This window comes from Rissa tridactyla, chromosome 3 (genome assembly GCF_028500815.1).
Source record: "Rissa tridactyla isolate bRisTri1 chromosome 3, bRisTri1.patW.cur.20221130, whole genome shotgun sequence".
Lineage (NCBI taxonomy): Eukaryota > Metazoa > Chordata > Aves > Charadriiformes > Laridae > Rissa > Rissa tridactyla.
In genome coordinates, this window is record NC_071468.1 from 89,123,120 (window position 1) to 89,267,298 (window position 144,179).

General features: G+C 40.9%; 2 protein-coding genes across 8 annotated transcripts in view; one reads left to right on the forward strand and one right to left on the reverse strand.

The window, feature by feature from the left end:
- Nucleotides 1-1,633, reverse strand: part of DOP1A (DOP1 leucine zipper like protein A) — a 68,089-nt gene extending 66,456 nt beyond the window's left edge. For 2 of the 6 annotated variants that reach the window (XR_008465448.1, XR_008465449.1), the window contains exon 1: nt 1,559-1,587. The gene's annotated coding sequence lies outside the window, so the exon portion shown is untranslated. Of the gene's footprint in view, nt 1-1,558 lie in introns of all 6 variants that reach the window. The other 4 variants (XM_054195413.1, XM_054195414.1, XM_054195410.1 and 1 more) reach the window with 3 other exon arrangements.
- Nucleotides 1,634-8,273: 6,640 nt separating this feature from the next.
- On the forward strand, nt 8,274-92,371 carry UBE3D (ubiquitin protein ligase E3D). 2 transcript variants are annotated; one of them, XM_054196798.1, is made up of 10 exons: nt 8,274-8,398; nt 8,548-8,753; nt 11,069-11,159; nt 14,403-14,634; nt 20,526-20,595; nt 22,866-22,935; nt 23,803-23,911; nt 28,977-29,146; nt 58,401-58,539; nt 62,816-64,202. In XM_054196798.1, the coding sequence occupies exons 1-10, from the start codon at nt 8,337-8,339 to the stop codon at nt 62,984-62,986; spliced, it is 1,320 nt and encodes a 439-aa protein (XP_054052773.1). In that variant the 5' UTR covers nt 8,274-8,336; the 3' UTR covers nt 62,987-64,202. The 2 variants fall into 2 exon arrangements, with proteins under 2 accessions (XP_054052773.1, XP_054052772.1); XM_054196797.1 differs by lacking the exon at nt 62,816-64,202 and adding an exon at nt 91,790-92,371 and having other exon boundaries at nt 8,283-8,398.
- Nucleotides 92,372-144,179: the final 51,808 nt, after the last annotated feature.

The window sequence follows — 144,179 nt, forward strand, 5'->3', positions numbered from 1 at the left end:
ACAAGTTGGAAAAGTAAGACATTCAGTAAGTCAGAAATGCAGTCTCTCCTTCCTCATGTCTCATTTACTTAGCTTAATTTCCAAAAGTGCCTATTCTCATTTCAATTAAAACAAAACCAGGAATTATACTGTTGACGTTCTGCCTGTTCCCAAACTGACACTCCTCCACATGACATTCACCAATGTTATATTAAAAATGACTGTACATTTTGGATAATCACAATATTTAGACACCACACAATTATTTGACCTGCAAAAGGTCTACTGTATTTCAGCCTGTTTTGAAAAGTTACCCATATTTCACACACAAAAAATAAGCAAATCTGACAGCCAGGACAGCATAAGCATATAAGCACAGAGCAAGGCTTGTCAACAAAATGAAAGACTATGATCTTCACCCTTATATTACACCCCCTTATTTCCTGCAAGCATCTGCCCATTACTATTTAGACAGGGTCTTCCCACCACTTCACACTCCTGTAGCTGGAATTCAGGTACCACATTATGCAGTTAACCCGAGAACCATAACACATTCAGTATTACTGCATATCGAAAGAAGACACAGGAGTGCAATGGTTCTTGCTATCAGCAATGAAAACACAAGGGTTGAGTCACCCAGAACAAGCTCATCAAAACCTGCACCCCATATATCCAGCATATTTTAGGATCCTTAAAGAGCTAAATTGTTTGGGTTTTTCTGGTTATTATTACAGGTATGCAAATGTTACTTGTAAAAAAACCTTTAACACCAGAAGCTGTCACATACTTATGGTTTTTAAGCAGGCATCACAAGATTTAAGGCCATCCCTGTGTCAACAGATGAAATTTAACCCCGTGCTACACAAACTACAGCCAGCCATAAGCCCCACGTATCCTTCCAAACACCACACGCCACCACTCCAGCAGCCGAGCCAGCCAGCCGGGAATCCCACCCAAAAGAGGCCCGCAGCCCTTATTCGCTCAAGGTCAAAGCAGGACGGCTACGGCAGCCCAAGGCCGGGCTTGTTCCCAGGCGGGGAGAGGTCCCCGGAGGAAGCCTCTCCATGAAGGGCGGAACCAGGCCCCGCCGGCAGCGCCCGAGGGCCGGGGAGGGGGATCGGGACGGGGATCGACGAAGGGGGGGAACCCTGCAGCCTCGAAACCCACCCGGGGCCCGCTTTGCGCTACGGAGGGACGGCACCGGGGAGCGGAGAGCAGACCACGGAGCGGCAGCGGGGCGCGCCGGGTGCCACAGGTTAATTGATGAAGAGCAATTAACAGGCTAACCGCTCTCCCCCAGGCTCCTCGGCACCTGCCCACCCGCCCCCATGCCAGCTCGGGGCCGGCCCGGCCCTCGCCCTCCCTCCTCGGCGGTGCTCGTGGCCCGGCCCGGGGAGGGGAGAGGAGACCAGAGGGCCGGCTCGGCTCCAGGGGCGGACCCCGCTCGGCTGCGGCGCCCTCCCCCAACACAGGCGCGGCGACAGGGTAGGAGGAGGGGAGCGGCCGCCGCCGGGCCGGGCCCCGCAGCCTACCGGCACCGGGAGGAGGAGGAGGGAGAGAAGGGGGCGAGCGGCGTTACCTGAGCGACCCGAGCCGGAAGAGCCCGACCGCCACCAGCACCCCCGCACCGCCCTGACAGCTCCCGGCATGCACCGCGCCGCGCCTCCCCCCCCCCCCCCCCCGCAATCCCCACACCGCGCCGCCACACAGCGCCCCCTGGCGGGCCTCGGCAAGGAGCGGGTGTGACGTGTGGGTGGCGATGGAAATAATAAGGGGATTATATATGTACGTATGCATGTTTATTTTGCCTCATCTTCACATAGCTCAGCGAACAGAGCGCAGGTAAAAATGGAAGGCAGGTGGTACATCATGAAACAGAGAATCACAGAATCATGGAATTGTCTAGGCTGGAAGGGACCTTTCAGATCATGAAGTCCAACCATCAACCCAACACTGACAAAACCACCACTAAACCATGTCCCTCAGCACATCTACTCGTCTTTTTAATTCCTCCAGGGATGGTGACTCCACCACTTCCCTGGGCAGCCTGTTCCAATGTTTGACAACCCTTTCAGTGTAAAAATTTTTCCTAATATCCATCCTAAACCTCCCCTGGCGCAACTTGAGGCTGTCTCCTCTTGTCCTATCGCCTGTTACCTCTGAGAAGAGACCGACCCCCACCTCGCTACAACCTCCTTTCAGGCAGTTGTAGAGAGCGATAAGGTCTCCCCTCAGCCTCCTTTTCTCCAGGCTAAACAACCCCAGCTCCCTCAGCCGCCCCTCATAAGGCTTGTTCTCCAGACCCCTCACCAGCTTCATTGCCCTTCTCTGGACCCGCTCCAGCACCTCAATAACTTTCTTGTAGTGAAGGGCCCAAAACTGGACACAGCACTCGAGGTGGGGCCTCACCAGTGCCGAGTACAGGGGGACGATTGCTCCCCTCGTCCTGCTGGACACACCATTCCTCATACAGGCCAGGATGCTGTTGGCCTTCTTGGCCACCTGGGCACGCTGCTGGCTCATATTCAGCAGCTGTCGACGAACACCTCCAGGTCCTTTTCCACCAGACAGCTCTCCAGACGCTCTTCCCCAGGCCTGTAGCGCTGCATGGGGTTGTTGTGACCCAAGTGCAGGACCTGGCATTTGGCCTTGTTGAACCTCATACCATTGGCCTCGGCCCATTGATCCAGCCTGTCCAGATCCCTCTGTAAATATTACACATTATATTGCTGATTATATATATTGATGATATTACAAGGCCAAGTGCAAGGTCTTGCATGTGGATTGGGGCAATCCCAGGCACAAATACAGGCTGGGCAGAGAATGGACCGAGAGCAGCCCTGAGGAGAAGGATTTGGGGGTGTTGGTGAATGAGAAGCTCAACATGAGCCAGCAAGGTGCGCTCGCAGCCTAGAAAGCCAACTGCATCCTGGGCTGCATCAAAACAAGCGTGGCCAGCAGGTCAAGGGAGGTGATTCTGCCCCTCTACTCTGCTCTGGCGAGACCCCACCTGGAGTACTGCATCCAGCTCTGGGGCCCCCAACATAAGAAGGGCATGGACCTGTTGGAGTGAGCCCAGAGGAGGGCCACAAAGATGATCAGAGGGCTGGAGCACCTCTCCTATGAGGACAGGTTGGGAGAGTTGGGGTTGTTTAGCTTGGAGAAGAGAAGGCTTCAGGAGATCATATAGCAGCCTTCCAGTACCTAAAGGGGGCCTACAGGAAAGGTGGGGAGGGACTCTTTATCAGGGACTGTAGCAACAGGATGAGAGGTAATGGTTTTAAACCGAAAGAGGGGAGACTTAGATTCGATATCAGGAAGAAATTCTTTCCTGTGAGGGTGGTGAGACACTGGAAGAGGTTGCCCAGAGAGGCTACCTTTGCCCATCCCTGGAAGTGTTCAAGGCCAGGCTGGATGGGGCTTTGAGCAACCTGGTCTAGTGGGAGGTGTCCCTGCCCCCATAGCAGGGGGGTTGGAACTAGATGATCTTTAAGGTCCCTTCCAACACGAACCATTCTATGATTCTATGATAGTAGTAGTAGTTGTATTTAGCATCTTCTCAAATTTGTTGTCATTAGTGTGCTTGAGTCCTTATTGTGCAGAAAGGTGTGTGGGGTGCCCACGTGGACGATATTGGAGAGAATTTTTTACTGCGAGAGTGATTTTTAAGTGACCAGGTCCACAGTATGAAAGGTACAGTTCTTAGGCTGAAATCTGTTGGTTTCAAAGTCATTATGGTTCTCAAATTTAACCAGGCTTCATAATAGCAAACAGTTATTATGGTTATAAATGACTTAAGGAACTGCAAGAAGAAAAAAAAGTCCATTCAGCTTATATAATAAATCTTTTAGACTTTGTATGAAGACAAGTAAATATTTCTAAAATATTGCCAGGGGAAAATCTCATAATATTTATAAATCTTCTACTTGGTGACTTATGTTATCAGCCAGCATTTTATGAAGCTTAATTTTGTTCTCCGGACTTGGGATAATAATGAAGAGGAATGTGATTCTTTTTCTCATTAAACTATTCCAGGATTCAGTAGGTGAGAAACAGTTACTTTTTGGAAAGCTGACAATTCCCACTGGTTTTCTGAGGTATCGAGTATAGGTCTACAGGTCATGTATTTCCCATTAAAATAGTGCATTTACATTTATTTTTCTTTGAAGATACTTAAAAATGCCTCTGAGATTTAATTCTTAGCTAGGGTTGGTGGTACTTTTGGAGTTACTTAAAAGTGGTGATCTTCACAGAGGTGATGGGACTTTCAGTAACTATCTATGTGCCTTCACATGCTCCTGCGCTGTAAAGCAGTTAGTTTCTTAAGCTTCCCTTTTGCTGAATTTAGGAGTAGCAGCAGTTACAACTCAGAGCTCTCAAACAGTTCTCTGAAATTGTCTCATCAACTTTATGTGCTGTGGTAATCAAAAAAGCCCCACAAAACAGCGTACATTATCGGGAAGAATACTGAGAACAAGATAGAGGGAGTCGTTTGGCTGCTATATAAAATGCTGGCGCAGCCTCAGATTGATTACTGCATCAGTTCGTGACTTCATGGCTCAAGAAGGACATGGAGGAGTCAGGGAAGGCACAGAGGAGGGATGGTGCCACTGCCTTACAGCGAGAGCAGTAACGGCTGGGACTGTTCGATGTGGAGAGAGAAGGCAGGGGAGAGGACTGATCATGAAAGATACAAAATTGTTGTTAGCCAGATCCCACAGTATGAGAATGAGGAGGCACCTCATGAAAATACTGGAAGATCATTTTTGAGACATGGAAAGAAAATGTTTTTCTGCAAAGCAGATTCTGAACTTCCAGAACACATTGCCACCAGAGGCTGGGGACTTGGACACTATCCATAGGTTCAAGGAAGCATTACTCATACTGATGGCAAACCCATCTGCAAGTGGACACTGAAGGAAATAGGCAGGGATGTACCCTGCAGCATCCCTAATACAATGAGAGATGCAGGGGAAGTACCAGGAAGTGACCACACTAAGGAGCTCTTCCTAAATAATACCTGCTTTTACTGATGTTGGAGTCAAAATATCAGGCTAGGTGCACCACTGATGCTAGGTGCAGTTGCTTTGTAGGACGTTTACCTTCATTTCTGTGTAATTATTTCACTGCAGAAATGGTGAGAAACCTATAATAGACAATTTTGAATAAATGAAGCTCACACCCATCAAATACTTAAGATTATTCATAACTTTGTAGCCTTGTGTAAGCCTGTGTAAAGTCAGGGCCCAAGGCTCTTTTACTAATACTAGAAGTAATTAAATATAATTGCATGGATTTTATGTTTGACGTGTGACCTGTTTGCTCAGAACAATTTAACCTGCAATATGTACATTGGTTTGTGAAGTAATTGGAAATGAAAGCCAGCGTGTGGACTAAAAATTTTTCTTCCTTAAAAAAGCAAACAAACAACAACAACAACAACAAAATCTCAAAATACCACCCTCAGAACAGTATCTAGAGAGTATAGTCTGCATCTTAGAATGCTTGAATAAATTAATGCTTTGTAAAAAAAAATACTTGGTTGAGACAGTTTAGCTGACTTTTGTCTGCCATATTTTCCCCACAAAATCTAACCTTATTCCATCTGCTCTCCTAAGACATCTACTTGGTTTTGCCAACTCTAAGGACTAAGATTACTTCAAAGTAATCATGTCTAAGATAGTAAATTGATATAAAAATAACGTGCAAATCTGCCTTTTTGTTTGAAGCTTTGCAGATCATGTTTTCAAATAACTCTCTGCAATTGCAAAAGGTCTTGTGACTTTTACAGAAAGTAAACACTTAACATTGCAAAAGACTGGGTTTTTTTCCAAAGCAAAAGCTTCTTTCTTTGGTGTCCTCAAATACAGACCATCAGCATACACTGTGATGGCAACGTGCTGGATGAAGCATGCGGTGGTGACAGTGCTCATGAGCTAAGTAAGGGACAGTCACCCAGGGATGTCAGGGCGGACTTAGTCTCTTGATAAAAGACCTTCTGAGAGGCAGTAGGAAGCCTCACCCCAAGAGCAGCACATGCCGGTGCCATGGGTCCATTTGGTATGAGTGCAATGTGACAGCATTTAAGAGCGGGGAGAACATGGATTGGCAGGAATTCGGGCAGACTTGTAATGTTGCAAGAAAGGGCGGGGAGGGGGTTGTTCACAAGGCAGGGGCTGGGTGGTGGTGCAGTGACACGCCACAGGAGACAGTCCCCAGCACTGACTGGGGAGCCAGCCCCTGGCTCAGCAGAGGCCTCTGCTCAGACAGAGCTTTCGCGGGCATGGTGGGTTGACCTCAACCAGCTTCTAGCTTGCTGCTCCACAGGGGTAGAACCAGAAGAGCAAAAGCAGGAAAAGTTGCTGGTCAAGATAATGATGGTTCAGCAACTGAAGGAAAGAATTAAAAAACCAAAAACATACAATCACACCACCTCCCACAATCAGATGGCTGATGTCTAGCCAGTCACTGAGAAACAGCTACTTTGGAAAGACTACACCCCCAGTTTTTATGGCCAAGCATGACATTATGTGCTATGGAATATCTCTCTGGTCAATTCGAGTCAGCTGTCCTACTTCTCCCCTGCCCCAGCCTCTTCCCTACCTCCAGCCTGCTTGCTTGGGGGGAGCAGAGTGAGATGCTGAGGAGGCCTTGACAGTGTGCAAACACTGTTCAGCAACAGCTAAAACACTGGTATGTTATCAGCCCTGTTTGCTCGCAAATCTTAAGCACAGCATCATACGGGCTGCTGTGAGGAAAGTCCATATCAGTCAGACCTAGTAGGGGGGGCTGCAACTTCGGAGGCCTGGAGCTGCAGGGATCACCCTGCAGAGGTGGTGCCCTTGCTTGCTGGATGTGTGCAGTGGTGAGGAGTCATTGCCAATCTAAGGAGCTCAAGGAGGAGTCCAGCAGACTGTGCAGGACCAGGGGAGATGAAAAAAGGTTTGACAGGGTCTTCCCAGAGACCCCGTTGAAGTGAGAGCCCAAACTGTACAGAAGGAGGGGCAGCTAAAGATAGTGGTCGGGTATAGGGAAATGGAGGGTTTCCCATGACGGGGAAAGCTGGAAGCTTGTGACTTTTAGCAACAGGAGGATGGCTCCTTTTCCACCTGCAGATCTGCAGCTGGAGTATAGGTTCCATGCATTGGTAGCAGATGACAGTGAGAAAGGCTTATCTTGGGAGGCACCACAGTTGGCCAAGCCTGAACAACACAGCAGCACCACCAGGAGAAAGTGGTGGATGACAGCAGCGGGTAACACCCTGCTGTGAGGGATGGAGGACCCTATCTAGCAACCTGACTTGCTGCCTGGGCTTTTTGCTTGCTGGGGGCTTGGATCCAACATGTTGCAAGGACACTGCCAAGGCTCGCTCGTCCCTCAGCCTACTGACCCCAACTGCTTATCCACATAAGCACCAATAATACTGCCTTCTCTATGAAGCTTCATGTTGGGTATGTAGAGCTTTTGTATGGGCTGGGCAGTGGGATGGGTCAGAGCTTGTACATCAGGATCAGAAGAGAAGCCAGTGAGGGTGACACCTTGGTTGGGAGCATGTTACAGACCACCCAATCAGGGTAAGTGGATGAATACAACCCAAGGAAGTCTCTGTCACAAAGCCTGGCTATCATGGGGGACTGCTGCCCCTGGGAAGGACGAGACCTGGGCACCAGTAGAGACCAGGAGTGCCTGACTGGGGAGCAGCTCTGTGGAGAGGACCCTGATGGACGGCAAGCTGAGCTGGCCCGAGCAGCGATGAGGGCTGACAGCATCCTGGAGCAGAGCCCGTAGATCAAGGAGACTGATTATCCCCATTACTTGGCACTGGATTAGAACACATCTAGGAGACGGTGCCCAATGTTCCCCCATGCCCCTTGCAGGGAAGGCGTCTGTAAACAGGACCAAGTTTGTTGGACACCATGAGGATGTTGTGGGCTGGAGCACTGTGAGGTGAGATGGCTTTTGGGGTGAAAGTGCCGGTGGGGAGGTGCCTGAGATGACGGACCCAGGCTCCTCGCAACAGTGGCGAGTCAGGAGGACAGGAGACGACAGGCAGATGTTGACACACGAAGAGGTTCAGGCTGGCCATGAGAAAACCCCGTGAGGCCAGCCGAGCCCGGAGCGGCTGCCCGGGCACACTGTGCAAGGCCTCGGGGCTTCACGACCCGACGGGACCGAGGCCCGACCCCACCGCCGACGGCGGGGCGAGGGAGGGGTGGGCGGCAGTCGCCCCGCCGCTCCGTCCCGCCGCTGCCACCGGGCCGTGTCCGCCGCCCGGCAGCAGGCGGCGCTGTGGCGGGCGGGCGGCGGAAAAGCCGGTGTCTTCCCGCGCGGGCGGCCGGAGCCGTTCCATTGCCGGCATGGCGGGAGGGTTCCTGTTGGAGATCAGGCGGGGGACGCAGAGCGCCTTGCTGGTTATCCGGTAGTGCGGGGGCGATGGCTGGCGGCCCTCCTGCCGCCGCTCGGGCCGTGCGGAGCGGCCGGTGCCGGCGGGGGCGGGGGGCGCTGGGGCGGCGGGTCTGTCAGCGCCCTGAGCCATAAACGCTTACACCCTTTCCTTTGCCTCCCCAGCGAGGCCGACCCCACGAGCTCGGCGCTGGACGTCTCGGTGGCTGCCGACTGCCTGGCGGTGAGGAGCGGCGGGCGCTCGGTGGCGGCGGCGGCGCTGCCGGCAGAGGTCAGGCTGGCCCCGTCCTCCACCCGCGGCCTGCGCCGCCTCCCCGGCGACGGCCTCCACCTGCGCATGCCCCTGCGCCGCCCGGCGCCGCCGCCCGCCGGTAAGGCCGGGGCGGGGCCCGCGCGGCGCGGGGGGAAAGTGGGCCTGCCGCTTAAAAGAAGGGTGCGGTGCTTCTCCTGGGACCTTACTATTTTAAATGGTGTGCTAGCAGAGGTTAAGAGCACCGCTCCTAGGAGGACAGGGTGGGAGAGTTGGGGTTGTTCAGCCTGGAGAAGAGAAGGCTCCGGGGAGACCTTATAGCAGCCTTCCAGTACCTAAAGGAGGCCTACAGGAGAGATGGGGAGGGACTCGTTGTCAGGGAGTGGAGCGACAGGACGAGGGGTAACGGTTTTCAACTGAAAGAGAGGAGGTTTCAATTGGATACTAGGAAGAAATTCTTCACTGTGAGGGTGATGAGACACTGGCACAGGTTGCCCAGGGAAGCTGTGGATGCCCCATCCCTGGAAGTGTTCAAGGTCAGGTTGGATGGGTTTTGAGCAACCTGGTCTAGTGGGGGGTGTCCATGGCAGGGAGTAGAACTAGATGATCTCTAAGGTTCCTTCCAACCCGAACCATTCTATGATTCTGCAGCACAAAAAACCCAACCAAAAAGAAAACAAACCACCAAACCAACTGGAGTTCATGGTTTGCATTGTGTGTATGCTGTTGCTTTTTCTAAAAATCTATCTGTAACTCTGATAAGATTTAAACAGGAACCCATAAAATTTAATAAACTTGTCAGTTTCAAAAATCGAAACTGCAAAAAGCGTTGGAATGAAAGGGAAATGTGGTTGCTGAGTGTTTTGTGTAGGAGTTTGAGAATTGCTCTGAGTTCCTCCTCCGTGCTTTCCCATATTCAAAATTATTTTACTTCCTTCCTGTTTTGTGTTTGGTGGCTGAAAATGCAGTAATATGATTCATCCAGGCTATAGTACTAAGGTTGTCATCGACCACTTAATTGTAAAGGATTGTGATTTTGTGTTGGAGGCTGTTCTCACAGCCTGAGTTTGCAGGCGTTAATGTTGCAGGTAACATCTGCAAAGTTACCTCCTTAATTTCCATGATACTAATTCAGGTCTAGGACGTGATTGCATAAATAGGAAGCATGGTAGTATAGCTGTTGCTTTCTTTCATTCTAGCATCCAAGCTCAATTTATTTGCATTCATTTAAAAGCATGTGACACAGAAAGACATATTCAATAACACAAAGCTGTCATTCTGTGGTTTTAAAGTAGAAATGACCACTAAGGTATGTGAGGTACAATAGTGGTTTCAGCACCAGAAACACACTGGAATACTCTGTTGATTTTATGGTATGCTGAGGTTGCTTCTGTATGTTAATCTGTAATTATGCATGTGCTTTGACAGTTCAATTATACAAAAAGTATTTAGTGTGTCTTATTAATGAGGCATGCTTAAAAAGATCAAAGGTGAAGTTTTAAAAATTTACCTTTGAAATTAGTACGTGAAATCCGGTGAAAAACATGTATGTGACCCAGATGGTAATTGACATATATATTGGATAACCTTAGTCAGCCTTTAATGTTTTATATTAGTATGCAAAACTAGTTGTCTCTTATATGAAATTCTGTAACCTTTTAAAGTACTTTTCACTTGTGGTTGCAACTACATTACTGAATTTACATATTAAATACTGAATGCCAGTGCTGAGAATATACCTTGATTCTTAAGCTATAGAAAGTGGGCAACGCAAAACCTATTCATACATAGTGCTAGGCTTACAGTTTTACTTTTCTTCCACCAGATGTTATTTGATAATTTGTGGAGGCTTTTATAGCTCCTCTTTTAATTTGGAAAAGTTGTCTGAGCCAGCTTTTGTGAGACCGTTTTTGCTTTGCTGGCCTGCAGAGGGTATTGCATACTATCTATTCCTTGCGTGGCACCACAGTGGCTCTGTATCTTACCTGCCTGAAAATTTTAAAACTAGTGCCCTTTCCACACCGGCAGCTATTTTGTGTTACATATTGGGATGTACCCTCATATTGCTGAGACACAGATTAGCAGAACTATTACTACACAAGAGTAGCATTGAATTTTAATCTATGCAATCTCTGTAATGATACCAATATCTCAGCTCCCCCTGTGGAGAGGATTTGCACTTTTAAAATAATTATTCATATATACAATTCCTATTCAGCAATATGGAGCGTGCGGTGGAGGTGGCAAGTTTTTCTAAATCTAATTACTTGCTTCTACAGGTAAATAAATTAATGTTGTGTTTAAAATGTCAGCATTTTGCTTGGTCTGTTAGATTCTTATTTTTTGAAGTTTGAAGTATTTGGAAGGATTTTTATGTACAAGTGACTGAAAATTTTATACAACTTGGGAGATTAATATGTCCTCTTCTTTCTGTAGATTTGGCTCATACTTTGAGGGAAAGTCTGAAACCCCAGAAGAGTTATGTCTTTTACTGTCAATCCTGTGGTGACATCATAGTAAAAGACCGGTGAGTCCTGCAGTGTCTTGTATTTATAGCAATAAATGCCATAGTGATTGGTATTCATGCTATTTTACGTACTTAGAGAGACAGCTAAAAGGCATTTATTTTGAAACTGATAGATGAGAACACTTTTGAAGCACTATGGATGACTAAAAGCAAAATTACTTGAAAGAGTTTTTCGCCATTTATTCATTTACTTCTTGATTTTATTCTGGCTAGAAAGTAGAAGTAACATACAAAGAGAGTTTGGTACATTGCTGTGGAAGCTGGGAAATCTCAGTTCTTTTCCTGCTTCTGTGCTATGCCTTGAGTGAGACATTTCTGTTATCGTGCCATAGTTACAGAGTGCCTGCTCAGAATGGGGTTGTTGACCACAACTCACTTTTATCTGTTAAGCAAAGCCAACCTTCACATAGTTCAGGGATGCTGAATTTGGTAAATGCAGGAGCTGTTTCTTAGCTGTGTGACTTTGCCTTATCTCTGTTCCTTACAAAGTCTGCAGAGTGAATGAGAAATTTAATAAAAAGCTCTTGCATTTTCTAGCTCTTCTGATGAACAATTTTTGACAGCTTCAGCCAGATATGTTGGAGTTGTTAGAGACACACTTGCAGCATTTTATCTGTGTCACTCCTAATACTCAAAATGGTAATACAACTGTGGCATGTTCTATAAACTCCTGTTACTTTCTTGTCATACATACGGATTTATGCCTGGCTTGAATGTAACTGAGTAAGGATTTCCTAGCTTTCTCTTCTGAAATATCTCATCAGAAAGTCTAGCAATAACTCTTATTTTGACACATTTGTAGAGTAATGAAGCTTCTAATTTCTAGTCAGTAATATTTGCTTTCCAAAGATGCTGCGCTTTGATATTTTTGTGTGTCAGTGGGTGTTTTCCTGAATTTCAGCTCACCAAATTCATATGCATGGAGTTCACATCTTTTAGTTTTGCATCCTGTAACATGACACAGTCGGAATTTTTGTTTCTGTAGTTTAAAAGCAATACATAGGAATGAAGACTTTTTTTTTTTTTTTCTTTTCAGTGTTTGTCTTCGCATTTGTCCTGGTTTCAGCTGGAATGGAGTTAATTTTCTTTCTAGTGGTTACTGTGTTTCAGAATTGGTATGAAAAGAATGTTAATAATACATACTGTTTTAGTTGTTGCTAGGTGATTTTTATAGTGTCCAAGGACTTTTTTCAGCTTCGCGTAGAAGCTGGGAATGAGCATAGACAGAACAATGGAATGGCCAATGGAATATTCCATCCCATAGACATCATGTTCAATATATGAATTGGGGTTAGCCAGGGGGTGGGAATCGGCGATCATTAATTGGGACGGGCTGGTCGACCGATCATCAGGTGATGGGAGTGACTTATGTTGTATTACTTTATCGTGTGTATTCTTTTACCATTATTATTATTGATATTTTCTTTTTCTGATGTTGTTCTATTAAACTGTCTTTATCTCAGCTCACGATTTTTTTTTTTCCTTTCCTTCACCCTCCTTTTCTCCCTCTTCTCCCTGCCTTTTTAAGGGGGAAGGGAGAGAACTGTGCAAGTGGCGTGGTCTTAGCTGCTGTCTGGGGTTAAACCATAATAGCATTGGACATAATTGTGCAAGGCTGACAAATAATCAGTCATTAGGCCAACACCAGAATTAAGGTCCCACCATGTAAGGATTGTGGTTGTGTCTTAGGCGATATATAAGACCACAGAGAGTGAAGACAGCGATGGGTGGTGCCAAGAGGTGATCTTAGTTATGGTAAAGCTGGATCGGAGGACGAGTTATTCCAGCTTTCATCTGCAGGTGGGGCAAGCGCAGTTTAAAATGTATTGTCGATGTAGAAAGGAAGTTTTTAGAAAAGATTTTGCTTTCACCCAATCAATGATACAAAAGGCACAAGAAACTACAGTGGGAAGGATGGGCATCTTCAGAAAAGAATAGTCTGAGAACTGCAAGAAGGGGAGGGTATCTAACTGTTGCCTTAGCAGCTGTGTGATTATTTGTGAAGTAGCACCATAAGCAAAGTAGTATTGGCAAGTTTTAAGTAAGGAGTAGAATCAAGAAACTCTATGTGAAGGTTTCAGGTGACAGCAGAAAAAATAAGGGAACAAAAGGAAAGCATTCATGGAAACTAGGCAGAGAGCAGAAAGCACAGCTCTGCAACAAACAGCACATCTAGAAAATTGTGAGAGAAGGGCACACAGTTGAAGCCATTGCCTATTGTTTTGGTAAAGGGGCTGAGTTTCTTCCCAGTGCAATAGTTTTCTAGAAAACACAGGTTAAAGGAAATGTAAATATGTGGACGGTATCCATCAGTACTTCTCCATCCTTAACAAAATCACATGTAGGGGGACCACAGAATGGCTATAGGAACTGCGGGCAGGAAGGTGTTGACTACAGACTCATAATGACCAAACTGGTATTTCTATAGCCACATGTGTATATTCTAGCTTTAAGAGCATTTTACAACTTTAAGAGTAATTTTACAATTTAAAGCAGTGGTTCCAAACCTTGGCTTACAAAATCTGCTGGCACTGTGTGTAACCAAAGAAAGTAAGTTAAAAACAACACTGATAATGAAAGCAAAGTCTGGTGTTGCCTGGAGCAGCCTGCTTGGTCCATACAGCTGCCCACAGGAAAGGGATTTGTGTTTTTGTGTATGTGACTTCTAAAAGTTGAATCTGAATCTAAATGAAGATTGCATTATCCTTTTTATTCTTTTTGTTGTTGTTGTTAATGAAGATATTACTGTGGTATTTTTGTCAGGATTTAGCTTTTTCAAAGTCTGGTATCTGACTTTGAGGGACTTCAAAGGACATGCTCTCCCTTGCTGTGGTAGTAGTCTGTTGCTGTTGGTTTTATGTGAACATTTGTTACAAGAACTTTACAAGAAGTTATAATAAATATAATTGCAGAATGCCCATTGTGATATTTTTTATGGTTGGGTAGAACTGTTTTATTTTTGCCATGTGATTCATTTCAAGAGAGGATTATGCCAAGTTCTGCCTTATAATCATTGGATGTTCATCCTTGGGAAATGCTTGATCACAAACTTGGCAGGAAACACTCAGCCATTGCTTCTTAGAATTCATTCAAAGAAAGTGTCTTTGACTGAAAGGAGAGTCAAATGGAGAAATGGAGAAAATGCCATGCTTCCTCCCCTTTTTCTAAGGAGTCTAAGATCTCTTTTAGTATCTTAGAAAAGAATGTAATATATTGAAACATGTTTTTCTTCTTTGCTCTTAGGAAATTTCTCAGAGTTCTTCCTCTACCAAGTGAAAACTGGAGTGCTTTGGTTGAAGAGTGGTGTTGTCATCCTAACCCCTTTGCCAGAAGCACTTTGCACCCTCGGCAGGATGACTGTTTTCTTGGGGACACTTTTTTTCTGTTGAATTCAGAAAATGAATCACACGTGCCTGAATCTCCCATGTGCTGCTCAGAGACTGGACACTATGCTTCTCAGAGTGGCTCCAACTTGGTAAAGTATTTTGTTTTATTAATTCCTAAGTAAATGTATTTGGACTTTTTTCCTTGTAAACCACTTTTTTGTCACTGGTTTATTTAACTTACATGTATTACAGAGCTATTTTGAAGGTCATAGGGAGTTGTTGACATTCAGTTTTAAAGAAGCCAGAAAATGTTCTAAGCTATGATTTACATTTTCTAAAGCATGCACCATGGTCTTGATATTTACCTAGATATGCAAGAAGAACTTCTTACTATAAACTGAATTAGAAACTATTTAATTATGTAGTTCTACACCCAAATATTTCCACGCCAAAATATACTGAGTGAAGGACATCAACATTTAGTAAGATAACAACTGTAATGGGTTAGGTGTTTGTCAAAGCGTAGTGGAGCAAAGAATGAGGAGGAAACTGGAGTAACAGTGCTTTTTCTTCTGAACCTATGACTGAATGCATAACTATAAATATGATTGAAAGAAGGTGTGATTTTTTTTTTTAAATTTTTTTTTAACCTTTAGAAAGACTTGGAAAAATCAAAATGTGTTTTGAGTTCAGATGGGACTGTCTTACACTCGTAGAATACAGTAAGGAAATTGAGTTTGACTGCTCTCTGTCTAGTGAAAGGGACTTGCCACACTGGGTTATAACTCTTCATGTTGATGTTTCTGAGGTGTACCAGGAGGGGATTTATCTATCAGCTGAATCTTTAGGAAGAGGACTATCATTTGGCTTAGAAACACCAAAATTTGTTGTTGCTCAGGAAAAAAACATTTGTAGGGATTCTGATGTTTAAAAGGTGGGATAAAACTCATGAAGAAAGAAAATTCAGTGCTTTACTCATCTTGGAAGTCTAGCACATGTATAAAAAAAGTTCAAGCAATAATCTTTTCTTCATCCAGAAGAACATCTAGGAACATAGTTCACCCAAGCCTGTATTTCTATAAAGCCTTTTCTGTGAATCTCCTCCTTTGTAGTTGTGTTGAGAAAGGCTGGGCCTGCAGGTACCATCTCTTCTTCCGGTACCATGTATTAAACCTGACTACTGAAATCCTCCTACAGTTATGGGAACTGATGCTGCCTTGGCAACTTGTGTCTGCAACAGCTGATGACTTGCCACGTACAGATTCCCAACATGAAACTTTTAATCTGTTGAGAAGTAACACCAGAGGCCCTGATTCGTGTCTGCTGCTGCTTATCATCATTAGGGATTTGTATTATCCCCAGTTAAATCACCATCATTCTCTCAGTTCAACAGTTGCTGGTGCACTGCATCCCAGCGAGCCATCTGCTTGGGAAACAGTTCTGTCCTACGGTCCATATCTGCAAGTCTTGCAGCTGTGGTCTCTTTGCGGTCCCATTGTTCTTTGAAAAGCAGAATATGGGGAGGGGAAAATAAGAACTGATACCCTGAAAGGATATCAGCATGGGAGAAGCAGATTAATTTGGATTAACTCTGTGGCAATTGGAGCTATTTCTTCTAATTATCCTTAAGAAGGAGGCTGAGCAGAAGATTCTGAATTTCCAAGCGGACAGTGCTTTCTGCCAGAGGTCCCCAAAATTAATTATTTCACATTTCAGTAGTCTCAAAAGAGATCTTAGAACAATAGGAGCAAAGACAGGAAGAGGCAGGGTGCATGGAGTTCATATTGCATCCCAAAGATGGGGGAGCAGTCTGACCAACACGCTTCTTTGATCAATCAAAGAGAATGTTTGTTTTCCAGAAAAGGGTTGGTTTAGAGGCAGAAACATGATAAAAGGATGTGGGACAAAGATGTTACTGAGATGTGGGTCAAACCAGGATAACAGCAGAGCTTTTGAATGAGGGAGGAGGCTCCTTTCTGTCAGAGACATACAATAGTAGTTTAGTGTGATGAATTTTCACGTTTGCTTTGTTAGACTTGCATTGAAGTTGAGAATTCTCTTCTTGTTTGTGTCAAATCCCTCTTTTTACATCTTTCACACTTGCAATTAATTCTCATTTCTGTGTTTGCTTATTTCCAGCATCATTCGGTTGCCAAGCAAATGAGCAAACTGTAAGATCCAGCAGAAACTGGACTAATAAGGAAAAAGCCCTCATACTGAAATAGAAAATTCTTCCATAATATGAATAATAGAAAGTTACAGGCAAGATTGATTTCTATTGGCATAAATGTTCTAATTTCAGAGAATATTGTTGTAGTCTGCCCCAGTATGAAAGTTCTTTTTTAATTGCATTGCAGTTCTTTGGAAAGTGTTTGCCTATGACCAAAATAGTAGCCGGAATGTACCAGAGATGCTTAAACAATCTTTTCCAGCCTCCAGTGGGACCAAGGCAGCATCCGTCCATTGTAAACGTGTTTCTCACATGTATTAGTCTTCTGGTGTAACATAGGTTTTAAATGTCACATGGTCTTGCAGCATCCTAATAGTATCTCCTGGGGAAAATAGTTTCCCTGACACCATATCAGGGAACCTTAGGAATAGAAACAGAAACTATTAGTCTGGTGATCCACCTCCATCTGCAGATTGCCAGCAGCTGCAAGTTGTCAAATAGATATATTGATTTAATTAGTCTAGCTAAAACTATCGCTTTTTCCATTGAAGCATGATACAACGAGTTAGCGGAGTTTTTTAGGTACCGTACTGCACAATTCTCAGCTAGCACCTCTAACTGTAGTCAGAAAAAAACATTCCAGTTGTAGCTTTCAAGGAAGTACTGTCTATTATATGCATATACTGTGCAATATTTGTACCAGCCTCAAATACTGGCTTTCACAAAACCTTGTCTACTTATCCTTGTTCTTCAAGTTACATAAGTAATTTTGTTGCGTATGTTTGAGAGGAGTCGCAAAGTAGGAATTGGGAAATGGGAAAACTGCGTATATGTGAAACATATGTTTTTTCTGATCTCCATAACAAGGGGGCTGTACTTCTAACATAGTTAGCTCTCTGAAGCTCTAACAGAAGCTGTCGGGCTCTCCCTGGGGCTTTTAGTTCGATTCCTGGTTTGCGAGGAACAAGCAGGACTTTGTGATAATAAGTTCAGATTCCACGTGGGATGCTTTCTGTTTTTTGTGGAGCTAGAGTGGTCCTTTCTGTTCATTTTATTATTTGCATAGTACAGATCAGAGACGTCTGTTAGGTATTTCCAGCATCAAATCCATCAGTTCTGCGTGAGCTATAGCTTTGAGAAAGACATCCAGTATTGATTTAATACTTCAAGTGATGGAAGCTTTATCACATTTCTTGGTAAGCTGTTTCAGTGGTTAATCATCCTGACTCTGCTGCCTTCTTAATAAATTAAGCATGCTAAGAATTGCAACTCTGTACCTGTTTTTATCTCTGAGGTGTATTTATTGTCTAGAAATTATTTTTGTAGCAGTTTTCCAAACTGTTTTCCAAATTTTTAACATACTTTATAGATCCATTTCTGCAGTAAACATCTCACTAATTCTGAATATATTATTATTTTTCTGTTTATCTGTATCAAGTCTTTAGTTGTTCATGCATTCAGAGATCGTATTTGCCCTTTCTTGGTAGCATCTCATTAATAACTCTGGTTTGGTTAGCTACCATCTCTAAATTCTTTTGATTTTTGCTGTCTTCCACTATGTATTCCTTTATTTTTTCATCACTGGCTTTGTTGTTGCTGCTATTCCTGAATAGAAGATCTGGCATTTGGCTGGGCTTTAGTGCAGATTGTGAGACTAAGCACAATCTACTGGTGCGTGTAACTCCTCTGTCTCCCATGTTTACCCCTTCCCTATCATTGCAGCAGGAAGTACGTACACTTTTCCATGGAGTAACTGAAAAAATTGGCCCAAAGTGCCTATTTGACTTGCCCATAATCTCTTTCACCAGCGGTCTAATAACAGACCACATGTGCTTCGAGGCACCTGCATTAATATCAAACAATTAACAAAACATTATTCAGTTTTTTATTAGGATAAATGTGCTTGGAAGTCTGCATAGTCTGAAAGTCCATAATCCATGTTCTAAAGACAGCCTGTAACGGACATAGCTCAAAACTTACCTTTGTAAGATGAAAAGTGTACCTGACATAGCTAGGGCTGTTGGATTTACTTCCTGGAGCTCTTTTTTAAATTTTTTTTATTATTATTATTTTTATGCTTTTGTGTTGTGATAGGCCACAGAGTACCACTTTTTATTCTGGACATCGTTCTGCTGAAATTATCTCTCATCATAACTTCAAAAATTTAAATACTAAGGAGTATGATAGTGGTGATGAATATAAATACTATGCTCCCAAAGAGCGTGTGTGTGTTCTCTCCAGTTGGAATGTATGGGAACTGTGGCCATCTTTTACAAAGGCTACAGAAGAAGATAAATTTGCAGGGTTTTTTTCCCTCAACTAGTTTGCTTTATGCTAAATTTAGATATTATTATTGTAGGTGTGTGCTGTAATATGGTTTCTCATGTTGATAGTGACTTGTTTGGACTTAGTGGACTTAGTGATAGTGACTTTTGGACAAACCAAGCCAATGAAACAGTAGTTGTTTAAGTAATATGGGTATTTTTATGCACTGTATACTGTACGAACAATTATAGAAGTGATGATAGAAAAACCACATGTAAAAATCCAATTTAGATGTCTTCTCATTACATTCTCAGGATTTCTAGGTCCAGAAGGGTTTATTATCTCAGGAGCATCATTGTGGTTGCATGTGTGTGTTGCTTCCAGACCAGAGCTGTGCTGTGCTGCACCCAGGTTAATAAGCCCACACAGAACCAGTTCTGGAATTTAGACTTTGGATTAAAGTAGAAGTTGTGCTTAGTTGTATCTTTATACTGGTACTGATTTTAAATATTAACACTGGAATTAGTAGGGGTGTTACTAGGGCAGATCACAAGTTCATCCAGAAGTAAGATCTTTTTCAGTGGACAGTAATGAGTGCGTAAGAGTGAGGCAAATATTGAATGATATTTTGGCCAGTGTGGGGACTTCTTGAACTAGATGTTGTTATCCACCTTTTTTTTGTTTTTGATAAGTCCTTGATGAACATTGCTTCTCCTGAATTTCGGAGGACTTTCTGAATTTATGTGTAGTTTTAATATGAAAAATACTTTCCTGTAGTGAATACTGAACTATATTATGCATTGTGTGACAGATACCTTCCTTTTCTTTGACACAAACCAGGTTATAATTTCATAGCAAGAGCTATGAGAGTAAATGTTTTTTTTCCTCTTCAGATTTTCCTAAGCATTTGTGATTTTATATAACTCAACAATACCCCTCAGTTTTCTATCTTTCATGCGTTCTCCCAGTACGTGTGTTTTCTTGTCACATATGGAAACTGTTTTGCACCTCTGACAATTCTTCCTCTTTGTCAATACCCTTTCTGTTTCAGCTTGAATTGAGGGAGAGGGGTTGTTCAAGAACAGAATCCACCGCACCTTTCTGGAACATTGTATTATGTTTTGTTCTTCAGCTGTTTCCTAGTAATTCAAAATACGCTGTAGACATTCTCTGCTCTCTGCTGAGCATTGGACTGTCGACAGTGGCTACAACTTTATTCAGTGATGGTAGTCATATTGCAGCAAAAAATATTATGTATTTATTTTGAAATACTTCCCATGTAGATTATTTTGCCCTTATCAAAATCAAATTTACCTTGTCATTTTGTCTTCCAGTCACTCAGTATTACAGGATTCGCCTGTTAGCTATTGCAGATTGTGCTGAGTGATCAGTATATATTGCCAGATTTTAAAACTAGTATGAAACTTGCAAGCAAATTGAAATGTAGAAAGCTGAAATAGCGAATGCTAATCGGTGTGTATGTAAACACAAAGAGAACTGAAACAAGTACAAAGTTCACTGTATACTCTGGAGAGTGTGTTAAAATTATCCATCCTGTTTCAGAATAACTGAGTGACATTTAAATGACATTTCTTTGTCCTACAGAAATCAAAGGAAAATACCAGAGTAATTTGTAAGCGCTGCAGGACAATGCTGGGAGAAACAGTATCAGCAGGTATGGGATGTACAAACCAAACTAGATTTCGCTGCATCAGCCATTGAGTACTGGAGGTGAAAAACTCTGGGGGGAAGGAGTTTATCAGTAAGGTGCAGGGCTGATTCCTGTGTGTTTGTCTTTATTCCCTTCTGGAACAGGTGTGGTTGTTGCTTCTACTGTTAGACCTTGAAAGTGACTTACGATGGGGATTTTCCTCATCCTTCTTTCTGTTTCATGTGATGATGAGATTATTGGTTTAAAAGCGGTCATTATATTGAATCAGCAGGGTTTACCTGAAGTAATCTAAAGATGAGTCTCTGGTGGTTTTCAAAATGCAGTTATTAACAGGAGAGACACAATGATAAGAATGCTACTAGCAGGGTTCATTCTTTCATTCTCCCTCTACTCCACTGCATCAGTCAGTGCGAGCCTGGCTTAGTTCAGAGGTCTGGAGAACATAAAAACTTCTCAGAAAATGCAAAGCCTGTTTAAGAAATACGTCATGAGGGACACAAGAGAGAAGTTCTCCTGTTACAGAAATTTCAGATTGTCCTGTGCAGTTGATCTGAACAGTACAGGCTTTAATAAACCCAAATTTCAGATAGGATGTTTGAAAGTCCACAGTGCAGGTTGTAAGACTTTGGGAAAACAGTGCTTGGGAAAGGCCTTTACAAATCATCATGAATAATGAATGTCTTAATCTAAGCCTTCAGATCATTGTAGGAAGCAGTGGTTGATGTGATCACAGGGTATGGGAAAAGGCAAATACTATGTAGATGTGCAGGGAGTTGGTCTGGACTCTTTACATGGCTGAAGTTAGATAGCATGTCCATTGTTTTGATCATGTTTTTTCAGTACTGTAGGAACTTTACAGGGCATTCAAAGAGCAGACAAAAAAAAAAAAACTAGCCAGAGAGGTATGGTATAAGTGTAGGCAGAACCATTTCTGTGAAAAGAGAGTAGAGAGCAGACTTGACTGTCATGCTTTTGTACTTCCTCATGAGCACATATCCATGCCTTGAAGACATAGCTGGATTAGAGTGGTGTAGCTGTGGAGGACAGATTTGGCTTTGAAATTCCCCTGTCAGCTATTCCTTCCCCCAACTCTACCCCCATATACTTGTATACTTTTTCTTGGGAAATCCCACCTTCTGTCTCTCTGCAAGCAAACATCTTAATTCTCAGTGCCCTTTCAGCAGTAGAACCGATTTTTCACTCAAGGTGACAGCTGAGGAGCTAGAATGACTGAACTGGCTTCTTTTCCTCCTGTTGCCCAGGTCTAGGCACAGTGTGGAGCAGACTGAAATTAAACTAAGAGGTAAAATATAATTTCCTAACAGTGAGGATAATTTAAAAAGTGTAGTAGTACTTATCTGGAGAAGGGGTGGGATTACCGAGCCTTTGGAATCTTTAAAACAGATTAAGTGTCTTTCTGAATTGCTTGCTTTCATCCACTTCTGCTGGTGTGTGTGGACAGAGATAGAATGAGACAATCTCTTCCACCCTTAAGATTTATGGAACTGATGGATCTTTACTGTTGTTCACATGATAAAGCTTAGTGGAATGAATTTATCACTCTCTATGCTTAACCTGTTCTGTTGGCTCTCTGGTTAGGCCGTGTTTTTAGGATAGACCCAGAGCTTCAATATGATCATCTTTGACTTGACTTCACTGATGGGGATTAAATTCTATACTCAAACACTTCCATTTAATGTGAAAGGCTGTCTTAGTGGGGCTTTTGGGGAACAGTTACATTGAAACTTGGAACGTATGCAGTATTGGTATTGAGTTAGCGTGATTTTTGGAAGGAAATTCTAATCTGCTCTTCGAGCAAAGAAGAAAATTATTCCCCTGTATGTGCTGTTATTAAAACTGTCTCTTGTGATTCACTGCAGCATTACTGAGCAGCAGAGGGTACTAAAATACTTATGTAAGCTATGCTGATCTCAGTGCTTTAGGAAAGTTCTTTCAATTCATCTTTCAGGTTTGGCTTGAGCTCTTGCTTGCTTTGTTTCAAGATGATTGTTCCCAGCGTTAAGCAAAGATCAATATGAATGACAAATTGCTTATCATGTAATTAGCTCAGAGTAGTTTTCTTCTGGCAGTGTATATTTTCTGTTATTGGTTGCTTCTCTTCCCACAAACCAAAACAGAATTTGACCATCTGCTGCACCTCTTAATTGAGTGCCAACCAAAAGTTTAATTAGTATAGAGATACAGTGACTTACAGTCTACTCTTAACAAGTTCGTTGTTCTGTTGTACTTGAAAAATGTTTTTGTCATTTTAGATACCGTTAAATATTATGTTACCGAGGTGATTATTCGACCATCTGAGGAAAGCTTCAGCCCAACACCAAGGTAACAAATAAAACTAATAAAAAAACAATCAGATAATTTGCTCAGGTTTATGTTTTAGAAAGGATGCTAGAAATGCCCTAACATTTTAGTTTCTTGAATACTTACATATAATAACAAAGTGCTGCCAAATTTTATGTAATCATTTACAAGCATTGTAAAGGTAATGTAGTCTGAATTTGCTCATGTACAATTTTGTTTGCTTATCTTTCTGTGTGATGCAGGAGAGAGATTGTGTATAATTTGTCACAGTGTCTCACTATTTGGGTGATAAACCAAAATACAATACTTACTTATTTTGAACTATTTACATTGGCATTATGTCTGGAGACTAATTATGAAAGTGGGAGGTTACATTTTGTAAAGTTAAATTAAGTAAAGCTTGAAATGTTTACTTGGAAGTGAGACTTTTGAATTTTCAAGTACTTCAGTTTGAAGTTAAGAGGAAGTTTGAAGAGGAGACAGAACTTGATCTAGCTATCTTGTATCATGTACTATGCATTAGTCACAGTTCTTATTTCAAATTATATTTGAAATACGTGCATCATTCTTAACTTTGTGTTCATATGTGTAAAATATAATAGGGAAAAGGAAATTCAGCATTTGACATTTGGTGTTGGTCAAAATAAAGGATGTGGAACAATTCAGACTGCTGATCTATTAAAAATTGCCAGTTGCAGGAAAAAGAAAATCCTCTGGTTTTGAGGGAGAGGAAGATAAAGAAGCCCCATCTCTCAATAAAAAGTGATTGTAGAATGCAGTGGAATTGACAGTATGGAGATACTCATATACTTGTACTGCATCGTTATGAATGCCTTTGCCCATGTGGGTGTTATGAATACATATAATACGTGGTTAATTCTTAAACAGGTCTCAATTCGTACAGAGAATGGTTGCTCAGTGTCTTGTGGAATTGTCCTCTGCTAAAAGCACGTTTAGATTTGCTGTAAAAGGAGATGATGGAAAAATCTATATTCTGGTAAGTTGGGTTTGTTTTTTTTTAAATCTTTATCCTGCAGAAGAAGGTTAACCTATGAATCCCAACTCCTAAAATGTATTATTTATGCTGTGCATGATCATAACTTTAAAGAAAATTAACAAATTCAAATTCTTGTGTTGAAGTAGTTCTGAAGAATTCTGTTTAAGTAAGAAATTTCCTTCTGTTTTATAATCTAAGTAGATGTACATATAGACATTTTCTCTATTAATACAGTAATGAAAGTACTATGGAAGTGCCGTAAGTAGCACAGAAATAGCAGTGTTTTGTATTCAGAAAATAAGGAAAGCTTAGGGTTTTACTTTATAATATATATCTCATCTTCTTGCTCCAGTGCTTCTTATAGTTAATCACCAGAAGTTCATCAAATTGTACAGCATCTTCCACAAATATTGTCTGAAGTCAGCAGAGACTACTAATGTAGTCAGTACATTACATTGCAAAGTGAAGTGCAAACAAAAATAAAATTGCCTATTATACTTAATGTTCTAATGCTGTTAAACTTGGTTAAGCTTGATATTTAAATAGTGACAGCTAAATTCCTCAAACTTTTAAGATGGATAGGAATTTGAGTCTGGAATTATCTTAATAGTAGTATGCACTTGGTATAACGAGGGATGTTTTCTTTTATTCATGAACTAAATGTAGGCACATAACATGTAATTTTGCAGTTTATACGAGTAATTCATAGACACAAAGATGAAGAAATACATGATTGTAGATGCCTGCCCTGGGTAAACTTATAGATATGCTTTGTTGGGGTAGACAATCTAATAAAATGAACTGTTTTATATATACATTGTCCAAGTTCTGTCATTTCCGAACATCCATATTCTGAGGTAAGTGTATATCTGTTGCTTTTAAATAAATTTTAGTGCCAAGAGAACATTTATGCAACCACTGAGAAATACTTGTCTGTGATGATAAAATAAAGTCTCATGAGCAGACCCATAATTGTGACTATGTATAAACTAATTGAGGAGTCATTGAAAATTGTTGTAATTTTTTTTCCCTTTAGCCTATGTGTTTCTGCTTAAGTCTAGCAGCTTATATAGAATGACCTGGTTATTTTCTAACAGAAAAATCACCTTATTTAGCAGATTTCCATTAGTCTGAGCTGCGTTTTTGCCAATGTATTGTTTAGAAGAGTAGGCTTAATTAGCAGAGGGGCTGATTTCTGATGGGCATCCGTTCCTTTTTATTAGTGAGTTGTTAGTATTTTTTTTGTGTTTAACATCAGAAGACCCTTTCTCATGGCCAGGGTGACGTTCTACATACTACATACACACCAACAGGTGTTCTGGAGTCATGGGTTGAGTCTTAGAACTCAGAGGCCTTGTGGACACAAATGTAATGTAAGCACTGTTTATATTAATGATTGCAAACAGCTAAACAGTAAAAAATGTAGGTGCTTGAGGCTGTGAGTACACAGACAAGTTACACAAGCAGTCTCATCACTGATGCATCATGGACCAGCTGTCCCACTTGTTTGTTTTGACACTGAGCCAAAGATTCTCATTCACAGTGTTTGGGCGTACATACATGAATACGCACAGCTTAGGCTGTGTATGTGATAATTAAGGTTAAGGTCTCACAAGTATTTTTAATTTGTTTTTTTTTAACCCACAAATATTATGTATACTCATTTTCCTTATTTCCTCTGCATGTATCACTTAACATTACCAGTTATGTTATTTGCGGATATCATAATAAGAGTTTCTGTTGTTTAAGTTGGTGATAATCAAGTTCCTGAAAGCTATATACTATTTATTTTTTTTTAAAGGCTGACAATAAATAAACATCTCTTTGTCTCAGGAAAAAAAAAAAGAAGTGGCGTATACAGATTTCTTTACTTATCCCAACTATATCTCTACCTTCTTCACATTCTCTAAAAGATGAATCGCGTGCATCCTGTCTTTGCTCCACAGTTGAAGGGTTCCCTACATTAATAGATGCCATTTTTTTCCATATTATAAAAAAGGGATTGTTTTGAAAGAGGTAAATAAGTAGTTTTGTGGACAGATACCGGAAATTCATCCCGTGGATGGGATCAACCTGATAAAACCCAAAAAGATACATCTGTGAAAATCAAAAGGTGTGTGATAGAGTTTGGTGTGCTTGAATACTAACTCCAGTCTTTTCAGTACCGAGTGTTTTTTCGTTGTTTCAGTACTGAATGTTTTTTGGAGTGGGATTAGGCTGTAAAGCGCTTTGAAAGTAAGGCAGCTTGTATTTCAGAAGTGAGTGGAGAGGGAGTGGGAAGATATCCCAAGAAAATAAATAGGTAACAAAATGGGAGAGACCTATCAATCAAATACTGATTCTTGGACCGTGTCTTGGAAGGCATGAGCAGAACAAGTTTGCATTTGCCAGAGTTGGAGAGGGGGACGTTGCAGCCATCAACATGTGAGATAGTGAGTTCCCTGTTGAGACTTAGCTACCCAGCTCTCTTAGAGAGCTTTATTCTTTGTGAAGTGTGAGGAAGACCACATCTTTATCTGAATAGTCTGAATGTGAGGACAAAGAAGCTGTAATGAAAGATGTTTGCATTACTGACCTATGTGATGATGAAAGTAATGATAATGTCTGCAAGAATTAAGAGCTAGCAAGGAAGAACAACCGTTTTTTTTTAACCGTGTTAAATTCTAATGGATGCGTCATTGTCCACAAATTAATGCTGGAGACACAGGTTGAGATTTTAGGATACTGATCACAAATGTAAGTCGCAGTATTTCACCTATTTGGATAAGTCCCACAAAGTATAACTGAGATTTGTTGCAGCTTTTCTCCTAAGAACATCTTTGAAGCCTATTGACAAGGTGATCTAAAAAATAAAACAAAAAAAAAACCCCAAACCAACAAAAAACCTCCACCAGCCACCCAAACACTTTCTCCTGATGCTGTCATTTTAGCAAAGATCATCAATCTGCACTATGAATGAAAGGAATTCGGTTGTGCAGGCTCTACTCTACAAAGTGGTAGAGAGGAAGCAAAGAGTGTACATTGTGAGTAACATAGTCAAAAGCGCAGCTCGGAATTTGAAACGATGTTAGCCAGAAATAAGATGTAATAAATTGCTTTGAGTCAATACACTGAGTGTTGGTGAGTGATTGTTCATTCAGAACAAAAACAAGATCAAAAAATAATTCATGCCTGAGGACAAGAAGGAAATTGTTGCCTAAAGAAGCAAATGTAGTTCAGGGGTTGATTTTTCTCATGGCCAGGTGCCCTTTGTAGGTTTCCACCTGCAAAGATTCATTTGCTTTCTCTGTATTGTGTGCTAAATTATTAATACAGATCTGTCTGTTGCATTGCTGTTGAGACAATGACATACTCTGAACAAGTGGTAGAACGTTATTGTGAGATGCCACATATTCAACACTTGTGGTAGAAGGAAGTACTTTTCAGATGGAGCGTGTCGCAAATTGAACGGTTTGGTTGCTTTCTCTAAAGCAAGTTGCAGAAGGATTGTGAAAGGAGCAGACAGCTGTTGCAGCATTGTTCCCTAGTTTTTTATTTCAAGGATTTTCATCTGCTGAAAAGCATCCCAGGAGGCTACTTCACAGGGAAGTGTTAATAATTTCAAAAGGAATGAACTTTGTTTAGTTAAAGCTAAGCGTGTTGGCAGTGGCCTGTGTGTATAGGACGCTTCTCTTTTTTCCCCATGTTCTCCAACACCTTTTCAACGTTTGGCGTAAAGCACCATGTATAATGGTTCTAGCTAATGAGGTATATTTTGCAGTCTAGGCTATGTATGTGTACAGTGAGTTACCAGAGCATAACTGATGAACAGCCTCTTGCTAAGCCAAGTGCCATTGCTTGTCATCATTTATGTGCATATGCTAAAGTGATTCTCCTCCTCCCATCCCCTCCCGAGACATCTGTATCAATATATCTCATTCCTCCTTTATGGTGCTTCTACTGTAATGTTCTCAGCCTTGGGCTCTGATAAATTGTGACTGTCACACTGAGTTACGACATATACTATGTGGCCTGTTAACGGTGGCTTTCTCCCTCCTCAGGGGATATCATATGTCTGCTACCCAACATCATGTAACTTCCTTTACTTGAAGATTGGTCATTCTCATGATTAGGTCATGAGAAGCAGAAGATTAGTGAGCAGCGCTGCATAAATCCCGTTTTCTGTGATAAATATTTCATATATAAACATTTCATACAGGCTCAGGACTTGTAAAAATTGATTTTCGTTGGTAACTCAGATCAATTCTCTACTGCAGGCTGTGAATAAAGGAAAAGCCTGACTTTTTTGTACAGTGCTTAGCATGAAAGCCCTGAATCCAAGTTGGAAAGCTGATGCACAATCACACACAGATCAAATAAGATCATCATGTGATGCAGAAAGTTCAGATTTCTCAATCTCCCCAGGAAATATCCCATGAATTACTGTGAGCAACTAGTGCTGAAGAATACCAGTCCCATTTTCAAATTTGATAAAGATTTATTTTCCAAGTAAGGGCCTGTTACAGCCATTTGTAAATCCCAGCCTTCCTTTTAGACTACATTAATTGCTGTCTTTTTCCTTGCATGTCTTAGCTCCATCCGGGCATAACTATCATGCTTTTTCTAAAAATTCTTACGTTTTGGCACTTCCAGTGGGCAGTCTTTCAGTACCCTGTCTTTAGCCCTCGGTAATTCAACAACATATGCTCAACTAATTCCTAAAAAACTATGAAATCGGAGAAATAATCCATTTGGTACTGAAGCAGATGACTTGGGACTGTTTCTTTTGTTACTATCAAAGGAAATGTGCTGCAGCCACAAAACAAGGCAGCTTCCCGGAAATAATGATCTTAAGAGTAACTGTGATAAATCAGGCATCAGTTTATCGTATTAACCCATTTTTCTCCACTAGAGGCTGTATGTGCAGACTGTGCTGAATAATAAAATGTCATTTTATGTCTGTTAACACTTTGTTAGAAACTTTGTAAGAATGTGACTTTAGTATCAGCTGATTTAGGATCAGAGTAAAGGAACAAATTGAAACTGATGTATTCTATAGTAAAATAAATTATTTCTTCATTTATAGATATGGCTTTTAAATTCTGACACGTTGCTCGTGGAGTCTTTAGGAAGTTCCTCCTCCCACAGTATTTTTACACTGTTTGGAGATATTTTCATGCCTAACTCTGGACCAGTGGGGACCTGGAGTGCTGTCAAAGTCCTTTACCAGCCGTGCATTAAAAGCAGGAATAAGGAGTAAGTATAGTCTTTTCTGACCTCAGGTTCTGATCGTTTATTTGTTTTGCTTTTCAGGGCAGCAGTATTTCTTTGAGGTTCTTTGGAAGTGTATCTCTCTGAAATTGCATACAATTTTTAATTTTTATTTTTTTTTTTAGCAAAATGCCAGAGGAATAGTATTTGGTTTCTGTTACAGACGGAGAGAAACTGGTGGTTAAATTTTTGCACCATAATGTTAAAATGTAGACCAAAGAATTATGTTGTTCCTAGAGGCACACGTAGATAACTTATTTATATGATACAAAAAGAAGTTGCCTGCCTTATACAGAAGAGTAATGTGCTTTATCATGTATCCGTTTTTTACCTGTGTTAACTCACTGTGCACTTCTAGAGCTTTGTCGCTTTTCCGTCTCTGTTGGCAGAAGCTGAAGGGATGGTGGAACCGTGAATCCCACAGAGGGGCAGTGAGTTTTGTCCATACGGTCTCAGAACTTGCTGCTCTGCAGACGTAGCTCCAAGTGGTGTAATTCAGGGAGGAGGAAAAATCACAGGGAGAGAAGGGGCATGGGCTTACACCTGAATGATGCATAAGTTTAGCTGGATCTTCCTCTTTCTCTTCAATTTCTGTGTTTTGTGTGAAAATGTGATCTCAGATCTCAAGTTATTAATGGGAGTAGCCCTCTCTGCACTCCTGCAGTACAGAATTTGGACCTCTTCGGTACAGCTGAAACCAAGAGGGTAGAAGTGGGTAGTTATTAGTTTAGGAAATCATACCTACCTGTTCCACTTCCAGTCTTGATCTTTTTTGCCTTGAAATTGGACTTTCTTTTGCAAGAGAGAGAGCTGTTCACAGGCCTGAAATTTGTAAGCCACATTATCTTCAGTACTACAAGTGTTGTCCGGTGGGTCACAATAAATTAGCGTAATGATCATATGTATACTGATGCATACGGACAATGCCTCTAACAGTGTTGCTATTAAAAGATACTTGTGCATGTAGCAGAATAATATGAATAACGCCGTATCAGTATTGCATACTCTCAGCATATAGCATATTCTCAAAAGGAAAGTCCTTTTTAGATATGATTCAGAGGTTCGTTGAGTTATCGAATTAGTCTCTATGTGTAACTTGCTTTCAGCCCAGTGGTGGCATTATTTCGAAAAGGAATAGGGCCTTGAGAGAAGGGGAAATAGGAGGCGAGGAAGGTGGTTGAGTACAATACCATATAAATGTTTTTCTTGGACATGTCCAAGACTACATGTCCAAGCCCTCATAAAGGAAACATTTGATGTCAGCAAGCTTTGAAGTATATATTATGAAAAACATACACTGCCTAACATGTTAAAGCCTTTATTTGTTGGAGAGCAAAGATAAGAGAATATTGATTAAGCAGTGACTTCAGTGTTTGCAGGTGATGGAGCATGATTTTAGAGTGATTTTCTGCTTTTGTTTCAGAAGTAATAGAAGAGAAAGCATTGGTTTTGTATAGGTCAGGCTTAAATAGTGGTTTGGTTTTGTTGTTTTTCCTTTAAACTCTTGGAAACTAGATGACAGATTTAAAGACGTACACATGTATTTAAAATCTAGAAGACATTCCCTCCAGACTCAGTCAGTACACAACTGATTTATAACCCAAGACCTCATAAAAGTACAACAAAAATGTTTTCTCCCACAGACAAGTGAAGGTGTGCATCCGAAGTTAAATATTTTTGTAGGAGAAATATACACCTCACGAGAATGTGTAATTACATCACAGTGTTTATTCTGAATGTTACGAAGTGTATCCTTTTAATTTTTCAAACAGATCCAATATGAATAGCTCAAATAAACTCTGACATAGGGAGAAAATGAAAAATTCTAATATTTAGAGGAAAGGTCATATTTCATTATTAATGTCATTTGTGTAAGAGAAAAAATTATTAAAGTAGTAGCTTCAGAAGTTGGCATTGGAAAACCTCTGTGATCTAAATGCTATTTAGTGATCCAAAATACATCGTGAAGTATTATCATTTAAACCGCTTATTCTTATAATGGGAGATATTGCAAGAAGCGCTGCCTGCTCTAAAATGAAAGACACTTCACTTACCACTCTTAAATCTTACGTAAGCGTAACTCACAGGTTTGCTTTTCAAGTTTCAGTTCTTTATCACGGATTTAATTACCTTAACACACGTTCAGTTACTTTGATGTGTTATTGAGATAAAAGTCAGATCTACTTAGTCACTTACCTAGCATTCACAAGTGCTTTTCTTGAATGGAGTTCTCAGCAGCAGAGTTTTACTGTGAGGTTATATTCTGTTCTTTCCATTTCCCCAGACAGACTTGTTACAAATCACTTGTTTCTGAAGATTACTTTGTATTTATTTTTGGGATTCTGCATTGAGCAGAAGGCGCAGCTGAGGTTTTAATTCTCTACTGACAGTAATTGACATCTTCCCTATCCAGTCCCTGGACAAATGCAAAAACGGAGGAAAAAGAACAGAGGGTTCTTTTTCAGGTTCAGAAACCAAAGTAACTATTGGTTTAGTATTGTTTACCATTTTCATATTTCTAGTGAAGAACAATAAAAAGTACACTAGCACTTCAGTCTGTTTCCACTAACTCCTTCATCAGTTTGCTTGAAGTACTGCCTGGATATGTGCAATAAGACTGAAGTCTTTCTGTTATTGAACAGGAATGTAAACATAGCAGGAGCAAAAATATCCAAACCAGTACAACTTGTTTAATGCAACATGTTTGCATTTAGATTTCAAATATTATTTCAAGAATTCTGAACAAAGTGTCTGATTTCTTGAAAGTGCAAGTTCCGAATGTTTCAGATGCCCACATTATGATAATTATTAAAATACTTACCTTCTTCCTGCACACACACCTGCCTTTGAAACAATGCAAAGGTTTCAGAGCCCGTGGCCTGCTCCCTGTGAAGGGGGGAGTAAGCAAGGATGCCTGCTGTGTAGGAAGCAGTCAGCAGGAGGTCTGCTTGTGACCTGGACCCCAACAGTTGCAAGGGATAAGCATGCACTCTAATATCCTGTCGCATGCCAGAGAGCCTCTTCAGTTGTTGCGAGTCGCTGGGTACACTTGGGTCCTGTCTGATTCCTGCAGTGCCAGAATCTGATCTGTGCGATGGGAGGGGAAGCACCTTTCTTACCTGAGGACACAGCAGAATCTGTGCTGGGGAGCTGGGCCATAGGTTTAGACAGATTAAGGTAAACTAGAAATAAAAGCATTTATTTGTAATATCTAGATATAACAACATAATCATACATTCATAAAACATGAATGAAGAAATGAAAGAAAATCTGTACTAAGTAAGTACAGATTTGTAAGTCCACTTACACAAGCATAAATCTACATTTACAGACAAATACATTGTTCCATGGTAGCAGTCAAAGTCTCAGACTTTGTGAAATTCTCCTCTGGCAAGCTGCCTCTGCTAGAGAGTGCCTAACTGTGATTCTCTAATAATTCACATTCAGGCACCTCATTTTTGAGGTAACCCTTACGTTCAGATTCCTCGGGATGCACTTGAATATTTCTCTTGGGGGGAGCACAGTAGCTTTTATACGTGATCTTTCTTTTCAGACTTCTAGGATGTCAGGAGAAATTTACAGTCTCACTCCAAAACTCATTTTATTCCTTCTTTGTTCAGAGCACAGTTCTGCAATTCTTCATAATTAACATAATGCTTATTTATCTTCCTCAGATATGGCAGTGTTTTTTTCCCCTTAAACTGGGAATTAAGTCCTGTGAACAACATTGTGCTTCAGTGAACAGCAGAACTCTCTTTCCTCCAGTAAATCACTGGCATATCTATCACTGTACCTTACATTCAGTAGTACTCTAAATGTTAACAATGGAAAGGAAACAAACATTTAAGTAGGATAAATTTTAGTGGTTCATTACTGGCTGCTGAGTGATACCAGCCGCAATGATAATTAACCCATTTGGAGCAATAGCTGATCCCGAAGCCTGCTGTAACAATACTGTGTTCTGAGTTAGGCTGAACATTGCTGAGAAAGTGATTACCCCTTTTGTGGCGTCTAACTTTTTGTCGACAACATGCTGATCTTGTTCAGTTTGTTGATCTGTGTTGACCATCAGATCCTTTCCAGTAGATTGTAGTCTAATAATCAGCCTTCCTCTCTAGTTTTGTGTGATTGTCCTTTGTTTAATTACATCCTAATCTTGTTTAGAACCTTTTTCCCCATTGGCCTGGGCCATTTTGATTTCCAACATGTGGTGTACTGATGGACCTTCCAAGCTTCATGTCATCTGTGAATGACAGAAGCATCTCTCTTGTTCCAGTCTCCAGGAGGGCAACAGAGATATGGAATAGGACCAAACTAAGAACACGGCATGTGGAGCCTCTCTCCATATACCTTTGTTTTGGCAATGAATTATTAATGGTTGTGCTCTGAATATTGTCTGTATGTCAGACTGTGTTAATTAAGAATGTTCAGTAGCTTTCAAGGCATTGTGACGTTAAGACATGGTTAGGTTTATCCAGATGTGCTGTTTAAAGTGCAGCTGTTGGCTTTTCTCCTTGCAGAGCCCTCTGATCTTCCTGAGGGTAGCCTTTCAGTTTGTATTGATTTGTATTTTACTCCTCCAGCTGTTAAACAGGGCTGGAAACACTTAGGTGTGTCATATGTGTGATAGCACAAGTTCTGGGTGGGTCTCTCTCCAGTTAGGCTTCCAGCTCTTGCAGGAGCTTTATGAATAATCCTTCTACAAAAAATTAGTTGAAATTACGTGCAGTGATTTCTTATTGTCACCTACAGAAAAAGTATGTTATGATTGTAGTTGAGTCCCATTTGAGAAGGATGCCTCATGCATTTTCTGCTCTGTTCTTATTAGATATTTATTGACGATGTGTATGTGATTATGTTGGTTCCCTCCACTTTTCTCTCAGCAAGGCTCCTTTTCTCCACCTACAAACCTTCTCTGCAGACAGAAGAGGTCTTCCTTTCAAGTAACAGGTTCTTGGCAAATAATGCCTTACGCAAACAACCTCGACTGCTGGGAGTGATAGTGGTAAATACTGCTGAAATGAAAGTGTTGTAAAAATGTATGAAGAAAATTGAAAATACGGTTACATGGCAATTTGACCATAACTTGATCTCAGAAAATATACGTGAAACTACAGTTAGAGGAAAATTACACTTTTCCGATTATAGTAATGTGCTAAGCAAAGCTTTGTCAAAAAGTCATTGATAGCTTTTTCTTATATGCATCTGGAGTCTCTCTGAATGGTTTACAGCTTTTGCAGAAGCCTTCTCCTGTGTAAGAATTTGCTGCATATCATTTGAGAGTTGAAAAATGACTTCCAGAAATTGTTTGTTTTATTAGCTTTAGAGGGACAGAATAAGCTAGAAAATTGAGTTTGTGGCTGAAAACCTGGAGGTTTTGAGTCTCAATGCTTTTATTACAGTCCATGTATAGTGAGCCGTTTATGAAGCTGTTACTGATGTATTCCAGAATGTTGTTTATTTGTCCCAAGAATGGCTGTCATTCTGTATATGACTCTAGAGTAATGCACCTCTCATAAAAGCACCAAACTGTGTCCTATTTTGCTGATTTTTTTGTGTCTGAAATAGGCGGCCTTTTTCTAGTGTTTCTGTAACTCTTGCCTGTAGAAAACACATGGGAGCACACAGACCAAGAGTTCGTTGACTGAGGAGTGACCAGTGTTTCACTGTTCTGTGCTCTCTTTAAGGTGATTTCTGCAGGATAATAAACTTCTTGTGCTATATCTGGAATGATTAAGTGAGTGGGTGTGATTGTAAATGGAGTGTGAAGGATCTGTTTTGTTTCAGATAATTTTTTTTTCTGTTCCCTTCTTGAATTCTTTCATGGTATCAAGTTAAGAGAACTGATACCACGGGTGAGGTGAGTTGCCTTAAAAGAGCTGACTGAGCAGTCAGGCAAAGCTTTTTGAAAGATGCAGTCTGATGCCAGTCAGGGTTTTGGAACAGGAGGGGAAAAAAAATACTTTTCAGAGTTTGATAGGCATGTGGAAGTTAGAGACCTCCTGAACTTTGAATGCTTGGGCTGAAGCTTGGAGGAAGAGATGAAAGTGCCATCTGAGAACTATTATTTTTAGCTAGAGATCATTCTTCAGAAGAAAAAAACTGGTCTTCAGTACTGGTAACGTCCTTTCCCCCCTCTAGGAAAACATGTATGTAACTTTTAAGTATAACTTTCAGGAAAAATATCCTGACTTTCTTGTTTATTGAAACTAGACCTGCCATGTGCAGTATCCTTTTGTGGTAGTCACTTAAGAACTTAATTCTTGTTCCTAAATACAGGTCTGATATATCTTTCCAGCCCTTCAGAGCTGTCATGTTTTTGGTATCTAATCTTTCAGATCTTAAATAGTCTTAGAAGTACTAACTAAAGTAGAGAAAAATGTTGGAATAAGACTTCTGTCTACTAAATAATGTCTCCTGTATTTTGGTCAAAAAGTTTGCCCTTGTTATCATTCCAGATGAGCTTGTTGCTTAGATGATTGCCTTTTTTGCTCATCTTTTGAAATTTAGCATTGAAGTCAGAGGAGGTAAGGTTCTGACTCTTTTTTTTTTAAAGTGGATTTGCAATCCCAAATCATTTAGCCAATTGTTAATCTGACCAACAGCCTGCCTTTTGTCTTTTGTAGAATGACAGATGGCTGATGTGTCACTACTCATTTTGCAGGGTACTGCCGTTGTACTCTGCAATAGAAATGTTAAATACTATATACATAGTAATTGGCAATGTAAAAATAAGAAATTGACTGTAAGTGCTATTGCTTAGCTACTTATATACTAGTTTTTTACAAAAAATAGATAAATATGCTATTAAGATCTCCTGTCACATTTAATATGCTTTTGTATCAGGATTTGGGATTCTATAATAGGGGATTCTGAACAAAAAATACAGTTCAGGCTTGCATATTTTTTTCCATATTATTCTTCATATTTGTTTGTGAAACACTGGTTCAGGTAAGCACAATCTTGGTAGTTCTCATGTTTCTCTGGTTCATATTGCTGTAGCTCAGCTCTTTTGGGAGTCTCAGGGTTGGCAATGTGAGAAATGTCAAGTTGAATGGGAAAAAAATGTGAATTAAAAGCAGCAAGACTATCTGGAACTAATTTAAAATGTGTAGGCTGAAACAACTGCATTGCCAGGTAGTTAATTCCACTTTTACAGGATGATAAGAATAAATGCCATGCTGGGCCAGAGTAGTGTGCCAGCTAGCCTAGTATCCTCTCTCCGACATCCAGAGGTGTTCTTTAGAGTAGCACATGAGCCTCAGCACTTCCTTGTATTGCTCAGCTCTGTAGTTGTATTGAGGATGTTAGAGGGTACAGCCCTCCCTATTTCCTTTACTGTCTGTTCACGCATCTTTTGACCATGTATTTGAATAAACGCTTTTTGACCTTACTGGTGCTGTCTGCCTCCTGAATCTCTTACAACAGCAAGTTCCAGAAGTTCACTTCTGCTGTGTAGTACTCTTAACCCCGCTTCTAAACTGATCTCCTGCTAGTTTCAGTGAAGTGCCTCTAGATCTAGGATTGGGGGATTTAGCAAACAACAATCCTGCATTCATACTGGCAAAATGGACATGGGGATCCTAAACTTTACACTGGGATTGCAGCATGCGGTGTTCTTGCTGATTACATTTTGAAGTTAAATTTACTGGCTAATTTGCTGGAGGGACAGCAATGTCACATCTAGTGAAGTCTTACTTCACACGTATATGTCTCTGCTGTATTCATTTTGCATTTCTTGTAACGCTGCTTTTTGCGAAACCAGATAGCCTAATTGCGATAGTGATGATCCATTAGGGATAATTTTATAATCGTAGGTCAAACTATAGCAGCTTTCCACTTAGAGTTTGTTTCTCATAGACTTACAAAGACTGTTGCGTTCACTTGGGAACTGTAGGTATTCAACACTTACAATGCCTTTTAAATGGCAGGATGCATTTGACCAGGCAGGAATCCTATAAGGAGCCAAGAGTGAAAAAACAAAACTTAAAAAAGCTTGGTGGACAGATTGCTGACAAGAACTGCTTAAACCTCAAAACTTGATTTACTGAATTCTTGGATCTTGGGCTGTTTTAAATTAATTAGCATGTGTTGTTTCTATTGTTTTTCTCCATGACAGGCTGCGTGAACTAACAATACTTAGATTAACAAAATGATTTAGGCTGCTAATTTTATTTGCAATACTTTTTAAATCAGTAAGGCTAAAGCAAATTGGGAGCATATGCCTTGAGACCAAAGAAGGCTAATTTGTGAAGTTGTTCAGGATATTTCTATTTGTGTGTGGCAACAATAGGATATTGCTGTTGGTTGCTTATTTTGAATGCTGTAGCATCAAGGATAAACAGAACAAGCAATTCTCGTGCTGGCTTCTCTGAATACTGGCCATAAGCTATAAATGAAATAACTTGTATAACTAATAGGCATAATAAGTGATGCCTATATGGATATGATGTTTGAGGCAGAAGAGGAGATCTGACTGGAAAGGTGGAAGGTGTTGTTCCAGGGAAAAAAATTGCTGCAGAATTTTAGAATTTTGGTCAAATATATTGCTGAATTTCAGTCAAATAATGGCTGGAAGTAGGACTACTAGATCCACTCAAAAGTGAGCTGTTGGATTGACCATGACCATTTGCCCTCTGTCTATGGTTATAAGAGTATTAAATTTGGTTTACGTTCTTCCCAGAGTGTATTCATTATCATAATACCTGTTAAGCCTTCAAATTTTTTCTAACTTCACAATGACACTAAATGGATTTTGATGTTAAGGAGTTCTGCATAGTTCCAGAGGCAGGAATACAGAAATCACTCCAGTGCTCCTGTGGGCTCTGATTTTGCTGGTTTTCCTGGAGAAAGCAAAATTGTACAGTGTCTCGTTGAAGGTGGTTCTTCAGGGAAATGGCTGCAGGCATGTGTGTCAACTGGATGTCCGTGTCTCCAATGCTGCAGCTGGGGCTTTTCAGCTGGTGCTGACAGGCAGTGCATAGTATCAGTGGCGGAACTGGTTAGAAGTTGGGTTTTAAACTAAGCACGATTTTTCTTTCCCCTGTAGACATTGATTTTTCTGGACCCTCCAAAACTGTTTTATTTTAGTATGGAAATGTTGTTGAGGTAGTTGCGCTTTCATGTGTACTTCTTTTTCCTTATTGGTTGGCTTCCCAACTGTCCTGTGTCTCCCATGAAGCAGTATGTTTGAGCAATATGGTATCCGTTTTTGTCCAAAGTTGATACTTTGTGATGGAAACAATTGTATGGCCTACAGAGAACGTTGCAGAAGCATTTCTAAGTATTTTTTGCACTCATTTTTTTTTTTCCAGATTTTAAACTTCCTCCGGAAGTTGTGGAATATGTTTTAATTGGGGGAAAAAAAAAGAATCCAGCATAATTTTGACCAGCTGGAATCAATGCTGGTAATGTGAAGAATCGTGTTCTGAAAAGGGGATATAAAGGGGCTCTAAAAAGAGCCATCAGATGTTTAATGATTTAATGCATTTTGAATCTAATATCATTACCAAATGTGAACTTTATTGGTTGTAGTCATACCTAAAAAAATTGTCTGTCAGTATTCTCTATTTACTATTTTCAGCTGTTTGCATATTATTGCTGCAAACTGCTGTTCAGCTGTTGTATTTTGAACAGAAGTGGCTGCATGTCATTAATATAATTAAGGCCTCTAATTTTTCAAGCATGTCACGATGACTAAGAAACGCAAACTCTTGCCTGAGTTGAGAGATTTTATTGAAATGTATATTTTGTTTTTCTGAAACTGATGAAACTCTCCCTGGCTACTGCAAGAAGAAATCAGTTATGGAGAAGCTGGCTTTTGCCCCCTGACATAGCAGGTCTGCAGACACTTTTAGCACCGCTGCAGCTCTCCTGTATGCGTAAGACCATTGAATTTAACACAATTGTCCCGCTGAGTTTCTTGTATCACTAGTTATGTCTGATGCAAGTCTAACTCAGCAAATTGCTTTACAGAACAGAGTGCAGTAGTGGGTACCAGATAACTATAATGTTCATTGATTGTCTTCAGTAGAAACTGGAGAGAACATACAGATGTAGTTGATTATGAAAAAGTTTAGACTGGAGATTGGAAGCCTTCTAATATGAGAGCAGTGAGCTTCCTGCAGAGCCTTCTAGTAGCAATAACGTTGTCAAGAAACAGAACTGCTTTTAAGGTGAAGCATGATAAAATTGCAAAAAGAAATGCTTTGACACAGTGTCTGTTCTTGCAAGGAGATGAGCTTTTTGCCTGGGAGATGCCTTCTAGTTCAGTTTTCCAACTCTGTCACTGACCTGCCAAAAGACTTTCAAGTTCAGCTTCACCATATCTCTTTGCTCTGAGTGATGAGTTTGCATGTGTGTGGAGAGCCACAGTGGTACTATAGTCTTGATTGGGCTGCCGTTCAACAATTTAGTAATTATCAATTGTGGCATTATTTTTTACCTATAGTGTGTTCTGCATCTGAAGTCCATTCTAATTAACTTTATTTGCAAAGGATTTATAGTACTTTATCTGCAGCTGTCTTACTTTCAGCTGTTGCGTCTCCTCTTAGAACGAGGTCATCTACTCAAAGGCTTCTCTTCTCACTGATCTGGTGTCTGTGACTCGGTCTTTCCATGCCTACTTTACTTCCTTTCATCAAAGCTGCATTTTAGTCTGCCTGTAACATCAATTCCTGCATCAGCATTGACTTAACTTGGCTAAACCTAGATTTAATTTTCCATCTAAATCCCCTCTCTCTTCTTTTTTTTTTTTGTTTTTTCTTCTGCTCTTGCTCATGTCCAGAACTCGGCAACCAGGCTGTATGTCTCCCCTTCCTGTTCCTCGTGCTTCTAAGCTGGGACTAGGTTTCCCTGTGTCTTAATACATAAAATTTTAAGAAAGCTTGTAAAACTAAATTAAAGAGCCAAGACAATCTGCATTCATTGATCTGACTGTGTCAAGGTATGTGTGTGTGCAGTGCACCCCCGCACCGTCTCAGAAGGGTGGCTGATGGCCTGCGTGAATCCTTCAGCTGTGCTTTGTGTCTGCAGCAGGATTCTGGACAGCTGCATAAGTGCTGCAAGGACCTCCATCAACATAAGCATGGGACACATACAGACACTGTTAAATCTCTGCCATAATGGCAGGGGAAAGCTTCAGAACACTTGAAAGCGAAAGCTTGGGAGGAGGACAGGAGAAGCTTTGAGGAGAGGAGACATTAAAACTAGGGACAGTTTTGTAAAGGATGGAGGGGTTATTTCTGGAAGAGTATTTCCATGCACAAAGTAAACCTAATGGTTATGTGGGGACAGGGAAAATGGGCTAGCAGAAAGTTGATCCTTCCAGACTGGCAATTAGCCTGCTATGAGTTTTCAAAGTGGACTGTGGGATGTGGTAAAATCAGGTAGTTCGGTTGTTTGTGACCTATGTCAAAAATGTTGGTGTGCCAGTTTATGGTTTTGAATTAACTTTAAGGTTATTTTTGGGAAAGGAAGCTGTGTTCTTGACTGCTGGGTTTGTTTATTTATTTATTTATGATTTAATTGCTTGTTAAATTTGACTTGTAGCCACACCTGGTGTTTTAATGTCAAGTGTTGTGTCATATCTGCATAGAGTAAATATCTGTGCAAATTTTGCCACAATTGTATCAGTGAAGAGGGAAAATGATGGTAAAAATAAACTGTTCCAGGAAAATTTGAGTTTCAGTGGGAAAGGGAATATATGGCATATCTGAAGTTCTAATTTTAGTAATTAGGCTTTTGTTTGGCAATGGTTTGGATGGAATGAGTGGAAATAATAAATTTTGCTGGCAGCGAATTCTCAGGATCAACCAATTCTGTGATTTGTGGTGTTCCTTACTTTGCTGCAGGTTCATGTAATTACATCTTGAAATACTGAATTTCCTTCTCTTCTGAAGTCAGTACATCAGTAAAAAATAACTTTAAAGCAGCAAGCTGAGAGCTTTTTGTGAACAGTGATTACAGCTTTTATTTGTACAGCAGGATAACTTCTCCCTTTGGATTCAGGCATAATGTTCTGGAGTGCCTGGTATTTGTGAATACTTCTATATGGAATATCAGCAGCACTGTGGAAGTGATTTAGTTTTACCCAAAGGTTTGAAAATCAGAGGCCAGAAAACATTTTCATCTTTATATTGTTCTGAAAATCCATTTCAACTTCAGAAATGGCCTCCTGCTTGGTATAATGGGTCTTAAAAAGGAAATTAAGGTTTATGGAGCATATGCAAATCTTCATGTGGCACAGCTGATAGGAATAACCTGCATGAGAACATCCAGGGAAGTGCTTTATGCTGTGGCCAGGGAACCCAGGGCTTTAGCTACAGGGGAAGAGCAGTGCTATGCCATCACTGATCATACAGACCATCAGTTCATTCAACTTCAATTTCATTTGATTTTTTTTTTAATAATTTTTCTTCACTGCTTGCCTGGTTGATTATGCTGAGGAAATAAGTATTACCGTTTGTTGCTAGTCTAGGACTCTGAATGCACACCTGTTTCAATACTGTTAGGACAGGTTATCAAAGACACCATCCCTCTAGTGTTAGATGCTGTATTGAGGCTGCTGATTGATCTGACGTTGGTGATGAGTAGTGGGAGGTGGGCAGTTAGAGAGACCTGGTGGAGAAGAGTAAATGGCCTCAAGTTGTGCCAGGCGAGCTTTAGATTGGATATTAGGAAAAATTTCTACACCAAAAGGGCTATCAAGCATTGGAACAGGCTGCCCAGGAAGTGGTAGAATCGTCATCCCTGTATTTAAAAGATGGGTAGATGCAGTGCTTAGCGGCATGGTTTACTGATGGTTTTTGTCAGTGTTGCGTTGATGGTTGGACTCAATGATCTGAAAGGTTCCTTCCAACCTAGATAATTCTATGATTCTAAGATACTGGCATCTAACATGGTTACAGATCACATCATTTGCCTAGAAATTTCAACAGACAGCTCTGTCCTAATAAGTGATAGGTCAGCCATGAGCTCTGTGATTATGGGCCATATTTTTCTACATAGTGCCTAATGCCGTGCTCTCTTGGTTTGCGGTTAGAGCCTTTACTGGGGGCTGTGATGTGACCACTAGTAACAAGGGAAGGGGATACCACGTTGCTTACTGGGTTTGCTGCTTGCCCATGTGGCGTAGCACCTCTCTGCTCCTCTCCCTGCACTGCCTAGATGAGGAACTTAGTCAGATTGTCTCACTTAAGCCAAGTTTGCTTTTCAGTCACGGTCTTAGCTGAGGTTACTGTACCAGCTGTTTGCCCTGCTTCTGCAGCACAGACGTCTGAGCCACTTGACAGTGAGGTCCTCAACTGCTGCAGTTTAGAGCATATGGTTGGAGGTAAATTGTTTCCAATTTTGGATTGCTTAAAGACACTGCACTGTGAACTGTGACAGTTTAGGAAATGAGTGATGAGCAGTTCAGATGTCCAGGCAGGGTCAACAGCTGGGACCAGTAGCTTCATCAGCTGTCTCATCCCTGCTCATCAATCAGATCACCGAGTACCGAAAAGCGAGTGATGCGATTACCTCCCAGTGTGCTCACAGGCGCAGAACCAACAGGTCACACCAGCTTTACAGCATTTAAGCGTCTGCATGTCTTCTGTTTTCATCTGTGACTATATATTTTTTTGAAAAAAAATTAATCACTACTTAATAAACCTATGCTGATTTATCATAATTGCATCTATAAATCCATTTTTAATGGCTGGACGCATACATTTCAACAGCCCCTTCCCTAAGGCCACATTAGTCAGCATGAACTCAGACTGATACGTAAACAACATTTTTTTTTTTTTTTTCCAAACTCATAAGGAAGTGTAAAAATGTTATGATGTTGCTTTAATAAGGCCCACTGGGATTTAGGATTATTTATCTAAGCCCTTATTAAAGACAAAAACTTTTCTGTGTTTAGCCATGCAGAGCAAAGCTGCTTTTCAGTCAGTCCAACGCGCTTTAAAAATGAAGAGAATTTGATAAACATAGAACTGAAATCATAGAGAGAAGTATGAAGGATCATTCCTCTGTATCCCTTTACCCCCCAAAGCCAAAGTTCCTATTAACCACTAATATAAAAGGAAAAATGGAGTGACAGCACCTCTGGAAGTTTAAGGCCATTTCACTATACTAGGAACCAGCAGTGGAAAGCTTTTATCATTGTTAGAAGGAAACCACTTGCGACACTGAAGGAAGAAACCAATATGAAAAAGATCTGCCTCATGCCCTAGCAGGAGGATTAATTCTCCTGTACAATTAATCTGATTTCTTAACCTCATTCTTCAGCTCCCAAATCTCTATTCTTTCTCAGTGAGGTAATTTTTGCTCATGTATACCTCTGTTGGGACCTCACTTTACCATCCCCCTACTGCCTTCTCCTGGGAAGCTCTAAAAGGAGAATTAAATGGAATGTATTTCATGAGATACTTTATGTTCAACTCCCTTGTGTTTTCTTTCAGTAATTAGGAAATGAAAGTGTTTCTAAGGGCTCGGAAATGAAAAATCTGATGTAAAATTAGACCATTTAATTAAATTATAAAAATTGAACCTAATATTTTCAGGAAAAATATTTTACAAGAGGCCATAGTGTGGTTGGTAGAAAGTTTTAAGTGATACACTTTCAAAGCAACAGAGTTGCTTTAGACACTTTCATTCCTTTTGTAAATCTGAGCAAACTGTGTATCCAGAAACCTAAACACATCCTTTGTCTCTCAAGAAATTAGCCATTCTTCCTTTTGTGAGAGTTACACATTGATAAATACCTACACTATTTCATTCAGTCTTCCTTTGGGTAAATTTCTGCCACTTTCATTTCCAATGTTTGCTGTTTCTAATTAAGCTGTGCTTCTGACTCCCTTTTACCAAATCTGTAAGAGTGCTCCTCTGCCAGCATTTCAGAGTTAATATGTGATTTCCATTCTGTAGGTCATTCAGAGGCACAACTGAAGCATCAGACACAATGCTATTGCAGTCTCATGAAACTGAGTTCACTGCTTCTGGAGGCATGTCCAGATCCTATTGCATAGGGAATTCTGTCCTCAGACTTAAATTCCCACGCGCCATGAGAAAAATCTGTAGCACTGCATGTTTGCTGTAGTGCCTTAAGGGTATAAGTTACTCTAGCAAAGGTGAATTATATGTCACCAGTGTCAGCAGCCTTATTTGGTACTGTGACTGGGAAAATACACAGCCTCTTCTTTGCAAAGGTCCCCATTCATCAAGGCTTTCTGATAACTAGCTGTGAAAAGCTGTTAGGTGAGGTTTCTCTGGAAGAATTTCCATTCACTGGCAGTCCATACAGGGCAGCCTGCAGGTAAGTCGGCTGAACAATCCCAAGTAAGCATTGAAGAAAAAAATACAAGCCTGAATGTAGCTGGGGCTGGTATTTACCATTTTTACAAGCAGTGACATTGAATATTGTATGAAAGGATGCAGATGCGTAGATATTCTAGATTATTGATTAAGCTACAGGTACTGACCTTTGAGGAGCATGTGCATGTATTTTTACACTGTGTAGACATGAAAGGCATAAGTAAGTTCTCTCATGCCCCAGATAATAATTAATTTTGTTTCAATAAGTAATGGGAACATTGTCTTGGGACATCATTGTATTCACCTTGCTTAATATAGAATGATTTAGTCTAGATACAAAATTCTGCTTTTTTGGACGCAGAATTGGTAAAATAATCTTTAAATCTGATGGAGCCCCAACCCATTATCTTTCATGTCTTGAATTGTTTGGGTCTTTTCCTTCAGCATCTGTGAGATTTGAGATTTTGTCAATAATGGGTATTGAAACTGGGCATGCATGACACAATTGCTGCTACTCTGTAGATATTTTAATCAGGCATACCAATTTGTAAACATCTGGGAGCTGTTTTGGGCAAGTGAGCCAGGTATTTTTGGACTGACTTCAGTAATGTCTCGGTGAGCAAAGGAGGACCTCGAATGGATGAAATGGGAGAACAGGTCAATCACAGTTGAAACTAGGAGCTGAAATAACTTAAAATAATTCTTGAATTTGCATTTGTGTTGTCCAGAATTATTATAAGAGGTCAAGAATGGTAAGTATAGTTGTCTTTAAATCTTGGACATTGTATACTAGTTTCTTTTGAAATAAATATACTAATAAAATTCCTTGCTAAGATGGTGCAGCTTGGTTCACTGCCCCTGTTTCCATTATGAGAATTTCTACTCCTCTTTGAAAGCTGTTGTCTTTATTGTCTCCAGCTTTAATGCTTTTTCTTATGCGTTTGCTGTTTGTATAATTTGCTCATCTGAGAACCGATTGGGTGAACCTAAGTGAATTAAATGCCATTACAAATGAGATGGGTCTTCTCTTTCTTAAGCATTTGACCTTCAACAAGGTAGCAGACTGGCAGACTGCTCGTGAGGTTTTTGGAACCTTTTGTACTGAACCAGTTGGAAAATTTAACTTTTGTATTTGATCTGCCTTGCCACTGTTTTGAATAATGGATGTAGGCTTTTTGATTGCCTTTCACATTTTACATGGTGCAAAATAATTCTCAGATACTGAACATAGCATTTGTACATAGGGAAACTTCCTGTTGAGATAAAGGGCCCTTGTATTTGTGATAGGATACTTGACACCATGTGTTTTATGTTTTGCAATATAACATCTAATGTTGATGATTTTTAAATTAAGGTTATAGTTTCATGAAGAGTTGTAAAGGCACCTCAGGAAAGTAGTGCTATTGACAGCATCTGGGCATTCAAAACTCAAGACATGCCAATATTAATAAATATGTCTTCCTCCTGAGTCTTCCTCTTATATTTTGATTGGAGTTTCCTACCTGTGGTAGAGGAAGGAGGGAGGAAAGAGTCTGTAAAATTATTCCTATATGAGAGTTTGATGGAAGCGTAACCCAGGAGAGTGCAGAGATGTTTTGTGGGGTTTTTGGGGCTTCTGCTTAGTGTCGTGACGCCTGGAGGTGCTGAGACACGGAGCCTGTTGTCTCATCCTCTGGGTGGGAAGTCAGGCTGTGTGCAGGAGACGCTGGTTAATGTGCACACAGGTAGGAGGAGGCCCCCTGCATTTGCAGTGCTTCACTAGAGAGTGAGGGTGAGTAGAAGTAACTGGCAGAGTTGTCCTTTGATAAGATTCTGTAAATTCTTGGGGTTAGTTTATTGAAAAAATACACTGAGGCAAGTATGTTTTATTTCTCTGGGGAAATGAACCGTGTGTGACAGTACTTTCTGTCTGCCTTGGCACTTACCCACACCCTCCTCCTCCTGCCCCTGACTTTTAAACACATTAGACAATTTTAGCGATAAACGGTCTGAATGGTATTTTTCCCACAATTTCTGTAAAACAGGTTGCTATATAGAGGAGAGTGTCCTTGTTGATGTCCCTGATAAGAAAAATCTATAGGTTGAAAACAACAGTTACAAGAAGAGTCTGCTGAGGAAGGCAGCTGGTCCACCAGACATCACTAGTCCCATAAGCAGGGGGAAACGCTTACTTAAAATTACATGAATTTTTCAAGGGTGAGCTATCTGGAATTACTTTGTGTTTACTGTAGGGTAACCATATTCATGTCAGCAGTTACCATCAAAAAGCTTTTACATAGTACTTTGTTTTTCTGCAGCCCTACTGTGCACTTCTGCCCTTCAGGAAATGAGAGTTATTAGAGGAGGCTTATTCCCATTTGCCAGGGCGGTGGCCTTTATTTTTCAACATACCTGAAGTGTTGTAAGGTTAAAAAAAAAAAATCAAAAAAATGTAACCTCAGAATTTGGGTACTTGGTTGATACATGCCGGTAAGGGAGGCTTTTTAGGTCAGTGGTGCTGCTGCTCACATTTGATATTCCCTGTAAGTAAGGTGGCACCAGTCAGGCTTTTAGCAGTAGGTCAATAGTGTGCTGCTCTGTGTCCTCTGCATCTGTCCCAAGCACAGTAGTCTACAATTGTTGCCATACATCAGGGAATTACAAGCCATCTGTCCTAATTTAGAGTAAGATGTATCCAGGAAGGAATCCAGAGGTGCTAAAGGTGAAGAAAATTATTTTAAGGAGCAGGCAAAGCTATCCCCTCATTCTGAGCTGTAGGCATATCGAAGAAAACTGCAGTCTAAAGTCATAGTAGAACTGTTGCTAGTCTAGATGGTGATGACCATCAGTAGTGCCATCCTCCACTATGGTGAATTATCAGCAGTGGCTACAGCAATCTGATCTTTATTGTTTTCAGAAAAATTATTTGCATTCTTTCCACCTGGGATGCAGTTAGACATTCAAAAACTTCAGCTTGAAGCCTAAAAACAACCATTAAAGTGAAGAAGCACATTCTAAAGCATTGGCCATGAAGTTTTTACGAGAGTAATTTGCTTCTCCTTTTAGCGGAACCACATTGCTTTGCTGCTGAGAAGTCTGCAATTGCATTGTACTTTGGAGCTGCACCAGCAATTCTGCATAGCGTGGATGTTCGAGAGCAGTCGCAGCAGAGTTCAGGCAATGCCCAGCAAGAGCTAAGCTCCTGTGCTTTTCTTGGTTGTGTAGGAGAACTTCTAAATTAACATGTGAGTTCTGCTCTTGCACCCAGCTAGGCAAAAATGATGTAGGGAATTTTAAAAAGTAGTTTCAAGGGAATACATTGTGAATTTGTTGAGTTCTGTCTGCCGTGTTTTCTTCCTATTATGTCTATATATGAGCATCACAAGCCCAGCAGGAGCCCTTTTCTCCGTGAGCTTGTATTCCTCAGTCAGATCCTCTAAAGCAGAACATCATTGTAACTGATGAAAGTTTGCTGCAGTTTTCTGCTTTTACAGCTTCAGCTTTTGCCACAAACTCTTGATCTTGCAGATGAATGAATAAAGAGTTTCTCTCCATAGGTAGTTACTATTATGGGTTGGCTCTGTGGGTATAGCTGCTGCTGCTGCTGTACCTTTATGCACTGTGGTTTTGCTGGTAGGACACATCCTGGGAAGTACCTGGGAGGCTTGGGATTTTATATCCAAGGTCAGTTCCTGCAAAATTAAAATTCCTTTTTCTCTTCATTCTGTGATCAGCCTGTTTTTGCTAACCTGGTGCTGAAACTAACTAAAGATGATAATGTCTTAGTTATTCTCACTGACCATCTATGCATGGTTTCAGTACTGTCACGAAAAGTTAAGTTTAGTACATTTGCAATTATTTGTGGTCCCACGCATCTAGGTGTCCCATTGAACATAAGTCTGCTTTAGACGTTATTACTTGATTTAGCTTTTCACAAATTCACTTTAGATATTATAAATCTTCAACTTAAAGGTTGTAGAATAGATGAACGCCTGCTAATCCTTCCCTGTGATGTTTAAGCTTTATTTCACTGATTCTCGCAGCTGAAATTCTGTTTTGTCTTCCACAGAGACTGTACAGTTGGTGCTGTTTTGCAGTGGAATGAAAATATTTTATGGGTGATGGGGTTTGCAACTTAAAATTAATGCTTTTGAAATTGCACAGCAGCCAGCTGGAGGAGGAAAGGCAATGTAGAAAAGCAGTTGGTGAACACCCACAAAATCTTTAGTCTGGAGAAGCATGTTAAGCATTACTTTGAAATTACATGCGCCAAGGCAAAGTTACTCCTGGACAGGATTAAAATCTCAAGATTTATTTTCATGAAAAAAGTTGGATTATGTCAGGATATCTTTCTGTGCTTCAGAGGAATAACCTACTTGTAAACAACCTTGTCTGTTTTGACACAGTATACTAACACAGTTCTTTGATTTTTCTGGTTTTACCTTTTACCACTTTGAGAAAAAAGAGTTGACTTCTGTGGTCTATACACAGGTTTTATTTGTGCTAATAACATTTTTAATAACTGTACCAAACCAATGTAGTTACATTTAAGTTAATACAGGACAGTTGAGTCTAATAAAAATGTTGATTGGTATGAAATAAAGGGAATTTGGCCTGTACTTTACAGGTTGAGTTAGGCAGCTGTTACTTCTCTCTCTGACTTCCCTTAAATAATTTAAAATAATCAAAGCATGTCAAGAAGTAGTAAGATAATTTAAAATATGTAAATAAAATGAATGTAGTTGAGATTCATATGCAGTTGTGCGATTCAAACAAAATCATTTAATCCACTGTCTTAATGTACCTTTTAGCATGAGCTATTGAACCTATGCTACATATTGGAGTTAGAAATGAGCAAACTGCATGTGGAATATCTGTTTTAAAGCACAAAAGCATTCATTTGACCAAATAGCATAATTTTACTTAAAAGGTCCTTTGAAATAGTACAGGAACATTTGATACTTCTTATGTCAGCCCTTCTGAAAAATATTATGGCAGCGGGCAGATGGCACTCTGGTGAGGTTAAATTTGAATTTTCAATATAAGCCTTTCTTATTAGTATTAAATAACTTGTCCTTTTCAAATGGTGACACATTGAAAGTTCAAGAAGGACTCACATTTTGTAGGATAAGGTATTTTAAACCTGCTGAACTGTTTTTGCAGTGGATTTCTAGGTAACTTCTTCTTGACCAGACTCCAGAAGTGCATAGTTTTTCCATTCAAAATGTAAATTACTCACAAAAAAGACAGAAGACTGTTAATAACAGTCATGTGTTTGTGTATAGAACTATTATATCTATTCATATTAATTTATATGAATGCTCATATTTGTATAATAGTATGGTTAATTTATTTATAATGAATGTATAATTATATGTACTATATTAAAGCATATGTACATGGTGTAACTTTATTATAAGGTTTATATATCAGTAACTTTCTTTATAAGAATGCTTTACAGGACAGAGTATTTAAGGCTACTTGAAAGTATAGAAGTTCAGTTAAATAAACCTTCATCCCGTCTCTGTAGTGATGCACTGAAAAAAATTAAGGTTTAAAACTTAGAGATGGAGCTTCTGTTGTTGGCCACTCTAGTCTATTGCAATAAATCTAAAAGAGCACCTCCTCATCGGGTCCCTGGATCACTGCTCTCTGTCTTCTTGCTTCCCTTGATATGTTGCGCTTCTCTTGCTCATTTCCTTGCAAGGACACCAGTGGGTTAAATTTCCCTTCTTTCCTTTGTTCTCTCTTATGACAGATTTAATACCTGTTCGTTTGGGATACCATGCGACTCGTGGGGAAGATTTGCTCAAAAATCACGCTTGACACTCCCAGCTATTGAGGATGAATAATGAATGGCATTAGAACAAGACCACTGTTATTTGTTTTAAGAGGGAAGGAGTGATTCTGTAAAGAAAGTTGGGTTTTTCTTACAAATGAGTTTGCTGTGGGCTGTGGAAGCACTGCACTTCTTAGTGTACCATATTATTTACATTTTGGCAAGAGTTTAGTAGCTAATGAGCGTGCATTGATTTTTATGTCATTTTTAGATCACTGCAAGCATAATTAAAAGTATAAATAACTTAGCCTCCCGGTATATTAAGTATATAGACACATCATCAACCATAATTTAGAATTGGTTTTAGATTAAATCATTTTTACAAATAGTTAATTTAGCAGGTTTGTCCTTTGGTTCAGTAAAGTCATCTGTCATTTATATCAGAGCTGTTGCTCATGGAAAGGGCAGCTTTAACAACATTCATTAAACTCTTGAGAATCAGGGCTGAGCTTCTGTCAGCTTTTATATTCGATTCTTCAGCACGGCCTTGATTCGGCAAAACACTGAAGCCATAGCTAACATAGTAATCTCCTTTAGTTTCCCAGCATTTGGAGCCCTATATGCAGAACTAATTTACTTAGATCATAACTAATCAAGTTAATGCAGTGCCTCGGTAGCAACACTGAGTAGTGCTCTGAATAAGACCTTTTTCATTTTCCAGTTTTGATCTCTGTAGACTGCAATGTATTTCTAGAAGTAGCCTGGTAGATCAGAGGTGGTGATGGTGGTGCTCTGGAAAGGAAGAAGAAGAGAAGGCTCTGGGAGACCTTATTGCAGCCTTTCAATACTTAAAGGGGGCCTACAGGAGAAATGGGGAGGGACTCTTTATCAGGGAGTGTAATGATAGGATGAGAGGTAACAGTTTTAAACTAAAAGAGGGGAGACTTAGATTAGATATTAGGAAGAAATTCTTTACTGTGAGTGTGGTGAGGCACTGGAACAGGCTTCCCAGAGAAGTTGTGGATGCCCCAACCCTGGAAGTGCTCAAGGCCAGGCTGGATGGGGCTTTGAGCAACCTGGCCTGGTGGGAGGCGTCCCTGCCCATGGCAGGGGGGTTGGAACTAGATGATCTTTAAGGTCCCTTCCAACTCTAACCATTCTATGATTCTTTGATTTTGAAGTTAATCTCATGCCCGTTGGAGAGTAATTCCTACTGATAAATGGCCTTGTCACTGATGGAAGAGGCTTCTTTTGAAAGAAATGCAGTCTAGGGAAAAGTCTGGTCCAGTTTTTCGAAATCTTGAGCAAATCCTGGTTTTGAAATACAAAGATTTCTCTTGCTTCACTGACATGCTGTGAACACTGTGTTTTTCATGAAGACTTAGGACGCTATGGGTGGGTTCCATGACCTGATGGATGACTGTGTGTGTTTGCTAGTACTTATCTCAAGGAATTATAAAATAAATACATTCCATTATTTTGGTGTCTTAAAGCTTGCTTTTAAGGATACAGTTTTCAAATGTTACTCTGACTTACACAGGCATTTTAGCAATTTATTGGGTTCGATTCCATAATGAGCAGTGGAGAAACACCATTCTCTGATGCATGGAGAATCAAATGTGCTTATCTGAAAACATTGTGATCAATTACTTCTGCTGGAGAAGTAATTGTCTTATCTTTAGTCTTATCTTAGTAGTTGTTTTCAAGTTTTGCTCATCTCTGCTTTCAGAATTAATTGGTTGAATTTCAGATAACATTTGCTGATTTTATTTTTTTTTTTTAAGAAATCCAGATTTCCCTGGATTTCCCATTATTATCAGCTAAACAGCTTTGAAAATACCACTTCATTTTTTTAAAACATCTTTCACATACTCCTGTAGGAATTTTACTTTCCTAGCTGTATTTCTTTTACTGGTTATGGGAACGTGACAATCATATCATGTTCTAAATTTCTCCTTCGACCAACCTGTTCCTTAGAGAAAGCACTGAAAAGGACAAGGGAGTCTCAGCCTTTCATCTTTATTTCTTACTTGTTTTGAATACTCCATTCTGACAGTCTAGTACATAGTTATCTCATATCAGCATCTAGTGCAGTAGCATTATGAAATGTATGCCAGAAATATATTAAACAGTTTGATTAGCATTCATCATATGCAGTTCTATCTGTCTCAAAATGAAAGTTATATGAAGGTTTTAATTATGTCTTTTAATCTTATGTCTCTTTATTCTGTTTTCTTGAATCAGACTAATGTATATCTTGTAGATGGAACAGAAGGGGTGAGTTTGAGCTGTCACTTCATTCTGCAGAGGCTGCATCTCAAGTTTGGTTAACCCTGGGAAGAGTTCTGACTCTTGCTTTTACTGGGGAGCAGTCCCATTATCACCAATCCTTCTTCCTGCTCCAAAACTTAAGAGGTTTTCTTTTCCAGTTGTCCTGAACCCACAAAATTGACTGTACTTTAAGTAAAAGCACCAAGTCTCTCAATTTGGCTCACTCATTAGGGAGTATGGTAGGCTGTGAAGAACGTGTTTATTTTGCTTTTCGTAGTTGCTTTTGCTAGATAGAAATGTCATATTATTGAGTTTACACTAATATTGTCCCAGGTAAACATCACTTGATTATCTGGTGTGTGTGTTGCTGAGTTCCATCAGCAGCTTTTCTCTGTGGAGTAGCTAATGTGGATTTCTCCTCACTACTCAGACACTGTTTTTCAGGAAAACATATAACTTCTACAAACATAATATATTTGAGATCTTTCTGAAGAAAATTTGGTTGAAATAGTCTGGGGAAGGGAGGAATAAATAAAAGAGAGAGATAATGGGAAGGACGTAATGACAGACAGGATGCTTAGAATGATTTGGGTTTTCCTGTTGGTGAGATAACTGGCAGCCAAACTGCATGATGATGATTTACAGAGGTAGATTTAATGTCCTATGAAAAACTTCATTCTGACGTGTCCTTTTCTTAACTTGGAGCACGCTCCTAGTTTGGACTATTTTGCTGAGTATGTTTTACTAAATCTTATTGTTTTAAAGCCTGGTTTCTAAAGCTGACTCACATCTCCCTCAAACATTGTCAAGGTCAATATATAGTGGTGAGATTTTACCTGTCATAAAGTCAGTCGGAAGTAGATGCAGTTTTGTCCCTGCAATGACTTAGGGCATCTGTGTAGAATTTATGAATTTTATTTGATACTGAGGATCATAACTTTTTTTTTTTGTCAGACTGGGAAGTCCAGAATCTCAAGGCTTCTTTGCAATGTAGAAAAGTTGAATGTTTGCAGAAGGAAGAACATAAAATAGCATTATTTCTCTTGATAACCTCACCTTCCTCCAGCTAATCTGTTTTACCTCCCCCTTATTCCTTTCAGCCAGTATAGCAAACTGTGCTGTCCTCTCTGGGATTTATGCTGGCTCTTGCCTTTACTCACAAAAGGATCAGGCTTGGCCCAGCCTACCTTCTCTCAAGGGAAGCTTAGAACCAAGAATTCATTGCCAAGTAAAGATATTAAGGAGTAGGGGAAGGAGCACATGCGTGCAAAGTCCTGTCTACATCCAAAGTTACCACCTGCACATCCGAGTCCTACTGGTTTCTTTCCCGTCTTCTTCCTCAGCCCTCCCAAAAACTCCTGCTGACAATTTGCCCTATCTTAATGTCAAATTGAATTGTTCTTTTTTTTTAAAGATCAGGAGAGCAAGCCACAGTTTTGTTTACATGGCTGAGGAACTCTCAGCCAGCTCAGATTGTTGGTATTTGGGATTGGTCTGGGAGGAAGCATTGAGTTGATGGGCTGAGTTGTCCTCCGTGGTGCTCGCTCTCCTGAGGAGCACTGTCACCCAAGCTGCCTCTTCCAGTAAACAGAAAGCAAACAGTCTCTGCTCTTGAACTAGATGTGAGACAACTCTCCTTATACAGAAAGGTTCTGTGAAACTAAGGTGAAAATACGGATGTTTTTTTACATTTTGTTTTAGGCATAGATGTTTTTCTCCTTCCTTCACAATGAAGATTACGGAAAAATACTGACAAGAGTAATAGGGGTAAAGGAAAAAAGAGACACGATCTAATAAAGCAGTGACTTCCCACAAACACTTGTGTTAAATGCTGCAAAAGGACAAGTCATAAAGACTAATTCCTAACATGAGTGTTCCTGGAGCAGTAAGTGCTAGGACGCACATGGTTTGTTTGTACTAAGGGAAAACACTGGAATTGTTTCAGGAAATACTAATAACCAAGCCATTAATAAACAAGAATTGCAATATAATTAGGCTAAATGTCTTTATGCAAACAGTCTTTCCCGAAAATAAACCAACAGCCACAAAAAACCCCAAAACCCTAGTGCAGTGTCAGGGCTGTAAGAGTTGGACTTTAAAATGAGGAGGCAGCTCCAAAAAATCCTTAGTTCAAAATAGAATAGAATCAGGGAACTGAAGTAAATTGTGAAGTTTATTAAAAAAATATTCAATTGCTTGGAGTTCTGAAAAGTTTATTTGCAAAGAGGATGTTGATCTGTGGAAGCACCTCCCCAGACCCAGAACCTTAGCGTATCACCTTCACTCTCCAGTCTGTAGCTGGAGAGTGTTTGAAGCTTCTTCAACTTCAAACTTCAACACTTCAAACAAAGCAGGCACCTTCAAACACTGGCTTCTAGTGTTTGAAGGTGCCTGCACAGTGCTTTGTTTAGACTTGCTGATTTCTGAAAAATTGAAGGGCCCAGTTTTGCTAGCTTCACCTAAATTCGCCTGTATCACCAGACAAGCTTGTAAAAGATGTCAAACCCATTAAGGGACATATAAAGGTAAGTTTCTAATTATGTGTGGAATTGAAGTTACCAAATAACAATGAACTATAAAACTGGGTTCTGCATTACAATTAAAAAGACTCTTTGGTTGCTGGCTGCTCAGTACTCATCACCTAGAGCTAGATGTTCCTCCTGGAGCATTTACAGAATCTATGGACCAGTCAGGGCTGCCTGTCCTGGGCTTGGCTATTCGCATAGTCTTTTTAAAGAATCCTGCCTCCTTTCAATATAGACAAAGTAATTGGGGCTTAACTGGCATCTTGTGCTTTTCAGTAGTGAAAATATTCCAGGGTGTCTTCTGAACTGCTCACCTTCCTGGCTGAGCAGACAGGGGTTTTTTTGTGGTAGCTTTAAACAGCTTTTCCAGGTCTGTCTGGTGCAGTATAAGTGTCCAATGACACACTATCTGTAATGAAGGCTGTTAATGTGCAGCAGGTTTTGGCCTCTGTTGTTTGGTATGGTCTCAGCCACGTGTGGAGACCTCCTTAAGTGATGCACTGCCATTAGAAGTGCCAGAGAGTGCCTGGCCCAGACTGCCTTCCCCCTTCTCCTTACCAAATACAGTTTAGACCTCCTTATGTCAAAGTGAGGGCTGAGAAAAGACATGGTACATTTGGTAATTTAAAAGTGATATAATTCTTTGTCTTTTATTGTGAATTTAAAAAAAAAAAAAGAGTGAGAGAAAGCACTCCTTTTTTCAGGGAGATGGAAGCCCCTCTTACCTTGTGTGCATTATGGGTCTTGCTTCTCTGTATTGAAGCAGAATTGGATTCTTATATACCCATAGATAAATGAGGAAGGAGGAAAAATGTAAAGATTAGGAAAGAAAAACCCAAATGGTTAAAATCCAAGAGGCCAGTTTCAGGCAAATGGAGATAAGAAAGTGAAAATGCACCTACTTTTTGAAGAAAAAACGGGTAAATTATGTTAAGTAGAATATCTTCTAGAAGAGCTAAGAAGGTGCTAGGAAGAGTTAATAGTGGAAGCAGAGGTAGAAGTGTATATGCAAGCCTATATCTAAGAAGCAGAATTCTATAGAAAATTGGTGGGTTTGGGAGACTTGAGAGAATGAAACCATCCAGAAGGACAGAGATATTGTGAAAAGAGAATTTGCTGAACGTTGGGGTGATGCCTACTCTTTTAGGTGCTTAAAAAGAATGCAGCTGTTTCTAGAGAGGACATTAAAACAAGCTGATATGTTCATGAGCAGTGGTTCAGTCAGAGTAATGTATTTCCAGAAGAGTTGGAGGAATTTAAAAGTGAAAGCTAATGCTAAATTATTTATTGAAATTGTGAAGTCTTGGACATGGAAGGGTAGGAAGGATTGTCTTCCAAATGTTCTCAGATCTGCTGAGAATAATTGGCATCCATCTTGCTCTAGAGTATCAGATACTAACTGCTCAGATGACATTATTAAACTAACTGGATCACTGATCAGTGTGACAGTTTGTGCATTATGGAGGAAACAAGCCTGAAATGTTCTTTTCAGTTAATCTTGTTGAACTAATCTTGTTCTTCAGCATGTGGTAGCGGGTACAGTTTATACAAATGTGCTTTCAGAATGTTGGTTTTATGACTAGTTCTAGAAATCTTAATTCTTTTAACACATCTAAAGCATAAAGCTGTATGAAACGAACTGAGATGGCATTTTTACTTGATGTAGATTGTTAGTAAGGTTCCAATGAGAGCATCATAAACATCAATTTTGAAAATCATGTCTGACCTCCTGTCTTTTCAGAAGTGAAAGGACATTTTTCTTTCTAGAAACAAAATAAGAAGTGGAGACATGTTCTATGTAGAATACTCTATATGTAAAAGCACTATATGATGGGAAATTGCCAGTGGCAGATGAAATTTGGTTCAGAAATAATCAGATTTTGAATTAGAAACATGAACAGATTGGTCTAAGGTATGCTACATTTTCCTTTCACATTATGTATCTTGTTGTAAGATTGGTGCACAGATAAGGTACTCTAAACGCACCTTTTATTTCTGGTAAAAGCACCCTTATCTGTGACTTTTCCAGGGAAAAAGCCTTCTATGATGGAATGACTGGATGGATAGTTGAGGGGAGGGCAGTGGATGTTGTCTACTTTGACTTCAGCGAGGTGTTCGACACAGTCTCCCACAGCATCCTCATAGGGAAACTTAGGAAGAGTGGGTTTGATGAATGGACAGTAAGGTGGATAGAGAACTGGTTGAAAGACAGAGCTCAGAGGGTTGTGATTAGGGGCACAGAGTCTAGTTGGAGGTCAGTGACGAGTGGTGTTCCCCAGGGGTCAGTACTGGGTCCAGTCCTCTTCAATATATTCATCAATGACCTGGAGGAGGGGACAGAGTGCACCCTCAGCAAGTTTGCTGATGACACAAAGCTGGGGGGAGTGGCTGACACAGCAGAAGGCTGTGCCGCCATACAGAGAGACCTGCACAGGCTGGAGAGTTGGGCGATGAGAAACCTTATGAAATTCCATAAGGGCAAGTGTAGGGTGCTGCAGCTGGGGAGGAATAACCCCATGCACCAGTAGAGGTTGGGGGCTGACCTGCTGGAGAGCAGCTGAGCTGAAAGAGACCTGGGAGTCCTGGGAGACAACAGGATGACCATGAGCCAGCAATGTGCCCTTGTGGCCAAGAAGGCCAATGGCATCCTGGGGGGCATCAAGAAGAGTGTGGCCAGCAGGTTGAGGGAGGTCATCCTCCCCCTTTACTCTGCCTTGGTGAGGCCACACCTGGGGTACTGTGTCCAGTTCTGGGCTCGCTGGTTCAAGAGGGACAGGGAATTGCTGGAGAGGGTGCAGCAAAGGGCTACCAAGATGATTAGGGGACTGGAACACCTCTCTTATGAAGGAAGGCTGAGGGGCTTAGGTCTTTTTAGCCTGTAAAAAAGATGGCTGAGGGGGGATCTTATCAACACTTATAAATACTGAAATGTTGTGTGTCAGGAGGATGGGGCCAGGCTCTTTTCAGTGGTGCCTGGCAACAGGACAAGAGGTAATGGGCACAAACTTTAGCATAAGAATTTCCACCTAAACATGAGAAGAAGCTTGAGCGTAGGAAGTTCCACCTAAACACGAGGAGGAACTTCTTTACTTTGAGGGTGGCAGAGCACTGGAACAGGCTGCCCGGAGAGGTGGTGGAGCCTCCAACTCTGGAGACATTCAAAACCTGCCTGGATGTGTTCCTGTGCAGCCTGCTCTAGGTGACCCTGCTCTGACAGGGGCGTTGGACTAGGTGACTCCAGAGGTCCCTTCCAACCCTACCATTCTGTGAAAATGTGAAGAGAATCTTTATCACAATACTATGACACAGTCTAATATTTATTTGAAACTTGGAGTTTAGATATATTTTAAGAGAATGAAAACTTTTTTTTTTTTAAACTTGATAGCCTCGCTGATGCATGGGAAGATGACATTGGAGTTCATCCTTTAAAGTTTCCATCAGAAACGTGTATGGAATTACTGCTGATACTGGGTTTGAGTACCATCTCTCTGCCACCTTCACTTCGATGCATGAACTCTTTTCAGGTAAGGAGCAGCTGCTATTTCAGTATAAAAATGTTATTTCTAGGAAAAAGAGAGATCCCTGGGGCCCATAAACCCTTTCAGAGTAAAGGTTTATCTTCTGTAGTTGCATGACTCTCCCATTATATTAAATATAGCAATGGAGAACTTCTTGTAGAGCTCAGTTTCTTTCAACTGTATTAAATGTAGACCAAGGCAGGAAATGTCATTGGATTTTTAAACAGTGAATCACTATTTAAATTAAATTAGATGTTTAAAGAAATTTCATCAAACCTAGTGTGAAGTAGCTAGAATCATTATACAAAATCTTGTTGGCCTCAAAAAAAAAAAAGTCATCAGCTAAAAATAAGGTTTTCCAGTGGTGAAAACCTGTAAAATTATGATGAAGCATTCTCAGTTTTGTCTGGTGTTGTTCTGTATGTTGCTGCTGAAGTTTCCAGCAGTCACAGAAGTTTTCCTAAGAAAACATCATTATAAGCCTGTTAAATTGTGATTTGTATTTTTCATGTGTCTGAAGACGTACAATTTTTACAAATGAAATACCCAGACACCTCAGTTCATGATGATATGACATATCAACTCAACCTTTTTATGATGCTTCTGTCTTCCCTTGTAGTTACATAGTCCATCGGTTGTGTATTGAAGCAAATCTAAAGTAACCAGCTGTTAAGCAAGAAGCATACCTGAGTCTGTGTTTGTTTTGACGGCTATGGAAGAATCATTGTCTTAGTAGGAATGAGTGTCCTAAACAGTTTATAGCACGAAATCTGGTAGCATCTATTTGTCCATACTCCTGGTTTGGAGTTAAGGCACATTTAATTAGTGTTCCTGAGTTATGTTTACTGAAAAATAATTTTATTGTAGAATTTTGGAGCCAGAAAGAACATGGTCATAAACCAAAATCACTTAATTCATTTTAATAGAGTTACACTGATGCGCAACTGCTGAAAACATGTCTAGATGTTAGGAAATAAGTATGCACCTGCATTGTCTGTTACCTTTGCATCTTGTGAACTTGAAAACAGGGGATCTGTGTATGGTGAACTCTCAAGTATGGCAGCAGCCATTGATCATTTCAACATGATGTTTTAATACCCAGGGTCAGAATTGTTATTGGGTTGTACATTCGGAGGCCATAAAATCATTATATAAAAAAAGAATTGCCTGGATGCCAGCAGAGTGAGATCGTAAAAATTGCAAGTTTCAAGGATTGGCCAGTACAAGTTATCCATGCAGTTGACTAGTTTGTGTTTCCTATTAAGAAGTGAACATTTTGGTTGTCTAATCCAGCAGGATGTATTCCTTGTCCATTACATTACCAGTAATCCACGGTAAAGTCTTTTCTGCCTTACCCATGATAGGTTAAATAGGAGTCTCTTCTTGTATGCTGAGGCTGTATGCCCTGTCTTGTTTCTGTGCGTACTCAGTCCCAGGTTGTGCACTTAGGATTTCCTTTGATTTGTATATCTGGGTAGAGATAGAAAGTGATAAATGACTGTCAACTGGTGCAGATATGAAGCGGGAAACTCCAGAAGGGTTTTTACCTCAGAGTACACAAAACACCAGACTCTTCTTTTTCCTTGTCAGACTCTCCACAATTGTGCTTGATTGCTCCTGGGTCATTTTAGCTTCGTGAGGCTGTCTCTGGAAATGAACCATTGCCATAGAGGCCCACCATGCGTGGTCTAGAAGTGAGTCAGGGTAGTGTTATGTCAGCTATGGGACAGGAAGGCCCCACGCATCCCCTGGAGACCCTCTGACTGCAACCTTTCAAGCTTAAATTTCGGTGGAACCGCTGAAAGCAAGCATTGCAGTGCTTTGCTGAACTGCAGTACCGTGGGGGATGGCACCTTCCAGCACTGGCCTGTGTAGATCTTAGTTTGCCCACCTGCGAGCCAAAGTAGGTGATGTGACAATGTCCCATCTTGGTTGAAAACATGATTTCAGGCTGAAGATGCTATATTTTGAGCTGATTCCCAGTGTCTGTGCTCTCACAGCAACAAGAAAGGCAAAACTTCATAGTTTTCGAAAACCCCAAGTTCTGAAACCAGCTCTGAAAAGATACTGTTACATTTTGCATAGTGGGAGGAAAGGAAAGTGGCTGTTTTGATAAGCTTCTGGCTCTAAATTTCACTCTTCTTGCCAGACAGTCAGTATCACCGAGTGTTTGTCCTGAAGGGCAAACACTGTCCTGGAAAATATTGTTTTATTTATTTTTATCCTTGTGAACTTTGTTTGGATCTCAGTTTGGGAATCCATGAAGCGGGAACAAAGTTTGTCCAAGCTTTTCACCGATGCTTGACAATGGGCTGTCAGCCTTATACATTTTTTTCTGTCTTGCTTCTTTGTACTCATGGTCACTTTCTCTACTGCAAATATTAGAATTATGTGTCCTAGTTTTTCTATATTTTTCTTGGAAAAAGTTGGCAAGGTCTGCAAAGAGCTTGAATAATGATATTAAATTGTGCTATTGCCTGAGCATAAGATCCCACTGCATCCAAAATACTGAGGATTGTGAATTAAACAGGGAATAATAAAAGGGTACTAATTGAAAGCTGATATTTCATGTGCCTTCATGGAGCAATGGCAAAATGACAAAAACTAGTTTTGTTTTCTTTTGTGGTAGACCTGCAATGGCTAGAAAAAATAAAATTAATTCTATATTACAATCATCCTTGTATTTGAATGGAAACAATCACAGAGTTTCCTGTTATCCACACATGGCAGTCTTGCTCAAGAGGAGGCCGGGCTCTCGCAGCTGAATGCTGGCATCTGAATGCTGGCATCTGAATGCTGAGGGAGTTAGAAAGGGAAACGGCCCCAGAAAATGCCAGAGTTTTCTCTTTTTGTAAGTGATCCCACTGTTGGACTAGTGGTGTGGAGCTAAATGGACCTCTGGTTTCCACTGACGCGTTTTTTGTGTCCTGATACAGTATTTTAAAATGCATCTAACAGGTAGCTGTATATGTAGTGATCTAAAAGTTAGTTTAACTCCTGAGGTCATATCAGTATAGCTTTAAAACATCCAATTGTTTGTAATTAGGTAGACAAAAATTATCTCAGCCATACCTCCATGTTGTTTGAGACTGTATTTACCCTCTCTCTCTCTGTCATATGACAACATCGCAGTGTTGACAAGCCAAATTTTAGTTGGTATACATATGCACTGGATGATGTTTAGGTTGTAAAAAGCACATGAAGGAAATACGCTTAGTTGCTAATCATCTCTGTAATAAACTCTGTTCTGCTTTGTGCTCTTGAGGCGCTCCCTGGGACTAGCTTAGCAGACTCCATATCTGTGCTGAGACATAAATTACATTTTATTTTCCAACGGTGTGCTACTGCTTAGTAACATAATATTTGATATCACTTTTCAATTCCGTTTTGACCCTGTGAAGATCTTTCAGTGTGATTTACGTCGCTGGAGCAGCCTGGAGGAGAGGAGCAGCAGCAGACTCTGTTACATAGCTCTCTGATGAGTTTAAGGGGGTTGGCACTCTCTGCAGCCAGCCTTTAAGCTCCCCAGGCTGTTGATCCTAGGTGCTAGATTGTCTCTGGCACATCTCTCATTTCACCCGTGCAGTTACGCTGATGTTGTTCTGGTGGACTGTGGAGAGTTAAATCTTAGCAAGCCTGAGCCTGTAAGCTCTTGAGGGACCAAAGTGGGCAGACAAATTCTTGCTGGTTGATGGCTGCCTCCAGGTTTACTGGAGAACATAGATCTGCAGCCTTGGCTTGCACCTTCCCAGGCTTGTAATCCCTCACCCACACTAAGGATGTCTTGGACCAAGGGAGTAGAATTGACTGAGGCACTTGATATTTATCCTGGAACAACGCAGAAAGCAGTAGGAAGGGCGAGAGGAGTTGGCTACTAGAAAAGATTAAAAAATTTCTTTGCTTGCTATTGCTCTGAGCATTGTTTTGCTGCTCTCTGTTCAGCTCTGTCACACAGCACAGAAAGCCATGTTACCTTATGACACTCTTCATCTGCCTGGCTCTCCACCCACCTGAGCTGTCAGCCCTTTGCTTTAGGAATGCTTGGGCTCGACTTTGTGTATTAGTCTTAATGCTTGCAAGCACTTGTAGCTAGCACCCACTTGAGTTATCGTGTATTTATCACTGAACTGTTCAGCTGCTACTCCTCAGCGTGGTCTGGGAGGATGTGCTGCTACTTTAGAGCCTACCACACAAAACAGTTAACACGGGGAGATGCTTTAAAGTGACAAGTATTCTCTGCTGTGTTTTGCTAACCTTATCTTGTCTTTCTTTGAAATTCAAGCACAGTGAACAGAAAATGTCCTGTATATTGAATTCTTATGATGATATATGGGGCTGTTCAGCACATTCTCTCTCGCTGCTGTTGTTGTGGGAAACCAAGCATTTTACTTCACGCATCAAGACACTATTCGTAAGACCACAGACTGTAACAAGAGTTTTCAGAGTTAAGTAGATCACGGTTTTGTTTTTACTTTTACAGTTGCATGAAATTGAAAGAAGATTGTGATTAAGAACTGCTGAGCAGTTTCAAAATTTTGTTTGAAATAGCCCTTTATATTCTTTGTGGCTGCACCCGATGCCACTGGTAGCTTATCAGCGTACTGACCCCTTTGGTTAAGAGAAGTAGAGCCAGTGTTAAAGAAAAAACAAAAAGTGTTCATTCTGTTGCTGCAGTAAGCATTCCTAGAGGTGTCTCTGAAGGAAAAACTCATTGGCAGTTACTTTGCTTCTGAAAAAGAGAGGGGGAAAAAAAAAAAAAAGTTGGTCATAGAGCAGTCTGTGAAGTTCTCTATCATTTAAAGTCTTTTAATCAAGTGCAGAAAACTTCCTAAAAGTGAGAGGTTTAGAGATATAAAGTAGCAAGTTGCTCAGAAAACATAAGAATGAATAAATACAGTATTCATTATAGTTTAATGACTCTAGTATATGAGTATCAAAAGTACTCAAAAGACTCATGGAAGGCAAAATATAAAATTACTGCTGTCTCTCTGGTCTACACATGGTCTGAACTAAAGTGTGCCTTGATATTCAGTGATATTCAGTGTTTTTTAATATTGATACTTTTATTTTTTAGGGGTGTGTGTATATATATAAATATCTATATATATGTAAAGCATTTTCAAACTTGTTTATCTCAAGAAGTTAGCGGAAGATAGAGGACACTTGCAGATGCACCTGTGTTTTCTGACAATCCTTTTTGAGGCAAACAGCTGAGTAAAATTTAGAAAAATCTGCTCAGCTCCTCCTTTTGTTCTCTTCTGGGCATTTGGAGCTGGAGTGACTGCACAGATTCTTTTAAGTTGGACTCCACTCCTTTGGACCACTGTGAAACAGCAGCAAAGACAGGACAAGGAGCTGCTCTGGTTCAAAATGATATGGAAAATGGTGTTATAAGAAATTAAAATATAAAGAGGGAAGGAATGGCTTTCAAAATGCTGTGTCTTTTGTTAAACTATCCCAGAAAGGAAAAATAAATAAGTCCATTTTTACAGTAAAACAGTTTATTATTTTTCTTAACATTTTAAAAAATTTTTGTTACTTGCTTACTGAGGATCTTCCACAAAATGAATTCTAGATTTGAATATGTATATTCTGTAATATTTTGCAGACAGCAGATGAGTTCCTAAATACTGGAGGATTTTTTTTCCGATTAGGGTTTTTTTTTTAATATTTCTCTGAAGCCTGCAGACTGCTTAGATTTCTGAAACTTCTGCATGAACATTGACAGTAATATGGAGAAACCATTGCAAATATATTACAGTCTCTGTGTAAAATACGGTCATTTTTATTTTCCTTAACTAACTGGTCTTTTATTGTGATGATTATGTGGAAGTTTTAAAGTTTGATTTCAAACATTTTTTTTTTTTTTAAATAACGAATAAATACCCAAGCCTTATGTAATCTTAAGAAAGCAGATGTAATTTTTAAAAACATGCATAGAAATATTTCATTGACTTTAAAATAAAAGAAGTTATAATGTGTCTATATTTGGGGGTTTTGTTTGTGTTTGTCTGCATTTACTAAAAGCCATAATCTGATGAAACGCTGCAGAATAATTAGGAAAGAAGTTATACAATGATACTGAGCAAATGCTGACAAGAGCAAATGATATGAAGAGAGTTAGTGTTTCAAAGACAAATCTGAATACTTCTTTGCAGAATGATAGAGATTTCTAGGTTCAATTAAGAGGTTATTGTCTTGTTTTTCTTGTCTGCTACAAAACTATCCTTCATTAATTTGATTTTTATTATGCCACTCAGGTTATCTTACTCAGTGTTCACTGTAAGCTATCTTTCGAAAATATGTCTAGAGGGTTCTGTTTTATTTTTTGAACATTGAGACTATCCACTTCTTTAATGGTAGCTCTCAGGACTTCAATCTGAAATGGAACAATTTTTTTCTTGAACTATAGTTAGTATTTTGAAGACTTTGTTGAACCGGTACTAAAAACGTTTCATCCTACTGATTCTGCATGAACTTTATTAAAACATAATGTCTCCTAGCTGAGAACTCTTCAGCTCTGCACATGCAGGAACATATTGAGCAATGCCCTCTACCTCCTTATGACTCCTCTACCTCCTCTGACATCTATGAGTCATCCATAGCTGCAGCACAGGGTGTCATTTCTAGGCTATGGGTTTATGATATCTGGTGCTGCTTTGGAGATGCTGATGGGAAGGTATTATCTCACTTATCTAATATGTGGTATGGCTACATTTCCTCTAATGGAAAGGAGCTGCCCATTTATGTTGGCCTGGAACAGAAAAAAATCAATCACATGTAAACCTAAACTGAATCTATGAATGGGAAAAATGCAGGCTGAGCTTATTTGTGGAAGCACAAAATTTTATGATTACTTCAGTATTTAGTGATGGAGAGTCAGGACCATGACTGCAGTGGTCCTAAACTGAGATTCAAAATTCGTCATCAGTTCTCAGAAGTGCTAAATACCTTTTTTCTTCCAAGACAGCTCTCCAATAGAGAAGAAATCAGAGAGAGTGAATCTGACCACATCCTAAACAGAAGCAGATTTAATTACAAAAGCCTCGTGAGCTCCCAGTGAGAAGCAGTGTACATGTGGCATACAGGCAGGTGCCTCCTCTGGAAATAGTCCCCTGCTGCTTGAGAGGGAAGATCTGCTGCAGGAATTAACTCATTTGCGTGCAATTCCCTCTGCCTAGAATCTGGCAACAGCCACCTGTAACATCGGCATCTGGTACTACATTTCTTACCATTTTTCTTAGAAAATGTGCTCAAATAAGTAATTTACCATTTAGACATGAAAGTAAAATTGATTGCAGAAATCCAGTTTAGGTAGTCTGGTAGAGCCCATGTTATGAACGGCTTGAAACGGATGAAGACAGAACTAATTAGCAATGAAAATGGCTGATCAATACCACTCATTTTGTTTCCCGTTTGCATCTATTGTGAATGTTCTGCTTTTCCCAAATCATTTTGAAATCTAAAAGTGTAGCTGTTACATCCCAATTATCCAGTACTTGTGTCCGCAATGTGCTATTAAACAGAAACTCAGAGTTTGTGTTCTTTATCGTCAACAGGCACCACACTGTGAGCGTGTTATGGAAAGAGACCAGACAAATACCCATGTTTTATGTACCTGAATATATACATAAAGAAGAGTCTTATGGGAGGCATGATACACTTTTAGAACATCCATTTCTGTTTATTAACTGAGGCTGTTGCCTTTGTGACTAAGAAACAGGCTCTGCTCAAAAGAAATATTTAGCCCTGTGGAAAACCACATAATGCTATATGTGTTCAACATGGTTCGTAGGTGATTTATCTTTTTAGGGCTGCTTGCCTTCAAAACCTTGGCTTCTCTAAGTTAGTCTTAGCTCTATCCAGGTCATAATTAATAGATTGACTTATGTGAGGAGTAAGTTTCAACCTCTTAGCCAACCAGGTACAGAAATATGGTTATCAGCTGGATAGAGCTGGATAGCTAGCTGTTGCTTTAAAAATAATACTGAGTCATTGGATAGCAATGATTCTATAATAGAAATTTTCCCTTCAAGTTTCATGTTGTTATGCTGTGTGCTTTGTGAATAAATGTTGTTCTGGAAAGCTACAACATTGTTCATTTCCATTAGGAGTCTGGATGGAAGCTTTGACGCTACTTATGAAGTCCAGAAAGCTCTGTGGTAAAAAGGTGTATTTATAAGCGTACTTCTTAGTAGGTTTACAGGTGCTTTAAAAATAGATGGATTCAACCCTATTGGATTTCAGCTGCAGGCTGGAATAGGTATGATGTTATCACAGATTACAAAATTTTGAGGGATCCTGAAGGAGGATGTCACTGAATTCTAGCATTATATTAGCACGTGGGGGCAGCTTGCCAAGGCACTTGGAGCAGTTCAAGAGTGTTGTGTGTTAAAGAGTTGGAAACGGTAATGATGTCTTCAAGGAGACAAATGGACAAATATACAGAAGTCTGCAAAGCCAGAGCGTAATAATTGGATCGATGACTTGACTATGATAAAGTACACAGTGGATGAAAAGGAAGTGGATTGTTAAGTTCTCCTTTTTTTATTGTCAGTTGAAAATGAGCCTGGAATGGATCTTTTGGTGAAGAAGTCAGTAATGCCTCCAGTGAGAAACATACAGTTTGCCTTCCCTCAAAAGTCCATCATTCTGTTGTGATATCAGTAAAGAGAGCAGTGTGCTCTAAATCTCTGCGCTTAAATCATAGGTCTTGGATCTGGGGATGGTGGCTGATGACAGATGGTAGTGCTTGAAAGCTCATGCTCGTTAAGGCAGAAAATTTTAGGTTTGGATTTTAGGAAAGCTAGAATGGGTAGAAACATGACGTGGGGAAACAGGTCATATCGCTGTCTGTCCAGAGGCAGGGAAAGACCTGAAGGGAAGTGTAAGAGAGATGATGGATAAGCTACTCTTTCAGTAGGCTGATGCTGTTCCCAGTGACGTGCACCAGCACAGTTCTGACTGACCACAAAGGGCAGGATTATTTCCATCGTCTCCAAGTTGCTTGCTGTTCTTGACCAGTAAAAAAAGTCAGTTGTGCAACTATTCATTTGTACTATAGCTCCACTAGTTTTGAATTAAAGGAAGCTGTTCTACACATGGAAGTGCAAGGAGGTATCTTAGCATATGCATTTTATAGTGCTCCCAAAATAAGATTTGGAATACTCCTCCAGGAAGAAGAAAGAGATGCAAAAGGGGTGCATAAGCATTAACACAGCCTACTGAAATACGGAGACCATTTAGCCTTCAACAGAAAGCTGTTATGCCTTGAGGTGAAACCTGGCAACCATTTAACAGTATGGAGAAAAACTTACAGGAATCCGAAGATGCTGCAGCTGAGTGAGATCACAGGGAGCGTTGGGTGGGCAGAATGTGATTTCTGCTTGGACTTTCGCCAGGCGTGCTGGTTAATGTTTCTTTATCTGTCTCCCAGCAGCTTGAGAAGTGAAATAGGAAGTGATTCTGCCTTATAGAAAAAGACTGTAAAAATATTATTCCCATATTGCTAATATAAACTATAAAAGCATAGTCTATAGAGAAAGAGGCTATTTTAAAATGCCAGTTCCCAGTCTTATTATTTTTGTGAGCTGTGTTGTGAATTGATGAAACATATCAGGGAGCTATATTCCTTCTGTTGCTTTTAGTGAGCTTGAATTTTATAAGGAAAATAGAAGAAAAAAATGAGTATTAAGCTCCTTGGCTACAGGAAAAAGGATCTTGCCTGCAAACTTGTACAAGTGAAGGTGTTATTTTAGTCTTACTTGCTATTTTGTCTGCTCAGTCCACTTCCAAGTTCTTCCAGAATGCCTGGCGTTCCTAAATATGATCCTGAAAATGACTGAACTTTGTACTGTTCAGATGTTCTCACTTTCTGTGACTGGTACCATGACTCTAGTTCTGGTTCTTATCAATAACTATTTGCCTGCATAATTCAGTTTTAGATAGAAGTTTTTCTTGCTGCTGAGGCTCCAGCCTTTGACATATTTTTCTGTTTTTGTGTGCCAATGTCCCAGCAAATAAAAAAACAAAGGCTATCATTGTGTAATGGGGGGTGACTAGCTAACACATTTCTTTTTTAATTCACCAGAGAACCTGCTGCGTATTTCATGTTTTCATACAAAGTATATTCCACTCATCATCTCCCAGCTTTTCAGAAATTAAATTCTAGGACTGCCTTGTTTTCATCTTTGTTGACCACTTTGGGTCTTCTGCATTGATGAGTTTCTATGTTACTTTCTTATTTCTATTAGATACCAATTTATTTTGTTTCCGTACCATTTATAAGCATATAAGCAGACAGCCCTGTAATTCTCTTTCTTACACTTTTTCACTGGTTAGAAACTAACTTTTAGTACTTATAGTTATCTAATTGTATTTGCCTCTTTTCAGTTAAGGTGGAAAAACTGAGGCTGGGAGGGGAGCAATGGGGCTTTATATCCTTCTTTGTAACAAAGTAGAATCAACTTACTTCTTATTGAAAAAAAAAAAAAGTCTGCTGAACACACAGAAACCTTCATACTTCAGGTTGCATTCTCTGCTTCCACAGAAAGGAAACGCATTTTCAGCTGTATTTTTATAGAGCAGTAGCTAGTGGCTGTTTAAATTAATCAGAAATGTCTATTCTGCATGGTTATCCTGGGGATATATTCCATTAAGTGACTGCTTTTTCTATTTTAAGGTGATATTTAGAATGTGACTAAACACTGTCTGTAAAACTTACTGTATTCTGTTCTGTAAGCTTTTACTTGCCTCTTCTGCTCTTTATTTTCTACCCATTTTTGCCCTCTCATGTGGTGCTCTTTCTAAAATCTGGACTTAATCTTGGTACCAGTGAAAAAGGTTAAGAATTTTTTTTCAGGTTGAAACGTTCAACCTAGAATTCTTTGAGAAGAAATTCAACAGCAAGTAAAATAAAATACATGTGACATCCCACGTAGCTAATAAATCCTCAGGGATTGAAGCTAAACTATAGAAGTAAATATGAATTTCAGATAAAGTTTTCTCTGCTCAAGTGCTGATGCTATTGGAGAACTGGAATTGGAGAAGTACTCCACTGCGCCAGCAGTGTACTGCTGCTCTGAACTCTCCTAGAAGGAGCCAGGGTACTGGGGAGGTCAAAATTTGACAAGATCTGAAATGAAATGGGATTTTGGTGGATGCAAATAAGAAATGCTGGGCTATATGACTTAATGCTGACATTGATTTTGAAAGAGCTACTGAATCTTGTTCTACAGTTTTTTAAGCCACTCCCACACGAGCAGTTTGGGAGGAGACCATTCTCCGATTTGCCTGGTTTTTGGACTGTCTTCTGAGGACTCTAGTATTCAACAAGGTTGTATCCACAACACCAGATTTAGATGAAGCGGAGCTCCAATTCCACCTGGAAATTACTGTGCCCTTGTAATATAGTTAAAACGAACTGTCAGAAGTGAGACACTGTTTACATATTTTCAAGTGTAGCTCAGGAGCTGAAGAAAACCCTGGTGACACTTATTAGTTAATCATTTTACGTCAGCCTTTCCTGTCAAGGCAAAGCATGTATTCCTAATACAAAACAATGTAGAAGTCAAGCGTGGTTCTTTTGCAACAGTACTGATACAGGTTAAAGTACTGATACTTATTAAAGCGTAAATGCTAACACCTGAAAATGCAGCTATTGGATTCTACTCCTTTCCCAACCTACATTCAGATAATTTACAAAAGAGCTGAGTGCCTGATTAAATCTTCCAAAATAATTCTCAGAACAATCTGTAATGTTTTTATTTTTTTTTACAACAAGATAATCATCTTGAAGAAGATGTAAGTGACAGAATAAAGAATTTAGTGTAAAGACATTATCTTAGTCTCACATGCTGCTCTGTTTATGCAAAAGTGACTTGCCAGTCCATTTTTGGTCATTCCAATAAAAATTGACAGTACTTTGGATTACTTAGGGTAATGAACAAATGAATGTAATGTTCAAATGAACAAATACTGAGTGGTTTTGAAAGTCAGGCAATCTATTTAGGGTGTCCACCTGAAGATTTAGGAGCCCATTTCTTACCTTGTAAGCTTAAAAATGCTAGAGATGGCCCCTTAGTAGTTGCAGCTTTGCTTTAATTAGTTTGTGTCATATTATAGAAATGCACCTAAAGCATTTGTGATGATAGCTCAACATTGTAGGCAAGGACCTGAACCTATTGAAGTTAATGTCAAAACTCTGTTTAGCTTCAGTGGTGCAGAACTGGACTGCAAATGGATAAACCAGCCAGCTGGATATATTGTAGAGAAATAATTATGGCAGACTCTCTGAAAGTTCCTCATTAACACTATTGTATGTGAACTTTGCAAGCAAATGCTTGGAGCTAGTCTCAGATAGCTATTCGTTAGACAAGGGAATTAATAACTGCGGCTGCTGGTTCAGGCAGAGGGTTTTCTATTATTTTTTGTCATTTCTTTGAAGACTTCAAATAGTATAAATGATTTAAAGGCTTCACCCCACTAGATGGGGAAAAAGATGCTTATAGTGTAGTACTTGCTTACACTCTGCAGTTATTGATATGATGTAATATTTTTACACTTGGGTAAGCATAGAGTTTGAATAAAAGAATTTAATTAACACTGAATAGATATTCCTCATAAGGGGAAAATTGTCTAGTTCTGTTTCATTAATGCTTCATGCTTCTAGCAGTTAACTAATTTAATTTTACTCCTGGTGTTCAGGGTCTGGGCTTTTTTTCCCTTCTGTCTTTCAGTCTTTGTTTGTGTTTATAGTTGGGAAGAGATCAGCCAGAGAAATAAAACAAAGGGAAAAGTGCAAAGCAATTTTTTTTCCTTTACTTGGACTTTGTGTAATACACATTGGATATGTATCTATGACTGGGCATAAAATGTATGTAATGTGAAAAATTAGGTCTTTGGAATGATCTCTGAGATTTAAAGTCTAGAAAGCCTATTTTAAAAACTCAGCTAAAGGAAAATGAATGATTTTAAATAATTTAAGGTAGGTAGGATGAGTCACATTGTAAACGTAATCCTTGCACATACGAACAACCATACTAATTTAATTTGGCTTACTAAGGAACATAAGGGCTTGGGGGATCAAAATCCCTTTGGGGCTTGGTATTTTTGAGTTTATTTGTCTATGCAGTACGATAAGATTTTGTACAAAATGCTTAAATTCAGGATACAAAATGAGTGAAATGTGTCAAATATTCAAAGTTAATAAAAAAAAAAAATCTGTTCAAATTGTCTGTCAAGCAGTAAGGGTTTTTGTGTGAGCAGTCCAGGAGAATGATTGTTTTTAAAGTCTGAGGCAAACATTTTTTCAATTTGCTTTTTTTCACTAACTCAGTACAATCGAATTAAATGTTTTCATGCAGAAAAGTTAAGTGCCAGGTTTCAGTCTTTGCTAGTTCTCGATGTTTATCTTATAAAGCTGATGAAATTTTGAGCAACTTCAAGTAATTTCATTCAGACCTTAAGGTCATGCTATGATCCTCAACTTTGGATCTTGCACTTTTCTAACTATGTTCTTGATTATCGTCTGTCTACATTTCTGCTAACTTCTGCTATTTTTCATTCATTGAATTTTGTGCTAAATTTTTTATAATGCAGGTAATTAGGTTTTAATAGCATATTTTTTAGTGGCCTTGCTAAGGAAGGAGTTTTAAACAGTATTTTGGAAGTCTTAGAACAGACCAATGCACTATAATAATTATACTTCAATAATCCAGAATGATACCTCAAGGGAGCTATGACTCCAGTGTATAATTTGTTCATATATACTTGTCTTCGGTGGTAAAATTGGATTTAAAAAAAATAAGAAAAAGAATCGAAAGAAAGAAGCCGGAAAATTGATTCTTCTTGAAGGTCATTAATGTTTTCTGAAAAGAATATAAAAAATTAACATGAAAATCTCATTGTTAAAGAAAGAGTGCTAGCTTTGTTTTGAATAATAAGATTTTTATCAGTACAAGAAAGGGTCTCATAATAATAAAACCTAATTGTTATTTTCATCTGGACCTGGAAAGTATTCAATGACTGAAAAACAGACAAAGAAAAAGAGTCAGGGAAAAAAAGAAGCTTGAAGAGAATAATGTTGATCACATGGAACTATGAGCTGAAGGATAGATTCATGCTATCTTGTAATATAAAAAAAGAGGGTGTGAAAGAGGAGAAGAGCAGGCGAGTCAACCAAAACTTCAACATAATGTTTAATTCAGAAGTATTTTCTGTCCAGTATTTGACTGAAGTATCTTTCAAGTGAATGAGAGAATTTGATATATATAAAAGGAAGCTTAGGGAGCAAACTGAAAAGCGAAAATAAAATTTGTCCTGCATCTAAACCCCCCAAAAAAGAGCAGAGTGGCAAAAGTCGGGTTTGGAGGTTTTACAAAACATTGGAACGGTTTGTCTTGAAGGATGCCTTAATGACCAATCTTTGTAAATAAGCTTGTTCACTTCAAAAATGCGTTCAACAGAAATATTTACAGAGTCACATAGTTGTTGAGGTTGAAAGTGACCTCTTGATGTCGTCTGGTCCAACCTCCTGCTAAAGCGCAGTCGGCTAGAACAGGTTGCTTGGGACCATGTCCAGTTGGATTTTAAATATCTCCAAGGATGAAGATTCCACAACCTCCCTGAACAACTTGTGCCAGTGTTCTACTATCCTCACAGTACAAAAGTATTTTCTTGTGTTCGGAAGGACTTTCATGCTCGTTAATTTGTGCTCGTTGCCTCTTGTCCTTTTAGTGAGCACTACTGGGAAGAGTCTGGCTCTCTCATCTTCACACCCTCCCATCAGGTTTTTATATAGGTTGCTATGATCCTCCTGAACCTTCTCTTCTCCAGGTCGAACAGTCCCAGCTCTCAGCCTCTGCTCATATGAAAGACGCTCTAATCTCTTAGTCATCTTCATGGCCCTTTGTTAGCCCTTACCTCTCTTCAATAAGTCCATATCTTGCTTGTACTGGAGAGCCCAGGCCTGGACCCAGCACTCCAAATGTGGCCTTACCAGTGCTGAGTTGAGGGGAAGGATCACCTCCCTCAACTTGCTAGCAACACTTTTCCTGATGCAGCTATATGTCCACTTCGAGTGTTCCGTGACCTGGTCCTCCACCAAGTGTAAATCTTCTTTTTCCAGACTTGCCCACCAGTCTCAAGGGCCTGGGATTCCTACAGGCTGGTTACACCATTAAAGACTGAGGCAAAGAGGGCAGTGAGTACCTCAGCCTTTCTATGTCCTTTGTCAGCAGGACCCCTGGTGATGTCCAGGCTAATGCTGTGCTAATTACTGCTCGTGTCTCATTGAGAATTGGAAAGAACCACCTCCTGGCTCATTTAGTTCTCATCCTCTGCTAAAATAGTTTGCTGTTCATGGTGATGGCTGTTGCTGCAGTTAATCCTTTAATTAGAGTGAGTAGGGACGCAAAGAAGCCATCTCCATTCCCGCATTGTAGGGTTGACTCTACCCTGTTAGACGTTGCTCTAGATCTCTTCAGTGAGGGTTAGATTGGGAGCGCAAATATTTGTCATGAATACAGTAAGACTTTTTGCTGTTGCTGTAATACAGACAGTAACAAAATGCATGGACTTTGAGTTACCTGTATCCGGAGGCAGTAGTCTCTAAATAATCTCATTATCCCAGCCCACTGAGACAAGCGGTCCCTGAATATCCCATACATATGTGCAGATATATGTAATAGCAGTTAATGTCTTTTACTGGCACCAGTGTTTTAACATCTATTTTATTTTTAAATGGGTCTCATTTCAGCCAGTTAGCCAGAGTGCTGCCAAAGCCCACGTATGAGCTGTGCTTTGCAGTGATAAATGAGTACAACTTGTCTCAAAATCCATTTGTTTTTTTTGCTTGGATCCCTTTTCAGAATATGATGGGTGGCCTACTTTTGTGGGGATGAAAAATTATTTTCCTGTTCCTTTGTGACATTATGGGTCTTGTAAACTGTTGCACAGTCCTTTGGAGTAGGTGGCATTATTAGGATGGATATTAATTATTTTCAGACTGCTGATACATCGCCTCTGCATGATCTATATTTGCCTCTTGGATGTTCCTCGTATCTTGCTAATTATAGGTGGTCTTGTGGGAGCCAGCTTCCTAAGTTAAATAGACAAGTGTAACACACAGAGTGTTTTTGAAGTGTGTTCAAGTGAGAGTTGATTCATGTCATCTACTTGCATGTTCATAACCCCCAGATTTTATCACAGTTCTGGGGTGGGCATACACTAATGCTGTTACCCACCCTCCCGTTTTGGGAGCAAGCTTCCCAAATCCCCATGCCCTGAAAGCATGTAAATTCCTTTCTCTTCTGTTTCCAGGCTTGTTGAGCAAACTGGTTGTTTTGTTTCTGCTTTAAGCAACGTCAAATTTTTGTATCTTTTTGCTGCCCATTAATATTTTTCCTCTGTTCTATGCATTACATTTTTTTAAAAACAGATTTAAGCTCTTCAGCAGATTTTGCAATTACTCTTACATCAGTTATCTGAAACTGAGATGGGAAAGAGCTTGTGTGTAGGTTTTTTCTGGTTGTCTATTTTGCTTATCTAAAAAAGTCTCTCTCCATCTTTTTTTCCTTCCTTTCTCTTCTCTTCCCCCCACCTGCCGGCCTCCGAAAATTGGAAACACGAGAAGCCTTGTCTGAGCATCGGATTAAGAGCCAGGAAATCCTGACTCTTTCCATGACTCATTGTGCGTGTCCTTGGGCAATCTGTTACTATTGCAGACAAAAGCTGTGCATAGCACTTGGCTGGAAAAATTAAAAGCACAGTGCATGATTCAAGGAGATTATTTTCAAATTTAGATCAAAGCATGGCAAAAGTGGACAGGAAAAAGAGGCTGCAGAAGATGAATACTGGAGGAGCAGTTTGTTTGTGAGCTGCGTAAATTGTCTGTGAAGGGAGATGGCTGTTGCTCACAGTAATTTCTTTTTTGCCTTTGGTTCCATCACAGTGCAAGTATATGCTGTGGTAGATGATGGACGCATAGCCCTCAGCTTCAGAGCTTTCTTATTTGAAATGATGTAGATAAATAAGAGTGATGAAAGAAGAGAGGGTGCACCGTTGCGTAGGTGAACCTGCACTAAACTTTATAGATCCAGCCCTCTGAGGGTTTTCTTGGGAGATCACCTTGGTGGTTTTGATTGAATGTATGTAAATGCTTGAGGTTTTCCTGTTAGTTTCTTTTCTTTTTCTTACATTTTACATCTTAAAAGGATGTGAACTCTTCCTTGCAGTTTAGAAGAAATAACAGGGATCTTTGAAGACAGCAGAGGTCTGGGGTTTCTAGGCATTGTCACTTGGAGGTATGGGAAGACAAATGGGATCATTTACTTGTATTTTCCATGATAAATCAGACATGAAAATGGTATTATAGAGAAAGCTGCCTTCAGTATTGCTTATGTGACTTCTTGGGATAAGGCTGAATGACATGAAAAGCTGTCTACTGGATATGCTGCTTTCAGTGTATTTCCAGACATTTTAATACCATGTCCATTCAGTGTTCATTCACATGACATTGCCTGTAGCTTTATTTTGACTATATTAATGGCCTGTACATTAGCTCTTATTGCTGTGGTATAGAAGGTGGTAGTTTTATATTCAGCAGGAACTATTTAATCTGGTTTAAGGTAGCCCTTCCATCTCACCTGGCCTCTTGTTCATGTCACCTTGTCTCTTCCCTCTGCTCCTTCTGCATTACCCAGTGACTATGCAGCTGTGCCAACACAGCAGGGAGAGAAGTTTGCAAGAGCATTTGCTTATTGCTTAAACTGCCACGAAAGAAATGCATACTTCTCTGGGGAAATATATTAGTGAAGGCTACCAGGGTCTTTGTATAATCTTTGACATTCATTTGGCGAGAATAAAAGGCTGTGCTTGGAATGAGGGGTTTGTTTTGAATTATTGAATATCTATGTATGGTTTTTTCCCTGTTTTTGATAGTAATGGTTTATTGAGAGGAAGGACGTCAAGGTCCTGAGACACAGAGTCTTCTGGTGATGCCAGGGTATGTAAAAGGTCATTGTCTCAAAAGGTCAGTCCTGCCCCTGCAGTGGAGGTTACTGTCACGGTGCCTGAGAGAGTGGGGTCCATCTGACCTCTGCTTGCAGAGCGTTAACTTGTATTTCACACTGTTGCTGCTCTGTTGACAGGCTGGGATGGGAATCTGATGAAAAGACTCTTTCAGAAAGGGTTTAGCTCTGGATTCTATGCTGTCAGATGTTTGTTCTAGCTTTTGTGATCAGTTTTTACCCCATAGACTTGCAGTAATTGGTGTGGTTTGTAGCTAGGACCACATAGAACTCTTGTGTTTCATTAAATTTAGTCTCCTGCTATCGCAGATAACATGTCATGTATCATCTATTAGTCAAGCTCCATCCTAAAATCTCTTTGGTTCCTTGTATAACCCTTCCTTTTGGAAGGCCAATTCATTTTCTTCCAATGGCTGCAGAAATTATCATTAACTGATGCGTTCATCAGAATTTTGTAACTCTGTCCCGATAGATACTAAGTATTTAGAGCCGTCTGATGCCTGTCAGGGGCAGGAATCCATAAGCCGTTTATGAGCCTAGATTTGACTTCCATAAGCACTTCACCACATCAATAATTGCCTCCCTTGGACAATTGAGTTAAATGGAGCTGCTCAGAGCTGTTCAAATGTGTGTGCAGAATCAATGATACAGGGTCAAGTTCAATTTCTGTTCCTGTTGATGAAGTCATTAGAATCAAAAGGACGTGTGAATTTGTCTCAGGTCAAAATTGTTTTCTTCAGTATTGTTTTCAAAGAGATAATCCTCTGTTGTCAGTCATTTCAAAACCTTCCTTACTGTCTCGCTAATTTAATAGACTAATTCTCTCATGGGTGACTACTGACAAGAAATACTTAGAAAGGATGCACCTTAAACGTACTAAAGTCGAAGATAATTGTATTAAACCTTCTTAAAATGCAAAAATCATTTGATACCAGCAAAATAAACATCTAGTGTGCAGAACTTACGTTACTACATTCTTCAGTCAGTTGTTCCACAGGCCGCAGGAAAGCTTTTTCATAGTGAAAGACATAAGGGACTTCAGTATAGTCTAGACAACCATTTTAGTTTCTTATGATATTCTCAGTCCAACTTTTGACTTGAGAGTCAGCTGTGCTGGGTGTTCCCACTGCTGAGGACCCATGCTGCAGGCAAAGAGACTTGCCTGTGTCTCCATAGTTAAGTTTTATTTATTTTGTACATTATGTTCTGCTGCTATAAGAAATCATCATGAAGTATGGCAATAAACAAAGTAATAATCTACACCATACATCTTGCGACACGTTCTTCCCCCCATAAACCTTTCCTTTTAAAAATCATTGCTTTATTTGCTTTTACTATTGTATGAAGTTAATAGTACATCTTGATGTGAAGAGGTTTAACTTGCAGGATTGGGGTTCGAGCACAGTCTGCTTTCAAAAAAAACCACTTGACAGCTTTTATCTTCAATTATCTTATTGTTGAGGGAAAGATACTCTAAAAATGGTGAATATTGTATTTTGAAGCTTCAAGGTCAGTAACTATTCTTTTTACTAAGGAAACATCTGTTTTCATGGGTTTGAGCCTTGAAATGGATGGTTTCAGCTTTTCTTCTGACTGCAGCTGACAAAAGAATGTGCTCAATCCCTAGAAATAAAAATCGGTTTGACCTAGTAATGGCTGTAGGGGTCTTAGAGGCCAGAAATCCACACTGTAAAAATACCTGATATAATTTGGGAGCTCAAATCTCACTGATAGTGGCCTTAAACTCCTACATCCTTTTGAGGCTTTGAACATGTGTTATAACCCAACAAGCATTAAGCAGTGAAACTGTTTTTTATTGAATGCCTGGCCTTTTAGCAGGCATCGTGAGATTGTACAAGAACAGGATGACCTGGGACCAAAGGACAGCCCTGCTCAGACTGTGTCCTCCTGGGAATGAATGACAGTGGAAAAAGACATTTTCCTAAATATCCCTTAGTTGTTGTGATTTTACATTTTCTTTTGGGTGTCTCTCTATTTCATAGGCTACAAATGAATGCCGTATTTAAATTATTTTTTCCCTTCTTCATCTTCTTGGTTAGCGCTTTTATTACAGCCATATCATCTTCCAAACACCTGTTCCCATTTTAACTCAATCCTAATCTCTTGCCAAAAGCTGAACTTGGATAGGAATGCAATAGTCCCTATAAGGTGTTAAAAATAAAATAGTAGTTGATAGTTAAATACCCATTTATATACACAAACAAATTAATCCTCATGCCTCATGCGGGGAGGTATTTATTCTCATTCCAGTTTTAACTGCCAGGAAGCAAAGAGAGAATTTAAGCAGCTAATTTTACAAACTTGCTTTTTTTCCATAAAGTTTTCAGAAGATAACCCAATGAAGACACCTGTTCAAACTATCTAGTTTCAAAGTGTTACTTAGCAATGCCACATTCTCCTTTAATCTCTTCTACCTCGTTCTTTTGAGTTATAGTAGATTGACTGTTTGGACCATGTTAAATGCATGTAAATGTGAGCACATAACCAAATTCCTCTCATTAAAAGGTATAATGTATTTCTGTTATTCTCTAATGCGTCCATTCTATGTCATGCTCCCTCTGCTCCCTCCCCACGTCTTGGTATTTCAAATGGTACTTCAGGCAGCATTTGGGTTTGGTATATTCAGAAGTGGATGTGCACACAGGAGATGGCTGTTTCTTACACTGCTGCAACAGTGACAAGATATCCCAGCAGTTGCAACACGGCATCAGGTTGTGCTCTGCTCATGTAGCATGTGCTAAGGGAGACTCATACAAACCCAGTTTATGTCGGTGTACTGGTTTCTGTGGCATCGCTAACTCTAAGGGTTGCAGGAAATGAAGATAATAGACCATTTCTTAGCTTTCAGGTTTTGGCAGACTTTCTTTTTGGATATAAATGAAACAGTTTGGAGACAAAAGCAAAAATAAACTGGAACTTCTCCCACCAGGCCATCAGCAGGTAGAGTGTTAACCGGAAGTGGTTGGCTTGTTTCTTTGTTGCCTCTTCGTTTTTAAAGCACTTTACCACAGTAGTTTTTAGTATAGCGTTTCCTGACAGTCAGTCTGAAGACAGAGCAGGTGACCTCTGGTGCTGCTCCGTAGTTTCTTGTGTTGATTTTCTATAGCATCTTGGTGTAAGAGGTGAGAAGGTTATCTTATGAGTGGCCTCAGACTCTTAACAGGGAGCTAAATTTGGACAAAGAGAGAAAGATTGATTTTCATTAAATCAAAATTCAAAAATGCATTGACCTACAGCATTAATATCTGATGGTTCTGGTGTCCTGCCATTGCTGAATCCTGCAGATAACTGTACTGCTATTGCACCGAGAGTTGTGGAGAGCATGAGGGAAACCCAGATCATTTTTTCGGTTGGTACTTGTATGATAGCCTTGATAATGCACCACACCAATTACGTATCTGTTTTATTTAGTGTGAATGCTTGTCTACGCTTCAGTTTTTAGCAAGAGATACTACTTTCTCCTCCTTTCTCCTTATGTTTCCAGTTCAGTTCCTTGTTCTCTTTAGCTTTCCACTGTGTTGCTTCTAAAATTGAAATAGTCTAAGCCTGCTATTTTTACTCGCATTAAGGGCAGGGGAGGGGAGGGAGAAATAAGACAAGAAACACAAGCAAGAAACAGGCATCTCCAGCCAGGCCCTGGAGGGGATTCTGGCTTACAGATTTTACCTGCTGCTGCAGCTGGGAAACAAATAATTATTTTTGTGGTAATCTTGCTTTTCCTAGGGAAACAGTGTGAGCAGCACTGTGTGGAGACTTTGTCTCCTACTATAGTATATGAGCCATAGCACAGGCTGGAGGTAAATCATGACTAAAGGTGTATTGTGTGGGTTTACAGGAGAAGGGTTGGTGTGAGGAGGAAAATGTTAGGGGTAGTGGTTAAAAATAGGAGAAAGAAGGTTTGAGTCAATGTGGTGAACGGTTCAATATTAAGGATTAATAGAGAAAATGTTAGTTTATGGTGAAGGGTTCATTTGAGCTGGAAAAATAAGCTGGTACTAGAAGACTGTATTTTTCATTTTTTCCAATTTCGATGATACAGCACTTCAAAGGCACTCTCCTGTTCTAGAGTTTGCTACAATACTTCATGGCTAAAGGGACAGGAGGAGGAGAGGAAGGAAGGAAGGAAGGAGACATTTGCCAGCTTAGAATCCAGCTGAGCACCCTATTGTGTAGTAAAGACTTAAAACCAGTGTTTCTCTTTCACATTTGTTAGCGCTTCCCTCTCTTCAAGTCATAATAGGATTGGAATACAGTAACAGAGGGTATTTTGCTGAGATAGATAGAACGCTTCATAAATTATATTGCAGAGAATACCACCAAAGAGCATCTAATTGAAAATAACAGCCATGCAAATGACCAGGACATTGCACATCTGGGTAAGCCAGCATCTCATCAAAGAAATAAGTGCATCGTGTGCTGACTGATCTCCGATCTCACACCTGACATGGCACCATACCTTATCAGCTTACTTTTGAGAGAGGTGATTTGATGATACTGTTGAAGCAAGATTATGTTGCCACTTAGTTGGGCCTGTTTATTCCCTCTGAAATTAGGTACCATTTACTTGCTTTGTGGTCAACAAAATAAATCTGTATATCTCTCTGTCTAGACCTTTCTTTTAAAAGACATCAGGCTATGCATAGTGCCTCATGCACGGCTTTCTTTTCATTCTTTTCCTCATGGCTGAAATACTCTAAGAGGTGCAGTTGCTGGATACTACAGCAGAAGCGGTGTGTCACTCCTTTCCCTTTCAGGGGAAAATACAGCCGTGCTTGGGTGTTGTTGATGCTGGTCAGTTGAAACAGATTCCCAAGACTGCAAAGAAATCTAGTGATACGAGAACTACAAAAACACAACAGAGCCTTACAACGACCTGACTTTCAGGAAATTGTCCCAGAGCAAATCCTGCTGTGATAGCGGGCTGTGTGTGAAAATATGAGATGGGGTTGGAGTGCAGGTCTTTGAAAGGGTGGCAAACACGACCTTCTCTAATTCAGCTTTGTGCAACACCTTTCAGCAAGACTAGAATTTTTTAGGAGTTGCATCATATGTTCCAGTTTAGTGTGCCGAGGATTAATTTTTTCACGTGTCTCTAGCTTTAGGATGTAGCTAGCATGCTGTAAATTGACACAGCAGCTTGCGGTGGCTTGTTTGTTTTAGGTTACCGTGTGTCTCACAACTGCCCATACATGTATGTGCTTAAACAAATTTCTTTTCTACAGCGGTTTAAAATCACTCAAAATAGAAAAATATGTGTGTTGCGTGAAACGGGGCCAAGCGGTTTTGGCAGAAGATAAACCCCCTTGCGTTCTAACACTCCTGACCAAGGTGGAAGGCTAGGTGCGGCTAGGTTTAAATTCTGAGTGATGCCAAATTCAGCACTATCAGTCCAATTGCGTTTAATATGTATTAAACTATTACAATTTGGATACACTAATAGTGGACTGCACCTTCAGTCTAGTCGTGCTCCTGAACTAGCACGGCCACTCTCGAGTCTTTGGTCGCGTTCAGTGAGAAACCAAAACGACTAGCTACTTAAAAAAGTGCAGTTTATTTAAACAACAGATATACAGGTTCTTAGGGTTGCCGGTGATAAATACACTGTCTGCAAAGCACGTGCAAATAAAGATATTGTTAAGTATACAAAACGCGTGGCAAAGTTATAAACGATACAGCCTGGCTATAAATGTAGGGTAAAGATTCTCTAGAGAAATTTTGAAGTCCCCAAGAAAACGCTCGGTATAATCGAAGTCTTACCCAACGGCGTCCCTATGGGGGGGAAGAAAGGCTCAGCCCGTCGACTGATCCTGGAAATCAGCGATGGAATTCTTCGCGATGGTGTCTTCCCTGGCATCCCCTCTCTCTCGGGCTATTTTTATACTATTTTTTTATCTTCAAAGTGGAGTTTGAGTGACTTTAGTCATACGTACTTTTATTATGATTAATGTACTCGAGGAGTGTTCGCACCTCGGGGGCAGATAGTCTCCGGGATGGAGGTGTGTTCTGGTACATTGTAGTGAGCAAAGTTCACACAAAGGACAGCATTTCATCAACATTTGACGAAATGTTGGCTCGGGTAGCATGTAGGCCGCTTATCTGTTCCATAGTACCATCTCGTCCCCATATCTGCTATTCATCACAAGGGAAGGCCACGGAACAAGCGTGTTCCGTTCCATCCCTCGTGTAGTTTCGCAAACAACCTTGTACAGGGAATCGCAGATGTTGCATTCTTCACGTGCCAGCTGCAGCTGTATTCTACCTCAGAAGCCTCTTGATTTTATGACTTTCCTTAATGTGTGAACAATGCTGTACTTTCGTATTCTTGGCCAATTTAGTAATTATTCCACAATGTGCTGCTCGGGTTGTCTGATTAGTGTGAAGTTCAGCGTGGTAATTACTACAGTAAAAGCCAAACATCATCTGGTGTTGACTAAGAAAATCCTAAATTCCATGGGTTTTGTAGCCCAGTTCGCTTTGGATCAGTAATTGCAATGCAACATTGGTACTAAGTTCCATCCCCCACTGTGGTTTTAATTCAAGAGAAACTGTATTTAAGACTAACAAAGGTAAATAATGCTGCTGTTTCTGTGCCTGCCTTAATGATGGGTACCACAAGAAGTAATGTCTGTAGTGGAAATAAAAGTGGTATAGGCTAATGAGGAAGGCTTGGCAAAAGACAAAATAAAGCCATGAAGTTTTGGGGCTTCCCGTATCTAGACGTAAAGAGACAAAGATCAATAGCATTCTCAACTTAACCTGAAAAAAAACAACCCAAAAACCCTTTTCCTTTTTTCACACGGAGAACTACTTGATCTAAAATAAAGAAAAATTGGTTGTCTTCATAGAAAATAGAAACACGCAGAGATTTATTTTCTACTGTTTTTGCAGTTGCTTATAGTTTTCCCTCTAATGCTTGGGCAAGCTGCAGCATGCAACTGTTCCATTAGCAAGGAAATAGCTTGCAGTGCACGTGCATAGCCTGGGATTTCAGAGAAATGTCTTGCTTTTTCTCATTTATCTCTGTCACATTTCAAATCCAGCTTCATTCTTATAAGAAACTAATGCTTTTAGGAAGGATTATTGAAAGAATGCATGCTGATTTATAGATGGGTTTATTTCATAAATCCTGAAGGGGCATTACCAGATTGAGAAATGATACTTAAAAAAAATAAATCTTTGCTTTGGTTACAATTAATTCCACTAGCAGTTGAATTAAAGGAATCTTGAAGTCTGTTTCTGCTTGGCTCTTTTGGTTATATTGTACATATTCCCCAGCTTGGACAGAAGAAATTGATTTATCAGAGTGACATTCTCCTGATAAGTTTCTTCCTGCAATGAAGACTGGAAAGCCCACAGATCTACAATGCCTTTCACCTCATAGAGGAGAGGACTTGCCTTTCCTCAGCCTTCTCTTAGAAGTGCTGGGGAATTTGCTGTTTAGATGATAGGTCTGCTGAAACCAAGTTCTCCCCAGCTTTTGTTGCCACCAGTGTTTCTCTGCTGCTGTGGTAGTGTAGCACTGACCAAAAATATGTTTCCTGTAAGACCATAGAGCTGCTTGAAACATTTTCTCTTTGAGATGGGAAATTTCTTGCAGATACATATGCTAAAGAATGACCTTGACCTCCTGTAGAGTGAGTGAGGTAAGAGTCCTTCACAAAATGTGTCCACCCAAATCTGAGCCCCGTAGGGGTTAGTGGATCAGATTGCAAAGCTGCCATCCTACACAGCCTTATTCTTCAACCACATTTGCAGGGTTTTATCTTGTCAGGATAACATAGTTCCACAGCCTGTGCTTCTGTTGACTTCATTATTGCCATCACCACATAGTCCTGTGCAGCAAAGTGCTGCTGTGTTTGGCTGTGAGAGTATTCTGGATATATTTTCATTTCTGTCCCCATTGGAATTCCAGCATGATAGTGGTAGTCATGAAGGCTTTTGTACCGACCCTCGATTTTACCTTCTTATTTGATTAAATATTTTAAACTTGGCTTGTCCAACTATATCCGTTCAGTCAATCTGTAGTGTTGTATTATTGGTTTAGTCCCTTTTCAAGGGACTTGTATTCCTCTAGTGACATTTTTGTTTGAAGTTCTTTGTTTTTCATAGTAAAGACTTACGTAAGTCTTACCAGCCTAGTGATGTGAAGCTGTGCTGCTGTGAGCACAGGCTGGTGGTTCCTCGGGTTGCTTAGTCCAAAAATGCCAAGGAAGGATAATTATATAAAACACTTTTTCATATTCTGATGCCTACTGAAAACCAGACTTCTCACTGCGTGGCATTTAAAGTGCATTGGGAAACTTTCCCTTTCTGAGAGAACCTGAAACAATTATTTTTGACATGTTGTGGTAAGTGCTGCCATTGATTGGCTGTGGAGGGGATATTAGAGCAGCCAGGTCTACTTACGTGACCTCTGTGGCACAGGGGAAACAGAGATGGAGTGATGTAACGTTCAGCTAGCATCCCAAGAACCTGGATTGTAGAAAAAAAGAGAATTAAACATCAGTGTAACAGAGGGCAACTTTGCAGCTGGAGTACAGCCAGGGAGTTTGCAGGCTACCAGGAGGCCATCTTAAGGCAAGTAAATTCTACACTGTCAAGGTAGGGACATCTCTGTCTCTTCTCATTCTTCTAGTAGTGAATATGCTGCCTTCCTCTCCAATATCCTCTAAAAATGCCTTTGCACTTCCCCAGGAGCAGCCTCAGAGATGTAGGGGTAATATGCAGCAGCTTGGTAGCATTCAGTCTGGAAGACAGCTGCTTTTTTATGCGTCTGTGGATTTAGTGGGGGCGAGTGTAAATATAGCAGTTAATGTTCTCTCACGTCTCTGCTCATCTAATACCATCTGCTTTGTGTCCGTTCATTCACACTGGTGCCAAAACGTATTTCTGGAACAGGTTATTTGTTCATCGGGGGCCTTGGTCCCTGACCGTTAGGTGAGAGCGAATATATAAACTGTGCGGTATGAGTAGGCAGGCGAGCTCTTGAGTTTTAGTGTGGTTATTTATAATCGGCAATTGCCAATAGTTGCTAATCCACAGGGTAATGGTAACAGCTGTAAGACATCGCTGCTGCTGCTGGTGGTACAGGAATGGGAAGAGCACTGTTGCGCCTCAGAGAAGGCAGTGTTCCTTTGGCTCCTCCGTGCCTCGTCAGCAGCTGTGGGAACACTAGACTTTGAGCAGAGTTTTCCAGAAACCAGATATTTATAGAGCTGGGACCTGGACATGGTGCAGATACTTTATAATCATTATAATGGTCCCTCTCCTTTATTTAACAGCATTGAGAAATGTATCAGGCAGGATTATGGCCTCCTCTATGTGTTTATGCACATTGTCACTGTAGTTGTACCAGTACATTATTAAATACAGGGTTGGGTTTTTTTTACATGTAGGCTCAGTTGTGCTCACACAAATGTGGTTATATCAATTCCTCTGATTGTTTTTTCAAGGTAGAGGTGTATTCTATGTCAGGGCATCTTGACTGCATTATAATTGCAACCACCCAAGTAGTTTTATTAGCTATAATTATTAAGGCTTAAACTGTAACAGTTAGCACTAGTCATAGCATTCGTGGTAACACAAATCTATGTGAATTAAACTTTGGACTGAGTCTTTGTGTATACAGTATCTTCCAAATCCAGCTGTATGCGTGGAAGGAAACACTATTCTCAGCCTTTCTCTCTTGTTTCCACTAGAACTTTGTCTCTCCCCTGTGATGTGCCTGCAGAATTGTTTGTGCAAGCCCTCCTTTTCTAGTTTCTAGGATAAGTCAATCTGGTTACCACAGATCGGAGTTTAGCATACCAATCTAATTTCACCAAACACTAGGTAGAAAGCTTGAAATGGCATTTTGTGGGGAGAGAGGAACAGTAACTTGCGGCAGAGGGATGCCGTTGGCCCTGTGAAGTTAATGTCTTCCATAGCTGGAAGGATAGCTGGATCTAGGATCAGAGGTCTGCCCGCAGCTGTCCGCATCTTCTTGGGAAGGTTACTCTCTTCCTGCACACATGGATGGCATGGCATTGCTTGATTATCTGTCAGCCTTGAGTGGAAATGAATACAGCATTTGACGTTGTTTGTAGGCTGTAGCCTCATTGGTGTATAATTGTTTCCTCTGAAGTCGTTCAATCACGCCTGATTTCACACTAGCATATGTGCAGGATTAAAGCATGGGTATCTGTTCATGCCTGCAGTAGATACGATTTAAGACAGCAGTGGAAGTTGTATTCTTCAAAAACGCAATGTGATGTTATGAACTGTGTGTGGTAGTGTTTAAAAATTGGTCTAATGTTCAAAGAAGACAATAGTAAAATGTCTTACATGTTAAGGCTTCAGTTTTGAGACTAGTAGTGGAGTTTTGTTCTTTGATGTGCAACGGAACAGCAAAACCAGAGCAGTCGTATTTCAGGAAGCGTTTGTACGTTTAATAGGTTCATTTTCTTCTGCTGAAACCAAAGCATATGCAACTACTTTCAACCCACTATTTTCCTTTATAATTATGCAGGAGTAAGCAGAAGTACAATTCCCTCTCTAATACTGAAGAGAAATTCTATAGTATATCTTCTGCCTACTTTTGTTTAACTCTTGGGAGAGCCATAGGTATTAGAGATTTGAGAGAAATACAGAGAGATCTTTATTTATGCATGATTCACTTGGTCTCCTTTAAAGAGAATACAAACACAGGAACAGTTTAAAGTTTGCATTACAGCATGGGAATGTGTCTTTTGGCATACAGGTTGTTTTCCTGTTTTGTTGAAATAAGGATCTGGCTTCTTTTCTGTTTTGCAGCTGATTGAAAGATTGAACTGTTTTTCCTTTGCTTAGCTGAGAAAATAATTTTCTCCTGGTGCTGCGTTTCCTCTGTCTGTTGTCAGCTTCACAAGACAGATCGTATGCACTGGATTTGCAGATTGCATTTCTTTAAAATATATTGTTTAGCTGCCTCTAGTCACACTTCTGCTTCTCTTACAGCAGTCATCCTCTCTGCCCGCTCACCCAGTGTTACTACTTGGGTAGAAGAGGTTTCTTTTCAGCAGCTTCTGCCATCTGGAACCCCCTTCTTTTGGCTCCTTCATTCATTAGATCTCCATAACTTTTGAAATATTTTCTGAAATTATAACTTTTTTCTTTCACCTATTACTCCTCGGTGTATGACTCTGTGACTGGATGCTTAATTTAGTAGGAAATGCCCTTACCCCACTGTTTCCGCGAGATTTTTATTGTATGAAGTCAGGAAAATGCTTTGAGGCACAGCTTGACGAAACACTCTATAAAATAAAATGTTATTAGAAAGTTTCAGAAAGACTGAAACCTATAACCCCATAACTACATTCTCCCTACTGAGGAAAGAATATTGCCAGTCTCTGTTTTTGTACCTTGTAGTAAAAGAGTTTCCACCAGCATAGTGCTGCTGTTTCACTTGCCTGGGTGCGTGTATGGACAACATTGTCACAGAGTCGCAGAATGGCTGTGGCTGGAGGGGGCACCTCTGGAGACTGCCCCATCCAACCCCACCGCTCAGGCAGGGGCAGCCAGAGCCAGGTGCCCTGGGCTGTTTCCAGTTGGGCTTGGAATGTGCAAAAGACAGATGGAGATTGCACAACCTGTCTAGGCAACCTGTTGCAAAGTTTGACCATGTAAGCGTGCTCTCTGACAGGATGCTTTTCCAGTCCTCGCTGTCATTCCCACATAGTCTGGAGTATGCTTAACAGTTTGACATTTTGCATTTTCCCATTTTTGTGGGGAGGCTAAGGGAGCACAACCTGGATTTCTTAACTTGCCCTGACTCTGAAAGCTTCTAACAAAGTTGTTGCTGCTTTATTGTTTACAGAAAAAAGCAATTTTGTGAGATATATCATTTGTATGCCTGTGGTATTCTACTGATCCCTCTGTATTGACATCTTTTAAAATGCTTGAAAATGTGGAGTTTATGTTTGTTCATCATCCAGAGGTCTTAGCAGCTTCTGGCTCCGTGGAAACTAATGGGGCGGAGTGCTGCGAAGCACTTGATACTCTGAGATAGAATAAGATTATCATCTTCTGAAATAATTGTGAGGAAATGAAAAAACAATGCCACCTGTCACGTAAGTAAGGGTGCTAGCGTACAAAGATCAGTTCTTAGTGATGGATTAATATTAGGTATCTTGAGTCCTTTAAGAAGAGGACAACGTGCTGAGATAAGGTCAATAAAAAATCCTTGAATAAACTGATTAGAGAACTGACTGTTATTCTGAATTTAGTGATATACCCTAGTCTGTAGATCAGATGGCTGTTTGGAGCGTTATTTTTCTTTCAAAGTGTACTAGTAGTGGGGAAATACCGGATTTACAGACTTCACTGAAAGAGCTGCTACTAGACCTGCAAGAGACCAGTAGTTGTCCATCTTGGAGAGAAGGTGTCATAATAGATGGAGAACTTGGGCAGAACCACTTAGTCCCACTTTCCCATCCTATAGTAATTCATTTATTGTGCAGAACATACAGTTTACTACTGTTCAGAGATCCAAGAGCATCTGCAGTAACAGTGATGATAAAGAAGTATTTTATACGCTTCGTATTGGACGAGATGGAACGTCTTAAGTAGTTTAGTTTTACTTGGTTTTGTTCTCAAACATCTTCATGTGTTGCAGGAGTTTTTTGAACAGCTTATGATTTTTGCATGTTATCCCTTTTTACGTTAGCTATGTCAACTGCAGGAATAATCTAATGTGCTCTTTTCATTCACATCGGTAGTAAATATAAATACAGACAGTGATAAATGATTCCTTTTGATGTTTTTCATTTTATTGGGCAGTAGGGGAGCCTAGCAGCCTAGGGAAACATTATGCTGCAAATAATCCTCTGGAAGGAGTGAAAAAGCATATTTCATGCATTGTAAAATACAGCAACTAGTCAAATTAAACAAATATATCTACCCTAATGATACCTCAAGACTGTGTATCAAAGGATCTGCAATGTTGGGTAGAAAAATCTGCTTAACATTTTGAATCTTATGAATTAAGCTGGTTATTACTGTTCTTGATTTTTCTTTTTCTTCCTTGCAATGCAAGGACAAATTTCTTGCCTTGTTAAAGCCAATGTGAGTTTTGAATTAATTGGTGCCAGGATTTCATCCCTTACCTGCGTTACTTGTGACTCTTCTGCTTAGGTAAGATTTTACATTTGCTATGAATTATGCATGTATCTCTCTTCATCAGAGTGACTAAATCATGAGAAAGGTGACAGACATATTGATTTTCCTTTCATCTTATGTCTTTTACGGCGGGAGTCTTTGGCCTAATGGATAAATTTCCCTACATGATGAGTAGTCTCTAGCCTTTGCCACACCCATTGGTTGAGCTCACAGAAATGTTTTTGGTGTTGGAAAATGCTAATTAAGCTGAATGAAAACTCTTAGTGGGAATATGTCAATGTGATGAGATTTTCACCAGAAAGCAGTCAAACTTCCACCCTGGCCAGTTGGGTATTTTCTGGCCAGCTTCGCTTACAGATGTTTCTGAAAATTTCTGTTCTACATGAAAATTTCTGTTTCTGAATTTTAGTTCCAGTTTGGAAGAAAAACAGAATGATTCAGAAATGTGGAAGCTTTTGGGGATCTCAGTTGTCTTATCTGTACAAACCCTTCCATGTAGCAACATTGCAGCTTTCTAATAACTTACTGTGGTTAGTGTTGGAGCAGCAGAAGAGATGATCAGGAATTGAGATCACTTGATTTTTTCCATTCTTAACCAAGAATTGCTTTTGTCACATCCCATTCATGCCTCATAGTCGTGTAATTTTAGACATAAATCCCTTGTATGAATGATTTTCTGAGAAGTCTCGTAGATATGTTAAAACTTGCTTAATTTCTTGCACGCTCTATAGCAGACGTAACTCTCTTACACATGTAACTCTCTTCTTTGGGCATAGGATCCAAACTAAATGTTTTTACTCTGTTTTGCCCTCTGTTCTGAACAATCAGTGATATTTTAAGCTTTAATTCAATTTCTTCTCATCGATCATGCTTCATGCATTCTTTAGTCACAGTATCAAGTAGAGTGGTGACTGAGGGTCAGCTCTGAAAATCCAAAACAGTAATTGATGGTAATTCAAATCTTCACTTTAAGTTACTGTTGAAAGATCTTGGAGAGACAAAAGGGGAAGTGTATGTCTCAAGTGATTTTTTTCTTGTGTGTCTTTCATGGGGTAGGAGAAACAGGTTATATTTTCAGAAGACTGTTGTGTAACCTGATGGTCTTTTGGGGGTTTTTTTTGGTCCTTCTGTGGTGGCATCTGTCCATCTTTTTTTCTGTCCTTGTGATCAGTAAAGTTCCCAATTGAATATCTGAAGCAATCTCCTTGGCAGGTGAGAATCTGGACGTGTGATTGCATTTTCATTCAGCTAACTTGACTTTATGAGTTAGTATCTGGTTCTGAAGGTTCTGAAGGTTAGTATAGGTTCTGAAGAAGGCTAAACAAAACCAAAACCATGCAGGGGAAACTGCTGCATGCATGTGACCAAGAACAAATGAGTTGGGACACCAGAAATCCTATAGATCTCTTGTATTTGATAGATCACCTTCCTTCTAAATAGCTGTTAGACATGACAGTCCACTTAGTGCACTAAAAAGAAGAGGTACATCGTTTGCTATCTTCTGATCATATACAAGTATTTGTCTTCTCCCCTAGGGTAGAATTTTGGTTCCTGGTCATTTTAAAATGTAAGGCGTTTTTTCTTTATGACTTCAAACTTTTCATCAGGACTTTTTGTCCTGACTTTGGAATGAGGATTTCACTTATAGCAACAGCACGGTTCAAACAAGCTAATATTCTCGCAAAACAGGGAATGTATCAAAGATTTAATCTAAGCTAGTTTCAAATACTATCAAATAGCCTTTAAAGTTAGAGAGGATGAACACCTTGTGCTTTGTTATTCTGGGTAAAAAAATGGTTTTGATATGTAGTTCAGTAACAAGTGCAGTGCAGTGCTTGAGCTAAAAGAGTAAGCTTGGGAATTTTTAGGAGACGTATTAGGGAGAAAAGTGGTGGGAAAGCAACACTGCTCTCAAATATAGCCTCTGCTCTCTCATTGTGTTAGTGTGTTAATTTTTTGAAGTGAAAAGATGATTATAATATGTAATTTCAGTTAATACAATGAAACGTTTTTGTTTTACCTGCAGTCAACGTTGAGACTAATCACAGTATTGTTTTTGCTTCCTTTTACAGGTTGCCTTTTTGAAGATGTGAAGAATGCAGATACCTGTCTTGAAAACTATTCTCAAATTCATTTTCAGCAGAAACGTACAGATGGCTTCCAATGGTGTGACTTCTAGAAAAAAATCCACTGGCCATACAAAGCAAAATGGAGATGTGGTGTGTTATTCTTCGTATCTGAATTTGTTTCAAAACCAAAGCCTGTTTATGTAGACTGGCTTTCAAGGTCCATTTTTAAAATCTTACAATAAAAAATGCTGCCTTGTTGGAAAATGGCTATATTTTGGGAGAATGGATTCTGGAGGGAATATTCTTCTAGAGGAGTTCTTTGAAAATTCCTGAATTTCAAGGAAAGTTAACATGCCCTGTACTCATGAAATTATCATAATGTAGGAGGTGACCCTGCAAAGTGTTGGACACCTTCTCTGGGTTTTACACATCAAAGAACAAGTAGCTGAAGCCTCCCAGCACCCTGTCTAGATATCATCTTATTTTTATGCTATTATTTTAGTTTCCAGTATTGAAGAAAGAACAAAAATATTCTGAGTTGCCTATTCAGGGACTAAATTATCTAGCTGCAAGATATTTTGTCTACGCACCAATGTTTAGTCATTTTATGAATAAAATATGTTTTCTAAATCAGTTTACCGTTTGTTCTGCTTAATTTCTGCAGCAGTTTCAGCTTCCCAGAGCATGACTGAGTGATTTGCAGATGGGATTCATTCCTATCACACAGAAATACTCCAACTTTAAAATCTTTTTCCAACCTATTTAAATGACCCTTGTGGTTTTGCGAGTATGGAGCAATCTTAGGTCAGAGAATATTTATGCTTTTGAGGTTCAATCTCTGTCATGTCCTGCCTCATTTCGTATTGTGGCCATGAAGAGTTAATCTGCCTCTAGTAATATCCATGGTTCCAGAATGAGTATATTTTTGGGGAAAAAACCCTTCCAGAGGTGAAAGACAAATCAGCCCCATCATGCCTGGTCTGTGCTGTGGTTTGGATTTGTGGCTCCAGCAGTGCTGATAGCACACCAATGTTTTGACTGTAGCTGAACCTTCTCTTTTATTTCCCACTCTGCCCCCACCTCACCCCAGTGATTAGGCAAGAAGTTAGGAGGGGGGGACACAGCGGGGAGAGCTGACCTGAATTGGGCAAAGGGATATTCCGTACCATACAGCATCATGCAGTATGGTAGCAGTAAAAACTGGGGTAAAGGAAAAAGGGGGAGAGGGGTGTCTTCCAAGGTGGTGGTTGCTCAGAGCATAGCTGGGCACTGGTCTGCTTGTGGGAGGTGACGACTTACTGGCTTTGCATCACTTGGTTTTGTTGTGCTTTTTTTCTCTTTTCTTCACTTACTAAACTGACTTTCTCTTGACCCACAAGTTTTCTTGCTTTTGCTCTTCCTGTTCTCTGCCCCGTTGTCCTGGTTGAGGAACAGTGTGGTGGGGGAGTGAGCAGCTTGGGTGGGTGCTTAGCTGCTGGCCAGGGTCGACCCACCACAACTGGAAGCAGAAGTTGTGAAGTCCCCAGACGAAAAAGAATAAATCTTTCTGTTCCAGCTTCTTCCTTCCCATTTGGAGACATTTTCCTTCCCCGGGTTCACAATGGGCAGAATTGTCAGTCTGTGTATATACCAGGGGCAGGACAATTTGACACACTTAGTGTCATGTTTCCCTTTCTTTGGTTCTAGCTCCGAGACCTCCATTAACATTTGACCATTGACATTATCTGGAAAATATCAGACCGCATATGATGATGTATAAATGCCTTGGATGGGTTTCCATTTGAAAATAGATTTCTTTGGCCATATTCAAGAAAAAAAATGTTTTTGATACTTTCTCAGGTACCAGGCAATACATTGCTCAGAACTCCTGTTTCTGAAGACAACTTTCTTGGCTTTTTTTCCCCTCCCGTTACTTATGTGATCTTTCCTGCTAAGCCAGTAGTGGATTTGAGGTGCGACAGCTTCATTTGACACTTCCGTGCATTCAAGCTGCTTTATAAAAGCAAAACTTGGCCATTTTTTCAGTATTATTTTAGCAGTGAACCATAGGCTTTCATAAACAATGGACTTGAGTTCAGAAAAACTGTTGAGTTCTCCGCAAGGCTCCTTCCTTGACCTTTGCCTGTCACTGCTTTTGCCTCCATTTCTCTGTCTGTTGAATAGCACGGTGCTTGTTGACATCAACATTTTGAAAAGTTGTGTAAGTACAAAGTACAATTAGTTACCGTGTTATTTTCTTTGCATCCAGAGTTAGTGGTGCATTTTAGTCTAGTCTAAATACCATGTTTGGATACATCCATAAGAGAAAGCTTGTTTAGTTTTGAAGTGTGCAGACAGTATCTCCATGCAGATGGAAATGCGTGCACCAAGATAGGACCTGGCCTAGAAGCCTTGTTCTTAGAAAATATTTGGTCCTTCTTATCGCTTGCCCTCTCTCCCCAGCACTTTTTTATCCGTTACAGTCTGCATTTTTCACTGCAGAAGGTGTCTTAATTTTTTGCTTTCTGTAGTGCCAAGCACAGTGTTAGTCTTTAAATAATAATAATAAATCAGCAATGACGTTAAGAAGGCCCCAGCTCACATTAACTGAGATAGATGGGCATCCTTTCCTAATGTGCGGTTTCCAAATAGTGTATGGCAACACGAAGATATTAAAAACGTCAGCTTTAATTCTAATATGCTACCGGGTTATGAAGTTGGCTATTGGTGTGGTGCAGAAAACACGCCTATCTGTCAGGCCAGTGCTGTTCTCACCATTAGCAACAACAGACAATAATGTTGTTTCTGTCATTAACGGGTCACGGGGCGATTTGTATTAGCGTAGGGCTTGTTACTTTGTTTAAAGAAGTTTGGCCATTTAACTGGGATAGTTAAACTGGCATACCAAAATGAGTCCCAATGGGGTTATTTTAATTCCAAATTTAGAGTGGCTTTCTAGCTGAGTTTAAATTCCCTCTAGAGTAGGTTAGGATAAACTGAATAATAATAACAAATGGGTTGATCAGGGAGCTATACTGGTATTACCCTCTGAGTTGAAGGGCAAGTTCTAGCTTACCTCCATCTTATTTTTCTGCATAGGGAAACTTTTATATATAAGGAGCAACTTTAATTAAAATTTACAATGGATGTTTCTGCACTCAAACATCCTGGGTTTAAATGCAAATGCTTTTCAGTAATTTTCTCTCGGTTTTGCTGCCTTCATTTCCGTTCCTCCATAACGTCACTTTGTGGTTTCAATTTTAGACTCTGCGTCCTTTCGTTTCTCTCCTAGCCAATGGTGCTCCATTATAAATGACAGGTAACTTGTTTGAGGTACTGCATTAGCTCATCAGCCTCATCCCTTTTGGTTTTCCTCCACAGGTTTTCTTGCTGCCGTTGTATCGCTGTCGTAGAAGCACCGCAAAACCTGCAGATGGACAGATTATAGAAACATGAGCAACTCTGTCTTGACTAGATTTTTTTGGTTTATTCTTTCAGAGCAGGCTGAATTGCCTTCTAGCAGATGCCGTGGAGCATTAGGCAATGTTCACAGAACGTCAGGAATTTTGCAGGTCCATGTGCTAAGGGCTCAGTAGCAACATTATGTGTCTTCTGATATCTGATGGTGACATTAAAGCATGGTGTTTTCCTTACTGTGGACAGCAATTGCTGTGCTCAGGTCCCGTGGTTCTGCGGTTCAGTGTGTTCAGATGGTGTTCTCTTAAACACAGCAGGAATATTATTGTCTCACGCCATATTGTGTCCAGTGGCACGTGCTTCATTCCCATCTGACCTCCTTACACATGGATTGTGCAGGTCTATGTACTGTGTAATAGATGCTCAGTATTGATGCTCAACTGATGCCTCAGTAATAGATGCTTCTTCTACCTGCCTGTATTCATTGATGATATAAATGTGTATCAATTTATCATTGTAAACAATAGAAAACTGTTTGTTTCAAAATATAGAATGCTATTTTCACTTACGTGCTTTTAATAACTTCCTCAAGATGACAAAGCATTTTATTTTTCTGCAATAACTGGGTTTTCTGTAGTGCTGGGAGGAAGGCAGAGCTCCAGATGGACTTTACCATGTGTTTATGTCACTGGCAGCTCCACCAGCTGGGGGCTTGTGAAGCAGGCTTTACACCTTCATTATCGACACCAGTTAATTACAACCCCAATTGGCTGGCCACCTTGTCTTTTACCTACATGTTTCCTCACTTTTAAAACTATGACTGTATCGTAAGGGTCATGACTTTCCTATCAGTGACAAGGTGGTTTGCTCAGCAGTGCAGCTGGGAAAAAAGTCCCTGTGTGGCCATAAATTGAGTTATACAGACGAGGGAGGGACAGACCACGAGGTACGATGAAGCTGCTGTAGCTCTCCTGACTTTAATGGAGCCATTGCCAATTTACATCAGCCAACGGTGCGCGGTGTGGACAGGAGGGAGATGAAGTCTCTTGTCCTCCCCTGTCAGTCGCACTTTGGAATATAGAATTGAGTTGGCACACGTATAGAAACGGGGCTGGCTATGTCTGAGAAAGGCCTGAGACCACCTCCGGACAGGCACGGAGTCAGTTGTCATCATTGTGCCATCATAACGGGAGGGCTCAGCACAGCTCGTAAGTGGAAATGCAGTGGAAGGACATTGGCTGTGAAACAAGGAGAGGGGAGAAAGAAATTCAGTCAGGGCTCTATCAGTGCTGCATGGTGTGGTCCTGGATTAATAGGCTTATTGAGTATATCCATGACGCAACACCTCTGCTCTCGACTTCTTTGTAAACTTTGTCGAAAGTTTCTGTCTATGACTAATGGGAAGCATGACATGTAACAATCCAATTGTATAGTTAGTGTAGGCTGTTTGCTCAGATTACTAGACTTGCCCTTTACCAGGCTTTGATTTATGTGGACCTATTAAGAGAAGGGCAAGAACAGTCCTTTGATTGAGCTCTGAAAGCAAACAGAGGTATGGGACAATTTACAGCTTGGGCTTTGTTGCTGAAAAGGGGTTTTGTGAATTTGTTGGAATAAATATTCTCAAACACGTGAAGCAAAATGAAAATGCACTAAATTAAGAGTGCCTTTTAAATTAATGGCAGTTGAGAAGAAGAGACGAGTTGTTGTTTTAGTTGATTCACAGTAATTATTAAGATCATATTTTTTGGTTGAGATGCACAAACATGGCTTGACTGTTGCGACCTCTTATCTCGAGAGTGCAAAGAGCAGTGTCTGTTCCGATCCAGCAAACACAGCTCTGGCAGTTCTCCGTGTAGGTAAGTAAACAAGGCATGAGCGAGCCCAGCAGAAGACAAGGAGCACAGCACGACAGAGGGCTCTGTAAGATGCTTAGAGGGAAAATACATTAACAACGTGCCTGAAGGAAGTCTTTTCCTGTCCTCAAAAGTGCTTTTTAGATTGCCGCGGGCATAGGAAGAAACAGCTTGGTGGGCTGGGGGTTTTGGAATTGGTGTCATAATTTGCTAATGAAAACATATTTCCTAGCCTTTTGGGTTTTTTCAATGATCACATGAACTCAGAAGAACATCTTGTCGTATAATAATGCTGATTTATTTTACAATTTATTTCTAATATCCTGTGGATTTACTAGGATATGCGTTACAAACTGTATCTTCCACCTTTTCTAGATTTTGACACTTGCTCAGCCAGAGTCACCATTTACACAAGAGTATATTAGATTTCACCAAATTGAGAAATTTTTTGTTTAAATTAGAAACTAGTTGCAATTTGTTGTTATAGTTACGAGAAGACTAGCAAGTAAAAAAGACCTCACATGGGCTATTTGTTTTGTTGTGTATCATTTCACATCTTAAAAGTAGAATTTTGTCTCTTACTCTACTGGGAAAATGTTCCGTTATTAGTATGAATCATTTTTATTTTGGCCATAGAACATAATTTTAAAGCATTTTCGAAAGAGCTGGAATTCAGAACCTGTGAGACTTTTCCATCCCTTAAACCCAATCACCTGTTACAGCTGGCACTTTTCCACATGGTTCTCTCTCATAGGACTCCTTTCATATCCTGATCCACCCTAAATTTAATCAGGGTTGGGGTTTTTTGGGGGGTCTTGCTGCCCTCACCGGAAAACTGACCCAGAGCCTCACTCTTCTGACAGGAATTTTCTGATTTCTGGGGTAAGTGTATCCCTGGCTAATTTACACCCATTTGTTGTTGTGCCAACAGCATTGTTTAATGTAGGTAGGTAGCTTTCTTCCTGGGTTCTTGAAACTCATTCCATGTTTAGGGAACAATCCTATCTTCTCGGTGCTCATTTTATTTATAATTTCTTTACCAAAGGTAGACTTTGTGTTCTACAAGGGCACATTGCTGGCTCATGGTCATCCTGTTGTCCACCAGGACTCCCAGGTCTCTTTCAGCCGAGCTGCTCTCCAGCAGGTCAGCCCCCAACCTGTACTGGTGCATGGGGTCCTTCCTCCCCAGCTGCAGCACCCTACACTTGCCCTTGTTGAATTTCATAATGTTCCTCACCACCCAACTCTCCAGCTTGTCCAGGTCTCTCTGTATGGCGGCATAGCCTTCTGCTGTGTCAGCCACCCCCCCAGCTTTGTGTCGTCAGCAAACTTGCTGAAGGTACACTCTGTCCCCTCATCCAGGTCATTGATGAATGTATTGAACAAGACCGGACCCAGTACTGACCCCTGGGGAACACTGCTGGTTACAGGCCTCCAACCGGACTCTGCGCCGCTGATCACAACCCTCTGAGTTCTGCCATTCAGCTGGTTCTCGATCCACCTCACTGTCCGCTTCTCAATCCACCACACTTCCTAAGCTTACCTAAGCTACCTAAAACACAGACTACATTGACCAGTCAAAGGCTGGTTGGTCTGTCCCTGTGATGTTCTGCATTCCTCTGCCCACCACCACAAACTAGGGTTTTGTCTGGCTTAAGTTCAGTTTCAAGTAACAATTCATGCAAAGCTAGCATTGTTCCAACATAAGGCCACTAGTGAGGTGGCCTGGCTTTGTGGGGTGAAGAATGGATGAATGAGTAGAGTTTCTTCAGAAATCTTTGTCTGATTATCTATGTTTTGTAAATTAAAATGTACCGTGGACTTCATTACCCTAATCCACACACAACAAATGTGCAGGAATGCCATATGTGTCCACAGCTGCAGAAGATAACTCATGCTACTATTAGTTATTAATTTAATACGATCCTCTAATCACAGGTGATACAGTAATGCACAAAAGGACACACACAAATTAAGTTTTTGATGATGTATATGAAAAGGCTTTTGATTATTTGGAGGAAAGCGTTAAGGAATTCTGAGCTTGTCAGGGGTTTAGAGACAGCTTCATGTGCAGCTTCAGTATCTTGTATCTGTACATCTGACCATGAAGAATTCAAGATTAAAGGTCACATACGAGCAGTCTTCACACTGAGATAGTTTGTTGATAATAAAGCACAATTTTGACTTCTTATCCTTCTAATGAAATGGTCTTGCACACATTGCAAAACTCTGGTAATTTCATTTTATTGTAATTCATAAAGAGAATAATAGGCAAGCAACAATGCACTGGGGTGTTTTATTAGGAAATTGAGGGCCATCTTCACTGTTTTTTCTAGGTAGCTTTTCTCCTTCCCTCTGTGTTGTTGTTTTTCAGAATTGCATTGCTTTGGTACTATCTCACTTCTGCAAAAGGCAATTTTGTTAAATATATTCCCGAATGCACTAATGAAGTTATAACTGTTTGGCAAAGGCTTGGAGACAAAGATGCAGCCATGAAAAATGAGCCACATCAAGAGAAAACTGATTTGTGATCAGAAAAATCGGACAATGTGGTCAATGTTGTGTTACCTGTTTGCCTCCCACTTTCAGGTGTATCCAGTCTCCCACGGGAGCTGGTAATGTCAGGAGCATCTATGGACTCTGTCAACTCTTCTTCACTGTCAAATATATCAGAGTAGAGACTTTTTTCACCTCTCAGTGCTATGGCTTTTGCCCAGTGTAAGTGGATATCCTCGGGCTTTGTGGCTGACACTGGAATTTGGGCACCTAGTTCTTTTTCCTGCATCTGTACCTGTCTCTAGCTATGTCTCTCATCAGTGCTTATAAAATGGGAGAAAAGCCCAGTCTAGTCTTGAAAGAGACGTTATGAGAAGAAACGTGTTAAAGACTGTGAGTTTGGGAGTAAGCAGCCAAGGATTTAAGAGATAAAATATGAATTTGCTATGGACTCTCTGCAAAAGAAGATGTGTCTTGTTCCGAGCTAATAGTTGCGTGGCATTTTGGCACGTATGTGAAAAGCTGTTGCTCCGAGTGTCTGCTAGGAGATCATATTATTTCCTTCTCTTACCTCGTAATGCATTTACCCTGGCTGTGATTTATGTAGCCAGGAACAAGAACTGAAGCACTTACACAGGGGAGAGGATGGGTTCCTTGTATGCCAGGACTGTTAAAAGCTAAATCTTCAGATCTTTAAACTGCAGGACAGTGTTTCTAAAGAGGATGCCTTAAACCTGTTTGTATTATTTTATTAGTTTCACTACTGTGTTGTTTCTACACTGTTTAAGAGCAGCTGATATCTTCTCATATTTTTCAAGATCCCGGGGTGTTTATTGTGGTCGCAATCCTTCTTTCTTTGAGATCAGCGGAGTAGCTGGGCTTCTACAGCAGAGACTGCAGATCTATTTTAGCCAATGAGCCATTAGTTTATGCTGGTCTAGGAAATTCTGCTTTCTGTTAAACTGCAGCAGCTTATTTATAGTTGGCATTAATAGTATCCAGTCTTCTTAAAATGTGCACTGTTTGTTTTGTTCTAATCCATCTGTTTGAAAAACAACAAGTTAAATGGGTTACGCGTTATGCGTGTTGCTTTGATGACAGATTTGGAATTTCCTGCCCCGGATAAAGGCACAAGGATTAGCCTTAAAGATGTGATTCCACCTCTGCCATCCAGATCTAATGCTTGCCTTGCAAAAGGGGGAACAACCCTGTCTTTGCAAGGGATTCTAGGAGGCCCCTTTTCTGAAGTGGGAAAGCTGCACTCCAGATGCTCGGTTAAATTGTCGGGGTGGCCCTTATTTTACAGGCAGCTGCTAAGACCTAGGAGGGATGCTGTCTTTCCTTGTTGCCACTGACTGAAGCGTAAGAGGTGACTTCTCAAGTATGTGCTATTTTTATATAATCTGAGTTTCATTGTATTACCTGGTCTGAACATCCTACAGGTCATTGGGAATATAAGAAGGTTTAACAGATGTGCAGGCAAAGAAATGCCCTGTCCCTCATATAGACAGTACCAGAAAAATTGCACATATTTAGTAATGTTCCCTTGCTACTTGAGTACCCTGCAAGAAAAACAACACCTGAAGGGTAAGGCAGGGTCCTAAAGCAAGTATTACATCAAACAGGTGTCATGGTTTCAGCTGGGATGGATTTGACTTTCTTGCTGGCTGCTGGTGTGGTGCTGTGTTTTGGATTTGGGATGAAAGGGGTGTTGATGGCACGCTGACATTTTTGGTTGTTGCTAAGCTGTCAAGGCCTTTTCTGCTCCTCACACCACCCCACCAGAGAGTAGGCTGGGGGGGCACAAGAAGTTGGGAGGAGACACAGCTGGGACAGCTGACCCCAGCTGACCAAAGGGATATTCCATGCCATGTGACATCATGCTCAGTATATAAAGTTGGGGGAAGAAGAAGGAAGGGGTGGACGCCCAGAGTGATGGCATTTGTCTTCCCAAGGTACCGTTATGTGTGATGGAGCCCTGCTTTCCTGGAGATAGCTGAACACCTGCCTGCCGATGGGAAGTAATGAATGAATTCCTTCGTTTTCTTTGCTTGCATGCGCGGCTTTTGCTCTACCTATTATTCTGTCTTTATCTCAACCCACGAGTTTTCCTTATTTTTCCAATTCTTCTCCCCATCCCACTGTGGGGAGGGGAGAAGCGAATGAGCGTCTGCGTGGTCCTAGTCGCCAGCTGGGGTTAAACTACGGCAGCAGGCTAGAAAGTTAAAGGGTGAACTCTTACCATGAGCCCTGACAACTGCCTGCATTCTCACTGAAAAGCTCTCTGCTGCACCCTCTCCAGCAGTTCCCTGTCCCTCTTGAACCGGGGAGCCCAGAACTGGACACAGTACTCCAGGTGCGGCCTCACCAGGGCAGGGTAGAGGGGGAGGATGACCTCCCTCGACCTGCTGGCCACACTATTCTTGATGCCCCCCAGGATGCCATTGGCCTTCTTGGCCACAAGGGCACATAATCCCCTCTATTGCACATAATGCACTCTATCCCCTCGTCCAGGTCATTGATGAATATATTGAAAGGACTGGACCCAGTACTGACCCCTGGGGAACACCACTCGTCACTGACCTCCAACTAGACTCTGTGCCCCTAATCACAACCCTCTGAGCTCTGTCTTTCAACCAGTTCTCTATCCACCTTACTGCCCATTCATCTAACCCACACTTCCTAAGCTTCCCTATGAGGATGCTGTGGGAGACCGTGTCAAACGCCTTGCTTAAGTCAAGGTAGACAACATTTACCGCCCTCCCCATCATCTTCATCATTTTCTGAAGGAAAACGTCCTTCAGAACGGCTCTGCTGTGCAGCCACTGCAAAGGAAGTTTAAATATAGCATAAAGAGGCTTACTGAAAAAAGTTGTGAGCGGGCTCTGATTTCCAACATCCTTGTTCAACTCTGAGGCACCCGAGATGTGCGCGAGCAGAAGTCACCGCAGCCGAGTCCAAACCCGTTGTTGGTTGTCACTTGTGGAGGTCTTAGTGCTGAACACTTTCCCGCCCCCTGACAGGCAGGAGGGCTTTTGCTTTGCTAAGTTTTGTGTTGTTGCAATCTGTTGGAGATTCTCCTGGCCGAGGGCTCATGCGACCAGGGCTGAAGCTGTGCTTCCAGGCCAGCACATAAAGGGTATGAGAGGTGTATGCTCCTGAGGGGTGCTTTTCTGATTCTTCCTAATGGAAAGGTGGATGAGGAAATTAATAAACATGGGGCTTATTATGCCTTTTTTAAAATAGGCATTTCAATTAAAGAAATGCATGCTTAGGAAAGCATAACAGCTCCATGCACTGCTTAATATCTGAAACAAATATAAACACTTGCAAAATGTTTTTCACAAGCTTTACAAGTCAGAAAATGAAAAAGAAAATGGCATTAAAGATTTATCTTTTTAAAAAATATTAATAATTTCACACTACGGTAAGGACATTCCAATTAGACAGAAAAATACCTGGTGTCAGAGGGGCAGCACTGAATGCTATAGGATATCTAAGCCCCCAGCTGACAAAGAGTTTCTAATTTAGGGCCAAATTAAGCTCTCATTTATGCTGGCATGTATCCCCAGGAACTCTTTTCACTTCGTCAGGGTACTTGAGTCTTACCCTTATGTAGCTGAGACCATAAATGAGCCCTTGAGAAGCTTTTTGGTACTGAGAATTCTTTCGGAGCCTTATCATTATTTAAGTTCTTTCCTGAATAATGAACAGGCAGAGGCAGTAGGGAGAAAAGACTGGCAGGTATGAACTTGCTGTTATAAAACAATAAAATGTCCTGAAACTTGAGGATTCCGACTTTGTTACAGATACGACTATTTAAGTAAGTCCTTATTGTTTACTGCTGGCATTTAAATCCACTAAACACCGGGAATCCAGAAGCTCTGGATTATTAAGAGGATGAATGGACCCGATTACAACATATAGCACTGTGTTATTCATGCGGAGGCTTTTCAAAATTGCCTTCCAATAACTTCTTTCCAAGTCTAAGTGAAACAGCTCTCTACAGCTGGACATCTGTGTAGCGTAGTAGGTATGTTACGTATCAGTGTGACCTTCAAACACTAACTTTTGTGGGCACATCTCTTGTGGTTAGCATGATAAATGATGTTACGCTGGCTAATTAAATCAATGCATCTCATTAATGTCTTGCCGTTTCTGAATTTCTTGTCACTCCTTAGTCCCATGGATCACCTTTCATATCTGCTTTTCTCAGACCAACATGCATTTTTTTTCCCCTCTTCTTTCTCTGCGGAGATACAATAATTCCAATACTCTCCATCTGAAACTATGTTTGAGAAGTATATTTAGTATATCCAGTAAGAGAACACTTGAAAAATAACCAATAGCATCTCCTGTTTACCCATTAAATTTTTTTTTTCGCCATTTCCCAAATGGAGGCCCTTCTGTGTCTTTTTGACTTAAATTACAAACTAAGCAATGGAAATAACTTCTATTTTGGTTGAATGTATTGTGAATCGTGTTAATGCAGGGAGAGAAGGGGTGCTGGGAGATGTCATATGAAAGAATGTAAAGAATCCTACAAGGATTGTCCCTCTCTTGCAGTACTGACAAGGATCTGAGTTAGGCACACGGCAAACAATGTTGTCCCTATGCCTGCGGTGTGTGTCTGCCTCTATGCTTCCGCGTAATAGAAAGCGTTTTTCCGTTCCCTTCTTGTATTTTGCCACATATTAGATACCTAATAAAAGAGTTTTAAAACCTTCCCACAAAAAACGTTTCTTCCACAAAGATAATAGCGTAAATATCACTTGGAATATATTAATTCTTTTGGATATTTTTCACTTTATTTCCTAGTAAATCATGTTTTCAATACCACCTCAGAACAGAAACAAAAATGTTGGGGTTTGGGGGTTTTGTGTGCTTTTTTAATTTTTTTTTCTTTCCCTTCTTTTAAATTCTTTGTATTTACAAGTTTTTTCACAGGCAAAAAAAGGGAAGACAAACTAAGAAATCTCTCCATATTAGCATTTCCCAGGAAAAACTTGGAAGCAGCAGGCTTCTACAACAACTAAGCAAGCAAGATGAGACAAAAAAGAGCAACTGCCAGTGTTCTAGGCAAGCCTAGCAACAGCCCGCGTCTGGGCAGCTTGTTATGATTCAAGTGTATGTTTTAATGGGGGAAAAGCAACGTTGGTTTGAATGAACTGAATGCCAGTAATTCCCAAAGGGAGAGCTTCCCGGCTGTAGGCAACAACCACCTCTGACTTAGACGCTGTGGTATAAATGCATTTGATCATCCCATACTAATGCCTTTCCGCATGGACCTGCCCCCATCCCTGCAGCGTGCCAGGGTGTGGGAACACAGCCTGGCTCCTCCCTGGGACTCCCGTTTTCCTTCTCTTGATTTGTAATGAGAGAACAGAAAGGTCTTGGAGCAGAAACTGAGATGACAACCCTCTCTGCACCCCTACGGCCACTAACTCCGGTCCCCTGAGCTGTGGTGAGAGTGGGAAGGGAAAGGTGAGGAACAAGCAACCTGACCTGTAGACGTGTTAGGATGGAGGGCTGCCAGGGGAAAACATTGGGATGACTGCACCCAAAACATCTTGCTCAAAGGCTCACCTGGGAAGCCTTTTGCAGGTAACTGAAGTCTGCTTTCTGCTGAGCTTAGAGCTCTTATGCAGGACTTTTCCTGCCATCTTTACACTATATATAGTGGGTATGTTAGTAAAGATATAAAAGAAGTCCTCAGGCTGCGTTGCTTCATCTACCACTAACCTGTCACATCGCGGCTTGTCCTGCAAGAATCTGGGTTGCAGTGAGAAATCCAGCTCATTACCCAGAGGTGATACAACGCAGCGTTCGCCCGTCCTGTTTCTGCAGCTAATAGAGCTGTCAGCTCCGCTGTCATTCGCTTGTCATCCCATCCAGAAACATATGGAAAGTCTTAAAGGAAACAGGCCATCCCAAGGGTTGACTCTTGAAATGAAACTGACCCTTATTAAAATGTACATGCAAAATGGCTTGGACTTTTCCCTTCAATTGTTATTTGTACTGGATTTGCCTTTCGCTCCATAGAGAGTTAATGTGGGTTGAAAATATGACATTTTTCAGGAAAAATATCTGTTATAGGCACCAAAGGCTGTTCTGTTGTCAATGGTTTGTGATATTTTCATGGCATATTTGGAAGAAAGGTTTTCCCCTCTGCCTCCTTCAGTTCCTTAAGCCCAGCGTTATCATCTCATTCAGAGGATGATAAAGATTGTGTTCGCTTGTTGCGTTAGATATTTGTGCCAAGGGTGTTTATGAGTGTCCTAGCTGATTTTAAAGACAAACTTTAGTGCCTGGAGACACCTTCACCTTGAAAGCATGTGAGTCGCCATTGCAGGGAAGGAGAGGTTCAGCAGGTAAAGCAGCACTCAGTCAAGAGGGTGGTTGTTGGCTAGTAAAGTACAGGGGATGACAGCTGGTCTGACAAAGTGACATTTGCAGCTCCAGAGAAGTGAGACTTTCTTAATTTAACCAGAGAAGTGTCAAGATCATCTGCTGAGTAAGTTAGAAGAAAGTTTTGGACGGAAAGAAAGAAAGTTTCAAGCGGAAAAATTAAATTTGCTCAGAGTCCCTGGAAAGGAGATTAGTTATAGACATTGGTGTGGAGGAAAGGATTTCCTCTAACAAGTGCAGCCTGCGACACATGACACACAAGGAGGCAGCACCCCTGACATGTCAGGGGGGCACCTGCAGCAAATGAGTGGGATACTGAATAAAAAGGACCTTTTATACTTTCTCCTGGAAACAGGCTGCATATAGCCTTCTTTCTTACGCCTTAAAACCTCTTTGTTACTGTGGTGTCTATTTTGGATGCTGTAAATAAATACTCCCGCTTGGATTTTGCTTTATCCCAGCTGGAGTTAAAGTACTTGATTAAGAACAAGACATTCCTTGCCGAAGGCTGCGGCAGCCCTAATAGGCAACCAGGGAGGTGGTCTCCTCGGGGTGGGGAGGGGAAGTCACCTCCTCCCGCAGTGAGGGATCGCTACCGAGGCTCTCAGCAGGCTGCAGGTGAGTGTGACCTGAATCTCAGTGGTCCTGAGGGAATTTGTCACCCGCGCACTTGAGTCGTGCTGTGTTTTTATTCCTCTCCGAAAGAGTGAACCTCTGTGTTAAGGGTGAGCTTATCTTTCTCCGTTTCTTTCTCTGCTCACGAGCAGCTCCTGGTTTGCTGGGGATGCGAGGAGTTTACCAGCAATCATGTCAGAACATTTGTTAGCATCCTACTCCCACTTTTAAGTCGTAAAGCAGCAAAGGGAATTACTGCTGCCATCTCTTAAGCAAGGCAACAAAGGCATAGAGGTAGTAATGCACACCCCTAAGTATTTAACCGCTTCTTTTCACATTCCTCTTTTTGTTTTCACAAGAAAAAAGCAGCACTCCCTAGCAACCATTTTAAGGCTGAGGACACGCTGAAAGCGAGCTTGACAAATGAAAGTGAGATGCTGCGGCATGTGGGACTGGCGGAGCAGCCCGGTGGAATTGTCAAGCCCACGCTGTGCACAGCCACACTGGGCTGCATCCCTGGGAGTCACAGGGATGGGAAAAATGCAAGCAGCCACTTAAGCTAGCGAGCAGGAGGTGCTCAGGAAACAGGCACTAAAACAGGCTCCTGCATCTTAACAACTCTGAACCTTGCCCCGGCATTAAGTGCTATACCCTTTCTTTTTTTGGAAGAAAAAAAAGAAGGAGTGGTGAATATTAGGCTTCCTTTTTTAACAGGAGAGGAGAAGTGAAAGTCCCAGTTTTAGATGTTGACCAAGTGGGCAGAGCACTTACCTGGGCTGTAGAAGGCTCAGATTCAGATCCCACCTTTGCCTGAGGAGATGTGACCATCAGTGCATGCTGAATAGACTAATCACCAGGACGTGGGGTACCTAAGACAGTGCTCTTTCCAGATCTGGGGCAGGCTCAGCGGTGTCACCTAATGTCTCAGTGGCAGGTGTGGCTCTGCTGTGCCAGCCGTGTAGTCCTGCCCTTTTCTCCATGCCAGCTCTGATGGCTTCCTGACCACACAGCACACTGCTGCACTTCACTAAGCAGAAGACATTGACCTTGGTTTTGTTGGCTCAGTTTCTCCTGGAAGGGGAGAAAAGAGGAAGACAAAGGTGCTGAAGAGCAGGACCTCCTCCCTTGAGCATCAATGACTGATTGGACTGACCCAGCTGCACCACTTACAATCCCACCTGGTAAAGCTGCTCAGCATCTCACAGAACCGTAAAATATTCCCTGAGCTTGAGAAAGACTATTTAGCCCGTAGTAGAGATGCTCATCTAAGAAAGAGGAGACATGGACTTTCTTCTCTTGCTATGTATTTCCCACAGTAATTTTTTTCCCATTTAAAATCATACTGAGCTTATTTCAGTTGTATACCTGTCGTACACAGTGAAACTGGGATTCTGCAGTCTATGAGAAGTGGGGAATTGGCTAGGTCTCTCAAGCAGAGAAATGGAGGATTGATTGTGTTTGGATTCACATTGTATAGTCTTCAGTTAGTAAGTAAACCAGAAAAGCTGAATGTTCCCTTCCAAACTCAATAACACACACGATTTCCAAGGTCTTCAGCAAATGTCCTGGTTACCTGCCTTTGGCGTAGCTCCCTGTATCGCTTATGAGTACTGAGCTGGATAACTGGAAGTCTTCATATTCTCATCTGTCACTTTGTGCTCCGAGGGGTTCTGCTTGCAACAAATGCTACTGAAATGAATCAGCCCCTGGAGGAGATGCACAGGGAAATAATAAGGCGAGGTAGCTGTCAAGTGTCTAGCCAAGAAGATTTTACTACCAATCCCCACTAAGTAAAGTATCAAACCTCTCAGTGTGACCATCAGGCAGAGAAGTTAAAAGGTAACAAAGCAATCAGTGTAGCTGACTTTTAAGTATATCTTCTAGTTCTTATAAAAAATGGTTGTATTCATTCTTGGGGTTCTTTATAGCAGAAATTAGAGAGGTTATATAAATGCTAGATTTTTTCCCCAGAGATTTTTTAATGCCAGTGAAAACTTGCAGTTGCCCAGATCCATTAGTGTTTGGGAACTGTATTCTTTCCATCCCCCCATGCAAGTTTAGAAACTTAACGAGTGATTCAGAGCATCCACTGTGCAGGGTCCATGGTCATGGCTTATTAGACAGCAATGACTAAAATAATTTCAGTGTCCATAACAGCCATCCATAGCAAGATGTTTGAGCTCAGCCCTAAATCTCTTTGGTAGCTTTGAAACCCTTACAGGATATCTGTTTTGTCACTTTTTTGGCCTGGAAAAAAGAATAAATTGAAGTTTTATGCAAAGACAAATATGATAGAACTATGAAGGAACACCTTTTTATTGTCTCGTCACAGAGCCAAAAAATATTAATACTCACAAGGGTAATAAATGCTACCAAGTTAATTTACTCTGAGGGTGGTGACTGAGTCCATTGAGAGTTTAGTCCTCTTGATTCCAGTTACCTTGTTTCTTATACCTACTGGACTTATTTCTACCAAGTTTGTCCAAAATGATATGGTAGCACCCAGATATTCCACCTTTTTCTTGTCTGCAGCTGCCTATTCTCCATCAAGGCACAGCCCTGTTTTGTTATTAAATCAATGCTTATTCTATTTCCTCATTGTTTGTTCTGTTTCTTTTAAGGTTCTGCAGTCGAAACAATAATACTTCATTAGCGCTGGCATTAAGGGGAAATTGCCAGATCTAAAATTATCATTTACTGAAGCAGTATAAACTCTCCTGCTTCAGGACATTTATCTTGGGTTTGAGCAAATAAGTTGCTCTATAACAGCCAAATTCAGGGGTTTGGGAATTTCCTTTTGAAGCAGCTTGCTCTGGCTACTGTTGGAAACAAAACAGATGACAGTTCTCATGCAACAGAGGAAAGTTTGTGTTCCTTACTAATAAGAGCTCACCCTCCAAAATAAACATAGGGACTTAGGAAACTTAGGGACTCCGTGTATTTTTGCACTTGCTTTGCTACAGCTTAGCGTATATAAAAACTACGCACGAGGTACCTAGTAGATTTCATTCATACTACGTGGTGAGAAATCAGCCAATATTGCCTGTATATTTAGGTTTAAAATACGTGTTAGAAATTCAGACAGTCAGGAGCATAATAGAGTCAAGTTCTGTTTATTTTTAGTAAGGTGACTCCAAATCATATTAGGAGCCGGGGAAACATCATCAGCTCCTGAGGCAGTCACAATAACGATAGCTTTATCAGCACTCATTCACCATTTTAAAGAATAAAGGTTAATAAACAGGAGATAGAATATTTATTCTAATATGGGTCCCTGGGGTACTAAGTCATCTTTAATGAGAAATGAGGTAATTACCAGTTCTGTCACCTTTCGTCTCTCAAATACACTTGAAACTGTTTAATATGAGGCCTGTGTTGTTCAATGGAAAATAAAGACTTAGAAATTATTGTAAAGCATTGCAATGTCACTATATTAATGTAGACAGTGAAGCCTGAATATCAAAGTATATATTCAAAGGCGATTTGAACATTTTTCTCAAATCAGAATGGGATGAGATATCAGGACAGAAAAACACACCAGTTGTCCTGGTCTGTAATCGCCCTAATCATTACAGACTACTCAGCTCCTCAAATTAGAGATATTTTGGGTTTGCAATGGAAAACATACTGAAAGAACTGGACTGCGACAAATTTTGGAAGGACAAATTTCTAAATTTACATCACCTGCCTTACATCCAGAAAGCTTATGGAGAGTGATATGAGATCAGCTAGGATGAAAAAAAAGAAACAAAATCACAAAGGTAATGCGCATGAAGAAGGAACAAAGAACAGCTGCCGCAATTAAAGAAAATACACGTGGTCAGACTTCTTTTCCTTTGCTTCGCTGTATTTGCTGGATCAAAGATTCTTGAGGTGTATTTAACTGCCTGTCCCTTTTCGCAATGTCAGAGCGGTGGAAAGGAGACGCAATGTAGATGAGAACCACGTTCTGCAGAATTAGGTTACAGGAAGATAATTACACAAACAGCCTTCATCCACATGCTGTGCAGTGCAGGCAGGATTTAAATGGTTCGAGTTACACAGGCTGAAATAAATAGTGACTATCAGGTCACTCACGGGCCAGGGTCATGGCCTTCTGGAGGACAATCTCCCACTGGTGGGCCAGGGAAATTGGCCTTCCGGAGAACAGTCTCCTCCAGCCATCTCTGCACCATGAGCGCCACTTGGAGAGAGCCTGAGCAGCAGCGAGGGATGGGTTTGCTGACACCTGGCTGCTCCCCATGGCAGAGCTGGGAGTGGGACTCCACGTTGGACCCCAGCTTTGGCTGCGGTCATGGGCTTCCACTGCAGGTGAGGTGGGTCAGGGGTATGAAGATGACACAAAACTGGGTGGAGTGGCTGATACACCAGAGGGTTGTGCTGCTGTTTGGAGGGACCTGGACACGCTGGAGAAGTGGGCTGCCAGGAACCTCATGAAATTCAACACGGGGAATTGCAAAGTCCTGCCACTGGGGAGGAACAACCCCATGCATCAGGTCAGGCTGGGGCTGCCCAGCTGGAAAGCAGCTTAGGCAGAAAAGGGCCTGGGGGTCCTGGTGGACACCAATATGACATGAGCCAGCAATGTGCCCTTGCTACCACGAAGGCCCAGTATCCTGGGCTGCATTAGGAGGAACATTTCAAACTCAGTTATGCTCTGTCTAAACATTAGGAAATATACTTTTTTACTGTGAAGGTGACCTAACACTGGTACCGGTTGCCCAGGGAGGTTGTGGAGCCTCCATCCTTGGAGATATTCAGAAACTGTCTGGACATGGCTAGAGCAACAGGCTCTAGGATGAGATGACTTCCCCAACCTCAACCAGTCTGTGATTCTGTGAGGAGAGCTGATTCCTGTTGGAGTAACAGCATTGTTGACTTTTACCTCCCAGGAAAAGCCAGGAGAAATCTTCGCCTTGAAGACATTCTGCTCAACAGGACAAACCCTTTGTGGCTGAGTTTGCTCAGACTGTGAAATACAGAGGGCAGAGAGGCCCAAAGCGGGGTGCAGGGGCAATGGTGCTGGTGGGGTGGCCAATGGGTGCAGAAGGCTGAAAAGCAGGGGGAGAAACAGGACAAATAACATCCAGATGAGGGAAGTCTGAGTTCAAGTGGCCATTTGGCTGAAACTGGGGGGAAAAGGCAACTAGCAAGGCTGGGATGACATAAAGGCTTGTCGTGGTTTTGGCCAAATTGGCCAATGGCTGGCGACAGATGCTCTCCCCCAACACCTCGTACACGGAGAGGAGGAGGAGATATATAAAGAGATTTACGAGTTTAGGAGAAACTAAACTACTGTAATGAAATATTAATAATAAAATAAAAAGGAAAATAATGAAATAGATACAGTATATACAAAGCTGTAATAAGCTCCCAGGATGACGTCACCGGCAGGCACTGGTGAAGTCCCAGGCTGGACTCAGTGACGGGTGGGAACTGGATTCCACAAATGGAGTCAGGAACACATGGATCAGGATCGAAGGCAGATGAACAGGCAGGGTCCTCCTCAGATGTCAGCTGTTGAAGGAAGAGAGCTGACCCTTTGATCCCTCAGCTTTTATACTGAGCATGGGGCAGATGGGATGGAATACCCCTGTTGGTCAATTTTGCGTCATCTGTCCTGTTCACTCCTCCCTGCAGGTGGGACCCTACGCTTTTCTGCTTCTGACCCTCTAATGGGTCAAATAACTAAATTAATTGGTTGTTGTAGCAATAAGTATAAGCAAGAGCCCCTCTGCATACAATTCCTTGGCACAAACTGTCTTATCACTCTGCACGAACTGCTTTAGACACAACACGCCGTTAATTTCAGAGAGTTAGAAGAGGCCTAGCTAAGAAATAAAATTACTGAACAGAAAGTTGGTTCTGTTTTAACTCAAACCAGGACAAGGCTTCTGTCATTGGAAGAGGAGTAAACATGATTGTGACAAGAAGCTGTGAAAATGTCTTGGGTGGCAACAGCAAGGGAAAGGTCTAGTGGCCCTGCTGTAGCCTGTCACTGGTCAGCACGCCCCTTTTGCAAAGGCGTTGTGGGGATCGGCGTCTTTCCAGGCCTTCATGTCTGGTCCTGGCCTCAGGGAAGGAGACTTGCAAAGGGATCAATGAGGACAGAGAGCACTATGAAACTTCAGATGTATATTCACGAAGAAGTTGTGTGCATTTCCAACCTCCCCTGCTTTTCTCCGTGTAAACATTTATTTAACTTTAAAAAAATCACTGGCAATTGGCTGATGGTGTTCTCAGGTTATAGTTGCTAAACCAGCTCCAGGCTTGGTTCATTACACAGTAATGATGGCTTTGCATCTTCTTGTTTGCTATTCAATAATTGTCCTCTTGAGTGAAAGTGCCTATTGACCTGAACAAAATATAATTGCGTCTCACTTCAACTTTCAATTTTTTAAGAGCATTTCTCCATTGACATGGCTTTCTCAAATAATGATTGTATTTGTTATAGATTTCACTAGCAACATAACAGTATGGAAATAAGCATTTGTATTAATCTTTTCTGCTTCTGTTCTAATCTGGAATAGTCATTTTTACATCAACAGCCACTGTCTAGCTTTCTCTTCAGTGTAAAGGTGAAAGAGCTCCTCAGCATTGCTAGCGACAATGACGTGTCTCAGCTTCTCTGGGTCACAACTTCTCAGTAGCTCCTTCTTCCCATTTGCTCCACAGGGATGAATAACCTCTCCCTTCCTCTGCAGGTGCTGAGGCACCTGCAATGGGTTGGCACCTGCGATGGGTTGGCACCTGCTTTCAGTCTCATCCATGGAAAACAGTTTTCATAAGTGCTAGCATTGGTAAATCCACTTAAAGACACCAGGAACTTGCAGACTCTAATAAATCAACCCACTTTTTATTCTTACTTAAAGATTTGGAAAGCTCCCAAACCATGGAAAGTTTGGGAGCGTATTGCTCCTACCCTCCTCATGATGAACTAGACAGGGAGTAATTGGGGAATTTGCTTCCAGGTGTCCAGGGGAATGCCACAGCAAACTCTGAGCTAACTTCTTGATTTGGTACCATCTCCACACCAAAAGATCAGCAGGTTTATTTAAAACTGCACAGTGTAATTCTGCACAGCTAACTACTGTTATCAGTGGCTTCGATCCCTTACGAACGCTGCATATAGCACTTCTGAGTGTAATTTGATGTGGTAGGTTTATTACCTTAATAGGCGGGAGAAAATTTTCAAGACCACTCAGTGCAAAATTAGCTGTTTTGTTACATTTAATGATTTCAGGTTCATGTGATTTTAGCGCGGCATAAACTGTTAGATGTTGAGAAACGGAGAACATAAAAATAAAATGAAGATAACATTTTTTCTCCAAACCTGGTGATTTCAGTTTTGTTTAAAAGACTGGAAATATCTTCTTCTACGAATGAGTTGCTACCTAAGTTAACAGCACAACATAGGGTCAAAATATTTTAAAAAACATGCCACATGGTCACTTGGTGCAGGAACCTAAATACTTAGTTTAAAATTCCAGCATATGCTTGTTCCACATGAAAGGCCACTGTGAACAGTCCCAATTACTGCTAATTGATTTAAACCTCAGAACTCAGTAGGAAATCACAGATGTTAACTGCTCAGCGATGCACTAAAACTTCCTGAGTTTCTCACAAAAGATTCAGTGTAATTGCAAGATATCTTTTTGAGGCCTGGGGATTATATAAATCTGTTCCAGTGAGAGCTGTTCCATGGAAAGCATTGATGTTAGGCTTGTAAAGCTGTTAAGGAAAATAACTTTATATTTGTTTCGGGACCTTCACCCTGTAGAAGGCTGAAGAAAATGTCTAACATTTTTGTACTGCAAAGAAGAGAGAAACTCCCTCTTTTTTGGACTCCCATGAAGGATTTCAGAACCCTTTAAAATGAAAGCTGGCCTTTTTCTTGAAAAGCTGAAAAAAGATGTGGCAGAAAGACTTGAAAAAAATATCAGCAGAAAATAGGCCTCCTGAACTGATACGCAACACTGAAGCTTAAGCTATAGGACAGAGAATATAGGGAAAATGTTCCAGAAGTCTTTGATTAAAAAAGCATAAAGGTTGTCTATGGACTGTCTGGGAGCCTGAAGTTAAACAACGGACATAAGTGCATAAGGAGGATGCAATAACCACTTAAATGTAAATGAAGACAAGCTTCAGCAACCAAATTGCTTCTAGAATTAAAATGACCCTGTTCCCCTCCTTACCCATAGAAACTACCTACAGATGCTATCTGCTGGCTAATCCTCATCTTCATTTCCTTTTCTGTGGCAGTTATGATGATGTTCTCTAGAGCAGAAGTAATTTTTCGGAAAGTTAAAGAAACATTTTATTTTTTTTTCTAAAAACCACAGAGCTAGTAATATAAATTCTTTAATGTCATTAGGAATTCAGTAATATCCCGAGCTGACGGTGAATCTCTCAGCAAGACGAAGTGTTGCAGATCAATTACTGGCAGGTTTCCCAGCGGGTGAGTCAGGAGTTCAGCTTGTATGGTTTAAAGCCTGAGGGCATCTCTGGGTTGCAGATTATTTTTTGCTGGGGGTCTGGGACCTCCAGGGTTGGTGGCTCAGGCACAGGGCAGAGTAAGAGCAATAGCTTGCTGAAGAAAGTGAGTTGGATAAAATTGCAAATTAGAAATCAGGAGAATTGGGATCCGCTACACGACTGCCATTTTCCCATGCCTCTGCATGCTGTTTGTGAAATAAAGAATTATTTGTCCCCCGTGAAACCTTCTGAAATCCCATTAGAAAATGCTGTATGTCAGGAACACGGTGTTCGCAGTGCCGCTGCGGGTCCCAGGCATGGCTCCCAGCCCAGACGATGACAGGGGGAGAATCCCTTTCCTAGGGAGTGCTCTTTGAGACAGTAATACCAGCGCAAAGAGAAAGAAAATGGCCATGCCTCTGCAGCTGAGGTTATGTTTATGTCACTGCAAGCCAGTATGTCTGACAGAGGTATCTGTCCCTGAGTGCACTGGCCAGAAATTTATGGCTTAACAGACGGAACAACCATGTGAAAAAAGCACTCTGACCTCTGGTGAAGAGGGCACTGCTCTGTGAGGCTGACACTATTAGGGGATCCTCTCTGCCCACAACTACCTGCCAGCCCATTCCAGGGCACAAAGATTTCCCTGCCTCTCCTTCCCACCCCGTCTTCTCCAAAACCCAATGAGACAGTAAGAAAACATAGAATCACAGAATCATAGAATGGTTCGTGTTGGAAGGGACCTTAAAGATCATCTAGTTCCAACCCCCTGCCCTGGGCAGGGACACCTCCCACTAGACCAGGCTGCTCAAAGCCCCATCCAGCCTGGCCTTGAACACTTCCAGGGATGGGGCATCCACGACTTCTCTGGGCAACCTGTGCCAGTGCCTCCCCACCCTCACAGTAAAGAATTTCTTCCTAATGTCTAATCTAAATGTCCTCTCTTTCAGTTTAAAACCGTTACCCCTCGTCCTATCGCTACACTCCCTGATAAAGAGTCCCTCCCCATCTTTCCTGTAGGCCCCCTTTAAGTATTGAAAGGCTGCTATAAGGTCTCTTTGGAGCCTTCTCTCCTCCAGGCTGAACAACCTCAACTCTCTCAGCCTGTCCTCATAGCATAGGTGCTCCAGCCCTCTGATCATCAAGTTAGTGATCATCACCCCAGACCTACAGGGTCACAAAGGTTGGAGAGCACCCTGGGGGTCATCCACCTCAAAGACGCCACTCAAGACTGGGCCAACATCCACCAGGTCCCTCAGCCTGGCTGGGGGGGCAGCCTTTGTACAGCAGGAGCCCAGGCAAACGTCATTAGCAATGTCAGTGTCCTCCTCTGCCTTGCTCCTCACCATTTGCCCTTTCTCAGCAAGTTTGCTAGTGTTTTGGGCGAGGTCCCTGGTTTACTCTGCAGCTTTTCCCAAGGGTGTTGCCTGGACTGGAAGACTCCCTCATCCTCCATCTGTACTGTGCTCCAGTAGTGGTGTATGGTTTATATTGTGTCCCTCATATTGTAGTTTTCGGTACATGAACATTGTTTGTGTCCTATTCATCCTCTTAAGAATACAGATGAGAAACCAAAGACAGACAATATTTACACTGGGAATAATAGCTTGAGAATCAGGAGTAACATATTTCCCCGTGTTGTTATGCGTACATTTTGGAAATGTTATCCTGCTGCTCATTTAATGAGATTGTACCAGGGAAAAAAGGAGAAGGATGCAGGCGTGGCTAATGTGTATAGCAAATCTTTAAATGCCTGAGTGGTGATGATAATGTGAGCAGGAGTTTATTGCTCTGCATTTTAGGAATACATTTTAAAAACTTCCAATTTTGCTAGGCATTTATTTGCATACAGGCAGTTCTGCCTCTCCTTTATGTAATTTTATTGCAGCTGTAATAGAGCTTTTGGAAATCAAATGCATTCCACTATATTTCAACGGTCTGCCTATGCTACTGCGTGATATCTGATTTATGAAAAGGCGGCACTATTTGCCCCACCCTCTGTGTATCTGACAGAAAAATACAGTAAATTGAGATTAATACATCCATTTCTTGTACATGTGGGTGGATATAAGGGAGATGCAGATTTCAGTCTTATAGAGGTTTCTCTTCTCACCTTATGTAAGCTTGAAACATATTATTGTTTTTTTTTCCATGTTTACTCCTCCAGTCTCGTGCTGGATGCTGCTAACGAGATGGTAAATTTACTGGCCATTAAGTCTTCCTTGAGGTTGTTACAATTGCATTTTAATCCTTTGAACTTGTCTACCATTCCTGCTTTCTTCAGATTAAACAGGGGGTGGGAAGGGAGGAGTTAGCCTCTCCTTCTCCACTGAACTGGCTACTGACATTACACCACTTTCTTTCAGACTCCCTGCCAGTCCTAGCATCTGTTTTTTAGAATATGACTTTTCAGTCAGTTTCCTGTCACTAACTGGAGGTATGACTCTTAGAAGCAACTCAGATCCCATTATTTTTGTAAGTTATATGTTAATTTTGATTTGAAAGTGGCATTTGAGGTCAGATTCCCCCCCACTCCCTTCCCGCAGCCCCTGCTGTCTGTATCGGAGGTATTGAGATGGTCTCTATGGAAAATCCTTGGCATTCTGGGTTTAAATTGGTGTATGAGAGGGGAAAGCTTTTGTTCTCCATACTTTCTCATCTCCTCTGGAAGAAGCAATACTTGATGCTGACCAGCGCCCTAAGAGATGACTCTTTTCTCAGTCTTCTTTGGTTACCACGCAGTACTGGATATAATTTTATTAGCCATTGTGCCTTAAGTCACACTCTCATTACCTGATTTAAAATGTTATTGGGTGGTTTCTGAAACAGTTATTTTTATCAAATCATATTTAAGCACTGGAAGTAGAGCTGAATAAGCTGCAAAGAGAATGTTGTGTTGTTAAGAAGGTAAGAAAGGTGTTGATGGAAGATAAAGTCTCGTGGAAAACTGTATAGAATAAAAAATAACCTTGATACACCTGGGTAATGGTTTTGTCATGGCATTAGGTAGCTATTACTGAACTGTATGCTGTTCTTCCTGCTGTGAAACAAGAGGTGAGAGAAACAAATTTTTAGCCATTTTCACATTTCATTAACAAATGGTCTTACTTGAAAATGCAGTTCTCTAGATCTTGGCAGTAGTGAGATGCCTGTCGACAGGAACATAAGTCTCCTCTCAGTGATTTGTGGGGCTGGACATTAAACCTGCAAAATCCTGAATGTATCTGTACTGTAAGATGAGAGGGCTGGTAATGTTATTGGTCAAATATCCTCAGGGAGACCCATACAATTCCGTGGTCATGTACCAAACTTCAGCCTCCTATCGTCAGACTTGTTTACTGTCTTCCAGATGAGCCCAACACTCAAGAAAAAGTAATATCTAGCTTATTTTCAACCTGTTGTAGCTCCTTAGGCTTTGCAACAATAAAGGCATATTATTCTCATCCCTGAGAATAATTTTAATATACCCTTAAGATACCAGCGACTGAAAGTAATGGTTGGGCCAGCGCCATGCCCCCAGTGCTGCTTGGGGCTAGAACACGGCACCTGAGGAGCACACCCACGGACGCTGCTCTTCTGAAGATGCTTCTAATATTAGATTTGTGTTATTGATCTCTGCTCTCCCTGGAGCCAGAAAACAAAAAAAAAAAAAAAAAGAAACTACTGAAAGAAGCCAATGAGGAAAGTAAGGCAAAATGTTAAGAACTCACTTGTTTGTTGTTAAAGAGCATCGCAAAATGCTTGCTGCCCAGCTTAGATCATCTGTGGGACAGTGATAAAAATCACACTGACATGGGTGTTATGCAGCAGTTATGTCTCTGTTTTGCTCTTAAAATGAGCAAATTGTGATTATAGAGAAATATATGCGATTCTGAGGCTAACTGTCCTAACTGAATTTCACCCCAGATGTGTACAAGTATAATGGAACAGATCCCTCAGGCAAACTTGCATCATCCAGTGATGGAAAGGCCAAGGAAAGTTCAGATCCATGCTACCAATCCAAAAGCAGAAGTCCATGAAAGGCCACTGAAAGCAGGAATGATGTTTACTTAAAACATTGTAATTAAACATTACAAGTTATGCTTTAGGCTCGGGTAACTACAGCAGGTCCCCATGTTGCCGCCAGCCCTGCATCAGCGCAGTGCCACACGCAACAGTGTCCTCAAGCAAGCGAGCAATAAAACCATGATGGAAGCTTGCAAGACCTCAACCTGCACTGTGTAGTTCAGTGCTTCCAGCTTTGAGGCCACAATGTGAGGCTTCACAGGACATCATGGCTCATGGTTCTGTCCAGGCTGTTCAGTCCCTGCTGTTGTTGCTGGTTACGTACAGACAGGGCTGCATGCAGTACTGATACTACATAATGCACAGCAGAAATCTCGGCTGTTTTAGTGCTAATACATCAGAAAATTCTTTAACTTTTGACTAAGCTTTGGTTGGTGTTGATATAATTAGCCTGGAGTCAACAGACAACATCTCCCTAAAGAGGTCAGGCATGAGTGAATTAACCTTTCTGGCACTGCAAAGGGACTTGTGTGGACTTTGGGTCCAAGGCTGTGGTTCCACGGCATGGTAAGCCTGGCTTCAGGGCTCCTGATACCGGACCCAAAATGATGCAGCAGGTTGACATGGTATGAACTCGCCCTGTGGTTCCAGAAAAGTTGGATGGGCTAACTTTGTACTGAGAAGCTTTACATAAGATCAGGTGTCAGCTGTTCTCTGCAGCCAGTGCTACCGATTGCATAAAGCTGGAATAAATTCCCCGCTGGTTGTGGAGTTTATTCAACAGAAATATGACCATCTGCCTGTGCCTGCTCTGGATCATATTTGTACTGCTGAGCAACCTGATAGCACATTGATAAGCACTCATGATCACAGGACCATGGTCTCAGAGGTAGGAGGCTGAGATTAAAAAACACCTCGAAATGGTTAGGTTTTTCTCTTAGCAGTAGCTTTACTACCTATTATTTCAGATATCCACTTGCAAACGGGCAGGGGGCGGGAGAAGCATTAAAAACTAAAAGAAAGGAGTCAACCCAGCTTTCTGCTGCATGACTGTCCTGTGTATTTGTAAGAAAATGATGCTTTGTACCTTCCTCTCTTCTCCCTAGTATAGAACTGAATCATTAAGACTCTGCTAATAAACTCCATTTCCTATGCATTTAACATAGGAATAAATTCAATCAAGTGTCCATGGGTTAGATGACCAACATCAACTTCAAGCAAAAGGAAGAAATAATGTTCTTCCCAAAAGCAATGATGTATTTTAATCCTTTGTTGAAAGTGCAGTATTTTACAGTGCTGTTTTATCTGTCCTCAACCAAAGGCGTCTTTAACAAGAGCTGTACAGACACTTGTCACAGTCCTGCTGTCTGTTACCTACCTCTAATTCTTACAGAGCACTGAAATTTATAATGCTACATTAAGCTTGATTCATTACCACTCTCATTATTTCACTCACAGCCGTCCTGTTTGTGTCAACAAAACTTCAGCAAAAGCATTGCCTGTTACCCCCAGGGGGATTGATAGCTGTGTTCCTTGTACCACGGCCCTGCTTTTCTGAATAAGATTTTATCTACATCTACTGAAGCTTTCTTTCCGTTCCTTTATGCTGATTTAAGTTTAAAATTGCAATAAGAACTTTTCAGTAGCTTTTTCTGTTACGATTGTTACTAGGACAAAGACAAAATATTCATGGGTCTTTTTCTAATGAATATTCCAAGTTTGCAAATCTTTATGATGATCTTTACCTAATGCCAAGGGAAAGCAAAGGAACACCAGACAATGTGAAGCTGCAAAGCTCAGTTTAATTTAACAGGGCCAAGCAAGGAATGGGCTCTTCCAGAAACAGCTTTTCACGTAGACCATGTAGATCAGCTGAGACCTGCCCCAACTGACCAGTGAGTTGGTGATGCCTACTCCAGCTGGTCCTAGGGGCGAGCTCTGGGCAGTGGTCACACTCCAGTGCACGATGGTGCCAGCTTGGATGCTACATGTTGCCATCCATCTGTGTGACAGTGCTGCCCTTATCACCAGCGCTGAGGGTCATTATAGCCATGTGTCAGTACTGGCCACCAGTCCCTCTGGCCACGATGACATCCCACTACACCTCTCTGATAGTTTCAGGTATGGCCTTCCATCAGGTGTGGCTACACCTCTCTGATGGTTTCAGGTGTGCTCTCCTGTCAGGCGTTGGTCCGTGGCTCGCATAAGGCTCATGCCATGGTTTCCATTGCCCTGTTGGCCGCGGCTTACCATGCTCAGCCTGGTTGCACCATGCCTGGCTCTTGACCCAAGGGAGGCTGCGATACTCCCATGTCACCTGCAACTGTGGAGAGGAAATTCTTGCAGTCAAGCTTTGCATCTTTTGGGACTCTGGGCCAAAATCTCTCCTTTTTGATTAAATGAAGTACTGGTGAAGCACTTATATATGTTATTATTGGCTGCTGGATTACAACAGACCAGACCAGAAGACTCACTAATGAAGAAGATAAGTAAATAACTCCTTTTTTGTTCTCTCCGACACATTGCCTTTTTATTTAATTCCTGCTCACCGTTTCCCTTGTCGCAGTTGCAGGGCCCCTTTCTGCTCGGTGGGATGAGTGCAAGGGTCTCACAAGTTCTGGAACAGGGCATGACTGGCCACCTGGGTCCTCATGGGCATGTCCCTGACATCCGCCGAAAGTCCTTCTAAACTCAGAAACCAATGATGGCCAATGGCCAATCCTAGGAGTCCATAAGACTGGTCTGTTCGTTGGCCTAAAAGCGAAAGCACACGAATTACATTTGTGTAAAAAAATATAAAAGCAGAAAGAAGAGAGAAAGATTTTCAGAAACAAATCCCTTTTCTCTAGTGTGTTTGAGGAGCAGCTGGCTGCAAATGATAATTGTCCTCTATTTAGAGACAATAAATTAAAGCAGAGTGAAATAAAGGAAGTGATATTCCCAAAGACCTAGCTGATAATTTATAAGGGCTTGTAATCACTGTAATTAAATGTATATTAGAAATCTATAACTACCATATGAAGCTGATTTAAAATGACAGTTGCTTTCTTGCATAATGTACTTCTTTGTAATGATGAGTTGTGTTTGAGAAAGTTGAATTAACAATGTTTATATTAAAATGTACTCAGTGCATGCTTGCTGCACAAACCTGTCAGATTTGGAAATTACTTCCTTTTCAATAATACTTCCAAACCTTAAAAGGACACTGGGTCTTCCAAAGTAGGAAAATACTGATAAAATTCATATATTATGTTGTAAAAACCTGATGATGTAGGATTGTCCACAGCAGAAGTAGATAAGGAAATACAAATTTTAGCAACCTCTCTGTGCTTGCAGTGTTAAAGAACAACTTTCTGAGTTTCAGAGCAAAGGTGATCACGTTCCCTTTAAGAAGTCACTGCCTGTCATGTGGCACGCTCCCTTCAAAATTTTATTACATAGCAAAGCCCTGCTTCCCTTAATGAGATTCCTAATTAATTATAGAGTACTGTATGGAATTTAAATGTACAATGTTTTAGAACTAAGGGCCCCACGCTGGAGATCTGGGATCCCGGATCCCCAAGAACAGCAGCAGCCCCTGAAAGCACAGCACTAGAATTTCTTGCGCGTGAAAACTAGTCTTAAATCTTCCAATAAATGGTTCCCATTAGCAGCTGTTCAATGGTTAATTATGTCTCGCTGTAGGTTTCTCTTGTTTCTCTGTGTGTGTGTGTGAGTGTCTGCCTTCCTCCTCGTTTTAGAGATACCCCGAGAAGGTCTGGTAGGACGGTCAGATAGATAACGCTGCCTTCCCCGTGCCCTGTGTCTCACCTGCGTGTGTCCCCTGGCATCCGCCTAGTTAGGATATGGAGGCGAAGTGGGGAAGTTACACTTGAGAGCCAAATTAGCCCTCATACCTCAACTATCTCAAAATGTGTTGCAAAATTCCTGTATGTCATAACAGCTGATTGCAGCTGCTAAGGAGCTGAGCCTGTCCCCTGTTCTCTCCTTTGTGATGTGCTCTAAATTGTCTTTTGCCTGAAAATAGAAGATGTATTTCAAATGTGAATTTGGAATGCGGGTACTTTTTGGAATTGCAGCTTTTAATTGCTCAAAATGTGGTACTATGCTGTGTGATGGGAAAAGAACGGGCTCTGTCTTATGTAAGTCCACATTTTTTTCAATGCTTGGATCAGAAGGAATGTGCTGGGATAAAAAGTGCTATGTGCTAGTTGGAAATAAGGGCCAGTTTAGCGCTCTGAGGAAAAACACTAAGTAAGAATAATGTGGCGCACTTCTGGAGGCCTTCCAGCAACTGGCAGAAAGAGAACTGAATCAGTATTTCAGCTGTGAAAATGAAGAAGGTTTCTAATCACTAATGCCCAAATCCTGCTCAAGTGCTTTGCTTAGTAACAACTGTGTTAAAACTTAAACCACATCTAAATGGATTGCTGAAATGCTTGAGTGAACTGGAATAAGAGGAGAGCAGAGGTCAGGCAGGGCTCGAGTCTCGTTTCTGAAATTTTGGGCGTGATGGAAAGTCTCTTAGGTCTGAGAGATTTCGAACACAAACATCCAAAGAAAATCTTTTTGCAGAGGCTTAGCCACGGCTAACAGCCAAACTCCCACCCAGCTGCTCACTTCACACCCTCCAGTGGCATGGGGGAAGAAAACAGGAAAAAAGCACGAGCAAGAGACCTCGTGGGTTGAGATAAAGATGGGAGATTGCCTACCAATTACTGTTTTGGGCAAAACAGACTTGATTCAGGGAAAATGATTCTTAATTTATTGCCAATTAAAATAGATTAGTGAGAAACAAAATGCAAAATATTAAAAAAACCACGTTTCTTTCTCCCTTTTCCATGCCCAACTTCATTGCTTCACTCCTGATCCTCTACCCCCCCAAGCAATGGAGGGGGATGGGAATGGGGGGGATGTAGTCGGTCCAAAACTGCTCCTCCCTGATGCTCCTTCCTCCAGCTGGAAAGGTCTGTGCCCAGCATAGGGCAGCCCCTGGCTGTTTCTCACAGGGGCCACCCCTGCAGCCTCCCAGCGCCTTGACACCTGCACCCAGTATAACTCCTTTGCAATAAAAGGGCGATTTCTGTGCTTTATTGAACTGAGACCAAGGCCAGAAGTCAGTGCTGGTTTTGGTCTCTCATCTCATGCTGGAGGATCACCCCAAAAATTAATGGAAACCCTTGGAAAATGAAAGGCTCGCTGTTCATGGTTTGGTAAGAAGTGGTGCACGGTTGGATAAGATCAGAAAAACCAGAAAATTTCTGATGTCTTACTTCGTGACAGAGGAAAACAATCAGTAACAACACACATACGAAGATGCCAGTGGATGTGAAAGAAATGTGAACATGAACATAAGCAAGCCAGCAAGGGAAAGGGTGAGGGGGCAGTGCAGTTAGTAAATGGGAATTTCATGTGAGAAATGGAACAAAGAAGAACTCTTGTGATTACCTTATTTCAACAAGCCTCCACATATCAATATACCACCACAATGTGCTGGTGTTTCTGAATAGCATTTTGGCAGATAGTTGCCTATTGCAAGTACCAAGTATATTTACCCCAATTACATAATTACGTACCATTATGCAAGTAAAAGAACTGCATTAGAATTGACAAAATTCTATATATGTGCTCTCTTTCTAATGTAATGTTATCAGAGTAATCTAAACACCCACTGAAATACAGAAATAGGCACATATAGGAATATTTTCCTTCTTGTATCCATATGCTTCTTTATTTAAATCACTGCTAATTATGAATATATATGTAATTTCTTTATTGCTGTGAACAAACAGGAAGAGCTCTGTTCATTTTTTCAGGAAAAAAAAAAGAAAAAAATGCTGCCTGAGTGAAATGTTTATAGTATTTTCATACAGATGAATAAAGAAAATATTAGTAATCATCTGTCAAGATTTATATTTGATGTTTCTCATTTAAACTTGTTATTTTGAAACATGAAGGTTCCTAGAGGTGCAACGGTAGAGGTATGACCTAATGCTCTTTTCACTCTTTCCACCATTTCAGTGCAAACGATGACTACACTGAGGGTGCGGATGATTCCAAGACACACAGCCCTTCTCCCTCTTGATTTGGGGAGAAGTTTTAATAAAATCTGAATAAATCTGGGGGTGGATGAGGAGTGGGAGCAGGGAGAGAACTGCTTTCCTTCCCTTTCCCAAAAGTTGTTTGTGAAACAAATCCGCACTCTTCCTCTTTGGGAGTGGGTCTAAGAGCAAGTCCAGAGGGGTCCATTCCAGTTCCCTAGTTTCTGCCCTCCTGCAGCAGAAGCTGGGGCAGCAGCCACTGTGGAGAGCAAGACCTGCGTCCCCTGCGACAAGGTAGGGAGCGGGATGCCCTCTGCTCCTGCTGGAGAGGGATGAAGAGCAGTACCCAGGTAGGCACATGGTGCAATGGGAAATGCAGCATGCAGCTTCCAGGCAAGCTGGTGAGGTCAATTCCTTGGAGGTGCCCGTCCCATGCTGTGGAGGGCAGGGCACCCATTTCAGGTGGCAGGAGTCCTGTCTGAGGAGTTTGGAATTTGACCCAGAGCAGAGGAGCCCGATGCTGAGCCAGTCCTCAGAACACCAAAACAGTCTGTATTGTAAGCAATCCAAAGTGGTTTAACAGTGAAAATGAGCTTGGAAAATGCGAAACAGGAGGGGAAATGGAAAAGGGGAGGGGAGGACTGTGCCTTCGGCACTTGTTGGATTTGATCAGAGGAGATGCAGCTGGTGGAGACGCAGTGAGTGGTCACCAAAAAAGCAGAAAGCAGTGCACAGCAAGCCTTCCACACTGACACCGGCATTAACCAAGCAGGCAAGACAGGTAACACAGCCTTTGAGCTAACAAAGAAGTATCTTTTACCCCATTACATATTTAAAGACTGAGCTGCTAAAATTATACATATTTCCATGTCTGGGAAATTCAAGGCAAAATCAATTCAGAAGTCACTTCAGTGAGGGTGATTATTAACGTGGACATTAATATTTTTTTAAGCTTTAACAGTCAAAGTATAAACTAAAGTGTCCTTCATTTTCTCTTGAATAGTTTGCATGTAGTAATGTGTACTAACTATATTCTCTGCGTAGAGAGTGTTTTTTTTTCTAAACACCCTGGTGTGACAGCAAAACTGCAGGTCTTAAGAGCTGCGTAGACATTTTGCTACAGCCTCTCCTGTTTACCTCAGTAGGCAGGGTTTTCCTGAAAATTGAAAGCAGAAATCAAAGAATGATGAGATCAGCTGGAGAGTCTGAGACAATGGCGATATGAACACAGCACAGGAGTAAGGTGATTTCCTCACCTCCGTTTTCACCAGAAGATGCCAGAAAGAGGCCTGCCCAGTCTTTTTCCTTGTGGAAAGAAGAACTGACTCGCTATTAGAGATTAAAGATGTCAAGAGAGGATGGGCTCATCAAACCATTGAATGTGACATACACTTTCTGTCCGTTTTCTAGACTGTGCTAATCCAAGTTTTAAGAGTCGTCCTAGCAAGTTGGTAGGGACTTACACCCTGGGGGACTGGCAAATGCCAAATACTTATTTATTTAAAAAGAAAGCCCAAACAAAAAACCCCAGTAGTAACGGCTTGGTCAATTATGGACCAGTAATTCTTTCTTTAGGAACTTATAAAAAATGTTTGAAACAATGAGAAATTTCACGGATGGCTCACGTGCCACTCTTTAAACAAAAAATTTCCTATGTAAAATAGGAGAGTGCCAGCTCTCAAAGAAAGAAGACTTTGAAAAGGCCTGAGACAGAGCCACGTAGCAAGTAAGGCACATAGAAGAGTGGTGCACAGTCTTGCTTGCCTCTACCAGCCAATTTCCCTTTAAACACAGAACTAGTGGGATAAGTTTGTGAGGAGTGCAGGGTAGGGAAGATGACGCTGCCCTGCCATCTTTCCTTTCTGTGCAAGGCCATACCCACAGATCAGCGCTTTTCCTCCTTTACACATTGCTCCCAGAGAGTGATAAGGACAGACACCAGCAGTGCAAATTCATCAGTGTTTCTGCATGTGGAAAGAGGAAGGCATCTCTGAGGAGTCAAAGAGTCTGAACAAGTGCTGAGCCAGCACCTTGGTCCGGATACCTTACCCTCTCCTTGATACTAACTGCAGAAACTGCCTGAGCTACCTTTAATAAATGGGTCTTTATAACTTTTAATATGGTGGAAAAAATTTAGTAGATAATATCTCGACTGTTTCAAGAAAATACAATGGACCTATCTTCTTCTAAATGTTGTGTGTCCTGAATTTACTTTCACGTATATGATCAAAGTACTGTAGATAAAGACACTTCTAATAGTGGAACAAAGGAAGAACAGAATAACTCTGCTTCACAACCATTTATTATCTGCATAATTAAATCAAGGCTGTGGATAGAAGTTTGTTGAAACAGACATCTTTTTAGGACGTGCAATTAGAAAGGAATGTAAAATAACCCAAACCTAAGTACAATTCTGTCTCTTATTTAGGAGATGGCTGATTAAATCTTGCTCTAAAAATCTTGCTTTTTCCTAGGTCAGTCTGATGACTTTGACTAAATGTATTTCAAAGTTTTTAAGGTCATTGTGAAAGAAACTAATGGAAAATTAAAGCTTAGGTTGTGTTTGCCAATGTCCACTGCATGAGTTGTTCTGTTTGCCACCGTGACCTCTGTACTTCTTACTCATACTCCTACATCTATGTATCTACTATTGCAATAATGCGAGAGATAGGAAATCAGTTTCGATAAACACATCTCTGTTATAGTACATATACCTCCCTGCCTCCAAAAGAGGAGAACAAAAGATCCCCCTCAAACACCTGGAAAAATCTTAAGAACTTTCCACATTTAAAATTACTCTGCTTGCAGAATTGCATTAGAACAGCCAAATTTCACTTACCAGGCAGTATTTATTCGCTTTCTGTTTTGAAGAGTGGTTCATGTTGATGCAGGCTATCAAATCATTGCCATGCTTTAATCCCAATAATGCATGTGAGCTCTCATGGCTAAAGGGCACTTAATTTCTGCAACATCTAGACATGGCTCATAAGGGAGAGTGACTTGCCTAATCTTTGTGAAGAGCATCAAGATGCCTGGATGGAGCAGGTGGGGAGAAGGGCAAGGGAGCCCCTGCTGGTGGAGCAGCTCCTAGAAGTGTTTCCCCTCATTACAAAATTCTTGTGCTCTGCATGAAGAAGATGCATTCAATTCAAAGTAGATTAGACTTTGCAGTTTTATCAAAATGGAACATCTCCTAATTTTGTGAAAAAACCTTTTCTTACAAATCTCTAAGATTCCTTGTGTTTTATGAGATCAGTCTCAATATATGTTTAATTTTTAAGACATAATACATAGGTAGCTTTGAGAAAAAACTGTTCTAAAAATCCAAGTTATTAAAAATATGTTTACTGTATGCTATGGAGATTTGTTTATTGCGGTGGCACATTACACCAGTGGGTTGGTTAATTCTTTAGATTCTGCTAATAAAAGTTTTGTATAAGTAACTCCTATCCATTTTTGCTCGATGGTATCTTACTATAGTGGAAAGCTGTATTAGAAGAGATATTAACTTTTAAAAAAAAAAAGAAAGTCTTTTACTAATCCAAACACGGGGTATATTTCTAATCTTATGTTCATTTAGAGTGTACATGAGTGCTTTGGTTTATGTACAACAACTATTTTGGTGTATGTACTGCTTTTTCATTTAATGTTTGTAAAAAAACCTTCACAATGAACTTCTATACCACGACTGCGGCATGTCAGTACTACAGCAACACTATTTCTAGTAGTCCCTGATGATATCATAGGCCATCTGCTAAGGACATTTATCACCATTCCAGCGTCCAGACTGCTTTAGCTGCACAATGAGAATTGTGTGTATTTGGGAAATAGGTGTTTCTGCTTCTGGGATTCCCTTTCAGCAAATCGTGATCCAAGGCTTTGTTGCAATGTGAGATACATCCATATAGTTAGGGTTCGGCTACAGGCTTTCCATTTCCACGTACATTTTGGGGTATCTTTCCCACCCATCACACTGTGGACTCCATGAAGATTAGCTTTTCCCTCCTTTTAAAAACACTCTGCTCCTGTGCTCTCCTGCCGGCAACGTTCCTCTCTCCCAGAGATTCGTATACTTTGACTCCTGTTTGGCAGCATGGAGGGCCTGTCATGCACTTGAGGTCTGGATCTGATGAGCTGTGAATCACACCAGCCTGAACTCAAATTGAGTGCTAAAGGCAAGAATGAAATTTCTCTTCCTTCCCAATTTCTGAGGGAGTTCTGGTCTACTTGCTTCTTCCTTAGTCACTTTTGTTCCACTTCAAATGCTAGGCCATGGATTACTGCAAGCAAAAAGTAGAAAAAAACCAAATCCCACCATCTTTTGCTTGAGAAATTGCTCTGATCCGAAATCCAAGGCATGCGTTGATTTTACGGGGCTCTGGAGCAGTGTCTCAGAGCTCATTTAAGCAGTATTCCTGCATGCCTCCTTGAAGTCACGAGCCAGAGAAGGTTTCTGAATCCAAGCTGAAATGAATATGGCAGGCAAGAAAGTGGAAGGGCTAAATAAAGTCATCTTTGTCTTCAGTCCTTCATGGCGGCTACAAAGAACCGCTCTCCAGTAAACCTAAGGGAAGACAGACCTTCTTCATGCAGGTTGTGGGTGATTCCTAGTGCACCAGAGAGATGCTAATGCACGATGACCTTTCCAGGCTCTCATGTAATGTTGACAATATAGAAGAGCTTGTCATATAGTGTTTTCAGCTTGAAGAAAACTTCCCTTTTAGCACAAACATAATAGAAGACAAATGATGGGTTTATTACTCAGCATTTACATTGGGTTACGATTCCTGTTCATTAGCACGATTATACTTGTTGTATGTTCAGAAATCAGCAGTGTTTGTTTTCTCACGCGCCTAAAACATCAGAATGGTGCTTAGATGCTCCATCCTAAATATCAAGTTACTTAGATCTTCAGTCCTTACAGAAACTTGTCACTTTCTTGATCTAATAAATAAATAATATTTTTACAAGTTTGAAAAAACACAGTGCAGAATGTTAGATTTACGAGCACGGGTACATGGTATTTAAAGCAGAAACATTTATAAAAGCAGAACACATGGGGACCAGCAAGTAACAGCTATTTCACTTGGTGCAGTTTGCTTATTTTTACAACACTTTTCAGTCCAGTCTCCTTCCTGAGTAATCCCAAGGTTACCACCTCACAACTTTGAGCAGCAGGTCATTTAACCTGCTTACTGCTATCAGAGATGAAAAGTGATTTTTTTTAATGCTTACTTTAAATTTATTTTTCTTTAACTTCCATTTGTGTTCTCCTTATCCAATCTTCTGCACTCAAGCTAAAAAAGAAGCTTCTGTTATCTCAGTTATTTATGATTTTGGTCACTTCTATTAAATCCCTACTTACGAACATAGTTTTCTAACTTGTTCTCATAACTCATTTCTTTTAATCTTAGGATTACTACTGCCCTTCGTGGTCCTTTCTGGTTTTTTTTCCAAGACTTGCACTTGCAAAGGTTTCTTGTGGGGTTTTTCCAATTCAGGTTTAGGTTGGTTTCTTTTTTTCCTTTTTTTCATAAAACGCTTACAAGAAAGAAGAGGAAATCGCAGGAAGTGATTTGACCAAAATTAATGCCCAGCATAGTGTCTATTCATATTTTACTTCCTATTAACTAAACAGAAGGATCATGGGGGAGGAAACTCCTTTGGAACATAGAATCATAGAATCATAGAATTGTTGAGGTTGGAAGGTACCTTTAAGATCATCGAGTCCAACCTTTAGCCTACCCTGACAAGAGCCACTTCTAAACCATGTCCCTAAGTGCCCCATCTACCCTTTTTTTAAACACCTCCAGGGATGGTGAATCCACCACCTCCCTGGGCAGCCTATTCCAATGTTTAATAACCCTTTCAGTGAAAAAATGTTTCCTAATATCCAATCTAAACCTCCCCTGACATTACTTGAACCCGTTTCCCCTCGTCCTATCACTTGTCACCAGGGAGAAGAGGTCAGCCCCCATCTCTCTACAACCTCCTTTCAGGTAGTTGTAGAGGGTGATAAGGTCTCCCCTCAGCCTCCTCTTCTCCAAGCGAAACAACCCCAGCTCCCTCAGTCGTTCCTCATAAGGTTTGTCCTCCAGACCCCTCACCAGCTTTGTAGCCCTTCTCTGGACACGCTCCAACACCTCAATGTCCCTCTTGTAGCGAGGGGCCCAAAACTGAATGCAGTACTCAAGGTGGGGCCTCACCAGGGCCGAGTACAGGGGGATGATCACTTCCCTAGTCCGGCTCACCACACTATTCCTGATACAGGCTAGGATGCTGTTGGCCTTCTTGGCCACCTGGGCACACTGCTGGCTCATATTCAGCCGGCTGTCAACCAACACTCCCAAGTCCTTTTCTGTCGAGCTGCTTTCGAGCCACTCTGCCCCAATCCTGTAGCGCTGCATGGGGTTGTTGTGTCCCAAGTGCAGGACCCGGCATTTGGCCTTGTTGAACCTCAATTTAGACATGCCGTCTAAATATTCCATTGTCTCAGATCAAGTACCACTTGTGTTATACTTCTTTTTTTATAGGAAAGCCAGAACTAACCCTATATTTAGGTTGAGTATTATATGCTATTATAAAAATTCTTGGAGCCTTATTATAAGAATGTCTAACACCCTCCATCATTTGTGTCAGGCTTTTGAGATTTTCAGCTGAAGATAGGTTCTTGGGGTAGATAATCCTTTTTCCTCTCCATTTCTGACCATGAAAATTCATTTATACTTAGCTGAGATACGGGTTGCTAAATTGCTGTTCCTTTCTTTCCCTGGTAGTCTTCTGGAAAGCCTTGGCACCACATCAAACTAATAACAGGCAGTCCTTGAGCATCAGCACGAGGAGCTGGGCATCCAAGAGAGGGGCAGGCAAGAGCAAACCCAGGAGCTTCGGTCTCTGCTGACCCAACCTGGGACCCCCACCAAGGACCTCCCTCTTTGTCTGGTCATGGAGGAGAGCAAAGCCAACCTGATGGGAAGCTTCCCAGACCCTCTCCAGCCCGTGGCAAGGTTATCCTGGTGGCCAGCTGCTGCCTGCGGGGCAGCAGGCATCCACGAAGGGCCAAACGCTGCTGACTGCAGAGGGCGGATTTACAAATGCAGGTCTGTCTTTCATCACCCCTTCCTTACAAAGAAAAAAAACAGGGATGACTGTACTGACGATAAATGGAAAGCCTTCGGTGAACTGAAGTCATTTTGGTGGCTGAGCTGCCTGCTGTGTGCGTCTCGGCTGGCCCCATGGAAGACCTGGCATCTTTCTTTCCCCATTCCCTGTTACATAGTGCCCATGCTGGCCCCATCCACTGCCCAGTCCTCACCTGCAGGAGGTAAAACCTTGCTTGCCTTCTGCGACAAGGCTGAAGAAGGATGCTGTGAGATCACCTGCCCACTCCTGGTCTCTAGGAAAGGATCTCCTAATTTAGAGGACGTCCTTTTCTCTAAAGGAGCTCCAGTTTCTTTCTGCCAGTTACGGCTGAGTGTGGTCTTCCTTCTCTTCACATACCACAACTCATAGGGTGTTTGGGCCTCTCCCTACCCCAATATCCCTCAACCTCCAACCTTCAGACCCTTCACCTTTTCCTTCCTTACAATGAGCTACTTTTTGCTGCACAGCCATGAAAAATACCCAGCTTTTTAGTCCCAAAGAGAGACATGTCATATGAACATTACTTTGTCAAGAAAATCAGCTAATAACTTCACCTTTTTTTTCTCACCAGCACTGAGTGAGTATAAGTAGTATTTGAATTTATGTTCCACAGCAACAGATGGGTTTTAATTTTTGAGGGCTTGTTGTTTTAAATATATTTATTCTTAAGTGCATACTTGATCTCATCTGCTTTTAAAATGCCGCCAGGAAGACTTCTTGACAATTCCCACCGGTGACAGAAAGGAGAGGGAAGGGGGCTTTTTGCAGTGTCTCCAGCTGTTTGGCTGGGCTTGATGCGCTAGGAGGAGTAACGCAGGGCTGGCAAGCTGCAGTTCTTCACCCTGTACCAAGACGGTGCTTGAACCCTGTCATGTGCAGACACAGCCCCTGTAGTCTAGCTAACAGCCTTCATATATCTTTCTTGCATGTAATATTTCTGAGTGTTAATGGCGCTGATGTACAGCATTAACCTCATGTCTGGGTTAGACTTTGACTCCCATCGAGTCGTTTTTGCTAATGTCTGTTTGAACTCAGCGCGGCATTGAGCAGTGCATAAATCACACCATCAGATACTGAGACAACCATTTCTTCATTTGTCTTGTTGTGTGGCTGGCGATGAGAATTCTAAACCCAGAGTTTTTTCAGCCCTGTGGGGTTTGGCGTGCTTGTCTTTTTTCCAGCTCTTTCAAAGGAGATTAATATTGGGATGATAGGCGAAAGGCACTGTCAAAGGGGGAAATCCTAAAGGCTTTTCATGTCCCTCACTAGACTTTAATCCCCGTGACCTTTTCCTGCTTCACGGTTGTTGGACACCCCACCTTACAATCAGCATTGCTGATGAAAACATGATTTTGATTGATCAGGATGACTTTTTAATACATAGGACCTTGGTTGCTTGGGACCTTGGTGCTTTGGTCAGGAATGGAATGGAACTAACTGAACTAACTGAAATAAGATGAAATAACTTTCTCAGCATACGAAAACTTTTCTTGGTTTCTGAACTTTATTTACATTTTTACTTTAAACAGTATTTTTGTACAACTTAGGGTATCTCCTCCTCATCATCATCTTTTTTGCATTCAGGCTGTAACTTTTCCTTTAATAATGTTTTCCTAAAACCTTCAGCTTTTCAAAGGAAGCTTCACCAAGGCTTTTGCCAGAGAAAAATACTCAAGGAGTCTCTTGTAATATGCCTTATTCCCTCTTTTTTAAAACATCAGTGGGGGTAGAGCCTAAATACTCCGGTGACTAGTGCTCTATAAATACCTTTGATAGATAAATTACAAACCGCTACACACTAGAGCAGATTTTACTTGTGCTGTGCAGTCAAGGGCAAGGGAACTAACCAAAATAAGCACAGGCTTGCTGGTGGAATGGAATATGTCATGAGGGCTTGGTTTGCCAACTGTTGTCACAGCTATTTTCTTTACCTAAGCACAGGGATAGAAATATAGTAATTATTGTTGGTAAATGCCACTTCATATCGCTGACTGCTGTGCTTTCCAAGGACTCCCCTTACTATATAATCATTGCCGGCTTTGACAAATAGCATTTGAGTAATGAAAACTGTATTTCTAAAGCAGCTGTACCTCCTGGGAAGTCACCTCCTTGGGTAGGGGAAGAGGAAGATGAAGAGGGGTTTTTCAGAAGCATGGAGATGCCAGGTGGGCTGCCTGTGGTATTGGTAGTCATCAAATACCCCAAACAGGGGCACTGACTGAAACAAGCAGAACGGGGTAAAACAGATGCAAAAAAGGCAGCTCTGAAAGCAGGTGATGAACTTTTGGAGCTTGGCACCACTGGACATGCTTGAGGACATGTCCGCAGGTTGAAAAAGGGATTAAACACATTTATGGCCAACAAGTATACAAACAGATACTAGCAGGAATACTCAGGGATCTAATGAAACAGAAGTATGAGAAAGTGTTGAGGCTCGTGTTCTGCTATAAATAGCCTCTTCTATTGCCACCCCTGAGACTGAATGCTGGGCAGAACGGATCATTGGTCTAATCCAGCAGTGCATTATGTCCTTAAAATACAGAAAATACAAAGCTGCTGCTTCTACCATAGATGCCAGTACAGAAAGCTTTGGTATGACACTATGGAGCGCAGGGTGGAGGGAAGAGGACTAATGGAATGAGGGCTGAGACTTAAAAAAAGTCTGAAAGTACATGTAGTAGAAAAGCACACTTCCAAAAATGTAGGGGGTTTCTCTGGAGTTCGACAGTTTACTTGTATGCATTATTTTTATACATATGTTTCTATTGCTGTGCATTACTGCATAGAGTTCTTTTCTTAAATTCTTTTTTGTTGTTTTTGTTTTGCCTATATCTTCACATGCTTAGTGAATGTGTCTAGTTAAGAAACCCAGTGAGGCAGTTTGAACTTAGGTGTCCAAATTTGCCTGCATTATCTTCCAGCTTCCTTCATCTATATCAGGGTCTCTTTCTCTTCTCTTCTCTTTCTTAGAAGTCTTTGGAGATTCAACAATGGCCAAGAAGATACAAATATAATTGCAAGAAACCTCTTTGTTTACAGCTCCCTTCCCTCTGCTTAGAGCTGTTCTCAGTGGGAAGTTTAATTTAGTTATCACTTTTTGCTGAGGAAAGCACATTTTTAGGTTTTGCTTTAATTTTAAAGTAAGTTTACATCCTCTCCTTGCTGAATCTACAGGACAGTCTTTGTTCCTTCCGTGTCATTCATCACAACCGTAACAGGGAGAGACCGAAGACAGGTTCCTCTGGGAGACATCTGTGCAAGCATCACTGCCACATTTCTATCCATCAGGTTTTAATCTGGACCCCTGCCTTTTTCATTTTTCCTTCAGCCCTGTGCTTCTCAGAGCCTGTGCAGCAATCACCGATTTCTTTATTTATGCTCATCATTAAACTGCCCGGAAGCCACCATCATTGACCGAGATCCCATTGTGTGAGAGGAAAGAGACAGGTGCTGTCTCTAACATATTTTGTGGGTGGATTTGAAAGCACTCGTACCTTCAAAACCCTAAGAAAAAAACAATATGCTGTATACAGATATCCAATTAATAAAAAGCATTTCAGAGTAAGTTAGGGCTCATCCCATAAATTAGTTGCTGGGGTGAAAATGCAGAACTCTTCTCTCTCGTTAGAGGAAAAGGTGTTAAGTTCAACTGACTGACTATGCTCCATTTATAAAGCCCAGTGTTTTCAGTATTTTATTTAGTATCTAACTTAATTTAATACTGATAATAGAGTTTAGAGGCACAAGCGAGCAGTAGGGCTTACTGTGTTAGCCTTGTCTGTCAAAACCCCAACAACCTGTAGAGCTGATGGCTTTCCTCAGAAACACCCAGGCTTTTTGTGACAAGGTCCAAGCGCTGAATTTTGTGGAAGCCAAACTAACAGCTGGATTCCTAACTGCTTAGATTATCAGAAACATTGACGCCCACAATTTCCATTAACTTCACAAGGAATTTCAACATCTTTCTGAAAAAAACCCAGAACGCTAGTTAGATGTCTAATTTGTCATCTGAATTCACGGACCAAATTCCCAGCAACTCCTGAAATGAATTCTGCAGCGCACAGCTCTAGCCAGTTTCTACTGAGAACTTTTTCTCTCCTCTTGCTGACAGTGGTTTTACGATTCTGATTTATTCTGAGCTTTATTCTCTGTACTTTTTAGTCTTTAATAGAGTCTTATATTGTAATCACAGCTGAAATCTGCAGATTATGCTGCCACAATAAATTATTCAGATGTGCTACTTAGACTTCATTTTACTAAAATGGTTCAATCTCTATCAGTGATTGACAGTTATTTCTGAGTATTATTTAGCCTTTCACATTACAAATCAGGACTCCTGCCTATTGCCAGCTCCAGCTTCTAGTGCCAGATTCCCATCTGGCATTGTAACAGGGAGTATTTGAGTAGGACACGCTGCCTTTTTTTAGTATCAAATCCATAAGGGTCACAAAGAAAAAACAGCTTCTTTTATCTACTGAGCTCAAACTTACGTATTCCGTAAATCATCTTAACTTCTCAAATGTCGAGATGACTTTAATAGCCCCAATTGAATGAAAAACCGAGCTGAAACTCAGATGTGGAGTTGGAACTCTCAATGAGGTACAAAACATCTTTTTTAATAGCCCCTCTATTAAAAAAAAATGAAAGTTAAGCACTATGTTATGTAGACATTTCTATCATGTTCCTCCCTGAGCAGTAATTAGTTCTGCTCCTGCCTCGCCATCCAGCTGGGGCTCTGGGGAATTTCAGTAAGGTGTGAGGACCCACACCAGCTACCAGCATCCATGATGCCCTACCAAGCTCTTCTGACAGTGGCAGGCTCTCCTGACCTGTCAAATCTTTCATGAGGAGCGTGATGTCCACCCGCATATCTCCTTCTTCTTGCCTCCCATGCAAGGGGCTATTTACTGTGCATGGCCAGGGCTTTTTTGTACCTGAATGTGAGGGGCCTCAGGTGAGACCTTCATTGTGCCCTTGTCTGGTGGCTTGTTGGCAGCATATGTCTTGTGCAAAGCCAGCTGCTGGGACAAGGCAGTGGATGCTGGAGACAACTGTGGGATGTGCTGTGAACTGTATGGGAAGGATATGTCTGAGAAGGCACTCTTGCATCTCAGGTCTAAGCTTAGTGTGCTAAGTCCCAAATCACTCAGCCTTTATTGTTATCACACATATAACAATAAACAACGAAAGGGGGCAATCTCAAAAGGTATTAGAGGATCAGAAACTTTGATGGTAATTTAAAAGTTATCGCCTAACAAACAAAAAAACCTCCTCTAAGATGGTCCCTCTATGCCCGGTTTTTTACTAACCCGGGTTTTATTTTTCGTGATTGACAAAAGTCAGTTTGTTTCATCAATGGCATTTTTTGCTTTGCTATCACAAAATTACCTCCCCAAAATTTTCCATCTCTCTTGAAAATGTTTGACCAAGTTTTTCTGCACTTGAGGGAGGTTTTTTCAATAGTCATTTTCCTCAGGAAATTCACGAGTGTGTACATATCATCTTCTGCTGTCAGAAATTCAGCTGTAATGTTTCAAAAGTAAATTCAATGTGGCATGGGTCTCCTAAAATTCATTTCTCTTTTGAATTGCTTCTAAAATTTAGTGTCACAAATTTATCTCTGAGAAACCAAAGCAAGTAGCTCCAGTGTTTCTGCCAAGACTTGTCTCTGCTGCTCATACTTTAACTAGACACCAGCAAAACCAGTATGAGCAACAGCTGATTTTCAAACAAGGTTTATGTGAAGTATCAGAAAACTCTACTTGCACTGTCTCTATTTCCTGTTCTTGCTCTTACCCAAGCTGAAGAGCACACCTATTTCGCAGCTAACACCTTTCTGTCCTTGCTTCTGTCTTGCTGGAGAATTTATCCTGCTTTATATGGGTGGGTGGGAAGATCTGTCTTTCTGCAACCTCAGCTAGACTATTCAGTGTATTCGTTTATGTCCTTTGGCAGAGGTAGTCCCTGTTACATCCATTTCATGGCTGCTTCCAAACTCAATAATTTGTGTGACAAGTGACTTGGTCTCTGTCAACAAACGACTGATTTGATACACGAACAGAGTTAAATTTATACATGGAGTGCATGATATCAGTCTGAGGATTTTATTCAGGCAGATTTGTCCATTTGTTTGTTTAAAAAAACCCTGAATGCAACTGAACTTGAGCGCACCACCTTCTGAATTGGTGAAGGTCAATGACGTTACAGACTAGGGTACTAGTAGTCCTCACTGGCTGGTTTCCAGTGGCTGGTACAATAGTTTATACAAGCTAAGGCTCATGCACAAGACCAGAAAGTCAGAAATTTTTGGAAGAGACAATTGGTGTTTTTCAAAGCCATTGTTTGTCTTGGATCAAGGCAACAGTGAAGTGTCAGATTTTAAGGGGTAGGTGCCAGAAGCAGAAAAGTTCGAGTTAATAGAATTTAACTCTAACTACTAGGTAGATGCACTGATTCCTTGTGACTCCCAAAAACTCATTAGAAACCTTAATACACTAAGGTATCAGGGATTCCAAATGCATAATGTAAGGTGTGGGCTCTATAGTCAGTCTCAAGTAGAAAGGAGGATGTAAAATGTGAAATCCAATGTACCACATGAAATGCAAAACCATGGTACCATAGATGTACCATTTGAAATCCAATGGTTTGGGACGGATGAGTTTCCCAGTTTAAACAGATGAAAAGCTGCAGAGGTTGCTGTTGGCTTTAGAAATGACGGTGGCCATCACTAAAAGGTCTAACAAAATGTGATTGTGATGGAGCATTGAATAAGCAACTATTACTCAGTATTTCTCACGGTGCAGGAACAAAAAGGAGGAGGCAACTGCATGCAGGATAGACCTGTCAGTAGTGACTGAACACAACAGCCCACTTGCTGTCTCTAAGTCACTGACCAGTAGAGTGGGGAAGGGTGTATAAGTTCCAGTTTAAGACATTGATCCTGCCCATAGTCATTGTCAGAGGGAGATTACTGGGCTAGACAGTCTTGGATCTGACTTGCTACAGTGTTTTCGTGTTCATGACTCAACAGTATGTCATTCTACAGACACGTTTTGGTACTGGCTCCCTCATATCATACATCTGACCTACTAAGGTAGGGTCAGTCCTGGCAGAGGTGAGAGGTCCACCACACTCTGTGTCCCACCAGCCCAGCTCTGCTCCTCAGAACCCAGGATGTAGCATGCCACAGTGCACAACTCCTCATGCGGCACAGCTCTTGCGCTCTTTCAAAATGGGCTGCTAATCTGTCATCTCTTCATATTTACCAAAGGATCACTTTTCCAGAAGGGGGATTACTAATTCCCATTCATTATAACATGATTTTTACTTTTGTTTATCAAGTATTACAGCTTTTTTTGGCAGAAGTCAGTTGGGCGCCAAATTCATTCATCTATATTTGTAGTTTAAACTCCTGTTTCCTAATCAGAAGGAAAAACAGTTGTGAAATTATGAATGATGTATTTCTTTTTAAAATATTTGACTCAGATGACATTGTCGTATTCAGTTTTTTACTCCCTCTCCCCATTTTTTCCATATTGGAATGAAGTTTGTTTTTTTTATGTTTAGTCATATCTATGAATGGAGAAAAATATCCCTCAAGCACTGTGTAATTACTAACTAGCACATTGTGACTACCTGCCATATGTTAACAAGTACCTAGTAAGAGCCAGAAGTTGTTGTGGATATTTGATTTTCATGATACTGAGCAAACAATAGCCTTGAACAACATTAATTTCTGTTTATTTAGCAGTGGAAGCAGCAGTTGACAGAGGGCTGGAATCCTAAGGATTAAAGCACCTAAACGTATTCATATACAAAGCATAGTTCAAATACCTAAATAAGGGGTATAGACGTGGGATTTGACAGAAACCTGGAGCGATGAGCAAGGAGGAGTGGAGGGAAAGTTTCTACATACACAGGTGGCATCCCAGCTGCTGCTTCTGTATAGATACATATGTGCGTGTGTGTGTATAGATGTGTATAGGTATATAATGCTTTCTGCTGCCTGTTCTTGGGCATTAGAAGGACATGAATATAGCTCACTGGAAGAAATCCTAACTTGTTCTACACAGTTTAAAGGTCTAATATAATGCAATTTATTAAAATGAGCTATATTGCCAACCATCACAAGCTCTGCAATAACTTTATTGTCTGGTTCTTGCCAAGTGAGAACAGCATAGCTGTTTTGTCATATTGTATTCCATTCATTCTGCAGCCTGGCATAAACAAGCTCATGTTCAGCTTTATCCCAAGCAGACCACAGATTTGCCCTTTGTTTGACCCCGTCTGTTATGTTTGCAGTTCCTAGAGAACAAATTCTAATTATGGGATGCAAATCTTTGTGGATGTAGCCTTAAATGGCTGGAATAAGAGACCTTATTCTATTAAAAGAGGTTTCCAATTTTCAGATTTCAAGCTGTATCAGATCTCTGACCTAAAATCGTATCATTATAAAAGTCACTGAATGAACCAATCGCTCAGCGTTGTGCCCCAGGACTTCGTTAAGTGGTGCCTTTTACCTGATTCTGCAAGAGGGGTACTGAGGCACTGCACAGAGAAAGGGCAGCCAAGGGCCTGATTCTTATTCGTATTAGGCCACAGTAATCTGTGGAGGGGCATACAGATAAAAAGAGAAGGAAATTACATTTGAAGTTTCCAGAGAAATAAGATGTATCGTGGTAAACCCATATTTTGCATAAGCACAAGTTAAAGTCTTTGCAAATCACGTTGTCTCTTTCAGAGTTTAGGAAAGGCAAAACAGATTTATTTTAAACTAGGTGCTTTTCCTTACTGTTTGACAGTGTGTTCTTACTGCCATGTAGAATTTGTACTAATTAGCCATGGATCTTTCAGTGGCCTTGTTGTGCTAATCAGATGTTGGTATTTTATTTTCTGCACTAACTATGGTCTATTTCTGGTTGTTGTGACTCCTGTGAGTAGGGGCCATACGGTGCAAATGAGCCCTTTCTAATGAAAGCTGCCTGAGGAGCAGGCATGTCTGAGAACATCTGAGAACATCTCCAGAACTTGCATGCACACACCCAGCCATCACTGCCCTGCCTCCTCTGTGGAGCTCCTATCCTGCACAAAAAAAATGATTTGGGAACTATTTAGACAAGAAATATTTTCCGGTGGGTGAGCCGAGTCAGCTGTGCAGCTGACTGTAAAGACCTCCTGTACCCTCACCTTCTTGGCTCGCCTTCGTTACTGGCAATATCAGTGAGCCTCCCCCCTCCCTACCCATTTATCCCTTGGCTGTAGGTGCACTTAACAAGAAAAAAAAGCGCCCTTAATCCCTCTTGATCCAAGGGGACCAGTGTAGAAATGAACTTTAATATGGTACTGCCTTTGCTGAGTGGTTTCCTGGGGAAAGGTTACTACTTATAGATATGTTTGCGCGTTTTTTTAAAGCAATGCTCAGGTTTAAGCATTTTCTGGCCATTAGGAGATGTAGTGATAAAACTCTGCTGTGGTGGTCAAGGCAGGCAGTAGAAGTATCAGCCACACGACAAACTGAGCCTTCGATAATGGCAAAAGCTAAAAATAACCAGCATGGTATGTTCACTCTTATCCGTAAGATACTTGAGGTTTTTATCAAAGATGCTAGAAATGCAGTTTTATACATTGACTAGTTAGTGCGAGCCCTTTTATTCATGGATTATTCAAATTGGAGCAATCCAGCACAAAAGGAAGTACAAAAAATATTGTTAGAATTGACTTTTTCAATAAACCTGGCCTTTTGGGAGATGTGGATTGAGGGGCTAAAGCCAGCTGTGTATTTTTTCAGCAGATGGATTTTGAACTAAAAAAAACCCCAACAAATAACAGAGAAAATACTCAGAGTATTCTTGCTGGGCTGGATGGGCAAAGGGAAATCAATGGGGGAATTTCTATGCAAGATGTGGTCCAGATGTCACCAAGCCAACTACAACCAGCATAAGTTGTGTTGTGTACCTGGGGCCTTATGCGATAGAAAAGAAATAGTGCTGGAGGAAAGATGATGCCTTGAGAAAAGTAGGCTGCTTGTTTCAACAAATCTTTGAAAACATCTGGAATATGAAGAGACTTGTTTTTAGTGTGCTTTTTGATGCAGTATGGCTTAAAGGTTGTGATTCTTCATTCTTTAGTTGCTGGTGACAACAAATGATGTCAACTTGCAGTGCTGCCATCCCCAAAAGGATGGTCTTGGTGGTGACACTGGCTGCCTCCCTTGGCAAAGGTGAACCCTGGTTGATTTTCGACAGGAGCGACAGGAAGACTGGTGCCACTGATTTGGGGAATAAGCTCCCATGAAGGCTGATGATGGCAGCGTAGAATTCAGTGGGGTTCTTTCTGGGTGAAAACCAGAAAAAAAGTCCTTTCAGTGAGTGTTGCTTAGCTGGGGTTGAGCTGCAAAGCACCCTTGGGGGATGGAGCATTCCAAGAGACTCATCATGAATAAGATGGGTGCATAGTGAGTTCAGGGAATTTGTTCTTTACAGTCTATCTTGATTTTGTTTAGGGTATGCAAAAGGAAGAGACACTCCTGCATGGCCAACGAGGCAAGTAGGTCTGGGTAAAAATTGGCATGAACTCTCAAAACCTCAGAAGTCAAGAGGAAATCTTACTCCTTTTCTGTCTATACCCCCAGGGAAATGGCAGTGCACCAGCCAAACACAGCTGCCCCATACACTCGTGGTGTATCTCTGACACATACAAATAGCATCTTTGGCCACCGCTGGAGCTGCACGTTAGTCAATATAGGACTGTCACTTCATATGGTGCTTATGAGGAACAGGTTGTTTTTATGCCTGTATCATTATGTTGTCATGCCTGCAAGTTAAAAATTATTCTGTCTTGAATCAAACACCATCTGCTGATGGCACTTGGCGAATGTCAAAGATCTAAGAAGGAGGAGGTGATTTTTTTTCTGGTGACTTATACCTTATTTAATGATTTACAGGAATGAAGCATGAAGAAAAGGTTACAAATCAGCAGTAACTACACACACTTGACTTTGAGTTTTATACACTTCTGCCTGGCATCTTGTGTGGGGGCATGCCTCAATGGCACAAGTATTTTTTGAAAATAGGTAATACGTTGCTGAATCTTTCAGATGGCATACAGATTTCAAAGCAGATCCTATCTCCAATAGATGAGATGGGGAAAAAAACAGGGAAACTACAAAAGGCTTTAAAAACTGCTCAAGACCTTGATGAAGAAAGAAAAGAAAGAATATAAAACCTTCCAATGCCTTTATTACTGACCTGAAAATTTTATAAGGCTAATTATTCTGTTCTAATTTTTTCCTGATATCAAGAGGCAGCATTAAAAATTTCACTCTTACAACACAATAAAGGAATCCAAAAAGCAAAGCACCTCACATAAAGTACTCCAGGTACCTCTGAAAAGCAAGAAGGGGTGATTTAATTACATATTTTAAAACTAATTTGCTATGAATTACCATAATATTCTGCAGACAGTTCTCTTCAGTTGCTTGCTTTTGCAGTTGGAAGCTTACGTCCCAGCACCAATCATTGTTCAAAAAAAACCAGCCTCTCATTTTTTTTTGTGATTTTTTTTACTCCCTTTTTTTTCTTTATGTAGTTTATTCTAACACAAAAGAAATGGAAAATGTCGCGTCTTTCCAACAGAGTACTTTGTCATAACAGAACTCTTCTGGGAATTACTTTGGAAAAGATGAGGACAGCAGTGAATTGATTATTTGGCGTGACGCCTGGTCTCACAAAATATATAGTTTAGGTTAGAATCAGGGTTTCCGGAATATTTTATCATCTGATCCCATCTTGTCCCATCAGAAACTTCCTCACAAACAGCAATCTGAAATAATGTCAGCATACATTATGTTACTGCTTTTCAAGTTTTTCCACCTGTCGTTAGTCAGAATACTTCAGACACTTGAGAAATGAAGTGACTGGTGAATTCTACTTTTCATAAATGTATTTAATCTATTTTTTC

Excerpts from the sequence above, each read along its gene's own strand:
- UBE3D (XM_054196798.1), top strand. The coding sequence starts at position 8,337 with ATGGCGGGAGGGTTCCTGTTGGAGATCAGGCGGGGGACGCAGAGCGCC. Across the intron at positions 14,635-20,525 it reads CTCAGAGTGGCTCCAACTTG|AAATCAAAGGAAAATACCAG; the intron begins GTAAAGTATTTT and ends TTTGTCCTACAG. Across the intron at positions 58,540-62,815 it reads GATGCATGAACTCTTTTCAG|CACAGTGAACAGAAAATGTC; the intron begins GTAAGGAGCAGC and ends TTGAAATTCAAG.